The sequence below is a fragment of the Prunus avium genome, chromosome 5 (genome assembly GCF_965620075.1).
Source record: "Prunus avium chromosome 5, drPruAviu1.hap1.1, whole genome shotgun sequence".
NCBI lineage: Eukaryota > Viridiplantae > Streptophyta > Magnoliopsida > Rosales > Rosaceae > Prunus > Prunus avium.
Window position 1 is genome coordinate 1,323,119 of NC_142288.1, and position 144,179 is coordinate 1,467,297.

The window sequence follows — 144,179 nt, forward strand, 5'->3', positions numbered from 1 at the left end:
TCTAGAACTACCCAAAACACCAACCACTCCAATTAGGAACGAACTGCCTTCGAACCTGAATTGTCCGATTTCTTACACCTATTGATTTCGGATCGAGCCCAAAACTTGGGCAATATCATAATATGGTGGGAGGAGTCATTTGGTTAGTTTTGAGTGAAATCCGATCTGTAGAACTACGGAATACACCAACAACTCCGATTAGGAACGAACTGCCTTTGAACTTAACTTGTCCAATTTCTTACATGTACTGATTTCGGATCAAGCCCAAAACACTGACCACTCCGATTGGGAACGAACAGCCTTTGAACATAAATTGTCCAATTTCTTACACCTATTGATTTCGGATCGAGGTGAAAACCTTTGAAACAACATAATATGGTGGGAAGAGTCGTTTGGTTAAGCTTGAATGAAATCCGATCTCTAGAACTACCCAATACACCAACCATCCCAATTAGGAACGAACTGTCGTTGAACTTGAATTGTCCAATTTCTTACACCTATTGATTTCGGATCGATCCCAAAACTTGGGCAACATCATAATATGGTGGGAGGAGTCATTTGATTAATTTTTAGTGAAATCCGATCTCTAGAACTACCCAATACACCAACCGCCCCAATTAGGAACGAACTGCCATTGAACTAGAATTGTCCAATTTCTTACACCTATTGATTTCGGATCGAGCCCAAAACTTCGGCAACAACATAATATGGTCGGAGGAGTCATTTGGTTAATTTTGAGTGCAATCGGATCTCTAGAACTACCCATTACACCAACCGCCCCAATTAGGAACGAACTGCCATTGAACTTGAATAGTCCAATTTCATACACCTATTGATTTCGGATCGAGCCCAAAACTTGGGCAACATCATACTATGGTAGGAGGAGTCATTTGGTAACTTTTGAGTGAAATCCGATCTCTAGAACTATGGAATACACCCACCACTCCGATTAGGACCGAACTGCCTTTGAACATAAATTGTCCAATTTCTTACACCTATTGACTTCGGATCGAGCCCAAAACTTGGGCAACATCATAATATGGTGGGAGGAGTCATTTGATTAATTTTGAGTGAACTCCGATCTCTAGAACTACCCAATACACCAACCGCCCCAATTAGGAACGAACTGCCATTGAACTAGAATTGTCCAATTTCTTACACCTATTGATTTCGGATCGAGCCCAAAACTTCGGCAACAACATAATATGGTCGGAGGAGTCATTTGGTTAATTTTGAGTGCAATCGGATCTCTAGAACTACCCATTACACCAACCGCCCCAATTAGGAACGAACTGCCATTGAACTTGAATAGTCCAATTTCTTACACCTATTGATTTCGGATCGAGCCCAAAACTTGGGCAACATCATACTATGGTAGGAGGAGTCATTTGGTCAGTTTTGAGTGAAATCCGATCTCTAGAACTATGGAATACACCAACCACTCCGATTAGGAACGAACTGCCTTTGAACATAAATTGTCCAATTTCTTACACCTATTGACTTCGGATCGAGCCCAAAACTTGGGCAACATCATACTATGGTGGGAGGAGTCATTTGGTTAGTTTTGAGTGAAATCCGATCTCTAGAACTATGGAATAAAGCAACCACTCCGATTTGGAACGAACTGCCTTCGAACATAAATTGTCCAAGTTCTTACACCTATTGATTTCGGATCGAGCCCAAAACGTGGGCAACATAATAATATGGTGGGAGGAGTCATTTGGTTAACTTTAATTGTCCAATTTCTTACACGTATTGATTTCGGATCGAGCCCAAAACTTGGGCAACATCATAATATTGGGGGAGGAGTCATTTGGTTAATTTTGAGTGAAATCCGATCTTTAGAACTACCCAAAACACCAACCACTCCAATTAGGAACGAACTGCTTCTGAACTTGAATTGTCCAATTTCTTACACCAATTGATTTCGGATCGAGCCCAAAACTTGGGCAACATCATAATATGGTGGGAGGAGTCATTCGGTTAAGTTTGAGTGAAATCCAATTTCTAGAACTACCCAAAACACCAACCACTCCAATTAGGAATGAACTGCCTTTGAACTTGAATTGTCCAATTTCTCACACCTATTGATTTCGGATCGAGCCCAAAACTTGGGCAACATCATACTATGGTGGGAGGAGTCATTTGGTCAGTTTTGAGTGAAATCCGATCTCTAGAACTATGGAATACACCAACCACTCCGATTAGGAACGAACTGCCTTTGAACATAAATTGTCCAATTTCTTACACCTATTGATTTCGGATCGACCCCAAAACTTGGGCAACATCAAAATATGGTGGGAGGAGTCATTTGGTTAGTTTTGAGTAAAATCCGATCTCTAGAACAATGGAATACACCAACCACTACGATTCGGAACGAACTGCCTTTGAACACAAATTGTCCAATTTCTTACACCAATTGATTTCGGATCGAGCCCAAAACTTGGGCAACATCATAATACGGTGGGGGGAGTCATTTGGTTAAGTGTGAGTGAAATCCAATTTCTAGAACTACCCAAAACAAAAACCACTCCAATTAGGAACGAACTGCCTTTGAACTTGAATTGTCCAATTTCTTACACCTATTGATTTCGGATCGAGCCCAAAACTTGGGCAACATCATACTATGGTGGGAGGAGTCGTTTGGTTAGTTTTGAGTGAAATCCGATCTCTAGAACTATGGAATACACCAACCACTCCGATTAGGAACGAACTGCCTTCGAACATAAATTGTCCAATTTCTTACACCTATTGATTTCGGATCGAGCCCAAAACTTGGGCAACATCATAATATGGTGGGAGGAGTCATTTGGTTAAGTTTGAATGAAATCCGATCTCTAGAACTACCCAAAACACCAACCACTCCAATTAGGAACGAACTTCCTTTCAACTTGAATTGTCCAAATTCTTACACCTATTGATTTCGGATCGAGCCCAAAACTTGGGCAACATCATAATATGGTGGGAGGAGTCATTTGGTTATGTTTGAGTGAAATCCGATCTCTAGAACTACCCAATACACCAACCACTTCAATTAGGAACGAACTGCCTTTGAACTTGGATTGTCCAAATTCTTACACCTATTGATTTCGGATCGAGCCCAAAACTTGGGCAACATCATAATATGGTGGGAGGAGTCATTTGATTAATTTTGAGTGAACTCCGATCTCTAGAACTACCCAATACACCAACCGCCCCAATTAGGAACGAACTGCCTTTGAACTTGCATTGTCCAATTTCTTACACCTATTGATTTCGGATCGAGCCCAGAACTTGGGCAACATCATAATATGGTGGGAGGAGTCATTTGGTTATGTTTGAGTGAAATCCGATCTCTAGAACTACCCAAAACACCAACCACTCCAATTAGGAACGAACTGCCTCGAAACTTGAATTGTCGACTTACATACACCAATTGATTTCGGATCGAGCCCAAAACTTGGGCAACATCATAATATGGTGGATGGAGTCATTTGGTTAAGTTTGAGTGAAATCCAATTTCTAGAACTACCCAAAACCCGAACCCCTCCAATTAGGAATGAACTGCCTTGGAACTTTAATTGTCCAATTTCTTACACGTATTGATTTCGGATCGAGCCCAAAACTTGGGCAACATCATACTATGGTGGGAGGAGTCATTTGGTTAGTTTTGAGTGAAATCCGATCTCTAGAACTATGGAATAAAGCAACCACTCCGATTTGGAACGAACTGCCTTTGAACATAAATTGTCCAAGTTCTTACACCTATTAATTTCGGATCGAGCCCAAAACTTGGGCAACATAATAATATGGTGGGAGGAGTCATTTGGTTAAGTTTGAGTGAAATCCGATCTCTAGAACTACCCAAAACACCAACCACTCCAATTCGGAACGAACTGCCTTTGAACTTGAATTGTTCAATTTCTTACACCTATTGATTTCGGATCGGGCCCAAAACTTGGGCAACATCATAATATGGTGTGGGGAGTCATTTGATTAATTTTGAGTGAAATCCGATCTCTAGAGCTACCCAATACACCAACTGCCCCAATTAGGAACGAACTGCCTTTGAACTTGAATTGTCCAATTTCTTACACCTATTGATTTCGGATATTGCCCAAAACTTAGGCAACATCATAACATGGTGCGAGAAGTCATTTGGTTAAGTTTCAGTGAAATCCGATCTCTAGAACTACCCAAAACATCAACCACTCGGATTAGGAACGAACTGCCTGCGAACATAAATTGTCCAATTTCTTACACCTATTTATTTCGGAACGAGCCCAAAACTTGGGCAATGTGATAATATCGTGGGAGGAGTCATTTGGTTAAGTATGGGTGAAATCCGATCTCTAGAACTACCCAAAACACCAACCACTCCAATTAGGAACGAACTGCCTTTGAACTTGAATTGTCCAATTTCTTACACCTACTGATTTCGTATCGATCCCAAAACTTGGGCAACATCATAATGTGGTGGGAGTTGTCATTTGGTTAAGTTTGAGTGAAATCCGATCTCTAGAACTACCCAAAACACCAAGCACTCCAATTAGGAATGAACTTCCTTTGAACTTGAATTCACCAATTTCTGACACCTACTGATTTCGGATCGATCCCAAAACTTGGGCAACCTCATAATATGGTGGGAGGAGTCACTTGGTTAGTTTTGAGTTAAATCCGATCTCTAGAACTACCCAAAACACCAACCACTCCGATTAGGAACGAACTGCCTTTGAACATAAATTGTCCAATTTCTTACACCTATTGATTTCGGATTGAGCCCAAAACCTGGGAAACATCATAATATGGTGGGAGGAGTCGTTCGGATAAGCTTGAGGGAAATCCGATCTCTAGAACTACCCAATACACCAACCATCCCAATTAGGAACGAACTGCCTTTGAACTTGAATTGTCCAATTTCTTACACCTATTGATTTCGGATCGAGCCCAAAACTTGGGCAACATCATAATATGGTGGGAGGAGTCATTCGGTTAAGTTTGAGTGAAATCCAATTTCTAGAACTACCCAAAACACCAACCACTCCAATTAGGAATGAACTGCCTTTGAACTTGAATTGTCCAATTTCTCACACCTATTGATTTCGGATCGACCCCAAAACTTGGGCAACATCAAAATATGGTGGGAGGAGTCATTTGGTCAGTTTTGAGTAAAATCCGATCTCTAGAACAATGGAATACACCAACCACTACGATTCGGAACGAACTGCCTTTGAACACAAATTGTCCAATTTCTTACACCAATTGATTTCGGATCGAGCCCAAAACTTGGGCAACGTCATAATATGGTGGGAGGAGTCATTTGGATAAGCTTGAGTGAAATCCGATCTCTAGAACTACCCAATACACCAACCATCCCAATTAGGAACGAACTGCCTTTGAACTTGAATTGTCCAATTTCTTACACCTATTGATTTCAGATAGAGCCCAAAACTTGGGAAACGTCATAATATGGTGGTAGGAGTCATTTGGTTAATTTTGAGTGAAATCCGATCTCTAGAACTACCCAAAACACGAACCACTCCAATTAGGAACGAACTGCCTTCGAACTTGAATTGTCCAATTTCTTACACCTATTGATTTCGGATGGAGCCAAAAACTTGGGCAACATGATAATATGGTGGGAGGAGCCATTTGATTAATTTTTAGTGAAATCCGATCTCTAGAACTACCCAATACACCAACCGCCCCAATTAGGAACGAACTGCCATTGAACTTGAATTGTCCAATTTCTTACACCTATTGATTTTGGATTGAGCCCAAAACTTTTGCAACATCATAATATGGTGCGAGGAGTCATTTGGTAAAATTTGAGTGAAATTCGATCTGTTGAACTATCCAAAACACCAACCAGTCCAATTAGGAACGAACTGCCTTTGAACTTGAATTGTCCAATTTCTTACTCCTATTGATTTCGGATCGAGCCCAAAACTTGGGCAACATCATAATATGGTGGGAGGAGTCATTTGGTTAGTTTTGAGTGATATCCGATCTCTAGAACTACCCAAAACACCACCCACTCCAATTAGGAACGAACTGCCTATGAACCTGAATTGTCCAATTTCTTACACCTATTGATTTCGGATCGAGCCCACAACTTGGGCAACATCATAATATGTTGGGAGGAGTGATTTGGTTAAGTTTGAGTGAAATCCGATCTCTAGAACTACCCAAAACACCAACCACTCCAATTAGGAACGAACTGCCTATGAACTTGAATTGTCCAATTTCTTACACCTAGTGATTTCGGATCGTGCCGAAAACAGGGGCAACGTCCTAATATGGTGGGAGGAGTCATTTGGTTAAGTTTGAGTGAAATCCGATCTCTAGAAGTACCCAAAACACCAACCACTCCAATTTGGAACGAAGTGCCTTTGAACTTCAATTGTCCAATTTCTTACACCTATTGATTTCGGATCGAGCCCAAAACTTGGGCAACAACATAATATGGTGGGAGGAGTCATTTGTTTAAGTTTGAGTGAAATTCGATCTCTAGAACTACCCAAAACACCAACCTCTCCAATTGGGAATGAACTGCCTTTGAACTTGAATTGTCCAATTTCTTACAACTATTGATTTCGAATCGAGCCCAAAACTTGAGCAACATCATAATATGGTGGGAGGAGTCATTTGGTTAAGTTTGAGTGAAATCCGATCTCTAGAACTACCCAAAACACCAACCACTCCTATTAGGAACGAACTGCCTTTGAACTTGAATTGTCCAATTTCTTACACCTATTGATTTCGGATAATGCCCAAAACTTAGGCAACATCATAACATGGTGCGAGAAGTCATTTGGTTAAGTTTCAGTGAAATCCGATCTCTAGAACTACCCAAAACACCAACCACTCTGATTAGGAACGAACTGCCTGCGAACATAAATTGTCCAATTTCTTACACCTATTTATTTCGGAACGAGCCCAAAACTTGGGCAACGTGATAATATGGTGGGAGGAGTCGTTTGGTTAAGTATGGGTGAAATCCGATCTCTAGAACTACCCAAAACACCAACCACTCCAATTAGGAACGAACTGCCTTTGAACTTGAATTGTCCAATTTCTTACACCTACTGATTTCGGATCGATCCCAAAACTTGGGCAACATCATAATGTGGTGGGAGTTGTCATTTGGTTAAGTTTCAGTGAAATCCGATCTCTAGAACTACCCAAAATACCAAGCACTCCAATTAGGAACGAACTTCCTTTGAACTTGAATTGACCAATTTCTGACACCTACTGATTTCGGATCGATCCCAAAACTTGGGCAACCTCATAATATGGTGGGAGGAGTCACTTGGTTAGTTTTGAGTTAAATCCGATCTCTAGAACTACCCAAAACACTAACCACTCCGATTAGGAACGAACTGCCTTTGAACATAAATTGTCCAATTTCTTACCCCTATTGATTTCGGATCGAGCCCAAAACTTGGGAAACATCATAATATGGTGGGAGGAGTCATTTGGTTAATTTTGAGTGAAATCTGATCTCTAGAACTACGGAATACACCAACCACTTCAATTAGGAACGAACTGCCTTTGAACTTGAATTGTCCAATTTCTTACCCCTATTGATTTCGGATCGTGCCCAAAACTTGGGCAACGTGATAATATGGTGGGAGGAGTCATTTGGTTAATTTTGAGTGCAATCGGATCTCTAGAACTACCCAATACACCAAACACCCCAATTAGGAACGAACTGCCATTGAACTTGAATTGTCCAATTTCTTACACCTATTGATTTTGGATCGAGTCCAAAAGTTGGGCAACATCATAATGTGGTGGGAGGAGTCATTTGGTTAAGTTTGAGTGAAATCCGATCTCTAGAACTACCCAAAACACCAACCTCTTCAATTAGGAACGAACTGCCTTTCAAATTGAATTGTCCAATTTCTTACACCCATTGATTTCGGATCGAGCCCAAAACTTGGGCATCAACACAATATGGTGGGAGGAGTCATTTGGTTAATTTTGGGTGCAATCCGATCTCTAGAACTAACCAATACACAAACCACCCCAGTTAGGAACGAACTGCCACGGAACTTGAATTGTCCAATTTCTTACACCTATTGATTTCGGATCAACCCCAAAACTTGGGCAACGTCAGAATACACTACAACACAAAAACCCTTCTATGACGTCTGATTTGCGTCATAGAAGGCATTTAATGACGCGGATCAAGCGTCATTACCCACGTCGTCGAAGGGGGGGGTCATGGAAACTTTTTCAAAACACGACGTCTGTTTCGCGTCATGGAATAGGGTTTCAATGACCCGGATAGCGCGTCATAGAATCTTTTTTAAAACACAACATTTGTGCCGCGTCATGGAATAGGGTTTCAATGATGCGGATAGCGCGTCATGGAAACTTTTTTAAAACACGACGTCTGTGCCGCGTCATGGAATGAGATTTCAATGACGTGGATGGCGTGTCGTGGAAACTTTTTCAAAACACGACATCTGTTCCACGTCATGGAATGAGGTTTCAATGACGCGGATATCGTGTCGTGGAAACGTTTCCATAACACGACGTCTTCTCCGCGTCATGGAATGTGGTTTCAATGACACGGTTTAGACGTCGTTGAAATTCTTTAAATTTTTTTTAATAAAAATTCTTAATATATATATATATATATATACTCTTGATTATATTTAGAAACTGTTATTATCATTAGTAAAGTCACAGACAACATAAGTAGAAAATAAATAAATTCATCTTGACCTCCCTTGCATACAACCAAAACCAATATTTCAAACTTAAGCATAGATTGATGAGTCAAAATTTCACAAATTGGCAATCAAAACGAAATCAATGAGACAATCAAATTGACAATATTTCACATGTCTAACAAATCACACCCAAACAGAAACCCAAATTCAATATGCTACAAGACTGCCCGCTTCAGAGTTAGAAGAATCCCCATTCAGATTGTACTCTTGTGCAATTTCTTTCAACTCTAAGCCTGCCCTCTCCTAAGGGAACACTCTCAGCTGAAATTGAGTGGCAAAACAAATTATGTTAATACACAAGTCTGCAGAAATGGATTAGCTCTGGATTTAAAAAAAATCTAATGCTTTAGGACAATGCAATGAATAAACTACTCTTCAACTATCTACATGCATCAGTTCAGGTACTTTAATCAAATCAATGAGGAAAAATTCACCAATATGATACACACACACATATATATTTATTTCACCAATCCAAAGGAAGATTACTTAGACTATTTAGTATTGAATAGTTCTCTTCTTTGTGACATTTATACAAGCAGTTAAAGCACGTATTTCATCTAATTAGAAGGACAAAGTAACAAGATTTTGTTGATCTACAAGCTACGAGAGAACTTTTTTTTTTTTTGAGAGGCTACATAAGAACATAATACCTCACAATATGCTAAATGCACTGGAAGCACGATTTCTTGACATTCACTGGCTGTAGAGTTACCCCTTTACTCATATTAAGGAGTAGACGCATAGATACATCTGGTAGCCTTTTCATATCACGATTCCAGGGATACTTCCACATGAAGCAAGCTAAAATCATCAGAATAACAAATTATGATCAGCCCTCCAACATGTTGATGGAAATTATAACCTAACAACAAAATATATGATGGTAATTACTTCTTGCTCTTTACTCCTTTTTTTTCTCTCTAAGAATATCAGTTTAAAACTTTAGTTTGTGATTCTTAGCTTTCTGCCATCAATGGTTAGATAATTTAGTTTGTGATTCTTACTGATTGCTCGCTCTTTACTCCTTTCCTTTTCTTGTTTTCCTCTCCCTTTGTTATTGCCTTTTATAATAAACTTTTTCACTGTCATTCTTTACTCTAACTGGTGGTGACAGAGGCATTGCTCATAGAAGAGTTTACAGGACACAATGACAGTGAAAATGATGCATATAGAAGAATGCATAAACAAATCAAAGAATGCATCATAGGATAAATAAATCAAAGAATGCAACATAGGATAAATAAACTGACCTAAAATAGAAATTCATGCAGACAATGTTCTAATCTAAATACTGTGGTGCAGATTGGGAGAAAAAAAAAATTTAGCACTAGAAATATAATTGTATGGGAGGAAAACATAGAACCGGCTACGCAAGCACTCACATCACAAAATAAAATAATCATTTCAATAGGAGATATGAATGAGCTTACCATTTTCCCAAACAAAGTTGCAAATCTTTAACTCAGTAGCAAATGTTGAATAAGTAAAGCCCCTAACTTGAACAAATAGCCCACTAGAGAAAATCAATACAAGCTACACATACAAAACTAACTCAATAATTTTGGAACAATACAGTTGCAGTTGTCAAACACAACTATGAACAACAAGCCTTGATAGGTATGTCCTGCTCATTTTTACATATCTGAAAAAGGAAAAGAATTGCATCGAGAAATAAAAGTTCAAAACTTGACAAATGTGCAACAATGGATGAACAGGATACCGATTCCAAAATACAAAAACGCTTACAGTTATTAGAAACCATGTTTTTTATGTCACTTTAACTACAACCACAACAAAAATATTCATATCTACCATTCTATATAACATATACGCAAACTAAACATAAATACACATTTACAAACCAACTGAATATACATGCAAGATTTCCTTTATCCAGAAATGCAACATTTAAATCAATATCCACACATTTATAGTATTAACATATATGAATTTATATTCCAAAGGCCTAAAAAAAATCGAGAATAATATGAATAATTGCACAAGGAGCCTAAAAACGAAAGCAAGAAACTCTACCTTGTCTCATCATCAGCCATACCCTGCTCACTCCTATAATCTTCAACATCACTCCCAGACCCCACACTGCCACTCCCAGCACTTCCCCAACCTACCTCACCAAAACCCACCTCACGAAGCCTCATTCGGCTCCCGTTGGCACGTCAAAGGAGCCAAGTCGTGCCTCACAGTGGTGGCGGGGCGTGGCGCACGAGCTGGAGGTCATTGGCCATTGAGTACCCGAGGAGTGGTGAAGTGTCCATGGCCTACTCGAAAATTCTTTTGAATTGGGTTGGATTTTCTGGGAATCGGGTTGTATTTGGGTTTGTGATTTTTGAATGATCAGACTGGAATTTATGTGGTTGCTGTGATTCACTTGAAACAGAGAATTGAAGGTTGAAGATGAATCATTTTGGGCAAAAATTGGGTTTTTGGAATTGAAATTGGGGGAAGAATAGAAATTTTTTAAGGTTTAAATTGAAACATTTGAGGTGAGAGAGAAGATTTGAAAGGTAAGCTGGTGTTGAGTGTTGAGAGCTTTCTGAATTTGGGTTTGGAATTTTTCAGAGTAATTTGAGAGAGAGGTTTGCAATCTGAGAGAGGTTTTCAGAGTCATGGATTTTATGACGCATGTCTTGCGTCGTTGTATAAGTATTTCATGACGTGTAGAAGACGTCATTAATTTAAGAAAAATCTAGGATGCACGTCCTGCGTCATCGTATACGGTATATCTATGACGCAGCTCCAGCGTCATCGTATAAGTATTTCATGACGTGTAGAAGACGTCGTTAAATTCACAATGTTAATGACGTATGATAAGCGTCGTCTAAACGTACTCAAATCAATGACACACATCCCGCGTCATTGAAAATGATTTTAATGACTCATCAAGCAAATGTCGTGACAATAGTGTCATAAACTCATTTCAATGACGCATTTTAAAAACACATCATAGTTTATCACATTTAATGACGTGTATTTTCGATGTGTCATTAAATCTGCATCATAAAAAGACACATTTTTTGTAGTGATATGGTGGGAGGATTCATTTGGTTAATTTTGAGTGAAATCCGATCTCTAGAACTATGGAATACACCAACCACTTCAATTAGGAACGAACTGCCTTTGAACATGAATTGTCCAATTTCTTACACTTATTGATTTCGGATCGAGCCCAAAACTTTGGCAACATCATAATATTGTGGGAGGAGGAATTTGGTTAGTTTTGAGTGAAATCCGATCTCTAGAACTATGGAATACAACAACCACTCCAATTAGGAACGAACTGCCTTTGAACTTGAATTGTCCAATTTCTTACACCTATTGATTTCGGATCGAGCCCAAAACTTGGGCAACATCATAATATGGTGGGAGGAGTCATTTGGTTAATTTTGAGTGAAATCCGATCTCTAGAACTACCCAATACACCAACCACTCCAATTAGGAACGAACTGCCTTTGAACTTGAATTGTCCAATTTCTTACACCTATGGATTTCGGATCGTGCCCAAAACTTGGGCAACATCATAATATGGTGGGAGGAGTGATTTGGTTAGTTTTGAGTGAAATCCTATCTCTAGAACTATGGAATACACCAACCACTCCGATTAGGAACGAACTGCCTTTGAACTTGAATTGTCCAATTTCTTACACCTATTGATTTCGGATTGAGCCCAAAACTTGGGCAACATCATAATATGGTGGGAGGAGTCATTTGGTTGAGTTTGAGTGAAATCCGATCTCTAGAACTAACCAAAACACCAACCACTCCAATTAGGAACGAACTGCCTTTGAAGTTGAATTGTACAATTTCTTACACCTATTGATTTCGGATCGAGCCCAAAACTTGGGCAACAACATAATATGGTGGGAGGAGTCATTTCGTTAGTTTTGAGTGAAATCCGATCTCTAGAACTATGGAATACACCAACCACTCCGATTAGGAACGAACTGCCTTTGAACATAAATTGCCCAATTTCTTATACCTACTGATTTCGGATCGAGTCCAAAACTTGGGCAACATCATAATATGGTGGGAGGGGTCATTTTGTTAAGTTTGAGTGAAATCCGATCTCTAGAACTACCCAAAACACCAACCACTCCAATTTGGAACGAACTGCCTTTGAACATGAATTGTCCAATTTCTTACACCTATGGATTTCGGATTGAGCCCAAAACTTGGGCAACATCATAATATGGTGGGAGGAGTCACTTGGTTAGTTTCGAGTGAAATCCGATCTCTAGAACTATGGAATATACCAACCACTCCGATTTGGAACGAACTGCCTTTGAACATAAATTGTCCAATTTCTTACACCTATGGATTTCGGATCGAGCCCAAAACTTGGGCAACATCATAATACGGTGGGAGGAGTCATTTGGTTAGTTTTGAGTGAAATCTGATCTCTAGAACTATGGAATACACCAACCGCTCCGATTAGGAACGAACTGCCTTTGAACATAAATTGTCCAATTTCTTACACCTATTGATTACGGATCGAGCAAAAAACCTGGCAAACGTCATAATATGGTGGGAGGAGTCATTTGGTTAAGTTTGAGTGAAATCCGATCTCTAGAACTACCCAAAACACCAACCACACCAATTAGGAACCAACTGCCTTTGAACTTGAATTGTCCAATTTCTTACACCTATTGATTTCGGATCGAGCCCAAAACTTGGGCAACATCATAATATGGTGGGAGGAGTCATTTGGTTAGTTTTGAGTGAAATCCGATCTCTAGAACTATGGAATACACCAAGCACTCCGATTAGAAACGAACTGCCTTTGAACATAAATTGTCCAATTTCTTACAACTATTGATTTCGGATCGAGCCCAAAACTTGGGCAACATTATAATATGGTGGAAGGAGTCATTTGGTTAAGTTTGAGAGAAATCCGATCTCTAGAACTACCCAAAACACCAACCACTCCAATTAGGAACGAATTGCCTTCGAACATGAATTGACCAATTTCTTACAGCTATTGATTTCGAATCGAGCCTTAAACTTGGGCAACATCATAATACGGTGGGAGGAGTCATTTCGTTAAGTTTGAGTGAAATCCGATCTCTTGAACTACCCAAAACACCAACCACTCCAATTAGGAACGAATTGCCTTCGAACTTGAATTGTCCAATTTCTTACACCTATTGATTTCGGATCGAGCCCAAAACTTGGGCAACATCGTAATATGGTGGGAGGAGTGATTTGGTTGATTTTGAGTGAAATCCGATCTCCAGAACTACCCAAAACACCAACCACTCCAATTAGGAACGAACTGCCTTAGAACTTCAATTGTCCAATTTCTTACACCTATTGATTTCGGATCGAGCCCAAAGCTTGGGCAACATCATAATTTGGTGGGGGGAGTCGTTTGGTTAGTTTTGAGTGAAATCCGATCTCTAGAACTATGGAATACACCAACCACTCCTAATAGGAACGAACTGCCTTTGAACGTAAATTGTTCAATTTGTTACACCTATGGATTTCGGATCGAGCCCAAAACTTGGGCAACATCAGAAAATGGTGGGAGGAGTCATTTGGGTTGTTTTGAGTGAAATCCGATCTCTAGAACTATGGAATACACCAACCACTCCGATTAGGAACGAACTGCCTTTGAAACTAAATTGTCCAATTTCTTACAACTATTCATTTCGGATCGGGCCCATAACTTGGGCAATATTATAATATGGTAGGAGGAGTCATTTGGTTAAGTTTGAGTGAAATCCGATCTCTAGAACTACCCAAAACACCAACCACTCCAATTAGGAACGAACTGCCTTTGAACTTGAACTGTCCAATTTCTTACACCTATGGATTTCGGATCGAGCACAAACCTTGGGCAACAACATAATATGGTGGGAGGAGTCATTTGGTTAAGTTTGAGTGAAATCCGATCTCTAGAACTACCCAAAACCCCAACCACTCCAATTAGGAACGAATTGCCTTTGAACATGAATTGACCAATTTCTTACAGCTATTGATTTCGGATCGAGCCCTAAACTTGGGCAACATTATAATATGGTGGGAGGAGTCATTTGGTTAAGTTTGTGTGAAATCTGATCTCTTGAACTACTTAAAACACCAACCACTCCAATTAGGAACGAACTGCCTTCGAACTTGAATTGTCCAATTTCTTACACCTATTGATTTCGGATCGAGCACAAACCTTGGGAAACAACATAATATGGTGGGAGGAGTCATTTGGTTAAGTTTGAGTGAAATCCGATCTCTAGAACTTCCCAAAACCCCAACCACTCCAATTAGGAACGAATTGCCTTTGAACATGAATTGACCAATTTCTTACAGCTATTGATTTCGGATCGAGCCCTAAACTTGGGCAACATTATAATATGGTGGGAGGAGTCATTTGGTTAAGTTTGTGTGAAATCCGATCTCTTGAACTACTTAAAACACCAACCACTCCAATTAGGAACGAACTGCCTTCGAACTTGAGTTGTCCCATTTCTTACACCTATTGATTTCGGATCGAGCACAAACCTTGGGCAACAACATAATATGGTGGGAGGAGTCATTTGGTTAAGTTTGAGTGAAATCCGATCTCTAGAACTACCCAAAACACCAACCACGCCAACTAGGAACGAACTGCCTTTGAACTTGAATTATCCAATTTCTTACACCTATTGATCTCAGATCGAGCCCAAAACTTGGGCAACATCATAATATGGTGGAAGGTGTCATTTGGTTAAGTAGTGAAATCCGATCTCTAGAACTACCCAAAACACCAACCACTCCAATTAGGAACGAATTGCCTTTGAACATGAATTGACCAATTTCTTACAGCTATTGATTTCGGATCGAGCCCTAAACTTGGGCAACATCATAATATGGTGGGAGGAGTCATTTGGTTAAATTTGAGTGAAATCCGATCTCTTGAACTACCCAAAACACCAACCACTCCAATTAGGAACGAACTGCCTTCGAACTTGAATTGTCCAATTCCATACACTTATTGATTTCGGATCGAGCCCAAAACTTGGGCAACATCATAATATGGTGGGAGGAGTCATTTGTTTGAGTTTGAGTGAAATCCAATCCCAAGAACTAACCAAAACCCCAACCACTCCAACTAGGAACGAACGGCCTTTGAACTTGAATTGTCAAATTTCTTACACCTATTGATTTCGGATCGAGCCCAAAACTTGGGCAACATCATAATATGGGGGGAGGAGTCATTTGGTTAGTTTTGAGTGAAAACCGATCTCTAGAACTATGGAATACACCAACCACTCCGATTAGGAACGAACGGCCTTTGAACATAAATTGTCCAATTTCTTACACCTATTGATTTCGGATCGAGCCGAAAACTTGGGCAACATCATAATATGGTGGGAGGAGTCATTTGGTTAAGTTTGAGTGAAATCCGATCTCTAGAACTACCCAAAACACCAACCACTCCAACTTGGAACGAACTGCCTTTGAACTTGAATTGTCCAATTTCTTACACCTATTGATCTCGGATCGAGCCCAAAACTTGGGCAACATCATAATGTGGTGGGAGGAGTCATTTTTTTTAGTTTGAGTGAAATCCGATCTCTAGAACTACCCAAAACACCAACCACTCCCATTAGGAACGAACTGCCTACGAACATGAATTGTCCAATTTCTTACACCTATTGATCTCGTATCGTGCCCAAAACTTGGGCAACATCAGAATATTGTGGGAAGAGTCATTTGGTTGAGTTTGAGTGAAGTCCAATCTCTAGAACTACCCAAAACACCAACCACTCCAATTAGGAACGAATTGCCTTTCAACTTGAATTGTTCAATTTCTTACACCAATTGATTTCGGATCGAGCCCAAAACTTGGGCAACATCATAATATGGTGGGAGGAGTCATTTGGTTGAGTGTGGGTGAAATCCGATCTCTAGAACTACCCAAAACACCAACCACTCCAATTAGGAACGAACTGCCTTTGAACTTGAACTGTCCAATTTTTTACACCTATTGATTTCGGATCGAGCCCAAAACTTGGGCAACATCATAATATGATGGGAGGAGTCATTTGGTTAGTTTTGAGTGATATCCGATCTCTAGAACTATGGAATACACCAACCACTCCGATTAGGAACAAACTGCCTTTGAACATAAATTGTCCAATTTCTTTCACCTATTGATATCGGATCGAGCCCAAAACTTGGGCAATCTCATACTATTGTGGGAGGAGTCATTTGGTTTGTTTTGAGTGAAATCCGATCTCTAGAACTATGGAATACACCAACCGCTCCGATTAGGAACGAACTTCCTTCGAACATAAATTGTCCAATTTCTTACACCTCTTGATTACGGATCGAGCAAAAAACCTGGCGAACGTCATAATATGGTGGGAGGAGTCATTTGGTTAAGGTTGAGTGAAATCCCATCTCTTGAACTACCCAAAACACCAACCACTCCAATTAGGAACCAACTGCCTTTGAACTTGAATTGTCAAATTTCTTACACCTATTGATTTCGGATCGAGCCCAAAACTTGGGCAACATCATAATATGGGGGGAGGAGTCATTTGGTTAGTTTTGAGTGAAATCCGATCTCTAGAACTATGGAATACACCAACCACTCCGATTAGGAACGAACTGCCTTTGAACATAAATTGTCCAATTTCTTACAACTATTGATTTCGGATCGAGCCCAAAACTGGGGCAACATCATAATATGGTGGGAGGAGTCATTTGGTTAAGCTTGAGTGAAATCCGATCTCTAGAACTACCCAAAATACCAACCCCTCCAATTAGGAACGAACTGCCTTTCAACTTGAATTGTCCAATTTCTTACACCTATTGATTTCGGATCGAGCCCAAAACTTGTGCAACATCATAATATGGTGGGAGGAGTCCTTTGCTTAGTTTTGAGTGAAATCCGATCTCTAGAACTATGGAATACACCGACCACTCCGATTAGGAACGAACTGCCTTTGAACATATATTGTCCAATTTCTTACACCTATTGATTTCGGATCGAGCCCAAAACTTGGGCAACATCATAATATGGTGGGAGGAGTCATTTGGTTAGTTTTGAGTGAAATCCGATCTCTAGAACTATGGAATAAAACAACCACTCCGGTTAGAAACGAACTGCCTTTGAACATAAATTGTCCAATGTGTCTTACACCTATTGATTTCAGAACAAGCCCAAAACTTAGGCAACACCATAATATGGTGGGAGGAGTCATTTGGTTAGTTTAGAGTGAAATCCGATCTCTAGAATTATGGAACACACCAACCACTCCGATTAGGAACGAACTGCCTTTGAACATAAATTGTCCAATTTCTTACCCCTATTGATTTCGGATCGAGCCCAAAACTTGGGCAACATCATAATATGGTGGGAGGAGTCATTTGGTTAATTTTGAGTGAAATCCGATCTCTAGAACTAACCAAAACACCAACCACTCCAATTAGGAACGAACTGCCTTTGAACTTGAATTGTCCAATTTCTTACACCTATTGATTTCGGATCGAGCCCAAACCTTGGGCAACATCATAATATGGTGGGAGGAGTCAGTTGGTTAAGTTTGAGTAAAATCCGATCTCTAGAACTACCCAAAACACCAACCACTCCAATTAGGAAAGAACTGCCTTTGAACTTGAATTGTCCAATTTCTTACACCTATTGATTTCGGAACAAGCCCAAAACTTCGTCAACCTCATAATATGGTGGGAGGAGTCATTTGGATAGTTTTGAGTGAAATCCGATCTCTAGAACTATGGAATACACCAACCACTCCGATTAGGAACGAACTGCCTTTGAACTTGAATTGTCCAATTTGTTACACCTATTGATTTCAGATCGAGCCCAAAACTTCGGGAACCTCATAATATGGTGGGAGGAGCCATTTGGTTAGTTTTGAGTGAAATCCGATCCCTAGAACTATGGAATACACCAACCACTCCAATTAGGAACCAACTGCCTTTGAACTTGAATTGTCCAATTTCTTACACCTGTTGATTTTGGATCGAGCCCAAAACTTGGGCAACATCATAATATGGTGGGAGGAGTCATTTGGTTTGTTTTGAGTGAAATCCGATCTCTAGAACTATGGAATACACCAACCACTCCGATTAGGAACGAACTGCCTTTGAACATAAATTGTCCAATTTCTTACACCTATTGATTTCGGATCGAGCCCAAAACTGGGGCAACATCATAATAAGGTGGGAGGAGTCATTTGGCTAAGCTTGAGTGAAATCCGATCTCTAGAACTACCCAAAATACCAACCACTCCAATTAGGAACGAACTGCCTTTGAACTTGAATTGTCCAATTTCTTACACCTATTGATTTCAGATCGAGCCCAAAACTTGTGCAACATCATAATATGGTGGGAGGAGTCATTTGCTTAGTTTTGAGTGAAATCCGATCTCTAGAACTATGGAATACACCAACCACTCCAATTAGGAACGAACTGCCTTTGAATATAATTTGGTCAATTTCTTACACCTATTGATTTCGGATCGAGCCCAAAACTTGGGTAACATCATAATATGGTGGGAGGAGTCATTTGGTTAAGTTTTAGTGAAATCCGATCTTTAGAACTACCCAAAATACCAACCCCTCCAATTAGGAACGAACTGCCTTTGAACTTGAATTGTCCAATTTCTAATACCTATTGAACTCGGATCGAGCCCAACACTTTTGCAATATCATAATATGGTGGGAGGAGTCATTTGGTTATATTTGAGTGAAATCCGACCTCTAGAACTACCCAAAACACCAACCACTCCAATTAGGAACGAACTGCCTTTGAACTTGAATTGTCCTATTTCTTACACCTTTTGATTTAAGATCTAGCCTAAAACCTGGGCAACATCATGATGTGGTGGGAGGATCATTTGGTTAAGTTTGAGTGAAATCCGATCTCTAGAACTACCCAAAACACCAACCACTCCATTTAGGAACGAACTGCCTTTGAAACTGAATTGTCCAATTTCCTACACCTATTGATTTCGGATCGAGCCCAAAACTTGGGCAATAACATAATATGGTGGGAGGAGTCATTTGGCTAAGTTTGAGTGAAATCCGATCTCTAGAACTACCCAAAACACCAACCACTCCAATTGGGAACGAACTGCCTTTGAAATTGAATTGTCCAATTTCTTACACCTATTGATTTCGGATCGAGCCCAAAACATGGGCAATATCATAATATGGTGGGAGGAGTCATTTGGTTAAGTTTGAGTGAAATCCGATCTCTAGAACTACCCAAAACACCAACCACTCCAATTAGGAACGAACTGCCTTTGAACTTGAATTGTCCAATTTCTTACACCTATTGATTTCAGATCTAGCCCAAAACTTGGGCAACATCATAATATGGTGGGAGGAGTTATTTGGTTAAGTTTGAGTGAAATCCGATCTCTAGAACTTTCCAAAAAACAAACCACTCCAATTAGGAACGAACTGCCTTTGAACTTGAATTGTCCAGTTTCTTACAACTATTGATTTCGGATCGATCCCAAAACTGGGGCAACGTCATAATATGGTGGGAGGAGTCATTTGCGAGAGTTTGAGTGAAATCCGATCTCTAGAACTACCCAAAACACCAACCACTCCAATCAGGAACGAACTGCATTTGAACTTGGATTGTCCAATTTCTTACACCTATTGATTTCAGATCGAGCCCAACACTTGGGAAACATCATAATATGGTGGGAGGAGTCATTTGGTTAGTTTTGAGTGAAATCCGATCTCTGGAACTACCCAAAACACCAACCACTCCAATCAGGAACGAACTGCCTTTGAACTTGGATTGTCCAATTTCTTACACCTATTGATTTCGGATCGAGCCCAACACTTGGGCAACATCATAATATGGTGGGAGGACTCATTTGGTTAGTTTTGAATGAAATCCGATCTCTAGAACTATGGAATACACCAACCACTCCGATTAGGAACGAACTGCCCTTGAACATAAATTGTCCAACTTCTTACACCTATTGAATCCGGATCGAGCCCAAAACTTGGGCAACATCATAATATGGTGGGAGGAGTCATTTGGTTAAGTTTGAGTGAAATCCGATCTCTAGAACTACCCAAAACACCAACCACTCCAATTAGGAACGAACTGCCTTTGAAATTGAATTGTCCAATTTCTTACAGCTATCGATTTCGGAACAAGCCCAAAACTTGGGCAACACCATAATATGGTGGGAGGAGTCATTTGGTTAGTTTTGAGTGAAATCCGATAGCTAGAACTATGGAATACACGAACCACTCCGATTAGGAACGAACTGCCTTTGCACATAAATTGTCCAATTTCTTACACCTATTGATTTCGGATCGAGCCCAAAACTTGGGCAACATCATAATATGGTGGGAGGAGTCATTTAGTTAGTTTTGAGTGAAATCCGATCTCTAGAACTACCCAAAACACCAACCACTCCAACCAGGAACGAACTGCCTTTGAACTTGGATTGTCCAATTTCTTACACCTACTGATTTCGGATCGAGCCCAACACTTGGGCAACATCATAATATGGTGGGAGGAGTCGTTTGGTTAGTTTTGAGAGAAATCCGATCTCTAGAACTATGGAATACACCAACCACTCCGATTAGGAACGAACTGCCTTTGAACATAAATTGTCCAATTTTTTACACCTGTTGATTTCGGATCGAGCCCAAAACTTGGGCAACATCATAATATGGTGGGAGGAGTCATTTGGTTAAGCTTGAGTGAAATCCGTTCTCTAGAACTACCCAAAACACCAACCACTCCAATTAGGAACGAACTGCCTTTGAACTTGAATTGTCCAATTTCTTACACCTATTGATTTTGGATCGACCCCAAACCTTGGGCAACAGCATAATATTGTGGGAGGAGTCATTTGCTTAAGTTTGAGTGAAATCCGATCTCTAGAACTACCCAAAACCCCATCCTCTCCAATTTGGAACGAAGTGCCTTTGAACTTGAATTGTCCAATTTCTTACACCTATTGATTTCGGATCGAGCCCAAAACTTGGGCAACATCATAATATGGTGGGAGGAGTCATTTGGTTAAGTTTGTGTGAAATCTGACCTCTAGAACTACCCAAAACACCAACCACTCCAATCAGGAACGAACTGCCTTTGAACTTGGATTGTCCAATTTCTTACACCTACTGATTTCGGATCGAGCCCAACACTTGGGCAACATCATAATGTGGTGGGAGGAGTCGTTTGGTTAGTTTTGAGAGAAATCCGATCTCTAGAACTCTGGAATACACCAACCACTCCGATTAGGAACGAACTGCCTTTGAACATAAATTGTCCAATTTCTTACACCTATTGATTCCGGATCAAGCCCAAAACTTGGGCAACATCATAATATGGTGGGAGGAGTCATTTGGTTAAGTTTGAGTGAAATCCGATCTCTAGAACTACCCAAAACACCAACCACTCCAATTAGGAATGAACTGCCTTTGAAATTGAGTTGTCCAATTTCTTACACATATCGATTTCGGATCGAGCCCAAAACTTGGGCAACATCATAATATGGTGGGAGGAGTCATTTGGTTAGTTTTGAGTGAAATCCGATAGCTAGAACTATGGAATACACGAACCACTCCGATTAGGAACGAACTGCCTTTGCACATAAATTGTCCAATTTCTTACACCTATTGATTTCGGATCGAGCCCAAAACTTGGGCAACATCATAATATGGTGGGAGGAGTCATTTGGTTAGTTTTGAGTGAAATCCGATAGCTAGAACTATGGATTACACGAACCACTCCGATTAGGAACGAACGGCCTTTGCACATAAATTGTCCAATTTCTTACACCTATTGATTTCGGATCGAGCCCAAAACTTGGGCAACATCATAATATGGTGGGAGGAGTCATTTGGTTAGTTTTGAGTGAAATCCGATCTCTAGGACTATGGAATACACCAACGACTCCGATTAGGAACGAACTGCCTTTGAACTTGAATTGTCCAATTTGTTACACCTATTGATTTCGGATCGAGCCCAAAACTTGGGCAACATCATAATATGGTGGCAGGAGTCATTTGGTTAGTTTTGAGTGAAATCCGATCTCTAGAACTATGGAATACACCAACCACTCCAATTAGGAACGAACTGCCATTGAACATAAATTTTCCAATTTCTTACACCTATTGATTTCGGATCGAGCCCAAAACTTGGGCAACATCATAATATGGTGGGAGGAGTCATTTGATTAAGTTTGAGTGAAATCCGATCTCTAGAACTACCCAAAACACCAACCACTCCAATTAGGAACGAACTGCCTTTGAACGTGAATTGTCCAATTTCTTACACCTATTGATTTCGGATCGAGCCCAAAACTTGGGCAACATCATAATATGGTGGCAGGAGTCATTTGGTTAGTTTTGAGTGAAATCCGATCTCTAGAACTATGGAATACACCAACCACTCCAATTAGGAACGAACTGCCATTGAACATAAATTTTCCAATTTCTTACACCTATTGATTTCGGATCGAGCCCAAAACTTGGGCAACATCATAATATGGTGGGAGGAGTCATTTGATTAAGTTTGAGTGAAATCCGATCTCTAGAACTACCCAAAACACCAACCACTCCAATTAGGAACGAACTGCCTTTGAACGTGAATTGTCCAATTTCTTACACCTATTGATTTCGGATCGAGCCCAAAACTTGGGCAACATCATAATATGGTGGCAGGGGTCATTTGGTTAGTTTTGAGTGAAATCCGATCTCTAGAACTATGGAATACACCAACCACTCCAATTAGGAACGAACTGCCATTGAACATAAATTTTCCAATTTCTTACACCAATTGATTTCGGATCGAGTCCAAAACTTGGGCAACATCATAATATGGTGGCCAGAGTCATTTGGTTAAGTTTGAGTGAAATCCGATCTCTAGAACTACCCAAAACACCAACCACTCCAATTAGGAACGAACTGCCTTTGAACTTGAATTGTCCAGTTTCTTACACCTATTGATTTCGGATCGAGCACAAACTTGGGCAACATCATAATATGGTGGGAGGAGTCATTTGGTTAAGCTTGAGTGAAATCCGATCTCTAGAACTACCCAAAACACAAACCACTCCAATTGGGAACGAACTCCCTTTGAACTTGAATTGATCAATTTCTTACACTTATTGATTTCGGATCGAGCCCAAAACTTGGGCAACATCATAATATGGTGGGAGGAGTCGTTTGGTTAAGTTTGAGTGAAATCCGATCTCTAGAACTACCCAACTCCATAACCACTCCAATTAGGAAAGAACCGCCTTTGAACTTGAATTGTCCGATTTCTTACACCGATTGATTTCGGATCGAGCCCAAAACTTGGGCAACGTCATAATATGGTGGGAAAAGTCATTTGGTTAAGTTTGAGTGAAATCCGATCTCTAGAACTACCCAAAACACCAACCACTCCAATTAGAAACGAACTGCCTTTGAACTTGAATTGTCCAATTTCTTACACCTACTGATTTCGGATCGAGCCCAAAACTTGGGCAACATCATAATATGGTGGGAGGAGTCATTTGCTTAGTTTTGAGTGAAATCCGATCTCTAGAACTATGGAATACACCGACCACTCCGAATAGGAACGAACTGCCTTTGAACATAAATTGTCCAATTTCTTACACCTATTGATTTCGGATCGAGCGCAAAACTTGGGCAACATCATAATATGGTGGGAGGAGTCATTTGGTTAAGTTTGAGTGAAATCCGATGTCTAGAACTACCCAAAACACCAACCACTCCAATTAGGAACGAACTGCCTTTGAACTTGAATTGTGCAATTTCTTACACCTATTGATTTCGGATCGAGCCCAAAACTGGGGCAACATCATAATATGGTGGGAGGAGTCATTTGCATAAGATTGAGTGAAATCCAATCTCTAGAACTACCCAAAACACCAACCACTCCAATTAGGAACGAACTGCCTTTCAACCTGAATTGTCCAATTTCTTACACCTACTGATTTCCGATCGAGCCCAAAACTTGTGCAACATCATAATGTGGTGGGAGGAGTCATTTGCTTAGTTTTGAGTGAAATCCGATCTCTAGAACTATGGAATACACCGACCACTCCGATTAGGAACGAACTGCCTTTGAACATAAATTGTCCAATTTCTTACACCTATTGATTTCGGATCGGGCCCAAAACTTGGGCAACATCATAATATGGTCGGAGGAGTCATTTGGTTAAGTTTGAGTGAAATCTCATCTCTAGAACAACCCAAAACACCAACCACTCCAATTAGGAACGAACTGCCTTTGAACTTGAATTGTCCAATTTCTTACACCTATTGATTTCGGATCAAGCCCAAACCAAGGCCAACATCATAATATGGTGGTAGGAGTCATTTCGATAATTTTGAGCGAAATCCGATATCTAGAACTATGGAATAGTCCAACCACTCCGATTAGGAACGAACTGCCTTTGAACTTGACTTGTCCAATTTCTTACACCTATTGATTTCGAATAGAGCCCAAAACTTGGGCAACATCATAATATGGTGGGTGGAGTCATTTGGTTAATTTTGAGCGAAATCCGATATCTAAAACTATGGAATACACCAACCACTCCGATTAGGAACGAACTGCCTTTGAACATAAATTGTCCAATTTCTTGCACCTATTGATTTCGGATCGAGCCCAAAACCTGGTTAACACCACAATATGGTGGGAGGAGTCATTTGGTTTTGTTTGAGTGAAATCCGATCTCCAGAACTACCCAAAACACCAACCACTCCAATTAGGAACGAACTGCCTTTGAACTTGAATTGTCCAATTTCTTACACCTATTGATTTCAGATCGAGCCCAAAACTTGGGCAACATCATAATATGGTGGCAGGAGTCATTTGGTTAGTTTTGAGTGAAATCCGATCTCTAGAACTATGGAATACACCAACCACTCCAATTAGGAACGAACTGCCAGTGAACATAAATTTTCCAATTTCTTACACCTATTGATTTCGGATCGAGCCCAAAACTTGGGCAACAACATAATATGGTGGGAGGAGTCATTTGGTTAACTTTGAGTAAAATCCGATCTCTAGAACTAACCAAAACACCAACCACTCAAATTAGGAACGAACTGCCTTTGAACTTGAATTGTCCAATTTCTTACACCTATTGATTTCGGATCGAGCCCAAAACATGGGCAAGATCATAATATGGTGGCAGGAGTCATTTGGTTAGTTTTGAGTGAAATCCGATCTCTAGAACTATGGAATACACCAACCACTCCAATTAGGAACGAACTGCCATTGAACATAAGTTTTCCAATTTCTTACACCTATTGATTTCGGATCGAGCCCAAAACTTGGGCAACATCATAATATGGTGAGAGGAGTCATTTGGTTAACTTTGAGGAAAATCCGATCTCTAGAACTAACCAAAACACCAACCACTCAAATTAGGAACGAACTGCCTTTGAACATAAATTGTCCAATTTCTTACACCTATTGATTTCGGATCGAGCCCAAAACTGGGGCAACATCATAATATGGTGGGAGGAGTCATTTGCTTAAGTTTGAGTGAAATCTAATATTTAGAACTACCCAAAACACCAACCACTCCAATTTGGAACGACTGCCTTCGAATTTGAATTGTCCAATTACTTACACCTATTGATTTTGGATCGAGCCCAAAACTTGTGCAACATCATAATATGGTCTGAGGAGTCATTTGCTTAGTTTTGAGTGAAATCCGATCTCTAGAACTATGGAATACACCGACCACTCCGATTAGGAACGAACTGCCTATGAACATAAATTGTCCAATTTCTTACACCTATTGATTTCGGATCGAGCCCAAAACTTGGGCAACATCATAATATGGTGGGAGGAGTGATATGGTTAAGTTTCAGGGAAATCCGATCTCTTGAACTACCGAAAACACCGACCACTCCAATTAGGAACGAACTGCCTTTGAACTTGAATTGTCCAATTTCTTAGACCTATTGATTTCGGATCGACCCCAAAACTGAGGCAAGGTCATAAATTGGTGGGAGGAGTCGTTTGCTTAAGTTTGAGTGAAATCCAATCTATAGAACTACCCAAAACACCAACCACTCCAATTAGGAACGAACTGCCTTTGAACTTGAATTGTCCAATTTCTTACACCTATTGATTTCGGATCGAGCCCAAAACTTGGGCAACATCATAATATGGTGGGAGGTGTAATTTGGTTAAGTTTGAGTGAAATCCGATCTCTAGAACTACCCAAAACACCAACCACTCCAACTAGGAACGAACTGCCTTCGAACTTGAATTGTAGAATTTCTTACACCTATTGACTTCGGATCGAGCCCAAAACTTGGGCAACATCATAATATGGTGGGAGGAGTCATTTGTTTAACTTTGAGCAAAATCCGATCTCTAGAACTACCCAAAACACCAACCACTCCAATTAGGAACGAACTGCCTTTGAACTTGAATTGTCCAATTTCTTACACCTATTGATTTCGGATCGAGCCCAAAACTGAGGCAACGTCATAATTTGGTGGGAGGAGTCATTTGCTTAAGTTTGAGTGAAATCTAATCTCTAGAACTACCCAAAACAACAACCACTCCAATTTCGAACGACTGCCTTCGAACTTGAATTTTTCTATTTCTTACACCTATTGATTTCGGATCGAGCCCAAAACTTGGGCAACAACATAATATGGTCGGAGGAGTCATTTGGTTAAGCTTGAGTGAAATCCGATCTCTAGAACTACCCAAAACACCAACCACTCCAATTTGGAACGAACTGCCTTCGAACTTGAATTGTCGAATTTCTTACACCTATTGATTTCGGATCAAGCCCAAAACAGGGGCAACGTCATAATATGGTGGGAGGAGTCATTTGCTTAAGTTTGAGAGAAATCCAATCTCTAGAACTACCCAAAACACCAACCACTCCAATTAGGAACGAACTGCCTTTCAACCTGAATTGTCTGATTTCTTACACCTATTGATTTCGGATCGAACCCAAAACTTGGGCAACATCATAATATGGTGGGAGGAGTCAATTGGTATGTTTTGAGTGAAATCCGAACTCAAGAACTACCCAAAATACCAACCACTCCAATTAGGAACGAACTGCTTTTGAACCTGAATTGTCTGATTTCTTACACCTATTGATTTCGGATCGAGCCCAAAACTTGGGCAACATCATAATATGGTGGGAGGAGTCATTTGGTTAAGGTTGAGTGAAATCCGATCTCTAGAACAACCGAAACCACCAACCACTCCAATTAGGAACGAACTGCCTTTGAACTTGAATTGTCCAATTTCTTACACCTGTTGATTTCGGATCGAGCACAAAACTCGGGCAACATCATAATATGGTGGGAGGATTCATGTTGTTAGTTTTGAGTGAAATCCTATCTCTAGAACTATGGAATACACCAACCACTCCGATTAGGAACGAACTGCCTTTGAACATAAATTGTCCAATTTCTTACACCTATTGATTTCGGATCGAGCCCAAAACTGGGGCAACATCATAATATGGTGGGAGGAGTCATTTGCTTAAGTTTGAGTGAAATCTAATCTCTAGAACTACCCAAAACACCAACCACTCCAACTTGGAACGACTGCCTTCGAACTTGAATTGTCCAATTTCTTACACCTATTGATTTTGGATCGAGCCCAAAACTTGTGCAACATCATAATATGGTCTGAGGAGTCATTTGCTTAGTTTTTAGTGAAATCCGATCTCTAGAACTATGGAATACACCGACCACTCTGATTAGGAACGAACTGCCTTTGAACATAAATTGTCCAATTTCTTACACCTATTGATTTCGGATCGAGCCCAAAACTTGGGCAACATCATAATATGGTGGTAGGAGTGATATGGTTAAGTTTCAGTGAAATCCGATCTCTAGAACTACCCAAAACACCAACCACTCAAATTAGGAACGAACTGCCTTTGAAATTGAATTGTCCAATTTCTTACACCTATTGATTTCGGATCGAGCCCAAAACTGAGGCAACGTTATAATTTGGTGGGAGGAGTCATTTGCTTAAGTTTGAGTGAAATCCAATCTATAGAACTACCCAAAACACCAACCACTCCAATTAGGAACGAACTGCCTTTGAACTTGAATTGTCCAATTTCTTAAACCTATTGATTTCGGATCGAGCCCAAAACTTGGGCAACATCATAATATGGTGGGAGGTGTAATTTGGTTAAGTTTGAGTGAAATCCGATGTCTAGAACTACCCAAAACACCAACCACTCCAATTAGGAACGAACTGCCTTTGAACCTGAATTGTCAAATTTCTTACTCCTTTTGATTTCGGATTGAGCCCAAAACTTGGGCAACCTCATAATATGGTGGGAGGAGTCATTTGGTTAGTTTTGAGTGAAATCCGATCTCTAGAACTATGGAATAAACCAACCACTCCGATTAGGAACGAACTGCCTTTGAACATAAATTGTCCAATTTCTTACACCTATTGATTTCGAATCAAGCCCAAAACTTGGCCAACATGATAATATGGTGGGGGAGTCATTTGGTTAAATTTGAGAGAAATCCGATCTCTACAACTATCCAAAACACCAACCACTCCAACTAGGAACGAACTGCCTTCGAACATGAATTGTCCAATTTCTTACACCTATTGACTTCGGATCGAGCCCAAAACTTGGGCAACATCATAATATGGTGGGAGGAGTCATTTGGTTAACTTTGAGCAAAATCCGATCTCTAGAACTACCCAAAACACCAACCACTCCAATTAGGAACGAACTGCCTTTGAACAAAAATTGTCCAATTTCTTACACCTATTGATTTCGGATCGAGCCCAAAACTGGGGCAACATCATAATATGGTGGGAGGAGTCATTTGCTTAGGTTTGAGTGAAATCTAATCTCTAGAACTACCCAAAACACCAACCACTCCAATTTGGAACGACTCCCTTCGAACTTGAATTTTCCAATTTCTTACACCTATTGATTTCGGATCGAGCCCAAAACTTGGGCAACATCAAAATATGGTGGGAGGAGTCATTTGGTTAGTTTTGAATGAAATCCGATCTCTAGAACTATGGAATACACCAACCACTCCGATTAGGAACGAACTGCCCTTGAACATAAATTGTCCAATTTCTTACACCTATTGATTTCGGATCGAGCCCAAAACTGGGGCAACATCATAATATGGTGGGACGAGTCATTTGCTTAAGTTTGAGTGAAATCTAATCTCTAGAACTACCCAAAACACCAACCACTCCAATTTGGAACGACTGCCTTCGAATTTGAATTTTCCAATTTCTTACACCTATTGATTTCGGATCGAGCCCAAAACTTGGGCAACAACATAATATGGTGGGAGGAGTCATTTGGTTAAGCTTGAGTGAAATCCGATCTCTAGAACTACACAAAACACCTACCACTCCAATTGGGAACGAACTGCCTTTGAACTTGAATTGTCGAATTTCTTACACCTATTGATTTCGGATCGAGCCCAAAACTGGGGCAACATCATAATATGGTGGGAGGAGTCATTTGCTTAAGTTTGAGAGAAATCCAATCTCTAGAACTACCCAAAACAAAAACCACTCCAATTAGGAACGAACTGCCTTTCAACCTGAATTGTCTGATTTCTTACACCTATTGATTTCGGATCGAGCCCAAAACTTGGGCAACATCATAATATGGTGGGAGGAGTCATTTGGTTAAGCTTGAGTGAAATCCGATCTCTAGAACTACGCAAAACACCTACCACTCCAATTGGGAACGAACTGCCTTTGAACTTGAATTGTCCAATTTCTTACACCTATTGATTTCGGATCGAGCGCAAAACTGGGGCAACATCATAATACTGTGGGAGGAGTCATTTGGTTAGTTTTGAGTGAAATCCGATCTCTAGAACTACGGAATACACCAACCACTCTGATTTGGAACGAACTGCCTTTGGACTTAAATTGTCCAGTTTCTTACACCTATTGATTTCGGATCGAGCCCAAAACTTGGGCAACAACATAATATGGTGGGAGAAGTCATTTGGTTAAGTTTGAGTGAAATCCGATCTCTAGAACTACCGAAACCACCAACCACTCCAATTAGGAACGAACTGCCTTTGAACTTGAATTGTCCAATTTCTTACACCTATTGATTGTGGATCGAGCCAAAAACTTGTGCAACATCATAATATGGTCTGAGGAGTCATTTGCTTAGTTTTGAGTGAAATACGATCTCTAGAACTGTGGAATACACCAACCACTCCGATTAGGAACGAACTGCCTTCGAACATAAATTGTCCAATTTCTTACACCTATTGATTTCGGATCGTGCCCAAAACTTGGGAAAGATCATAATATGGTGGGAGGAGTGATATGGTTAAGTTTCAGTGAAATCCGATCTCTAGAACTACCCATAACACCAACAACTCCAATTAGGAACGAACTGCCTTTGAACTTGAATTGTCTAATTTCTTACACCTATTGATTGTGGATCGAGCCAAAAACTTGTGCAACATCATAATATGGTCTGAGGAGTCATTTGCTTAGTTTTGAGTGAAATACGATCTCTAGAACTGTGGAATACACCGACCACTCCGATTAGGAACGAACTGCCTTCGAACATAAATTGTTCAATTTCTTACACCTATTGATTTCGGATCGTGCCCAAAACTTGGGAAAGATCATAATATGGTGGGAGGAGTGATATGGTTAAGTTTCAGTGAAATCCGATCTCTAGAACTACCCATAACACCAACCACTCCAATTAGGAACGAACTGCCTTTGAACTTGAATTGTCCAATTTCCTACACCTATTGATTTCTGATCGAGCCCAAAACTTGGGCAACATCATAATATGGTGGGAGGTGTGATTTGGTTAAGTCTGAGTGAAATCCGATATCTAGAACTACCCAAAACACCAACCACTCCAATTAGGAACGAACTGCCTTTGAACTTGAACTGTCCAATTTCTTACACGTATTGATTTCGGATCGAGCCCAAAACTTGGGCAACATTATAATATGGTGGGAGGTGTGATTTGGATAAGTTTGAGTGAAATCCGATGTCTAGAACTACCCAAAACACCAACCACTCCAATTAGGAACGAACTGCCTTTGAACTTAAATTGTCCAATTTCTTACACCTATTGATTTCGGATCGAGCCCAAAACTGAGGCAACGTCATAATTTGGTGGGAGGAGTGATTTGCTTAAGTTTAAGTGAAATCCAACCTATAGAACTACCCAAAACACCAACAACTTCAATTAGGAACGAACTGCCTTTGAACTTGAATTGTCCAATTTCTTACACCTATTGATTTCGGATCGAGCCCAAAACTTGGGCAACCTCATAATATGGTGGGAGGAGTCATTTGGTTAGTTTTGAGTGAAATCCGATCTCTAGAACTGTGGAATACACCAACCACTCCGATTAGGAACGAACTGCCTTTGAACATAAATTGTCCAATTTCTTACACCTATTGATTTCGAATCAAGCCCAAAACTTGGCCAACGTCATAATATGGTGGGAGGAGTCATTTGGTTAAATTTGAGAAAAATTTCGATCTCTGGAACTACCCAAAACACCAACCACTCCAACTAGGAACGAACTGCCTTCGAACTTGAATTGTCCAATTTCTTACACCTATTGACTTCGGATTGAGCCCAAAACTTGGGCAACATCCTAATATGGTGGGAGGAGTCATTTGGTTAACTTTGAGCAAAATTTGATCTCTAGAACTACCCAAAACACCAACCACTCCAATTAGGAACGAACTGCCTTTGAACTTGAATTGTCCAATTTCTTACACCTATTGATTTCGGATCGAGCCCAAAACTGGGGAAACATCATAATATGGTGGGAGGAGTCATTTGCTTAAGTTTGAGTGAAATCTAATCTCTAGAACTACCCAAAACACCAACCACTCCAATTAGGAACGACTGCCTTCGAACTTGAAGTGTCCAATTTCTTACACCTATTGATTTCGGATTGAGCCCAAAACTTGGGCAACAGCATAATATGGTGGGAGGAGTCATTTGGTTAGTTTTGAGTGAAATCCGATCTCTAGAACTATGGAATACACCAACCACTCCGATTAGGAACGAACTGCCTTTGAACTTGAATTGTCCAATTTCTTACACCTATTGATTTCGGATCGAGCCCAAAACTGGGGCAACATCATAATATGGTGGGAGGAGTCATTTGCTTAAGTTTGAGTGAAATCTAATCTCTAGAACTACCCAAAACACCAACCACTCCAATTTGGAACGACTGCCTTCGAACTTGAATTTTCCAATTTCTTACACCTATTGATTTTGGATCGAGCCCAAAACTTGGGCAACATCATAATATGGTGGGAGGAGTCATTTGGTTAGTTTTGAATGAAATCCGATCTCTAGAACTATGGACTACACCAACCACTCCGATTAGGAACGAACTGCCTTTGAACATAAATTGTCCAATTTCTTACACCTATTGATTTCGAATCGAGCCCAAAACTAGGGCAACATCATAATATGGTGGGAGGAGTCATTTGCTTAAGTTTGAGTGAAATCTAATCTCTAGAACTACCCAAAACAGCAACCACTCCAATTTGGAACGACTGCCTTGGAACTTGAATTTTCCAATTTCTTACACCTATTGATTTCGGATCGAGCCCAAAACTTGGGCAACAACATAATATGTTGGGAGGAGTCATTTGGTTAAGCTTGAGTGAAATCCGATCTCTAGAACTACCCAAAACACCAACCACTCCAATTTGGAACAAACTGCCTTTGAACTTGAATTGTCGAATTTCTTACACCTATTGATTTCGTATCGAGCCCAAAACTGGGGCAACATCATAATATGGTGGGAGGAGTCATTTGCTTAAGTGTGAGAGAAATCCAATCTCTAGAACTACCCAAAACACCAACCACTCCAATTAGGAACGAACTGCCTTTGAACCTGAATTGTCTGATTTCTTACACCTATTGATTTCGGATCGAGCCCAAAACTTGGGCAACATCATAATATGGTGGGAGGAGTCATTTGGTTAAGCTTGAGTGAAATCCGATCTCTAGAACTACGCAAAACACCTACCACTCTAATTGGGAACGAACTGCCTTTGAACTTGAATTGTCCAATTTCTTACACCTATTGATTTCGGATCGAGACCAAAACTGGGGCAACATCATAATACTGTGGGAGGAGTCATTTGGTTAGTGTTGAGTGGAATCCGATCTCTAGAACTACGGAATACACCAACCACTCCGATTTGGAACGAACTGCCTTTGAACTTAAATTGTCCAGTTTCTTACACCTATTGATTTCGGATCGAGCCCAAAACTTGGGCAACAACATAATATGGTGGGAAAAGCCGTTTGGTTAAGTTTGAGTGAAATCCGATCTCTAGAACTACCCAAAACACCAACCACTCCAATTAGGAACGAACTGCCTTTGAACTTGAATTGTCCAATTTCTTACACCTATTGATTTCGGATCGAGCCCAAAACTGAGGCAATGTCATAATTTGGTGGGAGGAGTCATTTGCTTAAGTTTGAGTGAAATCCAATTTATAGAACTACCCAAAACACCAACCACTTCAATTAGGAACGAACTGCCTTTGAACTTGAATTGTCCAATTTCTTACACCTATTGATTTCAGATCGAGCCCAAAACTTGGCCAACAACATAATATGGTGGGAGAAGTCATTTGGTTAAGTTTGAGTGAAATCCGATCTCTAGAACTACCGAAACCACCAACCACTCCAATTTGGAACGACCTGCCTTTGAACTGGAATTGTCCAATTTCTTACACCTATTGATTGTGGATCGAGCCCAAAACTTGTGCAACATCATAATATGGTCTGAGGAGTCATTTGCTTAGTTTTGAGTGAAATACGATCTCTAGAACTGTGGAATACACCGACCACCCCGATTAGGAACGAACTGCCTTTGAACATAAATTGTCCAGTTTCTTACACCTATTGATTTCGGATCGAGCCCAAAACTTGGGCAACATCATAATATGGTGGGCGGAGTGATATGGTTAAATTTCAATGAAATCCGGTCTCTAGAACTACCCAAAACACCAACCACTCCAATTAGGAACGAACTACCTTTGAACTTGAATTGTCCAATTTCTTACACCTATTGATTTCGGATCGAGCCCAAAACTTGGGCAACATCATAATATGGTGGGAGGTGTGATTTGGTTAAGTCTGAGTGAAATCCGATATCTAGAACTACCAAAAACACCAACGACTCCAATTAGGAACGAACTGCCTTTGAACTTGAATTGTCCAATTTCTTACACCTATTGATTTCGGATCGATCCCAAAACTGAGGCAACGTCATAATTTGGTGGGAGGAGTCATTTGCTTAAGTTTTAGTGAAATCCAATCTCTAGAACTACCCAAAACACCAACCACTCCAATTAGGAACGAACTGCCTTTGAACTTGAATTGTCCAATTTCTTACACCTATTGATTTCGGATCGAGCCCAAAACTTGGGCAACATCATAATATGGTGGGAGGAGTCATTTGGTTAACTTTGAGTGAAATCCGATCTCTAGAACTATGGAATACACCAACCAGTCCGATTAGGAACGAACTGCCATTGAACATAAATTGTCCAATTTCTTACACCTATTGATTTCGGATCAAGCCCAAAACTTGGCCAACATCATAATATGGTGGGAGGAGTCATTTGGTTAGTTTTGAGTGAAATCCGATCTCTAAAACTATGGAATACACCAACCACTACGATTTGTAAAGAACTGCCTTTGAACATAAATTGTCAAATTTCTACACCTATCGATTTCGGATCGAGCCCAAAACTTGGGCAACAACATAATATGGTGGGAGGAGTCATTTGGTTAGTTTTGTGTGAAATCCGATCTCTAGAACTATGGAATACACCAACCACTCCGATTAGGAATGAACTTCCTTTGAACTTAAATTGTCCACTTTCTTACACCTATTGATTTCGGATCGAGCCCAAAACTTGGGCAACATCATAATATGGAGGGAGGAGTCATTTGGTTAAGCTTGAGTGAAATCCGATCTCTAGAACTACCGAAAACCCCAACCACTCCAATTAGGAACGAACTGCCTTTGAACTTGAATTGTCCAATTTCTTACACCTATTGATTGTGGATCGAGCCCAAAACTTGTGCAACATTATAATATGGTCTGAGGAGTCATTTGCTTAGTTTTGAGTGAAATCCGATCTCTAGAACTATGGAATACACCGACCACTCCGATTAGGAACGAACTGCCTTTGAACATAAATTGTCCAATTTCTTACACCTATTGATTTCGGATCGAGCCCAAAACTTGGGCAACATCATAATATGGTGGGCGGAGTGATATGGTTAAGTTTCAATGAAATCCGGTCTCTAGAACTACGCAAAACACCAACCACTCAAATTCGGAACGAACTGCCGTTGAACTTGAATTGTCCAATTTCTTACACCTATTGATTTCGGATCGAGCCCAAAACTGAGGCAACGTCATAATTTGGTGGGAGGAGTCATTTGGTTAAGCTTGAGTGAAATCCGATCTCTAGAACTACCCAAAACACCAACCACTCCAATTAGGAACGAACTGCCTTTGAACTTGAATTGTCCAATTTCTTACACCTATTGATTTCGGATCGAGCCCAAAACTTGGGTAACATCATAATATGGTGGGAGGAGTCATTTGGTTAAGTTTGAGAGAAATCCAATCTCTAGAACTACCCAAAACACCAACCACTCCAATTGGGAACGAACTGCCTTTGAACTTGAATTGATCAATTTCTTACACCTATTGATTTCGGATTGAGCCCAAAACTTGAGCAACATAATAATATGGTGGGAGGAGAGATTTGGTTAGTTTTGAGTGAAATCCGATCTCTAGAACTATGGAATACACCAACCACTCCTGTAAAGAATGAACTGCCTTGGAACATAAATTGTCCAATTTCTTACACCTATTGATTTCGGATCGAGCCCAAAACTTGGGCAACATCATAATATGGTGGGAGGAGTCATTTGGTTAAGTGTGAGTGAAATCCGATCTCTAGAACTACCCAAAACACCAACCACTCCAATTGGGAACGAACTGCCTTTGAACTTGATTTGTCCAATTTCTTACACCTATTGATTTCGGATCGAGCCCAAAACTGGGGCAACATCATAATATGGTGGGAGGAGTCATTTTCATAAGTCTGAGTGAAATCCAATTTCTAGAATTACCCAAAACACCAACCACTCCAATTAGGAACGACTGCCTTCGAACTTGAATTGTCCAATTTCTTACACCTATTGATTTCGGATCGAGCCCAAAACTTGGGCAACATCATAATATGGTGGGAGGAGTCATTTGGTTAAGTTTGAGTGAAATCCGATCTCTAGAACTACCCAAAACACCAAGTACTCCAATTGGGAACGAACTGCCTTTGAACTTGAATTGTCCAATTTCTTACACCTATTGATTTCGGATCGAGCCCAAAACTGGGGCAACATCATAATATGGTGGGAGGAGTCATTTGCATAAGTTTGAGTGAAATCCAATTTCTAGAACTACCCAAAACACCAACCAGTCCAATTAGGAACGAACTGCCTTTGAACCTGAATTGTCCAATTTCATACACCTATTGATTTCGGATCGAGCCCAAAACTTGTGGACAGAGTGAGTTTCTTGGGGCACATGATTTCTACATAAGGTATTGATGTGGATCCCCAGGAAGTTGTGGCAGTAGTGAATTGGCCACAATCAACTAGTGTTTTTGAGATACGGAGTTTCCTTGGGTTAGCCGGGTACTATCGTCGCTTTGTGGAAGGTTTCTCTACCATAGCGGCACCTCTCACTCGTTTGACAAGGAAGGGAGTCAAGTTTGAATGGTCAGATGAGTGTGAAGAGAGTTTCAATGAACTCAAAACCAGGTTGACCATCGCTTCGGTATTGGCACTACCGGACGACACGGGGAACTTCGTAATTTACAGTGATGCATCCCGACAAGGATTAGGTTGTGTGCTGATGCAGCATGGTAGGGTAATCGCTTATGCTTCTAGGCAATTTAAGAAGCATGAGTTGAACTATCCTACTCCTGATTTGGAACTTGCCGTGGTAGTGTTTGCTCTGAAGTTTTGACGACACTATCTTTATGGGGAAACGTGCTAGACATTTAAGGATCTTAAGAGTTGAAGTATCTGTTCACCCAGAGGGAACTGAACTTGAGGCAAAGGAGATGACTAGAGTTATGAAAGACTATGAGGGATCTATCGAGCATCACCCAGGGAGAGTAAATATGGTAGCTGATATCCTCAGCAGGAAGTTCTCGGGATCGGTACCTCATTTTCGAGGGAGGTGTCTGCCATATTTGGTGGAAAGGAGGAAATTGAGAGTTGGGCTAGGTATGGATGATCAAGGAGCACTGTTAGCTACTTTCTATGTGAAACCAGTGCTAGTTGAGCGAATAATTGAAGCCCAGTCTCAAGATCCGTTATTTTGTGTATTGAGATTAGAGGTTGAAGTGGCGACAGGACGGATTACTCAGTGAGGAATGGTGGGACTTTGATGGTAAGAACAAGATTGTATGTTCCTTAGGATGAGACATTAAAAAGGAGAATCCTTGAGGAGGCCCACTGTTCACCTTTTGCTATGCACCCTGGCAGCACTAAGATGTATCGTACTCTGAGGGAACATTATTGGTGGCCTTTCAGGAAGAAACGTATTACAGAGTACGTCAGTAAGTGTTTGTTTTGTCCATCAGTTAAGGCAGAGTGACAGAAACCATCGGGATTGTTGCAACCACTTTCGTTTCCCGAGTGAGAGTGGGAGTACATTACTATGAATTTCGTGTTCAAGCTTTCTCGAACACTGAGCAAGTACGATGGAGTTTGGGGTATTTTATTGGGAATTGTCGCCTTGAAAAGGCGTAGTGAGATTTGGGAAACAGAGAGAACTAAGCCCTCGCTTTATTGGGCCATTTGAGATCTTGGAGCGTGTGGGCCCAGTAGCCTGTAGATTTGCCTTACCTTCAGACCTTTCCCCGTCTACACGATGTATCCCACGTGTCTATGCTCCGAAAGTATATTTCATACCCATCCCATGTTTTGGAAGAGCAGTTCAGAGAATTGAAGGATGACTTTGAGTTATATGGAACAGCCTGTTCAGATTCTGGATTGGAAGATGCAAGTGCTTCAATCCAAAGATTCCACTAGTGAAGGTATTGTGGAGGAGTCACGACGTAGAAGAGACCACTTGGGGACCCGAAGAGCAGTTGCGGGTCCAGTAAACCTAACTCACGAGTCACAGATACGTAATTTCGAGGACGAAATTTTCTTAAGGGGGGTAGATTGTAACAACCCAAACCTTAATTAATACTTAATTAATAATTTATTGGAGGAGAAGACAATTATGCCCTTGAGATATTTTATTTGGTTTTAAGTTGACTTTTTGACCGGGAAGGATTTTGGGAAATCCGTTTGTACCGTTGCGTAGAGCGCGAAGAAACGAGTCCGTAGACACGTAGTGGGCTCAAATCCGAGTCGTATTGAAGATAATACGATCAAAATATGAAAAAGGGCATAATTGAAATTTTGGAAAAAAAAGCCAGATTTTAAAACCAGATTTCTTCTCTCTCTCCTCACTCTCTCTCTCTCTCTCTCCCCACGTCTCTTTCCTCTCTCCCCCGATTGTGCTTCAGCCGACCACCACCAAGCCTCTCAACCACCACCACGCACGCCGGACAGGCCAAGAATGAACCAGTGCCACCTCCCCCAGCCGTCCGACGCCTTCCCCCGCCGTCCAGCCGCCACGAAGCTGCCAGAAAAACCAGAAAATCGCGCCAGATTTTCTCTGAATTTCCAAACCCTCGTTCTCCCTCCTCCGGTCACCGAATCGGACGAATTAGGTATGGTTTTTCGACTGATTTTCATGCTCTAGCTGAGGGTTGGGTAGGATTGGAGAGATTTTGAGGTTTGAGAGGTTAATTTTCGAACTAAAAATCTGCCGGTTTTGCGTCGCCGGTTTCTGCCACTTCCGGTCACTTTTTGGCCAAAGTCCAAGAATAAAAGTGGTTCCAAATAGGGTGTATTACCTAGGATAGGAGTTTGGTACGGCGGTTTGGAGATTTTCCGGTCGCCGGAAATTGTTAGGCACACCCACGCGCGGCCAGCGCGTGGGCGGCTCGTGGCCCAGGTAGCAGGGGCCACTCTTGGTCCCAGAACGATCCTCGTGTCTTCACGAGCGTGTAGGATTTCGCGGATCTCAATTTGGATAACGTATGAATCCCGAGCGGATCTCGCATAGTGTGTGTTTTCCTGGTTCAATACGTTTGGACCGTTAGATTGTAGTCAAACTGGAATAGGTCGATCTATGTAATTCCAGGATCGTGTAGGATTCGACAGATCATCAATCAGAGTCCCGGATACTCCGAAAATGCCAACCCTATGGTTAAGATTACGGAAAATCGTTCATCTGCCCGATCGTGTGATCGTGAGCAATCCGACCGTCCAATCGAGACCAAACTCTTGGGACATGTGTCCTAGGCCTATTGGAACCTCTAGGAACGATCGGATCGGAATTCTGAGGTCGTGGACCCCACGGGGTCCCGAGTTGACTTTTGGGGATTTTATCGCTTTTGAGTCCCTAGGTACTTTTAAATCGTGTCCACTGAGAGAAAAGTGAGTGTGGACATAGGAATGACCTTTAAAGTGATGCACGCATTTTTAGGAGCCGGGGGTCAGGGTTTTTAAATTAATATTATATTACTGAGCAGAGTTTTTAATAAAATATTATGATGGTTATACAGGCACCCGGGCACCAGGTGACCCGCAGGAGGGACCTTCAAAGGGTCCAGCTAGCTCAGAGTATCTGTGAGTGGACTGTTTGTTTTATAAACGTTTTATGCATTTTAATTTCATTATTTGATCTTGAATAAGTTTAACTGAATACAGCTTTCCTAGCATGACTTGATAGATTTAAATATTTCTGTTTATTTATGTGCTGCCTAGTGGAACATTTAAAAAGGGATTTGGAAAGTTAGAACTGAGGTATTATCATATTAAATGGCAGCTGGATTTAAGGAATAGTTTTATAAGTAGTTTTATAAACTTTAATCTTTTTCAAGAATTATATATATATGTACATTTATTTTAAGCCACCATAGGTACCCAAGGTTGCCTTCAGTATAATAAATGTTGCCTCGGAAATAAAGTTGCCTTCGGAATAAAATTATGTTGCCTTCGGTTATATTGATGTCGACGGACATCCAGTTGCCTTCGGGTAAGTCAGCATGCTAGACACCGCCCCACGATTTTCGGGGACGCCCAAACCGTGGGTGTGAGGAATGCGGATCAGGCCGACCAAGTGTCCCCTGAATTCTGCTAGGATTGCGGCTCGGGTTGACTTTGTGTTTCCCGAGGTCTGCTAGGACGTGTCACTCCGGTGGCACGAGAATGGAATTGACGGATTACGAAGGAATTGACGGAAATTAAAGGAATTGACGGATTATAAGGAATTGATGGATTACTAAATGGGTACACCTAGGTGGTAGACTAAAGTTGTTTTCAATGCTTTCGAGTAATTAATGTTTTAATCAAGTGTGTGATTGTTTATATATAGATATATATATATACGATTGCATTAATTACTGTACGTATATTTATATCAGACTTAATGTTTGATTTCGTGTATGATTGGCTTATAGATATAAATAGGTAGGCATGGATTTCAGTACGAGCTTTATATAAAAGACATGTTTTAGTTTTATAACTGTTTTTACAGAGGGGTTAGTATGTTCTAATACTATTTTCTAACGCTTTGTTTTTGGTCCACTCACCCTTTTAATGTTTTGCGCCCCCAGGCAGTAAGCGTGCACAGTGAGCCACCACCGGGTCGAGTTCATCTTCCGCCACCTTCCTTGACAAAGTAGGGTTTTGTTTAATTATTTTATACTTGTAACCTAATCTGTGTAGAGCTCTGATATTGCCCTAGAACACTTGTCTAACTGTTAGTATGTAAATTTTTGTATGCTGGTAGTTGGTGTATATTATTTTATATGCATGTCTGACAGGTGTAAGTTTGGGATTGGTCTAATTGCAGGGGAGACTCTGCTAATTTTTAGGCAGAAGTCAAACCCCAGTTTTATGTTGAAAGTTGACTGGAAAGGGCAATTAGGTCACTTGTGCCCGGCACTTGCCAGGTGTCGGCCACGCACAGGGTTCGGCTCGGATTCCAAAGTGGAATTTGGGTCGGGTCCTGTCAACTTGGTATCAGAGCATTAGGTTAACTTCCTGTAGACTCCGCACCGTGTGTGCATCTCGGTTTCAAGGAATTTCTGTTTCTTTTGATAGAATCAGGGGCCCATAACGTGGTGGCACTAGGAGAGGGATTAGACAGTGGTCTTGACTTCGGGGACAGGATCCCCATCCTGAACCAGAGCAGGTAGAACAGTCTCAGGTGGGAGTTCAGACAGGGGCCGTACCGCCGAGGGTTCTCTCACATCTGGACCCTAATTTCTAGCAGGCTTTGGAGTTGTGGACTTAGGCCCTATCCAGAACTGGGCAATCCGGAGATCCATCTCTGAACTACGCAGATCAGGCTAAGAGGTTAGGGGCCAATGATTTTGATGGCGATGGTGGCCCAGTTGTAGCCGAGGAGTGGATAGAGAGGGTGAAGTGGATTATAGAGGTAATGGCCATTCCACAAGATCATAGAGTGGCCCTAGCCATTTTCTTTTGGGCCAGGAATGTTAGACATTGGTGGGAATCAATCAGGAGGAGATATCAAGATCCGTCAGACATCACATGGCCAGTTTTCATAGCAGAGTTTGATACGTAGTTCTATCCACTTACCTATCAGAACACAAGGATGGAAGATTTCCTGCAGTTGGAACAGGGGGTAATGACCATACTGGAGTACGAAAAGAAGTTCCATGAGTTATCCAAATATTGTGTTCCACTGGTAGCAGATGAAAGAAAGAAGTGTCAAGTGTTCACCAGAGGCTTGAGGGCTTCCGTCCGAGATATTTTGATTAATCAGCGGCTGACTAAGTTTGCAAATCTGGTTATGACGGCCTCACTGAATGAGAGCAGCCAGATGATGGTCCGAGCATGGGGTGATTCCCGTAGAAGATAGTTTAGATGGGTGGTCCCAGTCAGGGGTCATCCAAGAGGGAGGAGTCATTTGTTTAAGTTTGAGTGGAATCCGATCTCTAGAACTACCCAAAACCCCAACCACTCCAACTAGGAACGAACTGCCTTTCAACCTGAATTGTCCAATTTCTTACACCTACTGATTTCGGATCGAGCCCAAAACGTGGGCAACATCATAATAGGGTGGGAGGAGTCATTGTTAAGCTCATAATTTGATACATATACTTTCCCAATTTACTTACTTCTTTTGCTTAGTTTCCTATAATTCTAAGTTATTTGCCTCCCTTTGTGTGTTTTGTAGGGCAATAGAGGAAGAAAGCATAATTCATGCAATTCATGCATGTAAGGCCTGATTTGGATGAAGGGAAGAAGAGCTTAAAAACAAACTCATTTTGGCTACAGCTCCTTGCCAGTCCAGTTCCGTAGGTCACATTACAAGAATTATTTCAGCAACCTACACAGCTCGGATGAGGCCACATTCTTCATGAACGTTTTTCCAATGGGTGTGTACTATAACATATCCAAAATTCAGCCCCATTGGATAAATCTGGAGTCCGTAACCTAGCAAACACAGAACCATGCTCATGATGGATTTATATCAGCGCGGAAAATGAGTTAGCAATTTGTTTCAGCCTTAACTTCTTCCTCCGACCTTGGATTGGCCCAAATAACATATGGCTAGAAAGAAGACATTCTGAACTTCACAATGGACATCTCAAAGTCATCATTTGCTTAAGAGAAGCCCAACTTGTAAGCCCTTGAAGTTTCTGGTCATGCTGACCTCAGGATGAGCTATTGAGCTGGTTGGATGCTTGGTCATGGTGAGCTAGGCATGAGCTATCATTTCTGGTTGGAAGCTTGGTCATGGTGACATGAAGATGAGCTAGGGCTGCTGGTGGGATTTATTGGTGAAGTGCATCAACCAATTCAGATTTTCTAATGCAAGTGCATCAACCATTTCAGATTTTATAAAACAAGTGTTGTATGCATTAGCCATAATAAATTCAGATTTATCACTCCCCTCTCCCTATAAATACCACATCCATTCCACATTCAAATCAACAACAAATCCTGGGATTCACAACCCCTCAATTCACTCCAGCCTTCCTCAAACACTCTCACAATCCCAAACACTCTAGCAATCACCAAAACAGCTCCAGCAAACCTCTCTTCCAATTCCCTACGAATTTCATCTTTCTTAGCCATCACCACTCACTCAAACTCATCCCAAATCACCTCCATATCCTTCATACATCTTTCTAGAAGTGGGGAAGCTCTTGGAGAAGCATTAGAAGTGGAGAAGCACTTGGAGAAGCCTTGGACACCACAAGAACTTCAGAAAAGGGGTTTTTCTACTCTTATTGCATTCATTATGTTTTCTCATTTCTATTCAAGTCTCTTTTCCATTATGAGTAACTAAATCCATAACTAGAGCTTTGATGTAACCTAACATGAATATTCTGGGTTTATAAATTTCAAGTTTCAAATTTGATTCATGATTCATGTTCTTATTCATTTTGCCTACTTGCCTATATGCTAATCGGAATGCCTAGCTACCATTCAGATTTGTATATCTTGGTTTGAATTAAGAGTAGACACCATGCTTTAATTCAAATTGAACTATGAATAGGAAGAGTGTGTATGAGAATTCGACAATCTGGATTAGATACATACTTGGTTGTTTAAAATGTTCTTCTATATGCTTAATTTTAGGTTAGACAACAAATGATCAAATTAGGGAATTAGGAATACAAGGTTAGGACCAATCACCGTGGCTTAATCATACATTAGCTAGAATCAATCTTTGAATCTGAATTAGACTTGTCACTTGAATCTTTATAACCCAGAATTGAATTGTTATGGTGAATCAAATGCCCTAGTCTCCAAACCTGTCTTTTAACCTTCAAAACCACTCTTTGTTACTTTTGTTTATTTGCTTTCCTTTGCAATTTCTGTTTGTTCATTTCCTTTCACATTCACAATCACAATCACTCTCACTTTAAATTCTGTTTTAGACTTAACTTCCTAACTTCTTGAATTTGGTAATCTAAGTACATAACTAATTTTAACTTCTCAGTCCTCGTGGGTACGACCTCGTTCTTGTCTTGCTATACTACTAATTGGCACGTACACTTGCGAGTTAATATAATTAAACAACAAGTTCTTGTCCTGCGAGTTAAGCTGGAGTTAAATCCAATCTCTAGAACTACCGAAAACACCAACCACTCCAATTAGGAACGAACTGCCTTTGAACATAAATTGTCCAATTTCTTACACCTATTGACTTCGGATCGAGCCCAAAACTTGGGCAACATCATAATATGGTGGGAGGAGTCATTTGGTTAAGTTTGAGTGAAATCCAATCTCTAGAACTACCCAAAACACCAACCACTCCAATTAGGAACGAACTGCCTTTGAACTTGAATTGTCCAATTTCACACACCTATTCATTTCGGATCGAGCCCAAAACTGGGGCAACATCATAATATGGTGGGAGGAGTCATTTGCTTAAGTTTGAGTGAAATCCAATTTCTAGAACTACCCAAAACACCAACCACTCCAATTAGGAACGAACTGCCTTTGAACCTGAATTGTCCAATTTCATACACCTACTGATTTCGGATCGAGCCCAAAACTTCGGCAACATCATAATAGGGTGGGAGGAGTCATTTGGTTAAGCTTGAGTGAAATCCAATCTCTAGAACTACCCAAAACACCAACCACTCCAATTAGGAATGAACTGCCTTTGAACTTGAATTGTCCAATTTCTTACACCTATTGATTTCGGATGGAGCCCAAAACTTGGGCAACATCATAATATGGTGGGAGGAGTGGTTTGGTTAAGTTTGAGTGAAATCCGATCTCTAGAACTACCCAAAATACCAACCACTCCAATTAGGAACGAACTGCCTTTGAACTTGAATTGTCCAATTTCTTACACCTATTGATTTCGGATCGAGCCCAAAACTTGGGCAACCTCATAATATGGTGGGAGGAGTCATTTGGATAGTCTTGAGTGAAATCCGATCTCTAGAACTATGGAATACACCAACCACTCCGATTAGGAACGAACTGCCTTTGAACATAAATTGTCCAATTTCTTACACCTATTGATTTCGGATCAAGACCAAAACTTGGCCAACATCATAATATGGAGGGAGGAGTCATTTGGTTAAGTTTGAGTGGAATCCGATCTCTAGAACTACCCAAAACACCAACCACTCCAACTAGGAACGAACTGCCTTTGAACTTGAATTGTCCAATTTCTTACACCTATTGACTTCGGATCGAGCCCAAAACTTGGGCAACATCATAATAGGGTGGGAGGAGTCATTTGGTTAAGCTTGAGTGAAATCCAATCTCTAGAACTACCCAAAACACTAACCACTCCAATTAGGAACGAACTGCCTTTGAACTTGAATTGTCCAAATTCTTACACCTATTGATTTCGGATCGAGCTTAAAACTTGGCCAACATCATAATATGGTGGGAGGAGTCATTTGGTTAAGTTTGAGTGAAATCCGATCTCTAGAACTACCCAAAACACCAACCACTCCAATTAGGAACGAACTGCCTTTGAACTTGAATTGTCCAATTTCTTACACCTATTAATTTCGGATCGAGCCCAAAACTGGGGCAACATCATAATATGGTGGGAGGAGTCATTTGCTTAAGTTTGAGTGAAATCTAATCTCTAGAACTACCCAAAACACCAACCACTCCAATTAGGAACGACTGCCTTCGAACTTGAATTGTCCAATTTCTTACAGCTATTGATTTCGGATCGAGCCCAAAACTTGGGCAACATCATAATATGGTGGGAGGAGTCATTTGGTTAGTTTTGAGTGAAATCCGATCTCTAGAACTATGGAATACACCAACCACTCCGATTAGGAACGAACTGCCTTTCAACCTGAATTGTCCAATTTCTTACACCTATTGATTTCGGATCGAGCCCAAAACTTGGGCAACATCATAATATGGTGGGAGGAGTCATTTGGTTAGTTTTGAGTGAAATCCGATCTCTAGAACTATGGAATACACCAACCACTCCGATTAGGAACGAACTGCCTTTCAACCTGAATTGTCCAATTTCTTACACCTATTGATTTCGGATCGAGCCCAAAACTTGGACAATATCATAATATGGTGGGAGGAGTCATTTGGTTATTTTTGAGTGAAATCCGATCTGTAGAACTACGGAATACACCAACCACTCCGATTAGAAACGAACTGCCTTTGAACTTAAATTGTCCAATTTCATACACCTATTGATTTCGGATCGAGCCCAAAACTTGGGCAACAACATAATATGGTGGGTGAAGTCATTTGGTTAAGTTTGAGTGAAATCCGATACCTAGAACTACCCAAAACACCGACCACTCCAATTAGGAACGAAATGCCTTTGAACTTGAATTGTCCAATTTCTTACCCCAATTGATTTCGGATCGAGCCCAGCACTTGGCCAACATCATAATATGGTGGAAGGAGTCATTTGGTTAAGTTTGAGTGCAATCTGATCTCTAGAACAAACCAAAACACCAACCACTCCAATTAGGAATGAACTGCCTTTGAACTTGAATTGTCCAATTTCTTACACCTATTGATTTCGGATCGAGCCCAAAACTGGGGCAACATCATAATATGGTGGGAGGAGTCATTTGCTTAAGTTTGAGTGAAATCTAATCTCTTGAACTTCCCAAAACACGAACCACTCCAATTAGGAACGAACTGCCTTTGAACTTGAATTGTCCAATTTCTTACACCTATTGATTTCGGATCGAGCCCAAAACTTGGGCAACATCATAATATGGTGGGAGGAGTGATTTGGTTAAGTTTGAGTGAAATCCAATCTCTAGAGCAAAACACCAACCACTCCAATTAGGAACGAAATGCCTTTGAACTTGAATTGTCCAATTGCTTACCCCAATTGATTTCGGATCGAGCCCAAAACTTGGGCAACATAATAATATGGTGGGAGGAGTCATTTGGTTAATTTTGAGTGAAATTTGATCTCTAGAACTACACAATACACTAACCACCCCAATTAGGAACGAACTGCCTTTAAACTTGAATTGTCCAATTTCTTACACCTATTGATTTCGGATCGCGCCCAAAACTTGGGCACCATCATAATATGGTGGGAGTAGCCATTTGGTTCATTTTGAGTGCAATCGGATCTCTAGAACTACCCAATACACCAACCACCCCAATTAGGAACGAACTGCCTTCGAACTTGAATTGTCCAATTTCTTACACCTATTGATTTCAGATAGAGCCCAAAACTTGGGCAACACCATAATATGGTGGGAGGAGTCGTTTGGTTAATTTTGAGTGAAACCCGATCTCTAGAACTACCCAAAACACGAACCACTCAAATTAGGAACGAACTGCCTTTGAACTTGAATTGTAAAATTTCTTACACCTATTGATTTCAGATAGAGCCCAAAACTTGGGCAACATCATAATATGGTGGGAGGAGTCATTTGGTTAAGTTTGAGTGCAATCTGATCTTTAGAACTACCCAAAACACCAACCACTCCAATTAGGAATGAATTGCCTTTGAACTTGAATTGTCCAATTTCTTACACCTATTGATTTCGGATCGAGCCCAAAACTTGGGGAACATCATACTATGGTGGGAGGAGTCATTTGGTTAGTTTTGAGTGAATTCCGATCTCTAGAACTATGGAATACACCAACCACTCCGATTAGGAACGAACTGCCTTTGAACATAAATTGTCCAATTTCTTACACCTATTTATTTCGGATCGAGCCCAAAACTTGGGCAACCTCATAATATGGTGGGAGGAGTCACTTGGTTAGTTTTGAGTGAAATCCAATTTCTAGAACTACCCAAAACACCAACCACTCCAATTAGGAACGAACTGCCTTTGAACCTGAATTGTCCAATTTCATACACCTACTGATTTCGGATCGAGCCCAAAACTTCGGCAACATCATAATAGGGTGGGAGGAGTCATTTGGTTAAGCTTGAGTGAAATCCAATCTCTAGAACTACCCAAACACCAACCACTCCAATTAGGAACGAACTGCCTTTGAACTTGAATTGTCCAATTTCTTACACCTATTGATTTCGGATGGAGCCCAAAACTTGGGCAACATCATAATATGGTGGGAGGAGTGGTTTGGTTAAGTTTGAGTGAAATCCGATCTCTAGAACTACCCAAAATACCAACCACTCCAATTAGGAACGAACTGCCTTTGAACTTGAATTGTCCAATTTCTTACACCTATTGATTTCGGATCGAGCCCAAAACTTGGGCAACCTCATAACATGGTGGGAGGAGTCATTTGGATAGTCTTGAGTGAAATCCGATCTCTAGAACTATGGAATACACCAACCACTCCGATTAGGAACGAACTGCCTTTGAACATAAATTGTCCAATTTCTTACACCTATTGATTTCGGATCAAGACCAAAACTTGGCCAACATCATAATATGGAGGGAGGAGTCATTTGGTTAAGTTTGAGTGGAATCCGATCTCTAGAACTACCCAAAACACCAACCACTCCAACTAGGAACGAACTGCCTTTGAACTTGAATTGTCCAATTTCTTACACCTATTGACTTCGGATCGAGCCCAAAACTTGGGCAACATCATAATAGGGTGGGAGGAGTCATTTGGTTAAGCTTGAGTGAAATCCAATCTCTAGAACTACCCAAAACACCAACCACTCCAATTAGGAACGAACTGCCTTTGAACTTGAATTGTCCAAATTCTTACACCTATTGATTTCGGATCGAGCCTAAAACTTGGCCAACATCATAATATGGTGGGAGGAGTCATTTGGTTAAGTTTGAGTGAAATCCGATCTCTAGAACTACCCAAAACACCAACCACTCCAATTAGGAACGAACTGCCTTTGAACTTGAATTGTCCAATTTCTTACACCTATTAATTTCGGATCGAGCCCCAAAACTGGGGCAACATCATAATATGGTGGGAGGAGTCATTTGCTTAAGTTTGAGTGAAATCTAATCTCTAGAACTACCCAAAACACCAACCACTCCAATTAGGAACGACTGCCTTCGAACTTGAATTGTCCAATTTCTTACAGCTATTGATTTCGGATCGAGCCCAAAACTTGGGCAACATCATAATATGGTGGGAGGAGTCATTTGGTTAGTTTTGAGTGAAATCCGATCTCTAGAACTATGGAATACACCAACCACTCCGATTAGGAACGAACTGCCTTTCAACCTGAATTGTCCAATTTCTTACACCTATTGATTTCGGATCGAGCCCAAAGCTTGGGCAACATCATAATATGGTGGGAGGAGTCATTTGGTTAGTTTTGAGTCAAATCCGATCTCTAGAACTATGGAATACACCAACCACTCCGATTAGGAACGAACTGCCTTTCAACCTGAATTGTCCAATTTCTTACACCTATTGATTTCGGATCGAGCCCAAAACTTGGACAATATCATAATATGGTGGGAGGAGTCATTTGGTTATTTTTGAGTGAAATCCGATCTGTAGAACTACGGAATACACCAACCACTCCGATTAGAAACGAACTGCCTTTGAACTTAAATTGTCCAATTTCATACACCTATTGATTTCGGATCGAGCCCAAAACTTGGGCAACAACATAATATGGTGGGTGAAGTCATTTGGTTAAGTTTGAGTGAAATCCGATACCTAGAACTACCCAAAACACCGACCACTCCAATTAGGAACGAAATGCCTTTGAACTTGAATTGTCCAATTTCTTACCCCAATTGATTTCGGATCGAGCCCAGCACTTGGCCAACATCATAATATGGTGGGAGGAGTCATTTGGTTAAGTTTGAGTGCAATCTGATCTCTAGAACAAACCAAAACACCAACCACTCCAATTAGGAATGAACTGCCTTGGAACTTGAATTGTCCAATTTCTTACACCTATTGATTTCGGATCGAGCCCAAAACTGGGGCAACATCATAATATGGTGGGAGGAGTCATTTGCTTAAGTTTGAGTGAAATCTAATCAATAGAACTTCCCAAAACACGAACCACTCCAATTAGGAACGAACTGCCTTTGAACTTGAATTGTCCAATTTCTTACACCTATTGATTTCGGATCGAGCCCAAAACTTGGGCAACATCATAATATGGTGGGAGGAGTGATTTGGTTAAGTTTGAGTGAAATCCAATCTCTAGAGCAAAACACCAACCACTCCAATTAGGAACGAAATGCCTTTGAACTTGAATTGTCCAATTGCTTACCCCAATTGATTTCGGATCGAGCCCAAAACTTGGGCAACATAATAATATGGTGGGAGGAGTCGTTTGGTTAATTTTGAGTGAAACCCGATCTCTAGAACTACCCAAAACACGAACCACTCCAATTAGGAACGAACTTCCTTTGAACTTGAATTGTAAAATTTCTTACACCTATTGATTTCGGATAGAGCCCAAAACTTGGGCAACATCATAATATGGTGGGAGGAGTCATTTGGTTAAGTTTGAGTGCAATCTGCTCTTTAGAACTACCCAAAACACCAACCACTCCAATTAGGAATGAATTGCCTTTGAACTTGAATTGTCCAATTTCTTACACCTATTGATTTCGGATCGAGCCCAAAACTTGGGGAACATCATACTATGGTGGGAGGAGTCATTTGGTTAGTTTTGAGTGAATTCCGATCTCAAGAACTATGGAATACACCAACCACTCCGATTAGGAACGAACTGCCTTTGAACATAAATTGTCCAATTTCTTACACCTATTTATTTCGGATCGAGCCCAAAACTTGGGCAACCTCATAATATGGTGGGAGGAGTCACTTGGTTAGTTTTGAGTTAAATCCGATCTCTAGAACTACCCAAAACACCAACCACTCCGATTAGGAACGAACTGCCTTTGAACTTGAATTGTCCAATTTCTGACACCTATTGATTTCGGATAGAGCCCAAAACTTGGGCAACAGCATAATATGGTGGGAGGAGTCGTTTGGTTAAGCTTGAGTGAAATCCGATCTCTAGAACTACCCAATACACCAACCATCCCAATTAGGAACGAACTGCGTTTGAACTTGAATTGTCCTATTTCTTACACCTATTGATTTCAGATAGAGCCCAAAACTTGGGCAACATCATAATATGGTGGGAGGAGTCATTTGGTTAAGTTTGAGTGCAATCTGATCTTTAGAACTACCCAAAACACCAACCACTCCAATTAGGAATGAATTGCCTTTGAACTTGAATTGTCCAATTTCTTACACCTATTGATTTCGGATCGCGCCCAAAACTTGGGGAACATCATACTATGGTGGGAGGAGTCATTTGGTTAGTTTTGAGTGAATTCCGATCTCTAGAACTATGGAATACACCAACCACTCCGATTAGGAACGAACTGCCTTTGAACATAAATTGTCCAATTTCTTACACCTATTTATTTCGGATCGAGCCCAAAACTTGGGCAACCTCATAATATGGTGGGAGGAGTCACTTGGTTAGTTTTGAGTTAAATCCGATCTCTAGAACTACCCAAAACACCAACCACTCCGATTAGGAATGAACTGCCTTTGAACTTGAATTGTCCAATTTCTGACACCTATTGATTTCGGATAGAGCCCAAAACTTGGGCAACAGCATAATATGGTGGGAGGAGTCGTTTGGTTATGCTTGAGTGAAATCCGATCTCTAGAACTACCCAATACACCAACCATCCCAATTAGGAACGAACTGCGTTTGAACTTGAATTGTCCTATTTCTTACACCTATTGATTTCAGATAGAGCCCAAAACTTGGGCAACATCATACTATATGGTGGGAGGAGTCATTTGGTTAGTTTTGAGTGAAATCCGATCTCTAGAACTATGGAATACACCAACCACTCCGATTAGGAACGAAATGCCTTTGAACTTGAATTGTCCAATTTCTTACCCCAATTGATTTCGGATCGCGCCCAAAACTTGGGCAGCATCATAATATGGGGGGAGTAGCCATTTGGTTCATTTTGAGCGCAATCGGATCTCTAGAACTACCCAATACACCAACCACCCCAATTAGGAACGAATTGGCTTTGAACTTGAATTGTCGAATTTCTTACACCTATTGATTTCGGATCGAGCCCAAAACTTGGTCAACATCATAATATGGTGGGGGTAGTCATTTGGTTAGTTTTGAGTGAAATCCGATATCTAGAACTATGGAATTCACCAACCACTCCGATTAAGAACGAACTGCCTTTGAACATAAATTGTCCATTTTCTTACACCTATTGATTTCGGATCGCGCCCAAAACTTGGGCAACATAATAATATGGTGGGAGGAGTCATTTGGTTAATTTTGAGTGAAATTTGATCTCTAGAACTACACAATACACTAACCACTCCAATTAGGAACGAACTGCCTTTAAACTTGAATTGTCCAATTTCTTACACCTATTGATTTCGGATCGCGCCCAAAACTTGGGCACCATCATAATATGGTGGGAGTAGCCATTTGGTTCATTTTGAGTGCAATCGGATCTCTAGAACTACCCAATACACCAACCACCCCAATTAGGAACGAATTGGCTTTGAACTTGAATTGTCGAATTTCTTACACCTATTGATTTCGGATCGAGCCCAAAACTTGGGCAACATCATAATATGGTGGGGGTAGTCATTTGGTTAGTTTTGAGTGAAATCCGATATCTAGAACTATGGAATTCACCAACCACTCCGATTAAGAACGAACTGCCTTTGTACATAAATTGTCCATTTTCTTACACCTATTGATTTCGGATCGAGCCCAAAACTTGGGCAACATCATAATATGGTGGGAGGAGTCATTTGGTTAATTTTGAGTGAAATCTGATCTTTAGAACTACCCAAAACACCAACCACTCCAATTAGGAACGAACTGCCTTTGAACTTGAATTGTCGAATTTCTTACACCTATTGATTTCGGATCGAGCCCAAAACTTGGGCAACATCATAATATGGTGGGGGGAGTCATTTGGTTAGTTTTGAGTGAAATCCGATCTCTAGAACTATGGAATACACCAACCACTCCGATTAGGAACGAACTGCCTTTGAACATAAATTGTCCAATTTCTTACACCTATTGATTTCGGATCGAGCCCAAAACTTGGGCAGCATCATAATATGGTGGGAGGAGTCATTTTGTTAAGTTTGAGTGAAATCCGATCTCTAGAACTTCCCAAAACACCAACCACTCCAATTAGGAACGAACTGCCTTTGAACTTGACTTGTCCCATTTCTTACACCTATTGATTTCGGATCGAGCCCAAAACTTGGGCAACATCATAATATGGTGGGAGGAGTCATTTGACTAATTTTGAGTGAAATCCGATCTCTAGAACTACCTGATCGGTGCATATTTACATATAATTTTGTACCCTTTTAACTTATGATTTGGTTATGTTTTTGAGTTAAACTTGTACTTTTAATAAGTTTTGTGTTTGTTTCAGTGTTATAAGCTTGAGACTCACTAATTGCATTTTGGAGACAAGTTAGCTCAAAACGGTGTCTGCAGATCAGTCAACTTCACGGATTGGACTGTACTTAGTCAAGAAGAACCAGATAATGAGCCATACATCATTGGAAAGATACAGAAGTCTAGTTTCTGTAGAATTTTACGGTTCATGATTCCGAGTCTTCTAGAGAAAGTTATACATGTTTTGGCAACTTAAGGTCAAATTCGGCAGCATCTGCGTTACTGGGCCAAAAATCACATTTGAAGGGCTTTCCGATTTTTCCTTGAGCTGGGCTGCATATGCTTGGAAAGATAAGACAAAGAGCTTCAAGATTCATATTTTTCCAGATTTTTCAGATTGAAGCCACAAGCCCAAAACGAGCCCACAAGCTGGCTGCAATGCATTGTCATGCATGACATATGCATGATGAAGTGTTGTTGATTGTGGGAAAGTTTGGTTAAGCATATTCAATACCTATTTTTGTGTGGAATTTTGCAGCAGCCAAATGAATTAATTGAAGTTGAAGTGGATGATGCAACACTAAGCTTAATGACAAGAAGAATTGTTTTCAAATGCAATTGTGTGTTAGGTTAAGTTGGTGAATTAAGTGTTGTGTGTTAGGTGAAGTTAGTGTGTTTAGAAAATTCAATTGTATAATTCAGATTTTCACTTCCCCTAGGCCTATAAATAGGGAAGTTCTCTAAGCTTGTAATCACACCCCAAGGGGGGGAGCTCTCAAACACTTCTCTAGAGCTCCCTTCCCTTCTCTCCCTCAAATTCTCTTAGTTTCTCTTTCTAGTTTTCAATTGTTGTAATGAAATCTTTGTGCTGAAATTCTCCTTAAGTTTTTCTTAGTTCCACTTTACTTTTTATTATGTAAATTCTTTTCTTTAGTTTCAAGTTGAATTAGTTTCCAAGTTTCAATTATGGTTTTTGTTCTTATTCATTATGCTTATAAGTTAATATGCTAGTTTGAATGATTGATCACCATTTAGGCTTGCATGTTAGCTATCTTGGTTTGAATTAAGAGTATACACCATGCTTTAATTCGAATTGAACTATGAATAGGAAGAGTATGTATGGACATTCGACAACAGGGATTAGATACATGCTTGGTTGTTTAAATTGTTCTTCTATGCTTAATGGGTTCCTAATGCTTAATTTTAGGTTAGACAACAAATGATCAAATTAGGGAATTAGGAACACAAGGTTATGACCACACACCATGGCTTAATCATACTTTAGCTAGAATCAATCCATTAATCTAATTGAACTTGGGAACTTATTTGCTTGAGTTATTTCTTTTTTTTTCTTGTTGTATTTATTTCCCTTCTTTTTCATTTCTGTTTTGTGTATGGAAAATGAATTGAATCATTCAATCACCAATCCTCGTGGGATCGACCTCGCACTTACATATGCTATACTACCAAACGGCTCGTGCACTTGCGAGTATCACAAGTTGAGGATGCAACTGAATCCATTTTGGTGAAGCTGTATCTACACAACAAGTTTTTGGCGCCGTTGCCGGGGATCGGTAACATTGTTTGATTCTATTTGGCTTTCCTACTTTATTTATTTATTTTTTTCTTAACTGAACAATTTCAAGTTTTAAAGTTAATGACGTTAATGGACAAGTTGTGTTTGTAGTCCAACGGACAAGGACAATTGCCTAACAAGCAAGAGAACTGGGTTTAAGTCCTAACGTACACAACCCATTGGTGTTTGTTACTTTGATGCATGAAATTGGATGTGTGTTGATTTTCCTTTTCATTTTAGTTTTTATTTCCTAATCCTTTAACTCTGTTTCAAGTTTTCTATATTTGTTTTAAGCAATTTATGACAGCTTAATAAAAATGGAGAGAGATGGCAACCTCAATCATAAGAATGGGGAGTGTGGAGTAGTGGGAGAAGTCGCGACCTCCAAATGCATCCATGCTCAACCTAATCGCTTCAAGGGGGAGCATTTCGATCCTTTCTCTTTACTTGTTTTGTTTAGTAATTTTAAGTTTCTGTTTCTTTTTATAAAAAAAAAGAATTAACAAAAGATTTTTCATATAAGCTGACTTTTGTGTCACCCATGAGTTGCTTGTATATTTGTGTGTTTTAAAAATAAAATAAAAAAAATTGAAATTTGGGTTTTTATTTATTTATTTTATTTTTCCTTGTAAATTTCAATTTTGGAACTTCTTTGTTTTCTTTTATTAATTTTTTTTTTGGGTTAGTTTATTTATTTTTGTGGTGTGGTTAGTTAGTTTATTTCTGGTTAGTTAGTTTATTTATCAAACACTGCATTACAAACAAAGAAAAAAAAAACATTCAAGTAAATTAAATAAATAAATAAATAAATAAATAAAAACATCTTCATCTTCATCTTCATCTTCATCTTCATCTTCATGGCATGCCTCTATTTTCTCTTACTTGCAGAATCTGCAGTAGCTCGACATGGTCCTCATTTTTCCTCTGCAGTGCTTCCACGTGCTGATTGGCAAAGTAGAGCCGCTTCTGCAAGTCCGCCACCATAGCCTTCAAGGAAGCTATTTCCTCGCTCATCGCGGCACACTCCCGTGTTCTCGCCAGCAATCGCATGCCCAAATTGGTAGCCGAGACCGCGTGGAGCACAGTTAAATTGTGAGACTCCTCCACCGCTGCCTTGTCAGACCTCTGCGCCACATGCAGATGATCTGTCGGTGTGAGCTTGCTGCCAATCATGCCTCCCAGCAGCGCTGCTCTGTTCGGCATTGCCTCAGAAAAGTTCGGTATTATCTCAGCAAAGTTTGAGGCCGTACCGTGATGATATGTGGAGTTTGGGAAGACATGGTTTGGAGGAGCCCTTATATGCGCATTCGGTGGCGCAAGGGACAATTCAAGGTTAAGATCATCAAGGTGAGTGTATGAGGATGCCATTGTTTTGTTTTTGGATTTTTTGATGTTTTTCTCTGAATTTGCAGGAAGAAATGCGGGGTGCTCTTCTACTTCACCGAGATGAGTTTAAATAGACTTATACAGACGAGGGAGCCGAAAGCACTTCGGATCTCGAGGGTGCTATCCTGTGCTCTTTTCTCTCGGATCCCTTCATTTCCGGCGCAAATTGCGAGCACGTTTTTTTTAAAAAGGGAGCATGCTTACACTTTCACTTACTTTTGCCTCCCTGTTTTCTGATGTTTGTGTTTTTGCTTTTTCAGTTGTTATTTTTTTATTTTTTATTTTTAAACTTGTTTTCTTCTTGTTTGACAGGTTTCTTAAGAATTTAGTTGGAAGAAGAGACAAAATTAAAGATGCGTCTTGGACACCTGGTGCAAGAATCCCAACTTTTCTTTTTAAATTCTTGTTTGAATTGAGTGTTTATTTCAGTTTATTTATTTATTTATTTATTTTTATTTTGTTTTTATTTAATTAGGTAGTATAATTTAAAACTCATAGGATATTCTTTGAAGGAGCTAAATTTTTGGTAACTCCAGTGAGCAACCGCAGTCTATACAGTGTCTAGGAGTTCTTTAGGCGACACCTTCGGTGTCTAAGAAGTTCGGGTTTTAAGCGGGACCATTGTGACCCCTCCAACCTTCCCGGAACCCCTAGCTGTGTTTTCAGAGGCCCTTAACTGGTCATCCTTAAGTTTTTCTCTTAAAAGAAGAAGCAGTTATTTGTGTGTTTACTTAACTAATAAAAATTTCATGTTTGGGTTTTCGTGTTTTGGTTTGATTGTCATTCTTTAAATTTAGGGTCAATCGTCTCTTTGAGATAGCATAACATTTTTATAAAAAAAAAAACCTTAAAATTAAATAATAAACAAAAAACTAAAATCATTTCTTCTTGGCGCTCGGTGTCTCGACCATAGGAGCTTTTAGTTTGGCCGTCTGGATGTCCACTTCCGGGGCTTCACGCACAGCCTCTTGGGGCTCATCACTTGAGCTCCCAAAGATCGCAATCTTAGCTTGAGCAGAACTACTCTCGCGATCTGGTTGCTTGCGTTTACCCGGTCGGTCTAGGTCCTCCAGCTGCTTTCGCATGTCGCGAGAATACAACTCTACCATCTTTGATAGGTTTTTATTCTCGTCCCGCAATACTTCTAGCTGGTGTCAATTCACCTCCACTATCCTTGACCTCTCCCTTTTCAAGCTCTTTATAGACCTCTGACACTCTTCAACCATACTTGGGCAACATCATAATATGGTGGGAGGAGTCATTTGGTGAGTTTTGAGTGAAATCCAATCGCTAGAAGTATGGAATACACCAACCAATCCAATTAGGAACGAACTGCCGTTGAACTTGAATTGTCCAATTTGGAACACCTATTGATTTCGGATTGAGCCCAAAACTTGGGCAACATCATAATATGGTGGGAGGAGTCATTTGGTGGGTTTTGAGTGAAATCCAATCGCTAGAAGTATGGAATACAACAACCACTCCAATTAGGAACGAACTGTCGTTGAACTTGAATTGTCCAATTTGGAACACCTATTGATTTCGGATCGAGCCCAAAACTTGGGCAACATCATAATATGGTGAGAGGAGTCATTTGGTGAGTTTTGAGTGAAATCCAATCGCTAGAAGTACGGAATACACCAACCACTCCAATTAGGAACGAACTGCCGTTGAACTTGAATTGTCCAATTTGGAACACCTATTGATTTCGGATCGAGCCCAAAACTTGGGCAACATCATTACATGGTGGGAGGAGTCATTTGGTGAGTTTTGAGTGAAATCCAATCGCTAGAAGTATGGAATACACCAACCACTCCAATTAGGAACGAACTGCCGTTGAACTTGAATTGTCCAATTTGGAACACCTATTGATTTCGGATCGAGCCCCAAACTTGGGCAACATCATAATATGGTGGGAGGAGTCATTTGGTGAGTTTTGAGTGAAATCCAATCGCTAGAAGTATGGAATACACCAACCACTCCAATTAGGAACGAACTGCCGTTGAACTTGAATTGTCCAATTTGGAACACCTATTGATTTCGGATCGAGCCCAAAACTTGGGCAACATCATAATATGGTGGGAGGAGTCGTTTGGTGAGTTTTGAGTGAAATCCAATCGCTAGAAGTATGGAATACACCAACCAATCCAATTAGGAACGAACTGCCGTTGAACTTGAATTGTCCAATTTGGAACACCTATTGATTTCGGATCGAGCCCAAAACTTGGGCAACATCATAATATGGTGGGAGGAGTCATTTGGTGAGTTTTGAGTGAAATCCAATCGCTTGAAGTATGGAATACACCAACCACTCCAATTGGGAACGAACTGCCATTGAACTTGAATTGTCCAATTTGGAACACCTATTGATTTCGGATCGAGCCCAAAACTTGGGCAACATCATAATATGGTGGGAGGAGTCATTTGGTGAGTTTTGAGTGAAATCCAATCGCGAGAAGTATGGAATACACCAACCACTCCAATTAGGAACGAACTGCCGTTGAAATTGAATTGTCCAATTTCTCACACGTATTGATTTCTGATCGAGTCCAAAACTTGGGCCACATCATAAGATGGTGGGAGGAGTCAATTGGTGAGTTTTGAGTGAAATCCAATCGCTAGACGTATGGAATACACCAACCACTCCAATTAGGAACGAACTGTCGTTGAAATTGAATTGACCAATTTCTCACACCTATTGATTTCGGATCGAGCCCAAAACTTGGGCAACATCATAACATGGTGGGAGGAGACATTTGGTTAGTTTTGAGTGAAATCCAATCGCTAGAAGTATGGAATACACCAACCACTCCAATTAGGAACGAACTGCCGTTGAACTTGAATTATCCAGTTTGGAACACCTATTGATTTCGGATCGAGCCCAAAACTTGGGCAACATCATTATATGGTCGGAGGAGTCATTTGGTGAGTTTTGAGTGAAATCCAATCGCTAGAAGTATGGAATACACCGACCACTACAATTAGGAACGAACTGCCGTTGAACTTGAATTGTCCAATTTGGAACACCTATTGATTTCGGATCGAGCCCCAAACTTGGGCAACATCATAATATGGTGGGAGGAGTCATTTGGTGAGTTTTGAGTGAAATCCAATCGCTAGAAGTATGGAATACACCAACCAATCCAATTAGGAACGAACTGCCGTTGAACTTGAATTGTCCAATTTCTCACACCTATTTATTTCGGATCGAGCCCAAAACTTGGGCAACATCATAATATGGTGGGAGGAGTCATTTGGTGAGTTTTCAGTGAAATCTGTTGACGCCAAAAAGTGGTTCATTGACTTAGAGGGTCAACTTAGTAATTTTATGCCTTCGGTACCCTTGATGCCTCGGTAGTCTGCGTAATCTGCAATATGAGCAAACGCACGGTAAGACCTGGGGCACCAGTGTGGTACCGGCTGAAGGCTCTCCGATGCTTAAGTAAGTTCGGGAATAGAAAGTTCAACTGACAGATCAATAGGCTTGTATGCCGTAAGTTCTGATTACCTCTATTTCGGGGTAGTTGGCCTCCTTTTATAGCTCTTGGGAGGTGTGCATTTTGTTGATTATTTCGATGTGGGACTGTGGGCATCACTTGGGAGCACGCCACGTGTCCCAGGAGAAGGCGTTGCCCTAATGGAGTGATCGGTAGGTAGGGTGCCGAGGGCGCCTCTGACCAAGCCCAATTTTCTCCACGTGTCTTGCCCTTATTGGCTGTTTATTTTGGGTGTAAACAGGAGTCCCCCAAGTTCTCGAGCGTGATTTCTCGGTCGGGGACTTGTATGTCCTTCGGTAGCCGCTCGGTTAATCTACCGTTCGGTAGTCTGTCAGGGAGGCGCGCTGGGGCCTTGTCCTGGTGCCGATCGACTTCAAAGACTTGCCCGGAAACTCAAGAGTCGCCACTTCGAGGGTTACCGTTCGGCAGGTCTTAGTATGTTTAAAGGGTTCCGAGAGATGCTTGCCGATGCCCTGTTAACTTGGGCGAGTTTGATATCTTCTCATGCGACTTCGCGCACAGTGAGGGGTAATGATGGGACAGAATGACGCTTCGTCTTCTGCACCCAGCGTGCTCTCAGAGATTCCATTCAGCGCTCGACACGTGGCGTGTCTTATCACACGGAGCGGCGCCATTAATGCGTCGTTTGGTATTTCGAGGCGTACCGTTGCAACTTTCGCCCTATAAATAGAGGGAGTCTCTGAGGCAAAACTCACTTTGCATTTGTGAGTAAGGCGAGAGCTCTGTCCAGGCGATTTCTGACGAAGGCGAACGGTAACATAGGCGATTTTCGGTGTGAGCAAACGGCAATACAGGCGATTTCCGGCAACAGCAAACGGTACTAGAAGCGATTTGAGCCTTTTACTTCCAATACACAAGGTACCGTTCGGTAACTTTGCAATTTCCATTTCTTCTTTTCATTGTGCATACGTCCTTCCATGGTTTGAACTAGACTAGAACTTTATGCAAGTGGGATGTGGTTCGGTAGTCTAGTTGCCATAGGTAGAGACGTAGGCATCGGTAGGATAGTTCCATGCATGGCCCTTAGTTTCCTTCCGTTGCTTTTGTAGATGTCTGATAGCGAGTCGGGATTCGAGAGTGAGCCCAACGCCTTTGAGGAGGAGTCTCCAGATAGGGGGAAGACTACCGATAGTGAAGGGTCAGCCCAAGATACCGATAGCGATAGTGGTTCTGAGGTGGAAGTGGTGGGCGAGAGGTTCAGACCTGCGCCTACCCATGGGATCGGTAAGGGGCTCATGACTAGTCAGCCCCTACCATTGGCGATCGTGTATAGCAGCGGTCGTCAGGCTGAGCTGGGCTCGTATCCCAAACCTGAAGAGAACGTTCGGATGCCGGAGGCATCTTCCAGTCACCGTCCGGAGGCTTCCACCTCAGGCCGTGGAGAGCCTTCTGAGTCACCTTCCATGCCGAGGGTGACGATAGTAAACAGCGGTAACCCAAGGGTACCGATGGGTGTACCGAGAGAGCAGCTCTTTGACGTAGACTACTTGCCGCCCAACAAGCTGACCTACCGAGAGCTGGCGAGGATCAGGGAGGAGTTCAAGATTCCCCAATCGGTAGGGATGAGGATCCTAAGCCCTACCGAATCTCTGAGCAACCCCCTGGACGGTGAGGTTGCGTTCTTCACCGACGTCCTTCAGCAGGGCGTTAGGCTACCGTTGCAGCCCCCAGTTCAGCGAATCTTGGCCCAGATTGGATATGCCCCTGGGCAGTTCAATCCGAACTTCTGGGCTGTTCTGATGGGGGTAGTTACGGCATTCGGGCTTGCCGATGAGGAGGGGCCTTCCTACGAACAGTTCTCCCACCTGTACAGCATCACCAAATCGAAGAGTACCGATCATGGTGGCTGGGTCCAGGCGAACTGTCTCAGGGCTTCCGAAAGGGGCCATTTTCTTACGGCAGTGCCAACCTCCCAGAAGTCCTGGAGGAATCGGCGGGTTCTCCTCTCTGGCGATTGGGAATCACCCTCAGGGGTTCCCGTTCGCTTCCATATCCCAACTACCATTCAGATTGCCGGTAGGTTGCTACCAAGCCGATCGGTAGATCAGTTTTTTCGGTTCAATGGATTAACTTCTTTCGTTATTTTTGTAGGCAAACTGAAGCAACCATCGGCAACACAGTTAGAGCTTGGGCAGATTGACAGAGTTCGGCTGAGAGTTCCTGCCGGTGACAGGGAATACCCACAATTCCTCTTTACCGAGAACCTCGTCAGAGCCCGTCTTGCGAACCTTGCCGAGAATAAGTTCACTTGAGTTTTTTTTTTTTTTTTTTTTTTTTACTTCTTCGGCTAACCCCACCGTTCCTGCAGTGTCAGAGGCCAGGAAGACTGCCGAGGCCAAGAAGATGTCGGAGACCTCGAAGAGGCGCCTCCAAGTGCTTTCGAAAGGGAAGAAACAGAAACGGCATCCAGAGGCTTCGGCGGAGAGGGTTTCGGAGGCAGTCTCTGAGGAGCAGCCTCTTTCCGAACGGCACAGGCAACGCCATGCCGAGCCCATGAGCAGAAGGGCGCCTGTCAACGAGCCGGCACCCGTTCCGAGCCAGAGTGCCGATGCCGCCTCGTCCAAGGCGTCCGGGAAACGGCCCATGAAGGTGGACCTGGATGCCGCTTCGACTCCCAAGCGGGTCTGACTTGCCGATTCCCAGAGGGCCATCTTCGCGGTTGAGGATGAGGAGGGCCCTGCCGAAGCGGTGACACTCGCCTGTCCATCCAAGACAGTCCAGTTTGCGAACCACATGATCCTGGGTTCGCAGATGGACCTGTCTGAAATCGACGAGCTGCCGAAGAGGGCTCTTCGGGAAGAGGCGGGGCGTGCCTTCCATCTCCAGGCCACGGTAACCTTCTAATTCCCCTTGTGTTTTTGTTGTCGTTATGTTTCGTTCGGTACTAACTTGTGGCTTCACCTTTCAGGCGTCGATGGACATGTAGCTGTGCATGAGGAGGGCGATCAACGCTGCTGAGCGCGCCAAACGGCTATACGAGGATGGCCGTTCCAAGGTTGCCGACGCAGCCAAGGCCCTCCAGGACCACGCCAACCTTGTGCAGGACATGCACGCTGCCGAACGGCAGATCCAAGCGCACGAGGCGAAGCTCGCCGAGATGCGCGAGGCTCTGGATGGCGCAGAGCGGGCGGTCAAGGATGCTGAAGAGGCGAAGCTGGTGGTGCAGACGGCGTTGGAGGCTTCCGAGCGGACTAAGGCGGCGGAGGTTGAGGCTGCCGTTAGAGGGGCGATCAGGGACTACCGTTCATCCGCCGAGTTCACTTCTCTGGTGGACAATGAGGTGGCTTTGGAGATGGCTGACCTCATCTACCGTTTCAAACGGTTCAACTCGGGCCAGAAGCTGAACCTGAACTTCGCTGCCGATCCTCCTCCCCTTCCGGAAGGCATCACAGAAGAGATGATCGAGGAATATGAGGGGGAAGATGCCCCTGAAGATGCCGAGGGTCCCAATGCCGAGGATGCCCTTGACGCCAACGTCGATGCCGTGGTTGAGGATACCGAAGACCAGGGAGGTCGGGCTGCCGAGGCTTGAGCTGCGTTTTTGAAATAAGTTTTTGTATTTTGATTGCCGTTGGCAAAATTTCCGAATACATTAATGCCGAGGGCATTTTTAATTTAAAGTAACTTGTCTTTTCAAACTTGTGTTTTTGTTAATTTATGTTTGAATTCTTATCCATGCTTGTTACTGCCGTAGGCTAATAACTGTAGGATAATTACCGATTGGGCCGTTGGCCACTTAGGAGTTTGTTTGCTTTGGATTTAACCAAAGTGCCCCTACCTTCGGTATATAGACCAAAGTAGCGATACTGCCGTTGGCTCATAACTATTTGCCGGAACTCAAGTATTACGCGCATCGGTAGGAACAAGGTCCCAATAGCCTTTCGCCTATGGAGATGCCGTGGGCACGTCTAGGATACCGTAAAGCTTTGTAGTCCACGCGCGATGAGAATACCGTAGGTAATTCTAGGGCATTGTACTGCCGTAGGCTCGTACATATTTTATTAACTTGGAGTAAAAATTGACAAGCTAAGTTGGAATCGGCAGTAAGCATGTAGTGGTGTACTTTGAATTGCCGTAGGCAATGTTACTGTGGCTCATTTGGGTGAGCCCTACCGAAACAATTTTTCGAACGGATACCGCTAGGATGTTACGTTCTAAATGCATGGAACTGGATAATCTCGTTTTATTTATATATGCCGTAGGCAAAAATACAAATTCCTCCCTGCCGTTGGCTAGGGGGCTTTATTTAAAATAACTTTTGAGATGGTCCACATTCCATGGGTGACCGAGGGTCTTCCCATCTGTGCCTCGGAGCCTGTAAGTACCGGAACGTAGGATGCCGATGACTTCGTAAGGTCCTTCCCAAGAAGGTCCGAGGGTTCCTTCCGTTGGGTTTTTGGTTGCAAGCGAAACCTTGCGCATGACCCAGTCGTAGTACCGAGAGACACGCTGTTTGTAAGCTTCATTCCGAAGGTTGGCTACCGTTCGCCGTTCTTCGATTAAATCCAGGCTTAATGCGAGTGCTGCCTCGTTAGCCTTCGGCTCGAAGCTTTCCGTTCGGTAAGAAGACTCACCGATCTCAACTGGGACAACGGCTTCTGAGCCGAATGCAAGGCTGAAGGGAGTCTCCCCTGTGGAGGTTCAGTAGGATGTCCGTATGGCCCACAGAGCTTCGGGAAGCTTCTCCGGCCAAGCGCCCTTGGCACTGTTGAGTTTCCGTTTCAAGAGTTTCTTGATGATCTTATTTACGGCCTCAACCTGGCCGTTCGATTGGGGGTGAGCTGGCGAGGCGAAGAACAGGTTGATTTTGAGGCGAGTGCAGAACTGCCTGAAGAGTGCCGAATCGAACTGTCTGCCGTTATCAGTGATTATGGCGTAGGGAATGCCGAAGCGGCAACAGATGTTGGTCCAGACAAACTCTTCAACTCTTGCTGCTGTTATGGTGGCTAAGGCTTCGGCCTCAACCCATTTCGTGAAGTAGTCCACGGCAACGATCGCGTATTTGACCTGCCCCTTGCCCTGCGGCATTGGTCCGATCAGGTCAAGTCCCCATTGGGCAAACGGCCAAGGGCTCACGATTGGCGTGAGGGGTTCGGCAGGTAGGTGCGGGATATTGCCGAATCGTTGGCATTTATCACATTTCTTCACCATTGCTGTTGCATCACGATGCATTGATGGCCAATAGTATCCCTGTCGGAAGGCCTTGTGGGCCAGGGATTTAGAACCGGAGTGATCGCCGCAGACACCGCTGTGGATCTCCCGAATGACATATTCGCCCTGCTCTTTGGTGATACATTTCATGTAGGGGGTCGAGTAGCCACGTTTGTACAGAATGTCGTTGATGACAATGTACCTCGTCGATCGGTAACGCAGCTGTCTGGCCTTGGCCTTATCTGTAGGTAGGGTACCGTTCGTTAGGTAAGCATGAATAGGCGACATCCACGTATCGTTGTACTCTACAGCGTAGATCTCGGCAGTGGCGGTGCTCGGAAGGGCCAGTATCTCGACGGGGATCTTTCGACCCACTTTGTCGTTGATTGCCGAAGCCAATCTAGCGAGGGCGTCGGCATGACTGTTCTCGTTCCTTGGTATCTGCCGAATCTCGTACGCCTGGAACTTGTTTAGCAGTTGGTGTGCTGCCGTAAGGTATGCCGTCATGGACGCGTCCTTAGCTGCGAAGTCGGCAGTCACCTGGTTCACTATTAGCTGCGAGTCGCTGTAGATGCTGATCTGAACTGCCCCCATGCTTCTGGCGAGCCGTAGGCCAGCCAAAAGTGCCTCGTATTCGGCTTTGTTGTTGGACGTTCGGAAGCCAAACCTGATGGCATATTCAATTTTGGCTCCATCGGGAGCGGTGAGTACCAGACCTGCTCCGCATCCTTGTTGGTTTGCCGAACCGTCAACGTGCAGGATCCAGAAAGGAGTTGACTGGTCGAGACGACTGCCGTTCGGTAAGCCTTCCAGTGGAGGGGTTTTCTCAGTTTCTGAAGTCTCCGAAGTCTGCTACGGCTTGTCCCTTTTCGGCAGGCCTAGGTTTGAACTGCACGTCGAATTCTCCCAGCTCGATTGCCCACTTCACTAGCCTTCCGGATGTTTCTGGTTTTTGAAAAACTTGCCGAAGGGGCTGGTTGGTCAGAACGATGATGGTGTGGGCCTGAAAATAAGGCCTTAACCGCCGGGAAGAAACGACCAGAGCTAAAGCCAGCTGCTCGAGTGGGGGGTACCGAGACTCTGCCCCCTGAAGGGCCTTGCTGACGTAGAAGATCGGCAGCTCTGCCTTCTCTGGGGTCCGTATTAGTACAGAGCTGACGGCAGTGCTGGATACCGATAGGTATAGAGAGAGTGTTTCTCCAGGGAGGGGTTTTGACAGTAGCGGTGCTCGGCCCATATAGTCCTTTAAGTCTTGAAACGCCTTATCGCATTCGGCAATCCACTCTATATGGTGTTTGCCCCCTTTCAAGGCTTTGAAGAACGGTGCACACTTGTCTGTGGCCTTGGAGATGAAGCGAGTGAGGGCCGCCACTCGTCCGGTAAGGCTCTGGATGTCCTTTTGTGTCTTCGGCACCTCCATGTTGATTATGGCTTTGATTTTATCGGGGTTTGCTTCAATACCCCTCTGGCTGATCATGAAACCGTGGAATCTTCCGAAAGATACGCCGAAGGCGCACTTCGTCGGGTTGAGTCTCATTTGGTAATCCTTCAAGATGCCGAACATGAGTGATAGGTTTTTCAGATGCTCTCCTGCCGTTCGGCTCTTTACTAGCATGTCATCCACGTACACCTCCATGGTGCTGCCGATCTGCTCAGCGAAGATTCGGTTGACCAGTCTCTGATAGGTTGCCCCTGCATTCTTCAAGCCGAACAGCATGACGTTATAGCAATACAGGCCTTTGTCGGTAATGAACGCCGTGTGTTCGCTGTCGGCAGGGTGCATGAAGATCTGATTATATCCAGAGTATGCGTCCATGAAGCTGAGCAGCTCATGACCGGCAGTGGCGTCAACCAGCTGATCGATGCGTGGCAACGGGAAGCTATCCTTCGGACATGCCTTATTGAGGCCGGTATAGTCCTGGCACATTCGCCATCCGCCTTTTGCCTTCCGAACCATGACTGAGTTCGCCAGCCATTCTGGGTATATGGCTTCTCGTATGAAGCCGATGGTCATGAGTTTGTCCACTTCGTTTTTCATAGCTTCATACCGTTCAGCGTCATAGGATCGGCGCTTTTGCCTGATAGGTTTAAATGCTGGCGAGATGCTCAGTTTGTGGTTGATGATGTCAGGGGATATGCCTGGCATGTCGTTGTAAGACCAAGCAAAGACTTCTGAGTTCTGCCGAAGGAACTGGATGAATTCGGCACGGAGGGTGGCGTTCAGCATGGTACCGATTCTCACACACCGGTCCGGTTGATTCTCGTCCAGCGCCACCGTTTCGAGATCTTCGGCAGGTTGTGCCACTGGAGTGGGCGTTTCCTCCCTTGGATCGTCCACTGGTTCATTGCCGTTCGGCAAGTCTACGACCGTGAAGGTTTCCTTCTGCTTGTGGGGAGCTGCTGATTTCAACGTTGTGGCGTAGCAGTTCCGAGCGCTCAATTGATCGCCCCTAATTGCCCCCGTGCCGTAGCAGGTTGGGAATTTCATGAGGAGCATGTGGGGGGACAGGTGAGCCTTTATTGCCGTTAGCGTCGTTCGGCCGATAATAACGTTGTACGCCGTAGGACAGTCTACCACAAGGAACTGGTCGTAGACCATGGTCCTTCGTGGTGCTGTGCCGAAGGCGATTGGCAAGCTGACACTGCCGATTGGCTGGACCAGATCTCCTGAAAAGCTAAGGAGAGGCAAGAGTTGCCGATTGACTTGGCTGTCATCAATTCCGAGTTCTTTGAATGCATCGGCGAAGATGACGTTTACCGAACTGCCATTGTCGATCAGGATTCGTCCGACATCGAACTCAGCAATGTCGGCTCGGATGATCATAGGGTCGTTGTGTGGGTAGATGATCCCTTCCTCTTCTTCTTCGGAGAAGGTGATGGGTTCCCACCTGACCTTCGGCATCTTTGTATGCCGGCTGCTTTCAATTCCGAGGACTTGGGGGTACTGTGCCGCCCTGACATACTGCTTTATCGAACGGTTAGATGCTCCGGCAAGGGTTAGGCCTCCGCTGATTGTGCTGATCATGTTGATCTGCCGATTAGCGTTCGGGACTGGCGCCTGCTGAGGCCTGGCTATGTATTGGTCCAGTTTGCCTTCCCGAATTAACCGCTCAACGATTTTTCACAGGCTTATGCAGTCCTCGGTATTGTGGCTGTTCTGCTGGTGGTATCGACAGAATTTCCCTGTATCCCTACCATCTTGCCGACTGGGCTTTCAGAATGTTGGCTTCGGGATTATCTCGTTTTCGTTCATCAGCACTGCTTCGTAGGAGGTATTGAGCAGGGTGAACACCTCTGTCCCTTGGTTATGTGCCGTTAGTGGAGCTCGGAAGTTGTCCCTGCCGGTGGCCCTTTTGGGAGCTTCCGGCGTCTTTGTGTTTGTGGCTCTCGAGGTACCCAGCAGTTTGCGCTGCGGGCGCGAACGGCGATACTTGTACCGTCAACGGATGCTGCATGGGTTCGCCTTGCCGAGCCGTGGGCTCGGCCCTCGAGTTAAAGTATTCAGCTTTGGCGTGGATTGCCGCTTGTTTCATGAGTTCATCATACGTACGCCAATTGCTGCTGTGCACCAGATACCGAAAGTGTGAGGACCGTAGGCCACTCTTGAAGGCGCCGTAGGCTGCCCTGTCATCGGTATCCAGACATCTCGAGTACTCGTGGCTGAATCGTGCGGCATACTCGCGCAATGGTTCGTCATCTCTCTGCCGGATGGTATACAGATCATCGGCGGAGTACAATCTATCCGTCTGAATCATGAAGTGGTTCAGGAAGATTTGCTTCAGTTCGTCGAAAGAATCGACCGTCCCTGGTTCCAAACGGTAGAACCAATTCAGAACCGCTTCCGTGAGTGAGGAAGGGAACAGGAGGCACAGGCCTTCGTCGCTTAGCCCTCGGCACCCTACTGCCGATTGAAAAGAATGAAGGTGCGTCAGTGGATCCTCCACCCCTGTGTAAGGGGTTATGCGGAGGGGCTGTACGTCCCTATCCCGCCGTGAGTGCCTTATGCGCTCGGTGAAGGGTCCTGGCCGAAGCCTTCCCCAGTCTGGCTCCTGTGAACGAGTCCGATCGTCCTCCATCTTCTGTACCCTTTGAAGGAGGAGGCGAATGACAGGGTCCCTGTCCGGTATGTCCTCTGCAATCTGGTGTGCCGATCGCTGCTGGGATCTAACAGGATTGACCTCAGAGAACTTCGTCGGGGTTGCCGAACGGTAGGGTGATGACCGGTTTGCGGAAGGGACGTACTCATGGTCAGACTCATGGATTCCAGGACCGGTATCCTCCGTATCGGGGACTTCCTCCCCATGTTCCTCAGTCGGGGATCGTCCAGGCGGGCGTTGATCCTGATCGGCGATTCCTGCCGTTCGACTTCTCGCTCCAACAGCCTGTGTCTGCAATCGGAATAGACCTTCTTCGGCACATGGGGCTTATTTTTGGGTGCCGGGACCACTAATTGTTTAGATGGCGCAGGTACAGGCGTTGCCTTTGGGACGATCGATCTGTCGGCATGTTCTGCGTTTGCTGTTGGTTCAACAGCAGTTGCGTTTCTTCCACTCTGGTCGAGAGGAGATTGTTGTGTTCTTGCATCCAAGCCATGTCCTGCCGAAGGGACACGACTTGTGCTAAAAGCTCTGCGTTCTCAGCAGCTTGGATCGCAGGGGGATTTGTTGCCGGTGTGTAGGGGGCTGGCGCAGGGCTCACCCCGCTTGGCATGCCGAACGGCATCCCCTCTCGTGGTACGAACGTAGTTTTTTCAGTGGTCCCCATATGTTCGGGATAAAGGGTCGATTTTATCGTTTCCCACAGACGGCGCCAAACTGTTGATGCCAAAAAGTGGTTCTTTGACTTAGAGGGTCAACTTAGTAATTTTATGCCTTCGGTACCCTTGATGCCTCGGTAGTCTGCGTAATCTGCAATATGAGCAAACGCACGGTAAGACCTGGGGCACCGGTGTGGTACCGGCCGAAGGCTCTCCGATGCTTAAGTAAGTTCGGGAATAGAAAGTTCAACTGACAGATCAATAGGCTTGTATGCCGTAAGTTCTGATAACCTCTATTTCGGGGTAGTTGGCCTCCCTTTATAGCTCTTGGGAGGTGTGCATTTTGTTGATTATTTCGATGTGGGACTGTGGGAGTCACTTGGGAACACGCCACGTGTCCCAGGAGAGGGCGTTGCCCTAATGGAGTGATCGGTAGGTAGGGTGCCGAGGGCGCCCCTGACCAAGCCCAATTTTCTCCACGTGTCTTGCCCTTATTGGCTGTTTATTTTGGGTGTAAACAAAATCCAATCGCTTGAAGTATGGAATACTCCAACCACTCCAATTGGGAACGAACTGCCGTTGAACTAGAATTGTCCAATTTGGAACACCTATTGATTTCGGATCGAGCCCAAAACTTGGGCAACATCATAATATGGTGTGGGGAGTCATTTGGTGAGTTTTGAGTAAAATCCAATCGCTAGAAGTTTGGAATACACCAACCGCTCCAATTAGGAACGAACTTTCGTTGAAATTGAATTGAACAATTTCTCACACCTATTGATTTCGGATCGAGCCTAAAAATTGGGCAACATCATAATATGGTGGGAGGAGTCATTTGGTGAGTTTTGAGTGAAATCCAATCGCTAGAAGTATGGAATACACCAACCACAGCAGTTAGGAACGAACTGCCGTTATACTTGAATTTTCCAATTTGGAACACCTATTGATTTCGGATTGAGCCCAAAACTTGGGCAACATCATAATATGGTGGGAGTCATTTGGTGAGTTTTGAGTGAAATCCAATCGCTAGAAGTATGGAATACACCAACCACTCCAATTAGGAACGAACTGCCGTTGAACTTCAATTGTCCAATTTGGAACACCTATTGATTTCGGATCGAGTCCAAAAGTTGGGCAACATCATAATATGGTCGGAGGAGTCATTTGGTGCGTTTTGAGTGAAATCCAATCGCTAGAAGTATGGAATACACCAACCACTCCAATTGGGAACGAACTGCCGTTGAACTTGAATTGTCCAATTTCTCACACGTACTGATTTCTGATCGAGCCCAAAACTTGGGCAACATCATAATATGGTGGGAGGAGTCATTTGGTGTGTTTTGAGTGAAATCCAATCGCTAGAAGTATGGAATACACCAACCACTCCAATTAGGAACGGACTGCCGTTGAACTTGAATTGTCCAATTTCTCACACCTATTGATTTCGGATCGAGCCCCAAACTTGGGCAACATCATGATATGGTGGGAGGAGTCATTTGGTAAGTTTTGAGTGAAATCCAATCGCTAGAAGTATGGAATACACCAAACAATCCAATTAGGAACGAACTGCCGTTGAACTTGAATTGTCCAATTTGGAACACCTATTGATTTCGGATTGAGCCCAAAACATGGGCAACATCATTATATGGTGGGAGGAGTCATTTGGTGAGTTTTGAGTGAAATCCAATCGCTAGAAGTATGGAATACACCAACCACTCCAATTAGGAACGAACTGTCGTTGAACTTGAATTGTCCAATTTGGAACACCTATTGATTTCGGATCGAGCCCGAAACTTGGGCAACATCATAATATGGTGGGAAGAGTCATTTGGTGAGTTTTGAGTGAAATCCAATCGCTAGAAGTATGGAATACACCAACCAATCCAATTAGGAACGAACTGCCGTTGAACTTGAATTGTCCAATTTGGAACACCTATTGATTTCGGATCGAGTCCAAAACTTGGGCAACATCATTATATGGTGGGAGGAGTCGTTTGGTGAGTTTTGAGTGAAATCCAATCGCTAGAAGTATGGAATACACCAACCACTCCAATTTGGAACGAATTGCCGTCGAAATTGAATTGTCCAATTTCTCACACGTATTGATTTCTGATCTAGCCCAAAACTTGGGCAACATCATAATATGTTGGGAGGAGTCATTTGGTAAGTTTTGAGTGAAATCCAATCGCTAGAAGTATGGAATACACCAACCACTCCAATTAGGAACGAACTGCCGTTGAACTTGAATTGTCCAATTTCTCACACCTATTGATTTCGGATCGAGCCCCAAACTTGGGCAACATCATGATATGGTGGGAGGAGTCATTTGGTGAGTTTTGAGTGAAATCCAATCGCTAGAAGTATGGAATACACCGACCAATCCAATTAGGAACGAACTGCCGTTGAACTTGAATTGTCCAATTTTGAACACCTATTGATTTCGGATCGAGCCCAAAACTTGGGCAACATCATTATAAGGTGGGAGGAGTCATTTGGTGAGTTTTGAGTGAAATCCAATCGCTAGAAGTATGGAATACACCAACCTCTCCAATTAGGAACGAACTGTAGTTGAACTTGAATTGTCCAATTTCTAACACCTATTGATTTCGGATCGAGCCCCAAACTTGGGCAACATCAAGATATGGTGGGAGGAGTCATTTGGGTAGTTTTGAGTGAAATCCAATCGCTAGAAGTATGGAATACACCAACCACTCCAATTAGGAACGAATTGCCGTCGAAATTGAATTGTCCAATTTCTCACACGTATTGATTTCTGATCTAGCCCAAAACTTGGGCAACATCATAATATGGTGGGAGGAGTCATTTGGTAAGTTTTGAGTGAAATCCAATCGCTAGAAGTATGGAATACACCAACCACTCCAATTAGGAACGAACTGCCGTTGAACTTGAATTGTCCAATTTCTCACACCTATTGATTTCGGATCGAGCCCCAAACTCGGGCAACATCATGATATGGTGGGAGGAGTCATTTGGTGAGTTTTGAGTGAAATCCAATCGCTAGAAGTATGGAATACACCAAACAATCCAATTAGGAACGAACTGCCTTTGAACTTGAATTGTCCAATTTGGAACACCTATTGATTTCGGATCAAGCCCAAAACTTGGCAAAACATCATAATATGGTGGGAGGAGTCATTTGGTGAGTTTTGAGTGAAATCCAATCGCTAGAAGTATGGAATACACCAACCACTCCAATTAGGAACGAACTGCCGTTGAACTTGAATTGTCCAATTTCTCACACCTATTGATTTCGGATCGAGCCCCAAACTCGGGCAACATCATGATATGGTGGGAGGAGTCATTTGGTGAGTTTTGAGTGAAATCCAATCGCTAGAAGTATGGAATACACCAAACAATCCAATTAGGAACGAACTGCCTTTGAACTTGAATTGTCCAATTTGGAACACCTATTGATTTCGGATCGAGCCCAAAACATGGGCAACATCATTAAATGGTGGGAGGAGTCATTTGGTGAGTTTTGAGTGAAATCCAATCGCTAGAAGTATGGAATACACCAACCACTCCAATTACGAACGAACTGTCGTTGAACTTGAATTGTCCAATTTGGAACAACTATTGATTTCGGATCGAGCCCAAAACTTGGGCAACATCATTATATGGTGGGAGGAGTCATTTGGTGAGTTTTGAGCGAAATCCAATCGCTAGAAGTATGGAATACACCAACCACTCCAATTACGAACGAACTGCCGTTGAATTTGAATTGTCCAATTTCTCACACCTTGTGATTTCAGATCGAGCCCAAAACTTGGGCAACTTCATAATATGGTGGGAGGAGTCATTTGGTGAGTCTTGAGTGAAATCCAATCGTTAGAAGTATGGAATACACCAACCACTCCAATTCGGAACGAACTGCCGTTGAACTTGAATTGTCCAATTTCTCACACCTATTGATTTCGGATCGAGCCCAAAACTTGGGCAACATGATAATATGGTGGGGGGAGTCATTTGGTGAGTTTTGAGTGAAATCCAAGCGCTAGAAGTGTGGAATACACCAACCACTCCAATTAGGAACGAACTGCCGTTGAACTTGAATTGTCCAATTTCTCACACCTATTGATTTCGGATCGAGCCCAAAACTTGGGCAACATCATAATATGGTGGGAGGAGTCATTTGGTGGGTTTTGAGTGAAATCCAATCGCTAGAAGTATGGAATACACCAACCACTCCAATTCGGAACGAACTGCCGTTGAACTTGAATTGTCCAATTTGGAACACCTATTGATTTCGGATCGACCCAAAAACTTGGGCAACATCATAATATGGTGGGAGGAGTCATTTGGTGAGTTTTGAGTGAAATCCAATCTCTAGAAGTATGGAATACACCAACCACTCCAATTAGGAACGAATTGTCGTTGAATTTGAATTGACCAATTTCTCACACCTATTGATTTCGGATAGACCCCAAACCTTGGGCAACATCATAATATCGTGGGAGGAGTCATTTGGTGAGTTTTGAGTGAAATCCAATCGCTAGGAGTATGGAATACACCAACCACTCCAATTAGGAACGAATTGTCGTTGAAATTGAATTGACCAATTTCTCACACCTATTGATTTCGGATCGAGCCCAAAACTTGGGAAACATTATAATTTGGAGGGTGGAGTCATCTGGTGAGTTTTGAGTGAAATCCAATCGCTAGAAGTATGGAATACACCAACCACTCCAATTAGGAACGAACTGCCGTTGAACTTGAATTGACCAATTTCTCACACCTATTGATTTCGGATCGAGCCCAAAACTTGGGAAACATCATAATATGGTGGGAAGAGTCATTTGGTGAGTTTTGAGTGAAATCCAATCGCTAGAAGTATGGAATACACCAACCACTCCAATTAGGAAAAAACTGTCGTTGAAATTGAATTGACCAATTTCTCACACCTATTGATTTTGGATCGAGCCCAAAACTTGGGCAACATCATAATATGGTGGGAGGAGTCATTTGGTGGGTTTTGAGTGAAATCCAATCGCTAGAAGTATGGAATACACCAACCACTCCAATCAGGAACGAACTGCCGTTGAACTTGAATTGTCCAATTTGGAACACCTATTGATTTCGGATCGACCCCAAAACTTGTGCAACATCATAATATGGTGGGAGGATTCATTTGGTGAGTTTTGAGTGAAATCCAATCTCTAGAAGTATGGAATACACCAACCAATGCAATTAGGAACGAACTGCCGTTGAACTTGAATTGTCCAATTCGGAACACCTATTGATTTCGGATCGAGCACAAAACTCGGGCAACAACATAATATGGTGGGAGGAGTCATTTGGTGAGCTTTGAGTGAAATCCAATCGCTAGAAGTATGGAATACACCAACCCCTCCAATTAGGAACGAACTGTCGTTGAACTTGAATTGTCCAATTTTGGATCACCTATTTATTTCGGATCGAGCCCAAAACTTGGGCAACATCATAATATGGTGGGAGGAGTCATTTGGTGAGTTTTGAGTGAAATCCAATCGCTAGAAGTATGGAATACACCAACCACTCCAATTTGGAACGAACTGCCGTTGAACTTGAATTGTCCAATTTGGAACACCTATTGATTTCTGATCGAGCCCAAAACTTGGTTCAACATCATTATATGGTGGGAGGAGTCATTTGGTGAGTTTTGAGTGAAATCCAATCGCTAGAAGTACGGAATACACCAACCACTCCAATTAGGAACGAACTGCCATTGAACTTGAATTGTCCAATTTCTCACACCTATTGATTTCGGATCGAGCCCCAAACTTGGGCAACATCATAATATGGTGGGAGGAGTCATTTGGGGAGTTTTGAGTGAAATCCAATCGCTAGAAGTATGGAATATACCAACCACTCCAATTAGAAACGAACTGCCGTTGAACTTGAATTGTCCAATTTGGAACACCTATTGATTTCGGATCGAGTCCAAAACTTGGGCAACATCGTTATATGGTGGGAGGAGTCATTTGGTGAGTTTTGAGAGAAATCCAATCGCCATCAACCACTCCAATTAGGAACGAACTGCCGTTGAACTTGAATTGTCCAATTTCTCACACCTATTGATTTCGGATCGAGCACAAAACTTGGGCAACATCATAATATGGTTTGAGGAGTCATTTGGTGAGTTTTGAGTGAAATCCAATCGCTAGAAGTATGGAATACACCAACCACTCCAATTAGGAACGAATTGCCGTTGAAATTGAAATGTCCAATTTCTCACACGTATTGATTTCTGATCGAGCCCAAAACTTGGGCAACAACATAATATGGTGGGGGGAGTCATTTGGTGAGTTTTGAGAGAAATCCAATCGCTAGAAGTATGGAATACACCAACCACTCCAATTAGGAACGAACTGCCGTTGAACTTGAATTGTCCAATTTGGAACACCTATTGATTTCGGATCGAGCCCAAAACTTGGGCAACATCATAATATGGTGGTAGGAGTCATTTGGTGAGTTTTGAGTGAAATCCAATCGCTAGAAGTGTGGAATACACCAACCACTCCAATTAGGAATGAGCTGCAGTTGAAATTGAATTGTCCAATTTCTCGCACCTATTGATTTCGGATCGAGCCCAAAACTTGGGCAACATTATAATATGGTGGGAGGAGTCATTTGGGGAGTTTTGAGTGAAATCCAATCGCTAGAAGTATGGAATACACCAACCACTCCAATTAGAAACGAACTGCCGTTGAACTTGAATTGTCCAATTTCCCACACCTATTGATTTCGGATCGAGCCCCAAACTTGGGCAACTTCATAATATATTGGGAAGAGTCATTTGGTGAGTTTTGAGTGAAATCCAATCGCTAGAAGTATGGAATACACCAACCACTCCAATTAGGAACGAACTGCCGTTGAACTTGAATTGTCCAATTTGGAACACCTATTGATTTCGGATCGAGCCCAAAACTTGGGCAACATCATAATATGGTGGTAGGAGTCATTTGGTGAGTTTTGAGTGAAATCCAATCGCTAGAAGTGTGGAATACACCAACCACTCCAATTAGGAATGAGCTGCAGTTGAACTTGAATTGTCCAATTTCTCACACCTATTGATTTCGGATCGAGCACAAAACTTGGGCAACATCATAATATGGTTTGAGGAGTCATTTGGTGAGTTTTGAGTGAAATCCAATCGCTAGAAGTATGGAATACACCAACCACTCCAATTAGGAACGAATTGCCGTTGAAATTGAAATGTCCAATTTCTCACCCGTATTGATTTCTGATCGAGCCCAAAACTTGGGCAACAACATAATATGGTGGGAGGAGACATTTGGTGGGTTTTGAGTGAAATCCAATCGCTAGAAGTATGGAATACACCAACCCCTCCAATTAGGAACGAACTGCCGTTGAACTTGAATTGTCTAATTTGGAACACCTATTGATTTCGGATCGAGCCCAAAACTTGGGCAACATCATAATATGATGGGAGGAGTCATTTGGTGAGTTTTGAGTGAAATCCAATCGCTAGAAGTATGGAATACACCAACCACTCCAATTAGGAATGAATTGCCGTTGAACTTGAATTGTCCAATTTGGAACACCTATTGATATCGGATCGAGTCCAAAACTTGGGCAACCTGATTATATGGTGGGAGGAGTCATTTGGTGAGTTTTGAGTTAAATCCAATCGCTAGAAGTATGGAATACACCAACCACTCCAATTAGAAACGAACTGCCGTTGAACTTGAATTGTCCAATTTCCCACACCTATTGATTTCGGATCGAGCCCCAAACTTGGGCAACTTCATAATATGGTGGGAAGAGTCATTTGGTGAGTTTTGAGTGAAATCCAATCACTAGAAGTATGGAATACACCAACCACTCCAATTCGGAACGAACTGCCGTTGAACTTGAATTGTCCAATTTGGAACACCTATTGATTTCGGATCGAGTCCAAAACTTGGGCATCATCATTATATGGTGGGGGGAGTCATTTGGTGAGTTTTGAGTGAAATCCAATCGCTAGAAGTATGGAATACACCAACCACTCCAATTAGGAACGAATTGTCGTTGAAATTGAAATGTCCAATTTCTCACACGTATTGATTTCTGATCGAGCTCAAAACTTGGGCAACATCATAATATGGTGGGAGGAGTCATTTGGTGAGTTTTGAGAGAAATCCAATCGCTAGAAGTATGGAATACACCAACCACTCCAATTAGGAACGAACTGCCGTTGAACTTGAATTGTCCAATTTGGAACACCTATTGATTTCGGATCGACCCCAAAACTTGGGCAACATCATAATATGGTGGGAGGACTCATTTGGTGAGTTTTGAGTGAAATCCACTCTCTAGAAGTATGGAATACACCAACCAATCCAATTAGGAACGAACTGCCGTTGAACTTGAATTGTCCAATTCGGAACACCTATTGATTTCGGATCGAGCCCAAAACTTGGGCAACAACATAATATGGTGGGAGGAGTCATTTGGTGGGTTTTGAGTGAAATCCAATCGCTAGAAGTATGGAATACACCAACCCCTCCAATTAGGAACGAACTGCCGTTGAACTTGAATTGTCCAATTTGGAACACCTATTGATTTCGGATCGACCCCAAAACTTGGGCAACATCATAATATGATGGGAGGAGTCATTTGGTGAGTTTTGAGTGAAATCCAATCGCTAGAAGTATGGAATACACCAACCACTCCAATTAGGAATGAACTGCCGTTGAACTTGAATTGTCCAATTTGGAACACCTATTGATATCGGATCGAGTCCAAAACTTGGGCAACCTGATTATATGGTGGGAGGAGTCATTTGGTGAGTTTTGAGTGAAATCCAATCACTAGAAGTGTGGAATACACCAACCACTCCAATTAGGAACGAGCTGCAGTTGAAATTGAATTGTCCAATTTCTCACACCTATTGATTTCGGATAGAGCCCAAAACTTGGGCAACATTATAATATGGTGGGAGGAGTCATTTGGTGAGTTTTGAGTGAAATCCAATCGCTAGAAGTATGGAATACACCAACCACTACAATTAGGAACGAACTGCCGTTGAACTTGAATTGTCCAATTTGGAACACCTATTGATTTTGGATCGAGCCCAAAACTTGGGCAACATCATAATATGGTGGGAGGAGTGATTTGGTGAGTTTTGAGTGAAATCCAATCGCTAGAAGTATGGAATACACCAACCACTCAAATTTGGAACAAACAGCCGTTGAACTTGAATTGTCCAATTTGGAACAACTATTGATTTCGGATCGAGCCCAAAACTTGGGCAACATCATAATATGGTGGGAGGAGTCATTTGGTGAGTTTTGAGTGAAATCCAATCGCTAGGAGTATGTAATACACCAACCACTCCAATTAGGAACGAATTGTCGTTGAAATTGAATTGACCAATTTCTCACACCTATTGATTTCGGATCGAGCCCAAAACTTGGGCAACATCATAATATGGTGGGAGGAGTCATTTGGTGGGTTTTGAGTGAAATCCAATCGCTAGAAGTATGGAATACACCAACCACTCCAATTAGGAACGAACTGCCGTTGAACTTGAATTGTCCAATTTGGAACACCTATTGATTTCGGATCGACCCCAAAACTTGGGCAACATCATAATATGGTGGGAGGACTCATTTGGTGAGTTTTGAGTGAAATCCACTCTCTAGAAGTATGGAATACACCAACCAATCCAATTAGGAACGAACTGCCGTTGAACTTGAATTGTCCAATTCGGAACACCTATTGATTTCGGATCGAGCCCAAAACTTGGGCAACAACATAATATGGTGGGAGGCGTCATTTGGTGGGTTTTGAGTGAAATCCAATCGCTAGAAGTATGGAATACACCAACCCCTCCAATTAGGAACGAACTGCCGTTGAACTTGAATTGTCCAATTTGGAACACCTATTGATTTCGGATCGACCCCAAAACTTGGGCAACATCATAATATGGTGGGAGGAGTCATTTGGTGAGTTTTGAGTGAAATCCAATCGCTAGAAGTATGGAATACACCAACCACTCCAATTAGGAATGAACTGCCGTTGAACTTGAATTGTCCAATTTGGAACACCTATTGATATCGGATCGAGTCCAAAACTTGGGCAACCTGATTATATGGTGGGAGGAGTCATTTGGTGAGTTTTGAGTGAAATCCAATCACTAGAAGTGTGGAATACACCAACCACTCCAATTAGGAACGAGCTGCAGTTGAAATTGAATTGTCCAATTTCTCACACCTATTGATTTCGGATAGAGCCCAAAACTTGGGCAACATTATAATATGGTGGGAGGAGTCATTTGGTGAGTTTTGAGTGAAATCCAATCACTAGAAGTGTGGAATACACCAACCACTCCAATTAGGAACGAGCTGCAGTTGAAATTGAATTGTCCAATTTCTCACACCTATTGATTTCGGATAGAGCCCAAAACTTGGGCAACATTATAATATGGTGGGAGGAGTCATTTGGTGAGTTTTGAGTGAAATCCAATCGCTAGAAGTGTGGAATACACCAACCACTCCAATTAGGAACGAACTGCCGTTGAACTTCAATTGTCCAATCTCTCACACCTCTTGATTTCGGATCGAGCCCAAAACTTGGGCAACATCATAATATGGTGGGAGGAGTCATTTGGTGAGTTTTGAGTGAAATCCAATCGCTAGAAGTGTGGAATACACCAACCACTCCAATTAGGAACGAACTGCCGTTGAACTTGAATTGTCCAATTTGGAACAACTATTGATTTCGGATCGAGCCCAAAACTTGGGCAACATCATAATATGGTGGGAGGAGTGATTTGGTGAGTTTTGAGTGAAATCCAATCGCTAGAAGTATGGAATACACCAACCACTCAAATTTGGAACAAACAGCCGTTGAACTTGAATTGTCCAATTTGGAACAACTATTGATTTCGGATCGAGCCCAAAACTTGGGCAACATCATAATATGGTGGGAGGAGTCATTTGGTGAGTTTTGAGTGAAATCCAATCGCTAGGAGTATGTAATACACCAACCACTCCAATTAGGAACGAATTGTCGTTGAAATTGAATTGACCAATTTCTCACACCTATTGATTTCGGATCGAGCCCAAAACTTGGGCAACATCATAATATGGTGGGAGGAGTCATTTGGTGGGTTTTGAGTGAAATCCAATCGCTAGAAGTATGGAATACACCAACCACTCCAATTAGGAACGAACTGCCGTTGAACTTTAATTGTCCAATTTGGAACACCTATTGATTTCGGATCGACCCCAAAACTTGGGCAACATCATAATATGGTGGGAGGACTCATTTGGTGAGTTTTGAGTGAAATCCAATCTCTAGAAGTATGGAATACACCAACCAATCCAATTAGGAACGAACTGCCGTTGAACTTGAATTGTCCAATTTCTCACACCTATTGATTTCGGATCGAGCCCAAAACTTGGGCAGCATCATAATATGGTGGGAAGAGTCATTTGGTGAGTTTTGAGTGAAATCCAATCACTAGAAGTATGGAATACACCAACCACTCCAATTCGGAACGAACTGCCGTTGAACTTGAATTGTCCAATTTCGAACACCTATTGATTTCGGATCGAGTCCAAAACTTGGGCATCATCATTATATGGTGGGGGAGAGTCATTTGGTGAGTTTTGAGTGAAATCCAATCGCTAGAAGTATGGAATACACCAACCACTCCAATTAGGAACGAATTGCCGTTGAAATTGAAATGTCCAATTTCTCACACGTATTGATTTCTGATCGAGCCCAAAACTTGGGCAACATCATAATATGGTGGGAGGGGTCATTTGGTGAGTTTTGAGAGAAATTCAATCGCTAGAAGTATGGAATACACCAACCACTCCAATTAGGAATGAACTACCGTTGAACTTGAATTGTCCAATTCATCACACCTATTGATTTCGGATCGAGCCCAAAACTTGGGCAACACGATAATGTGGTGGGAGGAGTCATTTGGTGAGTTTTGAGTGAAATCCAATCGCTAGAAGTGTGGAATACACCAACTACTCCAATTAGGAACGAACTGCCGTTGAACTTGAATTGTCCAATTTGGAACACCTATTGATTTCGGATCGAGCCCAAAACTTGGGCAACATCATAATATGGTGGGAGGAGTCATTTGGTGAGTTTTGAGTGAAATCCAATCGGTAGAAGTGTGGAATACACCAACCACTCCAATTAGGAACGAGCTGCCGTTGAAATTGAATTGGACAATTTCTCACACCTATTGATTTCGGATCGAGCCCAAAACTTGGGCAACATCATAATATGGTGGGAGGAGTCATTTGGTGAGTTTTGAGTGAAATCCAATCGCTAGAAGTATGGAATACACCAACCACTCCAATTAGGAACGAACAGCCGTTGAACTTGAATTGTCCAAATTCTCACACCTTATGATTTCGGATCGAGCCCAAAACTTAGGCAACATGATAATATGGTGGGGGGAGTCATTTGGTGATTTTTGAGTGAAATCCGATCGCTAGAAGTATGGAATACACCAACCACTCCAATTAGGAACGAACTGCCGTTGAACTTCAATTGTCCAATTTGGAACACCTATTGATTTCGGATCGAGCCCAAAACTTGGGCAACATCATAATATGGTGGGAGGAGTGATTTGGTGAGTTTTGAGTGAAATCCAATCGCTAGAAGTATGGAATACACCAACCACTCAAATTTGGAACGAACTGCCGTTGAACTTGAATTGTCCAATTTGGAACACCTATTGATTTCGGATCGAGCCCAAAACTTGGGCAACATCATAATATGGTGGGAGGAGTCATTTGGTGAGTTTTGAGTGAAATCCAATCGCTAGGAGTATGTAATACACCAACCACTCCAATTAGGAACGAATTGTCGTTGAAATTGAATTGACCAATTTATCACACCTATTGACTTCGGATCGAGCCCAAAACTTGGGCAACATCATAATATGGTGGGAGGAGTCATTTGGTGAGTTTTGAGTGAAATCCAATCGCTAGGAGTATGGAATACACCAACCACTCCAATTAGGAACGAATTGCCGTTGAAATTGAAATGTCCAATTTTTCACACGTATTGATTTCTGATCGAGCCCAAAACTTGGGCAACATCATAATGTGGTGGGAGGAGTCATTTGGTGAGTTTTGAGAGAAATCCAATCGCTAGAAGTATGGAATACACCTACCACTCCAATTAGGAACGAATTGCCGTTGAAATTGAAATGTCCAATTTCTCACGCGTATTGATTTCTGATCGAGTTCAAAACTTGGGCAACATCATAATATGGTGGGAGGAGTCATTTGGTGAGTTTTGAGAGAAATCCAATCGCTAGAAGTATGGAATACACCAACCACTCCAATTAGGAACGAACTGCCGTTGAACTTGAATTGTCCAATTTCTCACACCAATTGATTTCGGATCGAGCCCAAAACTTGGGCAACACGATAATGTGGTGGGAGGAGTCATTTGGTGAGTTTTGAGTGAAATCCAATCGCTAGAAGTATGGAATACACCAACCACTCCAATTAGGAACGAACTGCCGTTGAACTTGAATTGTCCAATTTGGAACACCTATTGATTTCGGATCGAGCCCAAAACTTGGGCAACATCATAATATGGTGGGAGGAGTCATTTGGTGAGTTTTGAGTGAAATCCAATCGCTAGAAGTGTGGAATACACCAACCACTCCAATTAGGAACGAGCTGCCGTTCAAATTGAATTGTCCAATTTCTCACACCTATTGATTCTGGATCGAGCCCAAAACTTGGGCAACATCATAATATGGTGGCAGAAGTCATTTGGTGAGTTTTGAGTGAAATCCAATTGCTAGAAGTATGGAATACACCGACCACTCCAATTAGGAACGAACTGCCGTTGAACTTGAATTGTCCAATTTCTCACACCTATTTATTTCGGATCGAGCCCAAGACTTGGGCAACATCATAATATGGTGGGAGGAGTCATTTGGTGAGTTTTGAGTGAAATCCAATCGCTAGAAGTATGGAATACACCAACCACTCCAATTAGGAACGAACTGCCGTTGAACTTGAATTGTCCAATTTCTCACACCTATTGATTTCGGATCGAGCCCAAAACTTGTGCAACATCATAATACGGTGGGAGGAGTCATTTGGTGAGTTTTGAGTGAAATCCAATCGCTAGAAGTGTGGAATACACCAACCACTCCAATTAGGAACGAACTGCCGTTGAACTTGAATTGTCCAATTCAGAACCCCTATTGATTTCGGATCGAGCCCAAAACTTGGGCAACATCATAATATGGTGGGAGGAGTCATTTGGTGAGTTTTGAGTGATATCCAATCGCCACCAACCACTCCAATTAGGAACGAACTGCCGTTGAACTTGAATTGTCCAATTTGGAACACCTATTGATTTCGGATCGAGCCCAAAACTTGGGTAGCATCATAATAAGGTGGGAAGAGTCATTTGGTGAGTTTTGAGTGAAATCCAATCGCTAGAAGTATGGAATACACCAACCACTCCAATTAGGAACGAACTGCCGTTGAACTTGAATTGTCCAATTTGGAACACCTATTGATTTCGGATCGACCCCAAAACTTGGGCAACATCGTAATATGGTGGGAGGAGTCATTTGGTGAGTTTTGAGTGAAATCCAATCTCTAGAAGTATGGAATACACCAACCAATCCAATTAGGAACGAACTGCCGTTGAACTTGAATTGTCCAATTCGGAACACCTATTGATTTCGGATCGAGCTCAAAACTTGGGCAACATCATAATATGGTGGGAGGACTCATTTGGTGAGTTTTGAGGGAAATCCAATCGCTAGAAGTATGGAATACGCCAACCACTCCCATTAGGAACGAACAGCCGTTGCACTTGAATTGTCCAATTTGGAACACCCATTGATTTCGGATCGAACCCAAAACTTGGGCAACATCATAATATGGTGGGAGGAGTCATTTGGTGAGTTTTATGTGAAATCCAATCGCTAGAAGTATGGAATACAAGAACCACTCCAATTTGGAACGAACTTCCGTTGAACGTGAATTGTCCAATTTCTCACACCTATTGATTTCGGATCGAGCCCAAAACTTGGGCAACCTCATAATATGGTGGGAGGAGTCATTTGGTGAGTTTTGAGTGAAATCCAATCGCTAGAATTATGGAATACACCAACCACTCCAATTAGGAACGAACTGCCGTTGAACTTGAATTGTCTAATTTCTCACACCTATTGATTTCGGATCGAGCCCCAAACTTGGGCAACATCATAATTTGGTGCGAGGAGTCATTTGGTGAGTTTTGAGTGAAATCCAATCGCTAGACGTATGGAATACACCAACCACTCCAATTAGGAACGACCTGTCGTTGAAATTGAATTGACCAATTTCTCACACCTATTGATTTCGGATCGAGCCCAAAACTTGGGCAACATCATAATATGGTGGGAGGAGTCATCTGGTGAGTTTTGAGTGAAATCCAATCGCTAGAAGTATGGAATACACCAACCACTCCAATTAGGAACGAACTGCCGTTGAACTTGAATTGTCCAATTTGGAACCCCTATTGATTTCGGATCGAGCCCAAAACTTGGGCAACAACAAAATATGGTGGGAGGAGTCATCTGGTGAGTTTTGAGTGAAATCCAATCGCTAGAAGTATGGAATACACCAACCACTCCAATTAGGAACGAACTGCCGTTGAACTTGAATTGTCCAATTTCTCACACCTATTGATTTCGGATCGAGCCCAAAACTTGGGCAACATCATAATATGGTGGGAGGAGTCATTTGGTTAGTTTTCAGTGAAATCCAATCGCTAGAAGTGTGGAATACACCAACCACTCCAATTAGGAACGAACTGCCGTTGAACTTGAATTGTCCAATTTGGAACACCTGTTGATTTCGGATCGAGCCCAAAACTCGGGCAACAACATAATATGGTGGGAGGAGTCATTTGCTGAGTTTTGAGTGAAATCCAATCGCTAGAAGTATGGAATACACCAACCACTCCAATTAGGAACGAACTGCCGTAAAACTTGAATTGTCCAATTTCTCGCACCTATTGATTTCGGATCGAGCCCAAAACTTGGGCAACAACAGAATATGGTGGGAGGAGTCATCTGGTGAGTTTTGAGTGAAATCCAACTGCTAGAAGTATGGAATACACCAACCACTCCAATTAGGAACGAACTGCCGTTGAACTTGTATTGTCTAATTTCTCACACCTATTGATTTCGGATCGAGCCCCAAACTTGGGCAACATCATAATTTGGTGGGAGGAGTCATTTGGTGAGTTTTGAGTGAAATCCAATTGCTAGAAGTATGGAATACACCAACCACTCCAATTAGGAACGAACTGCCGTTGAACTTCAATTGTCCAATTTGGAACACCTATTGATTTCGGATCGAGCCCAAAACTTGGGCAACATCATAATATGGTATGAGGAGTCATTTGGTGAGTTTTGAGTGAAATCCAATCGATAGAAGTATGGATTACACCAACCATTCCAGTTAGGAACGAACTTCCGTTGAACTTGAAATGTCCAATCTGGAACACCTATTGATTTCGGATCGAGCCCAAAACTTGGGCAACATCATAATATGGTGGGAGGAGTCATTTGGTGAGTTTTGAGTGAAATCCAATCGCTAGACGTATGGAATACACCAACCACTCCAATTAGGAACGAACTGTCGTTGAAATTGAATTGACCAATTTCTCACACCTATTGATTTCGGATCGAGCCCAAAACTTGGGCAACATCATAATATGGTGGGAGGAGTCATCTGGTGAGTTTTGAGTGAAATCCAATCGCTAGAAGTATGGAATACACCAACCACTCCAATTAGGAACGAACTGCCGTTGAACTTGTATTGTCTAATTTCTCACACCTATTGATTTCGGATCGAGCCCCAAACTTGGGCAACATCATAATTTGGTGGGAGGAGTCATTTGGTGAGTTTTGAGTGAAATCCAATTGCTAGAAGTATGGAATACACCAACCACTCCAATTAGGAACGAACTGCCGTTGAACTTCAATTGTCCAATTTGGAACACCTATTGATTTCGGATCGAGCCCAAAACTTGGGCAACATCATAATATGGTATGAGGAGTCATTTGGTGAGTTTTGAGTGAAATCCAATCGATAGAAGTATGGATTACACCAACCATTCCAGTTAGGAACGAACTTCCGTTGAACTTGAAATGTCCAATCTGGAACACCTATTGATTTCGGATCGAGCCCAAAACTTGGGCAACATCATAATATGGTGGGAGGAGTCATTTGGTGAGTTTTGAGTGAAATCCAATCGCTAGACGTATGGAATACACCAACCACTCCAATTAGGAACGAACTGTCGTTGAAATTGAATTGACCAATTTCTCACACCTATTGATTTCGGATCGAGCCCAAAACTTGGGAACATCATAATATGGTGGGAGGAGTCATCTGGTGAGTTTTGAGTGAAATCCAATCGCTAGAAGTATGGAATACACCAACCACTCCAATTAGGAACGAACTGCCGTTGAACTTGAATTGTCCAATTTGGAACCCCTATTGATTTCGGATAGAGCCCAAAACTTGGGCAACAACAAAATATGGTGGGAGGAGTCATCTGGTGAGTTTTGAGTGAAATCCAATCGCTAGAAGTATGGAATACACCAACCACTCCAATTAGGAACGAACTGCCGTTGAACTTGAATTGTCCAATTTCTCACACCTATTGATTTCGGATCGAGCCCAAAACTTGGGCAACATCATAATATGGTGGGAGGAGTCATTTGGTTAGTTTTCAGTGAAATCCAATCGCTAGAAGTGTGGAATACACCAACCACTCCAATTAGGAACGAACTGCCGTTGAACTTGAATTGTCCAATTTGGAACACCTATTGATTTCGGATCGAGCCCAAAACTCGGGCAACAACATAATATGGTGGGAGGAGTCATTTGCTGAGTTTTGAGTGAAATCCAATCGCTAGAAGTATGGAATACACCAACCACTCCAATTAGGAACGAACTGCCGTTGAACTTGAATTGTCCAATTTGGAACCCCTATTGATTTCGGATCGAGCCCAAAACTTGGGCAACAACAAAATATGGTGGGAGGAGTCATCTGGTGAGTTTTGAGTGAAATCCAATCGCTAGAAGTATGGAATACACCAACCACTCCAATTAGGAACGAACTGCTGTTGAACTTGAATTGTCCAATTTCTCACACCTATTGATTTCGGATCGAGCCCAAAACTTGGGCAACATCATAATATGGTGGGAGGAGTCATTTGGTTAGTTTTCAGTGAAATCCAATCGCTAGAAGTGTGGAATACACCAACCACTCCAATTAGGAACGAACTGCCGTTGAACTTGAATTGTCCAATTTGGAACACCTATTGATTTCGGATCGAGCCCAAAACTCGGGCAACAACATAATATGGTGGGAGGAGTCATTTGCTGAGTTTTGAGTGAAATCCAATCGCTAGAAGTATGGAATACACCAACCACTCCAATTAGGAACGAACTGCCGTTGAACTTGAATTGTCCAATTTGGAACCCCTATTGATTTCGGATCGAGCCCAAAACTTGGGCAACAACAAAATATGGTGGGAGGAGTCATCTTGTGAGTTTTGAGTGAAATCCAATCGCTAGAAGTATGGAATACACCAACCACTCCAATTAGGAACGAACTGCCGTTGAACTTGTATTGTCTAATTTCTCACACCTATTGATTTCGGATCGAGCCCCAAACTTGGGCAACATCATAATTTGGTGGGAGGAGTCATTTGGTGAGTTTTGAGTGAAATCCAATTGCTAGAAGTATGGAATACACCAACCACTCCAATTAGAAACGAACTGCCATTGAACTTGAATTGACCAATTTCTCACACCTATTGATTTCGGATCGATCCCAAAACTTGGACACCATCATAGTTTGGTGGGAGGAGTCATTTGGTGTGTTTTGAGTGAAATCCAATCGCTAGAAGTATGGAATACACCAACCACTCCAATTAGGAACGAACTGCCGTTGAACTTGAATTGTCCAATTTGGAACACCCATTGATTTCGGATCGAGCCCAAAACTTGGGCAACATCATAATATGGTGGGAGGAGTCATTTGGTGAGTTTTAAGTGAAATCCAATCGCTAGAAGTATGGAATACAAGAACCACTCCAATTTGGAACGAACTGCCGTTGAACTTGAACTGTCCAATTTCTCACACCTATTGATTTCGGATCGAGCCCAAAACTTGGGCAACCTCATAATATAGTGGGAGGAGTCATTTGGTGAGTTTTGAGTGAAATCCAATCGCTAGAAGTATGGAATACACCAACCACTCCAATTAGGAACGAACTGCCGTTGAACTTGAATTGTCCAATTTCTCACACCTATTGATTTCAGATCGAGCCCAAAACTTGGGCAACATCATAATGTGGTGGGAGTAGTCATTTGGGGAGTTTTGAGTGAAATCCAATCGCTAGAAGTATGTAGTACACCAACTACTCCAATTAGGAACGAACTGCCGTTGAACTTGAATTGTCCAATTTCTCACACCTATTGATTTCGGATCGAGCCCAAAACTTGGGCAACATCATAATATGGTGGGAGGTGTCCTTTGGTTAGTTTTGAGAGAAATCCAATCGCTAGAAGTGTGGAATACACCAACCACTCCAATTAGGAACGAACTGCCGTTGAACTTGAATTGTCCAATTTGGAACACCTATTGATTTCGGATCGAGCCCAAAACTCGGGCAACAACATAATATGGTGGGAGGAGTCATTTGCTGAGTTTTGAGTGAAATCCAATTGCTAGAAGTATGGAATACACCAACCACTCCTATTTGGAACGAACTGCCGTTGAACTTGGATTGTCCAATTTCCCACACCTATTGATTTCGGATCGAGCCCAAAACTTGGGCAACAACAAAATATGGTGGGAGGAGTCATCTGGTGAGTTTTGAGTGAAATCCAATCGCTAGAAGTATGGAATACACCAACCACTCCAATTAGGAACGAACTGCCGTTGAACTTGAATTGTCCAATTTGGAACACCCATTGATTTCGGATCGAGCCCAAAACTTGGGCAACATCATAATATGGTGGGAGGAGTCATTTGGTAAGTTTTAAGTGAAATCCAATTGCTAGAAGTATGGAATACAAGAACCACTCCAATTTGGAACGAACTGCCGTTGAACTTGAATTGTCCAATTTGGAACACCTATTGATTTCGGATCGAGCCCAAAACTTGGGCAACCTCATAATATGGTGGGAGGAGTCATTTGGTGAGTTTTGAGTGAAATCCAATCGCTAGAAGTATGGAATACACCAACCACTCTAATTAGGAACGAACTGCCGTTGAACTTGAATTGTCCAATTCGGAACACCTATTGATTTCGGATCGAGCCCAAAACTTGGGCAACATCATAATATGTTGGGAGGAGTCATTTGGTGAGTTTTGAGTGAAATCCAATCGCTAGAAGTATGGAATACACCAACCAGTCCAATTAGGAACGAACTGCCATTGAACTTGAATTGTCCAATTTGGAACACCTATTGATTTCGGATCGAGCCCAAAACTTGGGCAACATCATAATATGGTTGGAGGAGTCATTTGGTGAGTTTTGAGTGAAATCCAATAGCTATAAGTATGGAATACACCAACCACTCCAATTAGGAACGAACTGCCGTTGAACTTGAATTGTCCAATTTGGAACACCCATTGATTTCGGATCGAGCCCAAAACTTGGGAAACATCATAATATGGTGGGAGGAGTCATTTGGTGAGTTTTAAGTGAAATCCAATCGCTGGAAGTATGGAATACACCAACCATTCCAATTTGGAACGAACTGCCGTTGAACTTGAATTGTCCAATTTCTCACACCTATTGATTTCGGATCGAACCAAAAACTTGGGCAACCACATAATATGGTGGGAGGAGTCATTTGGCGAGTTTTGAGTGAAATCCAATCGCTAGAAGTATGGAATACACCAACCACACCAATTAGGAATGAACTACCGTTGAACTTGAATTGTCCAATTTCTCACACCTATTGATTTCGGATCGAGCCCAAAACTTGGGCAACATCATAATATGGTGGGAGGAGTCATTTGGGGAGTTTTGAGTGAAATCCAATCGCTAGAAGTGTGGAATACACCAACCACTCCAATTAGGAACGAACTGCCGTTGAACTTGAATTGTCCAATTTGGAACACCCATTGATTTCGGATCGAGCCCAAAACTTGGGCAACATCATAATATGGTGGGAGGAGTCATTTGGTGAGTTTTAAGTGAAATCCAATTGCTAGAAGTATGGAATACAAGAACCACTCCAATTTGGAACGAACTGCCGTTGAACTTGAATTGTCCAATTTCTCACACCTATTGATTTCGGATCGAGCCCAAAACTTGGGCAACCTCATAATATGGTGGGAGGAGTCATTTGGTGAGTTTTGAGTGAAATCCAATCGCTAGAAGTATGGAATACACCAACCACTCCAATTAGGAACGAACTGCCGTTGAACTTGAATTGTCCAATTTGGAATAGCTATTGATTTCGGATCGAGCCCAAAACTTGGGCAACATCATAATATGTTGGGAGTAGTCATTTGGTGAGTTTTGAGTGAAATCCAATCGCTAGAAGTATGGAATACACCAACAAGTCCAATTAGGAACGAACAGCCGTTGAACTTGAATTGTCCAATTTGGAACACCTATTGATTTCGGATCGAGCCCAAAACTTGGGCAACATCATAATACGGTGGGAGGAGTCATTTGGTGAGTTTTGAGTGAAATCCAATCGCTAGAAGTATGGAATACACCAACCACTCCAATTAGGAACGAACTGCCGTTGAACTTGAATTGTCCAATTTGGAACACCCATTGATTTCGGATCGAGCCCAAAACTTGGGAAACATCATAATATGGTGGGAGGAGTCATTTGGGGAGTTTTGAGTGAAATCCAATCGCTGGAAGTATGGAATACACCAACCATTCCAATTTGGAACGAACTGCCGTTGAACTTGAATTGTCCAATTTCTCACACCTATTGATTTCGGATCGAACCAAAAACTTGGGCAACCACATAATATGGTGGGAGGAGTCATTTGGCGAGTTTTGAGTGAAATCCAATCGCTAGAAGTATGGAATACACCAACCACACCAATTAGGAATGAACTACCGTTGAACTTGAATTGTCCAATTTCTCACACCTATTGATTTCGGATCGAGCCCAAAACTTGGGCAACATCATAATATGGTGGGAGGAGTCATTTGGGGAGTTTTGAGTGAAATCCAATCGCTAGAAGTGTGGAATACACCAACCACTCCAATTAGGAACGAACTGCCGTTGAACTTGAATTGTCCAATTTGGAACACCCATTGATTTCGGATCGAGCCCAAAACTTGGGCAACATCATAATATGGTGGGAGGAGTCATTTGGTGAGTTTTAAGTGAAATCCAATTGCTAGAAGTATGGAATACAAGAACCACTCCAATTTGGAACGAACTGCCGTTGAACTTGAATTGTCCAATTTCTCACACCTATTGATTTCGGATCGAGCCCAAAACTTGGGCAACCTCATAATATGGTGGGAGGAGTCATTTGGTGAGTTTTGAGTGAAATCCAATCGCTAGAAGTATGGAATACACCAACCACTCCAATTAGGAACGAACTGCCGTTGAACTTGAATTGTCCAATTTCTCACACCTATTTATTTCGGATCGAGCCCAAAACTGGGGCAACAACATAATATGGTGGGAGGAGTCATTTGGTGAGTTTTCAGTGAAATCCAATCGCTAGAAGTATGGAATACACCAACCACTCCAATTAGGAACGAACTGCCGTTGAACTTCCATTGTCCAATTTCTCACACCTATTGATTTCGGATCGAGCCCAAAACTTGGACAACATGATAATATGGTGGGAGGGGTCATTTGGTGAGTTTGGGGTGAAATCCAATCGCTAGAAGTATGGAATACACCAACCTCTCCAATTAGGAACGAACTGCCGTTGAACTTGAATTGTCCAATTTCTCACACCTATTGATTTCGGATCGAGCCCAAAACTTGGGCAACATCATAATATGGTGGGAGAAGTCATTTGGTTAGTTTTGAGTGAAATCCAATCGCTTGAAGTATGGAATACACCAACCACTCCAATTAGGAAAGAACTGCCCTTGAACTTGAATTGTCCAATTTCTCACACCTATTGATTTCGGATCGAGCCCAAAACTTGGGCAACATCATAATAGGGTGGGAGAAGTCACTTGGTGAGTTTTGAGTGAAATCCAATCGCTTGAAGTATGGAATACACCAACCACTCCAATTAGGAAAGAACTGCCGTTCAACTTGAATTGTCCAATTTCTCACACCTATTGATTTCGGATCGAGCCCAAAACTTGGGCAACATCATAATATGGTGGGAGAAGTCACTTGGTGAGTTTTGAGTGAAATCCAATCGCTTGAAGTATGGAATACACCAACCACTCCAATTCGGAACGAACTGCCGTTCAACTTGAATTGTCCAATTTGGAACACCTATTGATTTCGGATCGAGCCCCAAACTTGGGCAACATCATAATATGGTGGGAGGAGTCATTTTGTGAGTTTTGAGTGAAATCCAATCGCTAGAAGTATGGAATACACCAACCACTCCAATTAGGAAAGAACTGCCCTTGAACTTGAATTGTCCAATTTCTCACACCTATTGATTTCGGATCGAGCCCAAAACTTGGGCAACATCATAATATGGTGGGAGAAGTCACTTGGTGAGTTTTGAGTGAAATCCAATCGCTTGAAGTATGGAATACACCAACCACTCCAATTAGGAAAGAACTGCCGTTGAACTTGAATTGTCCAATTTCTCACACCTATTGATTTCGGATCGAGCCCAAAACTTGGGCAACATCATAATATGGTGGGAGGAGTCATTTGGTGAGTTTTGAGTGAAATCCAATCGCTAGAAGTATGGAATACAACAACTACTTCGATTAGGAACGAACTGTCGTTGAAATTGAATTGACCAATTTCTCACACCTATTGATTTCGGATCGTGCCCAAAACTTGGGCAACATCATAATCTGGTGGGAGGAGTCATTTGGTGAGTTTTGAGTGAAATCCAATGCTAGAAGTATGGAATACACCAACCACTCCAATTAGGAACGAACTGCCGTTGAACTTGAATTGTCCAATTTGGAACACCTATTGATTTGGGATCGAGCCCAAAACTTGGGCAACATCATAATATGGTGGGAGGAGTCATTTGGTGAGTTTTGAGTGAAATCCAATCGCTAGAAGAATGGAATACACCAACCACTCCAATTAGGAAAGAACTGCCGTTGAACTTGAATTGTCCAATTTGGAACACCTATTGATTTCGGATCGAGCCCAAAACTTGGGCAACATCATAATATGGTGGGAGGAGTCATTTGGTGAGTTTTGAGTGAAATCCAATCGCTAGAAGTATGGAATACACCAACCACTCCAATTAGGAACGAACTGCCGTTGAACTTGAATTGTCAAATTTGGAACACCTGTTGATTTCGGATCGAGCCCAAAACTTGGGAAACATCATAATATGGTGGGAGGAGTCATTTGGAGAGTTTTGAGTGAAATCCAATCGCTAGAAGTATGGAATACACCAACCACTCCAATTAAGAACGAACTGCCGTTGAACTTGATTTGTCCAATTTCTCACACCTATTCATTCCGGATCGACCCAAAACTTGGGCAACATCATAATCTGGTGGGAGGAGTCATTTGGTGAGTTTTGAGTGAAATCCAATCGCTAGAAGTTTGGAATACACCAACCACTCCAATTAGGAAAGAACTGCCGTTGAACTTGAATGGTCCAATTTCTGACACCTATTGATTTCGGATCGAGCCCAAAACTTGGGCAACATCATAATATGGTGGGAGGAGTCATTTGGTTAGTTTTGAGTGAAATCCAATCGCTAGAAGTATGGAATACACCAACCACTCCAATTAGGAAAGAACTACCCTTGAACTTGAATTGTTCAATTTCTCACACCTATAGATTTCGGATCGAGCCCAAAACTTGGGCAACATCATAATATGGTGGGAGAAGTCACTTGGTGAGTTTTGAGTGAAATCCAATCGCTTGAAGTATGGAATACACCAACCACTCCAATTAGGAAAGAACTGCCGTTGAACTTGAATTGTCCAATTTCTCACACCTATTGATTTCGGATCGAGCCCAAAAGTTGGGCAACATCATAATATGGTGGGAGGAGTCATTTGGTGAGTTTTGAGTGAAATGCAATCGCAAGAAGTACGGAATACACCAACCACTCCAATTAGGAACGAACTGCCGTTGAACTTGAATTGTCCAATTTCTCACACCTATTCATTTCGGATCGAGCACAAAAGTTGGGCAACATCATAATATGGTGGGAGGAGTCATTTGGTGAATTTTGAGTGAAATCCAAGAGCTAGAAGAATGGAATACACCAACCAGTCCAATTAGGAACGAACTGTCGTTGAACTTGAATTGTCCAATTTGGAACACCTATTGATTTCGGATCGAGCCCAAAACTTGGGCAACATCATAATATGGTGGGAGGAGTCATTTGGTGAGTTTTGAGTGAAATCCAATCACAAGAAGTATGGAATACACCAACCACTCCAATTAGGACCGAACTGCCGTTGAACTTGAATTGTCCAATTTCTCACACCTATTGATTTCGGATCGAGCCCAAAACTTGGGCAACATCTTAATATGGCGGGAGGAGTCATTCGGTGAATTTTGAGTGAAATCCAAGCGCTACAAGTATGGAATACACCAACCACTCCAATTAGGAATGAACTGCCGTTGAACATGAATTGTCCAATTTGGAACACCTATTGATTTCGGATCGAGCCCAAAACTTGGGCAACATCATAATATGGTGGGAGGAGTCATTTGGGGAGTTTTGAGTGAAATCCAATCGCTAGAAGTATGGAATACACCAACCACTACAATTAGGAACGAACTGCCGTTGAACTTGAATTGTCCAATTTCTCACAGCTATTGATTTCGGATCGAGCACAAAAGTTGGGCAAAATCATAATATGGTGGGGGGAGTCATTGGGTGAGTTTTGAGTGAAATCCAATCGCTAGAAGTATGGAATACACCAACCACTCCAATTCTGAACAAACTGCCATTGAACTTGAATTTTCCAATTTCTCACACCTATTGATTTTGGATCGAGCCCAAAACTTGGGCAACATCATAATATTGTGGGAGGAGTCATTTGGAGAGTTTTGAGTGAAATCCAATCGCTAGAAGTATGGAATACATCAACCACTACAATTAGGAAAGAACTGCCGTTGAACTAGAATTGTCCAATTTCTCACACCTATTGATTTCGGATCGAGCCCAAAACTTGGGCAACATCATAATATGGTGGGAGGAGTCATTTGGTTAGTTTTGAGTGAAATCCAATCGCTAGAAGTATGGAATACACCAACCACTCCAATTAGGAACGAACTGCCGTTGAACTTGAATTGTCCAATTTCTCACACCTACTGACTTCGCATCGAGCCCAAAACTTGGGCAACAACATAATATGGCGGGAAGAGTCATTTGGTGAGTTTTCAGTGAAATCCAATCGCTAGAAGTACGGAGTACACCAACCACTCCAATTAGGAACGAACTGCCGTTGAACTTGAATTGTCCAATTTCTCACACCTACTGATTTCGGATCGAGCCCAAAACTTGGGCAACAAGATAATATGGTGGGAGGAGTCATTTGGTGAGTTTTAAGTGAAATCCAGTCGCTAGAAGTATGGAATACACCAACCACTCCAATTTGGAACGAACTGCCGTTGAACTTCAATTGTCCAATTTCTCACACCTATTGATTTCGGATCGAGCCCAAAACTTGGGCAACATCATAATATGGTGGGAGGAGTCATTTGGTGAGTTTTGAGTGAAATCCAAACGCTAGAAGTATGGAATACACCAACCACTACAATTTGGAACGAACTGCCGTTGAACATGAATTGTCCAATTTCTCACACCTATTGATTTCGGGTCGAGCCCAAAACTATGGCAACTTCATAATATGGTGGGAGGAGTCATTTGGTGAGTTTTTAGTGAAATCCAATCGCTAGAAGTATGGCATACACCAACCACTCCAATTAGGAACGAACTGTCGTTGAACTTGAATTGTCCAATTTGGAACACCGATTGATTTCGGATCGAGCCCAAAACTTGGCCAACAACAAAATATGGTGGGAGGAGTCATTTGGTGAGTTTGGTGTGAAATCCAATCGCTAGAAGTATGGAATACACCAACCACTCCAATTAGGAACGAACTGCCGTTGAACTTGAATTGTCGAATTTGGAACACCTATTGATTTCGGATCGAGCCCAAAACCTGGCCAACATGATAATATGGTGGGAGGGGTCATTTGGAGAATTTTGAGTGAAATCCAATCGCTAGAAGTATGGAATACACCAACCACTCCAATTAGGAACAAACTGCCGTTGAACTTGAATTGTCCAATTTCTCACACCTATTGATTTCGGATCGAGCCCCAAACTTGGGCAACATCATAATATGGTGGGAGGAGTCATTTGGTGAGTTTTGAGTGAAATCCAATCGCTAGAAGTGTGGCATACACCAACCACTCCAATTAGGAACGAACTGTCGCTGAACTTGAATTGTCCAATTTGGAACACCTATTGATTTCGGATCGAGCCCTAAACTTGGGCAACATCATAATATGGTGGGAGGAGTCATTTGGTGAGTTTTGAGTGAAATCCAATCGCTAGAAGTATGGAATACAACAACTACTTCGATTAGGAACGAACTGTCGTTGAAATTGAATTGACCAATTTCTCACACCTATTGATTTCGGATCGAGCCCAAAACTTGGGCAACATCATAATCTGGTGGGAGGAGTCATTTGGTGAGTTTTGAGTGAAATCGAATCGCTAGAAGTATGGAATACACCAACCACTCCAATTAGGAACGAACTGCCGTTGAACTTGAATTGTCCAATTTGGAACACCTATTGATTTCGGATCGAGCCCAAAACTTGGGCAACATCATCATATTTTGGGAGGAGTCATTTTGTGAGCTTTGAGTGAAATCCAATCGCTAGAAGTATGGAATACAGCAACCACTCCAATTAGGAACGAACTGCCGTTGAACTTGAATTGTCCAATTTGGAACACCTATTGATTTCGGATCGAGCCCAAAAGTTGGCCAACATCATAATATGGTGGGAGGAGTCACTTGGTGAGTTTTGAGTGAAATCCAATCGCTAGAAGTATGGAATACACCAACCACTCCAATTAGGAACGAATTGCCGTTGAACTTGAATTGTCCAATTTGGAACACCTATTGATTTCGGATCGAGCCCCAAACTTGGGCAACATCATAATATGGTGGGAGGAGTCATTTGGTGAGTTTTTAGTGAAATCCAATCGCTAGAAGTATGGAATACACCAACCACTCCAATTAGGAACGAACTGCCGTTGAACTTGATTTGTCCAATTTCTCACACCTATTGATTCCGGATCGAGCCCAAAACTTGGGCAACATCATAATCTGGTGGGAGGAGTCATTTGGTGAGTTTTGAGTGAAATCCAATCGCTAGAAGTTTGGAATACACCAACCACTCCAATTAGGAAAGAACTGCCGTTGAACTTGAATTGTCCAATTTCTCACACCTATTGATTTCGGATCGAGCCCAAAACTTGGGCAACATCATAATCTGGTGGGAGGAGTCATTTGGTGAGGTTTGAGTGAAATCCAATCGCTAGAAGTACGGAATACACCAACCACTCCAATTAGGAACTAACTGCCGTTGAACTTGAATTGTCCAATTTGGAACACCTATTGATTTCGGATCGAGCCCAAAACTTGGGCAACAACATAATATGGTGGGAGGAGTCATTTGGTGAGTTTTGAGTGAAATCCAATCGCTAGAAGTATGGAATACACCAACCACTCCAATTAGGAACGAACTGTCGTTGAACTTGAATTGTCCAATTTGGAACACCTATTGATTTCGGATCGAGCACAAAACTTGGGCAACATCATAATATGGTGGGAGGAGTCACTTGGTGAGTTTTGAGTGAAATCCAATCGCTAGAAGTATGGAATACACCAACCACTCCAATTAGGAACGAACTGCCGTTGAACTTGATTTGTCCAATTTCTCACACCTATTGATTCCGGATCGAGCCCAAAACTTGGGCAACATCATAATCTGGTGGGAGGAGTCACTTGGTGAGTTTTGAGTGAAATCCAATCGCTAGAAGTTTGGAATACACCAACCACTCCAATTAGGAAAGAACTGCCGTTGAACTTGAATTGTCCAATTTCTCACACCTATTGATTTCGGATCGAGCCCAAAACTTGGGCAACGTCATAATATGGTGGGAGGAGTCACTTGGTGAGTTTTGAGTGAAATCCAATCGCTAGAAGTATGGAATAAACGAACCACTCCAATTAGGAACGAACTGCCGTGGAACTTGAATTGTCCAATTTGGAACACCTATTGATTTCGGATCGAGCCCAAAACTTGGGAAACATCATAATATGGTGGGAGGAGTCATTTGGAGAGTTTTGAGTGAAATCCAATCGCTAGACGTATGGAATACACCAACCACTCCAATTAGGAACGAACTGCCGTTGAACTTGATTTGTCCAATTTCTCACACCTATTGATTCCGGATCGAGCCCAAAACTTGGGCAACATCATAATCTGGTGGGAGGAGTCATTTGGTGAGTTTTGAGTGAAATCCAATCGCTAGAAGTTTGGAATACACCAACCACTCCAATTAGGAAAGAACTGCCGTTGAACTTGAATTGTCCAATTTCTCACACCTATTGATTTCGGATCGAGCCCAAAACTTGGGCAACATCATAATCTGGTGGGAGGAGTCATTTGGTGAGGTTTGAGTGAAATCCAATCGCTAGAAGTACGGAATACACCAACCACTCCAATTAGGAACGAACTGCCGTTGAACTTGAATTGTCCAATTTGGAACACCTATTGATTTCGGATCGAGCCCAAAACTTGGGCAACAACATAATATGGTGGGTGGAGTCATTTGGTGAGTTTTGAGTGAAATCCAATCGCTAGAAGTATGGAATACACCAACCACTCCAATCAGGAACGAACTGCCGTTGAACTTGAATTGTCCAATTTGGAACACCTATTGATTTTGGATCGAGCAAAAAACTTGGGCAACATCATAATATGGTGGGAGGAGTCACTTGGTGAGTTTTGAGTGAAATCCAATCGCTAGAAGTATGGAATACACCAACCACTCCAATTAGGAACGAACTGCCGTTGAACTTGAATTGTCCAATTTCTCACACCTATTGATTTCGGATCGAGCCCAAAACTTGGGCAACATCATAATATGGTGGGAGGAGTCACTTGGTGAGTTTTGAGTGAAATCCAATCGCTAGAAGTATGGAATACACGAACCACTCCAATTAGGAACGAACTGCCGTTGAACTTGAATTGTCCAATTTCTCACACCTATTGATTTCGGATCGAGCCCAAAACTTGGGCAACATCATAATATGGTGGGAGGAGTCATTTGGTGAATTTTGAGTGAAATCCGATCGCTAGAAGTATGCAATACACCAACCACTCCAATTAGGAACGAACTGCCGTTGAACTTGAATTGTCCAATTTGGAACACCTATTGATTCCGGATCGAGCACAAAACTTGGGCAACATCATAATACGGCGGGAGGAGTCGTTTGGTGAGTTTTGAGTGAAATCCAATCGCTAGAAGTATGGAATACACCAACCACTCCAATTCGGAACAAACTGCCATTGAACTTGAATTGTCCAATTTCTCACACCTATTGATTTTGGATCGAGCCCAAAACTTGGGCAACATCATAATATGGTGGGAGTAGTCGTTTGGTGAGTTTTGAGTGAAATCCAATCGCTAGAAGTATGGAATACACCAACCACTACAATTAGGAACGAACTGCCGTTGAACTTGAATTGTCCAATTTCTCACACCTATTGATTTCGGATCGATCCCCAAACTTGGGCAACATCATAATATGGTGGGAGTAGTCGTTTGGTGAGTTTTGAGTGAAATCCAATCGCTAGAAGTATGGAATACACCAACCACTCCAATTAGGAACAAACTGCCGTTGAACTTGAATTGTCCAATTTGGAACACCTATTGATTTCGGATCGAGCCCAAAACTTGGGCAACATCATAATATGGTGGTAGGAGTCATTTGGAGAGTTTTGAGTGAAATCCAATCGCTAGAAGTATGGAATACACCAACCACTCCAATTAGGAACGAACTGCCGTCGAACTTGAATTGTCCAATTTCTCAAACCTATTGATTTCGGATCGAGCCCCAATCTTGGGCAACATCATAATATGGTGGGAGTAGTTGTTTGGTGAGTTTTGAGTGAAATCCAATCGCTAGAAGTATGGAATACACCAACCACTCCATTTAGGAACGAAGTGCTGTTGAACTTGAATTGTCCAATTTGGAACACCTATTGATTTCGGATCGAACCCAAAACTTGGGCAACATCATAATATGGTGGGAGGTGTCATTTGGTGAGTTTTGAGTGAAATGCAATCGCTAGAAGTGTGGAATACACCAACCACTCCAATTAGGAACGAACTGCCGTTGAACTTGAATTGTCCAATTTCTCACACCTATTGATTTCGGATCGAGCCCAAAACTTGGGCAACATCATAATATGGTGGGAGGAGTCATTTGGTGAGTTTTGAGTGAAATTCAATCGCTAGAAGTATGGAATACACCAACCACTCCAATTAGGAACAAACTGCCGTTGAACTTGAATTGTCCAATTTGGAACACCTATTGATTTCGGATAGAACCCAAAACTTGGGCAACATCATAATATGGTGGGAGGAGTCATTTGGGGAGTTTTGAGTGAAATCCAATCGCTCGAAGTATGGAATACACTAACCACTACAGTTAGGAACGAACTGCCGTTGAACTTGAATTGACCAATTTCTCACACCTATTGATTTCGGATCGAGCCCCAAACTTGGGCAACATCATAATATGGTGGGAGTAGTCATTTGGTGTGTTTTGAGTGAAATCCAATCGCTACAAGTATGGAATACACCAACCACTCCAATTAGGAACAAACTGCCGTTGAACTTGAATTGTCCAATTTGGAACACCTATTGATTTCGGATCGAGCCGAAAACTTGGGCAACATCATAATATGGTGGGAGGAGTCATTTGGTGAGTTTTGAGTGAAATCCAATCGCTAGAAGTGTGGAATACACCAACCACTCCAATTAGGAACGAATTTCCGTTGAACTTGAATTGTCTAATTTCTCACACCTATTGATTTCGGATCGAGCCCAAAACTTGGGCAACATCATAATATGGTGGGAGGAGTCATTTGGTGAATTTTGAGTGAAATCCAATCGCTAGAAGTATGGAATACACCAACCACTCCAATTAGGAACGAACTGCCGTTGAACTTGAATTGTCCAATTTCGAACACCTATTGATTTCGGATCGAGCCCAAAACTAGGGCAACATCATAATATGGTGGGAGTAGTCATTTGGTGAGTTTTGAGTGAAATCCAATCACTAGAAGTATGGAATAAACCAACCACTCCAATTAGGAACGAAATGCCTTTGAACTTGGATTGTCCAATATCTTACACCTATTGATTTCGGATCGAGCCCAAAACGCGGGCAACATCATAATATGTTGGGAGGAGATATTTGGTGTGTTTTGCGTGAAATCCAATCGCTAGAACTATGAATTACCCCAACCCCTCCAATTACGAACGAACTTGAATTGTCCAATTTGGAACACCTATTGATTTCGGATCGAGCCGAAAACATGGGCAACATCATAATATGGTGGGAGGAGTCATTTGGTGAGTTTTGAGTGAAATCCAATCGCTAGAAGTATGGAATACACCAACCACTATAGTTAGGAAAGAACTGCCGTTGAACTTGAATTGTCCAATTTCGAACACCTATTGATTTCGGATCGAACCCAAAACATGGGCAACATCATAATGTGGTGGGACGAGTCATTTGGTGTGTTTTGAGTGAAATCCAATCGCTAGAAGTATGGAATACACCAACCACTCCAGTTAGGAACGAACTGCCGTTGAACATGAATTGTCCAATTTGGAACACCTATTGATTTCGGATCGAGCCCAAAACTTGGGCAACAACATAATATGGTGGGAGGAGTCATTTGGTGAGTTTTGAGTGAAATCCAATCTCTAGAAGTATGGAATACACCAACCACTCCAATTAGGAACGAACTGCCGTTGAATTTGAATTGTCCAATTTGGAACACCAATTGATTTCGAATCGAGCCCAAAACTTGGGCAACATCATAATATGGTGGGAGGAGTCATTTGGTGAGTTTTGAGTGAAATCAAATCGCTAGAAGTATGGAATACACCAACCACTCCAATTAGGAACGAACTGCTGTTGAACTTGAATTGTCCAATTTCTCCAACCTATTGATTTCGTATCGAGCCCAAAACATGGGCAACATCATAATATGGTGGGAAGAGTCATTTGGTAAGTTTTGAGTGAAATCCAATCGCTAGAAGTATGGAATACACCAACCACTCCAATTAGGAACGAACTGCCGTCGAACTTGTATTGTCCAATTTCTCACACCTATTGATTTCGGATCGAGCCCCAAACTTGGGCAACCTCATAATATGGTGGGAAGAGTCATTTGGTGAGTTTTGAGTGAAATCCAATCGCTAGAAGTATGGAATACACCAACCACTCCAATTAGGAACGAACTGCCGTTGAACTTGAATTGTCCAATTTCTCACACCTATTGATTTCGGATCGAGCCCCAAACTTGGGCAACATCATAATATGGTGGGAAGAGTCATTTGGTGAGTTTTGAGTGAAATCCAATCGCTAGAAGTATGGAATACACCAACCACTCCAATTAAGAACGAACTCCCGTTGAACTTGAATTGTCCAATTTCTCTCACCTATTGATTTCGGATCGATCCCGAAACTTGGGCAACATCATAATATGGTGGGAGAAGTCATTTGGTGAGTTTTGAGTGAAATCCAATCGCTAGAAGTATGGAATACACCAACCACTCCAATTAGGAACAAACTGCCGTTGAAATTGAATTGTCCAATTTGGAACACCTATTGATTTCGGATCGAGCCCAAAACTTGGGCAACATCATAATATGGTGGGAGGAGTCATTTGGTGAGTTTTGAGTGAAATCCAATCGCTAGAAGTATGGAATACACCAACCACTATAGATAGGAACGAATTGCCGTTGAACTTGAATTGTCCAATTTGGATCACCTATTGATTTCGGATCGAGACCAAAACTTGGGCAACAACGTAATATGGTGGGAGGAGTCATTTGGTGAGTTTTGAGTGAAATCCAATCGCCAGAAGTATGGAATACACCAACCACTCCAATTTCTACGAACTGCCGTTGAACTTGAATTGTCCAATTTCTCACACCTATTGATTTCCGATTGAGCCCAAAACTTTGGCAACGTGATAATTTGGTGGGAGAAGTCATTTGGTGAGTTTTGAGAGAAATCCAATCGCTAGAAGTATGGAATACACCAACCACAACAATTTGGAACGATCTGCCGTTGAACTTGAATTGTCCAATTTCTCACACCTATTGATATCGAATCAAGCCCAAAACTTGGGCAACATCACAATATGGTGGGAGGAGTCATTTGGTTAGTTTTGAGTGAAATCCAATCGCTAGAAGTATGGAATACACCAACCACTCCAATTAGGAACGAACTGCCGTTGAACTTGAATTGTCCAATTTCTTTCACCTATTGATTTCGGATCGAGCCCAAAACTTGGGCAACATCATAATTTGGTGGGAGGAGTCATTTGGTGAGTTTTGAGTGACATCCAATCGCTAGAAGTGTGGAATACACCAACCCTCCAATTAGGAACGAACTGCCGTTGAACTTGAATTGTCCAATTTCTCACACCTATTGATTTCGGATCGAGCCCAAAACTTGGATAACATCATAACATGGTGGGAGGAGTCATTCTGTGAGGTTTGAGTGAAATCCAATCGGTAGAAGTATGGAATACACCAACCACTCCAATTAGGAACGAACTGCCGTTGAACTTGAATTGTCCAATTTCTCACACCTATTGATATCGGATCGAGCCCAAAACTTGGGCAACATAATAATATGGTGGGAGGAGTTATTTGGTGAGTTTTGAGTGAAATCCAATCGCTAGAAGTATGGAATACGCCGACCACTCCAATTAGGATCGAACTGCCATTGAACTTGAATTGTCCAATTTCTCACACCTATTGATTTCGGATCGAGCCCAAAACTTGGGCAACATCATAATATGGTGGGAGGAGTCATTTTGTGAGTTTTGAGTGAAATGCAATCGCCAGAAGTTTGGAATACACCAACCGCTCCAATTAGAAACGAACTGCCGTTGAACTTTTATTGTCCAATTTCTCACTCCTATTGATATCGGATCGAGCCCAAAACTTGGGCAACATCAGAATATGGTGGGAGGAGTTATTTGGTGAGTTTTGAGTGAAATCCAATCACTAGAAGTATGGAATACACCAACCACACCAAATAGGAACGAACTGCCTTTGAACTTGAATTGTCGAATTTCTCACACCTATTGATTTCGGATCGAGCCCCAAACTTGGGCAACATCATAATATGGTGGGAGGAGTCATTTTGTGAGTTTTGAGTGAAATCCAATCGCCAGAAGTATGGAATACACCAACCACTCCAATTAGGAACGAACTGCCGTTGAACTTGATTTGTCCAATTTCTCACATCTATTGATATCGGTTCAAGCCCAAAACTTGGGCAACATCATAATATGGTGGGAGGAGTCATTTGGTGAGTTTTGAGTGAAATCCAATCGCTAGAAGTATGGAATACACCAACCACTCCAATTAGGAACGAACTGCCGTTGAACTTGAATTGTCCAATTTCTCACACCTTGTCATTTCAGATCGAGCCCAAAACTTGGGCAACTTCATAATATGGTGGGAGGAGTCATTTGGTGAGTCTTGAGTGAAATCCAATCTTTAGAAGTATGGAATACACCAACCACTCCAATTAGGAACGAACTGCCGTTGAACTTGAATTGTCCAATTTCTCACACCTATTGATATCGGAACGAGCCCAAAACTTGGGCAACATCATAATATGGTGGGAGGAGTCATTTTGTGAGTTTTGAGTAAAATCCAATCGCTAAAAGTGTGGAATACACCAACCACTCCAATTTGGAACGAACTGCCGTTGAACTTGAATTGTCCAATTTCTCACACCTATTGATATCGGATCGAGCCCAAAACTTGGGCAACATCATAATATGGTGGGAGGAGTCATTTGGTGAGTTTTGAGTGAAATCCAATCGCTAGAAGTATGGAATACACCAACCACTCCAATTAGGAACGAACTGCCGTTGAACTTCAATTGTCCAATTTCTTTCACCTATTGATATCGGATCGAGCTCAAAACTTGGGCAACATCATAATATGGTGGGAGGATTCATTTGGTGAGTTTTGAGTGAAATCCAATCGCTAGAAGTATGGAATACACCAACGACTCCAATTAGGAACGAACTGCCGTTGAACTTGAATTGTCCAATTTCTCACACCTATTGATTTCGGATCGAGAACCAAACTTGGGCAACATCATAATATGGTGGGAGGGGTCATGTGGTGAGTTTTGGGTGAAATCCAATCACTAGAGGTATGGAATACACCAACCACTCCAATTAGGAACGAACTGCCGTTGAACTTGAATTGTCCAATTTCTCACAACTATTCATTTTGGATCGAGCCCAAAACTTGGGCAACATCATAATTTGGTGGGAGGAGTCATTTGTTGAGTTTTGAGTGAAATCCAATCTCTAGAAGTACGGAATACACCAACCACTCCAATTAGGAACGAACTGCCGTTGAACTTGAATTGTCCAATTTCTCACACCTATTGATTTCGGATCGAGCCCCAAACTTGGATAACATCATAACATGGTGGGAGGACTCATTCTGTGGGGTTTGAGTGAAATCCAATCGCTAGAAGTATGGAATACACCAACCACTCCAGTTAGGAACGAACTGCCGTTGAACTTGAATTGTCCAATTTCTCACAACTATTCATTTTGGATCGAGCCCAAAACTTGGGCAACATCATAATTTGGTGGGAGGAGTCATTTGTTAAGTTTTGAGTGAAATCCAATCTCTAGAAGTACGGAATACACCAACCACTCCAATTAGGAACGAACTGCCGTTGAACTTGAATTGTCCAATTTCTCACACCTATTGATTTCGGATCGAGAACCAAACTTGGGCAACATCATAATATGGTGGGAGGAGTCATTTGGTGAGTTTTGAGTGAAATCCAATCGCTAGAAGTATGGAATACACCAACCACTCCAATTAGGAACGAACTGCCGTTGAACTTCAATTGTCCAATTTCTTTCACCTATTGATATCGGATCGAGCTCCGAACTTGGGCAACATCATAATATGGTGGGAGGATTCATTTGGTGAGTTTTGAGTGAAATCCAATCGCGAGAAGTATGGAATACACCAACGACTCCAATTAGGAACGAACTGCCGTTGAACTTGAATTGTCCAATTCCTCACACCTATTGATTTCGGATCGAGAACCAAACTTGGGCAACATCATAATATGGTGGGAGGGGTCATGTGGTGAGTTTTGTGTGAAATCCAATCACTAGAAGTACGGAATACACCAACCACTCCAATTAGGAACGAACTGCCGTTGAACTTGAATTGTCCAATTTCTCACGCCTATTGATTTCGGATCGAGCCCCAAACTTGCGCAACCTCATAATATGCTGGGAGGAGTCATTTGGTGAGTTTTGAGTGAAATCCAATCACTAGAGGTATGGAATACACCAACCACTCCAATTAGGAACGAACTGCCGTTGAACTTGAATTGTCCAATTTCTCACAACTATTCATTTTGGATCGAGCCCAAAACTTGGGCAACATCATAATTTGGTGGGAGGAGTCATTTGTTGAGTTTTGAGTGAAATCCAATCTCTAGAAGTACGGAATACACCAACCACTCCAATTAGGAACGAACAGCCGTTGAACTTGAATTGTCCAATTTCTCACACCTATTGATTTCGGATCGAGCCCCAAACTTGGATAACATCATAACATGGTGGGAGGAGTCATTCTGTGTGGTTTGAGTGAAATCCAATCGCTAGAAGTATGGAATACACCAACCACTCCAATTAGGAACGAACTGCCGTTGAACTTGAATTGTCCAATTTCTCACAACTATTCATTTTGGATCGAGCCCAAAACTTGGGCAACATCATAATTTGGTGGGAGGAGTCATTTGTTGAGTTTTGAGTGAAATCCAATCTCTAGAAGTACGGAATACACCAACCACTCCAATTAGGAACGAACTGCCGTTGAACTTGAATTATCCAATTTCTCACACCTATTGATTTCGGATCGAGCCCCAAACTTGGATAACATCATAACATGGTGGGAGGAGTCATTCTGTGAGGTTTGAGTGAAATCCAATCGCTAGAAGTACGGAATACACCAACCACTCCAATTAGGAACGAACTGCCGTTGAACTTGAATTGTCCAATTTCTCACACCTATTGATTTCGGATCGAGCCCAAAACTTGGGCACCAAGATAATATGGTGGGAGGAGTCATTTGGTGAATTTTGAGTGAAATCCAATCGCTAGAAGTATGGAATACACCAACCACTCCAATTAGGAACGAACTGCCGTTGAACTTTTATTGTCCAATTTGGAACACCCATTGATTTCTGATCGAGCCCAAAACTTGGGCAACACCATAATATGGTGGGAGGAGTCATTTTGTGAGTTTTGAGTGAAATCCAATCGCTAGAAGTATGGAATACACCAACCACTCCAATTTGGAATGAACTGCCGTTGAACTTGAATTGTCCAATTTGGAACACCTATTGATTTCGGATCGAGCCCAAAACTTGGGCAACAACATAATATGGTGGGAGGAGTCATTTGGTGAGTTTTGAGTCAAATCCAATCGCTAGAAGTGTGGAATACACCAACCACTCCAATTAGGAACGAGCTGCCGTTGAAATTGAATTGTCCAATTTCTCCCACCTATTGATTTCGGATCGAGCCCAAAACTTGGGCAACATCATAATATGGTGGGAGGAGTCATTTGGGGAGTTTTGAGTGAAATCCAATCGCTAGACGTATGGAATACACCAACCACTCCAATTAGGAAAGAATTGTCGTTGAAATTGAACTGACCAATTTCTCACACCTATTGATTTCGGATCGAGCCCAAAACTTGGGCAACATCATAATATGGTGTGGGGAGTCATTTGGTGAGTTTTGAGAAAAATCCAATCGCTAGAAGTATGGAATACACGAACCACTCCAGTTAGGAACGAACTGCCGTTGAACTTGAATTGTCCAAATTTGAACCCCCATTGATTTCGGATCGATCCCAAAACTTGGGCAACATCATAATATGGTGGGAGGAGTCATTTGGTGAGTTTTGAGAGAAATCCAATCGCTAGAAGTATGGAATACACCAACCACTCCAATTAGGAACGAACTTTCGTTGAAATTGAATTGACCAATTTCTCACACCTATTGATTTCGGATCGAGCCCAAAACTTGGGCAACATCATAATATGGTGGGAGGAGTCATTTGGTGAGTTTTGAGTGAAATCCAATCGCTAGAAGTAGGGAATACACCAACCACTCCAGTTAGGAACGAACTGCCGTTATACTCGAATTTTCCAATTTCTCACACCTATTGATTTCGGATCGAGCCCAAAACTTGGGCAACATCATAATATGGTGGGAGGAGTCATTTGGTGAGTTTTGAGTGAAATCCAATCGCTGGAAGTATGGAATACACCAACCACTCCAATTAGGAACGAATTGCCGTCGAAATTGAAATGTCCAATTTCTCACACGTATTAATTTCTGATCGAGCCGAAAACTTGGGCAACATCATAATATGGTGGGAGGAGTCATTTGGTGAGTTTTGAGATAAATCCAATCGCTAGAAGTATGGAATACACCAACCACTCCAATTAGGAACGAACTGCCGTTGAAATTGAATTGTCCAATTTCTCACACCTATTGATTTCGGATCGAGCCCAAAACTTGGGCACCATGATAATATGGTGGGAGGAGTCATTTGGTGAGTTTTGAGTGAAATCCAATCGCTAGAAGTATGGAATACACCCACCACTCCAATTAGGAACGAATTGCCGTTGAAATTGAAATGTCCAATTTCTCACACCTATTGATTTCGGATCGAAACCAAAACTTGGGCAACATCATAATATGGTGGGAGGAGTCATTTGGTGAGTTTTGAGTGAAATCCAATTGCTAGAAGTATGGAATACACCAACCACTCCAATTAGGAACGAACTGCCGTTGAACTTGAATTGTCCAATTTGGAACACCTATTGATTTCGGATCGAGCCCAAAACTTGGGCAACATCATAATATGGTGGGAGGAGTCATTTGGTGAGGTTTGAGTGAAATCCAATCGCTAGAAGTATGATATACACAAACCACTCCAATTTGGAACGAACTGCCGTTGAACTTGAATTGTCCAATTTCTCACACCTATTGATTTCGGATCGAGCCCAAAACTTGGGCAACATCATAATATGGTGGGAGGAGTCATTTGGTGAGTTTTGAGTGAAATCCAATCGCTAGAAGTATGGAATACACCAACCACTCCAATTGGGAACGAAATGCCGTTGAAATTGAATTGTCCAATTTCTCACACCTATTGATTTCGGATCGAGCCCAAAACTTGGGCAACATCATAATATGGTGGCAGGAGTCATTTGGTGAGGTTTGAGTGAAATCCAATCGCTAGAAGTATGATATACACCAACCACTCCAATTTGGAACGAACTGCCGTTGAACTTGAATTGTCCAATTTCTCACACCTATTGATTTCGGATCGAGCCCAAAACTTGGGCACCAAGATAATATGGTGGGAGGAGTCATTTGGTGAATTTTGAGTGAAATCCAATCGTTAGAAGTATGGAATACACCAACCACTCCAATTAGGAACGAACTGCCGTTGAACTTTTATTGTCCAATTTGGAACACCCATTGATTTCTGATCGAGCCCAAAACTTGGGCAACACCATAATATGGTGGGAGGAGTCATTTTGTGAGTTTTGAGTGAAATCCAATCGCTAGAAGTATGGAATACACCAACCACTCCAATTTGGAATGAACTGCCGTTGAACTTGAATTGTCCAATTTGGAACACCTATTGATTTCGGATCGAGCCCAAAACTTGGGCAACAACATAATATGGTGGGAGGAGTCATTTGGTGAGTTTTGAGTCAAATCCAATCGCTAGAAGTGTGGAATACACCAACCAATCCAATTAGGAACGAGCTGCCGTTGAAATTGAATTGTCCAATTTCTCCCACCTATTGATTTCGGATCGAGCCCAAAACTTGGGCAACATCATAATATGGTGGGAGGAGTCATTTGGGGAGTTTTGAGTGAAATCCAATCGCTAGACGTATGGAATACACCAACCACTCCAATTAGGAAAGAATTGTCGTTGAAATTGAACTGACCAATTTCTCACACCTATTGATTTCGGATTGAGCCCAAAACTTGGGCAACATCATAATATGGTGTGGGGAGTCATTTGGTGAGTTTTGAGAAAAATCCAATCGCTAGAAGTATGGAATACACGAACCACTCCAGTTAGGAACGAACTGCCGTTGAACTTGAATTGTCCAAATTTGAACCCCCATTGATTTCGGATCGATCCCAAAACTTGGGCAACATCATAATATGGTGGGAGGAGTCATTTGGTGAGTTTTGAGAGAAATCCAATCGCTAGAAGTATGGAATACACCAACCACTCCAATTAGGAACGAACTTTCGTTGAAATTGAATTGACCAATTTCTCACACCTATTGATTTCGGATCGAGCCCAAAACTTGGGCAACATCATAATATGGTGGGAGGAGTCATTTGGTGAGTTTTGAGTGAAATCCAATCGCTAGAAGTAGGGAATACACCAACCACTCCAGTTAGGAACGAACTGCCGTTATACTCGAATTTTCCAATTTCTCACACCTATTGATTTCGGATCGAGCCCAAAACTTGGGCAACATCATAATATGGTGGGAGGAGTCATTTGGTGAGTTTTGAGTGAAATCCAATCACTGGAAGTATGGAATACACCAACCACTCCAATTAGGAACGAATTGCCGTCGAAATTGAAATGTCCAATTTCTCACACGTATTAATTTCTGATCGAGCCGAAAACTTGGGCAACATCATAATATGGTGGGAGGAGTCATTTGGTGAGTTTTGAGATAAATCCAATCGCTAGAAGTATGGAATACACCAACCACTCCAATTAGGAACGAACTGCCGTTGAAATTGAATTGTCCAATTTCTCACACCTATTGATTTCGGATCGAGCCCAAAACTTGGGCACCATGATAATATGGTGGGAGGAGTCATTTGGTGAGTTTTGAGTGAAATCCAATCGCTAGAAGTATGGAATACACCCACCACTCCAATTAGGAACGAATTGCCGTTGAAATTGAAATGTCCAATTTCTCACACCTATTGATTTCGGATCGAAACCAAAACTTGGGCAACATCATAATATGGTGGGAGGAGTCATTTGGTGAGTTTTGAGTGAAATCCAATTGCTAGAAGTATGGAATACACCAACCACTCCAATTAGCAACGAACTGCCGTTGAACTTGAATTGTCCAATTTGGAACACCTATTGATTTCGGATCGAGCCCAAAACTTGGGCAACATCATAATATGGTGGGAGGAGTCATTTGGTGAGGTTTGAGTGAAATCCAATCGCTAGAAGTATGATATACACAAACCACTCCAATTTGGAACGAACTGCCGTTGAACTTGAATTGTCCAATTTCTCACACCTATTGATTTCGGATCGAGCCCAAAACTTGGGCAACATCATAATATGGTGGGAGGAGTCATTTGGTGAGTTTTGAGAGAAATCCAATCGCTAGAAGTATGGAATACACCAACCACTCCAATTAGGAACGAACTTTCGTTGAAATTGAATTGACCAATTTCTCACACCTATTGATTTCGGATCGAGCCCAAAACTTGGGCAACATCATAATATGGTGGGAGGAGTCATTTGGTGAGTTTTGAGTGAAATCCAATCGCTAGAAGTAGGGAATACACCAACCACTCCAGTTAGGAACGAACTGCCGTTATACTCGAATTTTCCAATTTCTCACACCTATTGATTTCGGATCGAGCCCAAAACTTGGGCAACATCATAATATGGTGGGAGGAGTCATTTGGTGAGTTTTGAGAGAAATCCAATCGCTAGAAGTATGGAATACGCCAACCACTCCAATTAGGAACGAACTGCCGTTGAACTTGAATTGTCCAATTTGGAACAGCTATTGATTTCGGATCGAGCCCCAAACTTTTGGCTACATCACAACATGGTGGGAGGAGTCATTTTGTGAGTTTTGAGTGAAATCCAATCGCTAGAACTATGGAATACACCGACCACTCCAATTTGGAACGAACTTCCGTTGAACTTCAATTGTCCAATTTCTCACACCTATTGATTTCGGATCGAGCCCAAAACTTGGGCAACATCATAATATGGTGGGAGGAGTCATTTGGTGAGTTTTGAGTGAAATCCAATCGCTAGAAGTATGGAATACACCAACCACTCCAATTGGGAACGAAATGCCGTTGAAATTGAATGGACCAATTTCTCACACCTATTGATTTCGGATCGAGCCCAAAACTTGGGCAACATCATAATATGGTGGGATGAGTCATTTGGTGAGTTTTGAGTGAAATCCAATCGCTAGAAGTATGGAAAACACCAACCACTCCAATTAGGAACGAACTGCCGTTGAACTTGAATTGTCCAATTTGGAACACCTATTGATTTCCGATCGAGCCCAAAACTTGGGCAACATCATAATATGGTGGGAGGAGTCATTTGGTGAGTTTTGAGTGAAATCCAATCGCTCGAAGTATGGAATACACCAACCACTCCAATTAGGAACGAACTTCCGTTGAACTTGAATTGTCCAGTATCTCACACCTATTTATTTCGGATCGAGCCCAAAACTTAGGAAACATCATAATATGGTGGGAGGAGTCATTTGGTTAGTTTTGAGTGAAATCCAATCGCTAGAAGTATGGAATACACCAACCACTCCAATTCGGAACAAACTGCCGTTGAACTTGAATTGTCCAATTTCTGACACCTATTGATTTCGGATCGAGCCCCAAACTTGGGCTACAACATAATATTGTGGGAGGAGTCATTTCGGGAGTTTTGAGTGAAATCCAATCGCTAGAAGCATGGAATACACCAACCACTCCAATTAGGAACGAAATGCCGTTGAAATTGAATTGACCAATTTCTAACACCTATTGATTTCAGATCGAGCCCAAAACTTGGGCAACATCGTAATATGTTGGGAGGAGTCATTTGGTGAGTTCTGAGTGAAATCCAATCGCTAGAAGTATGGAATACACCAACCACTCCAATTAGGAACGAACTGCCGTTGAACTTGAATTGTCCAATTTGGAACACCTATTGATTTCGGATCGAGCCCAAAACTTGGGCAACATCATAATATGGTGGGAGGAGTCATTTGGTGAGTTTTGAGTGAAATCCAATCGCTCGAAGTATGGAATACACCAACCACTCCAATTAGGAACGAACTGCCGTTGAACTTGAATTGTCCAATTTGGAGCCCTATTGATTTCGGATCGAGCAAAAACTTGGGCAACATCTTAATATGGTGGGAGGAGTCATTTGGTGAGTTTTGAGTGAAATCCAATCGCTCGAAGTATGGAATACACCAACCACTCCAATTAGGAACGAACTGCCGTTGAAGTTGAATTGTCCAATTTGGAACCCTATTGATTTCGGATCGAGCAAAAACTTGGGCAACATCTTAATATGGTGGGAGGAGTCATTTGGTGAGTTTTGAGTGAAATCCAATCGCTAGAAGTATGGAATACACCAACCACTCCAATTAGGAACGAACTGCCGTTGAACTTGAATTGTCCAATTTCTCACACCTATTGATTTCGCATCGAGCCCCAAACTTGGGCAACATCATAATATGGTGGGAGGAGTCATTTGGTTAGTTTTGTGTGAAATCCAATCGCTAGAAGTTTGGAATACACCAACCACTCCAATTAGGAAAGAACTGCCGTTCAACTTGAATTGTCCAATTTCTCCCACCTATTGATTTCGGATCGAGCCCAAAACTTGGGCAACATCATAACATGGTGGGAGGAGTCATTTGGTTAGTTTTGAGTGAAATCCTATCGCCAGAAGTATGGAACACACCAACCAGTCCAATTAGGAACGAACTGCCGCTGAACTCTAATTGTCAAATGTTGAAGACCTATTGATTTCGGATCGAGCCCAAAACTTGGGCAACATCATAATATGGCGGGAGGTGTCATTTGGTTAGTTTTGAGTGAAATCCAATCGCTAGAAGTATGGAATACACCAACCACTCCAATTCGGAACAAACTGCCGTTGAACTTGAATTGTCCAATTTCTGACACCTATTGATTTCGGATCGAGCCCCAAACTTGGGCTACAACATAATATTGTGGGAGGAGTCATTTCGGGAGTTTTGAGTGAAATCCAATCGCTAGAAGTATGGAATACACCAACCACTCCAATTAGGAACGAAATGCCGTTGAAATTGAATTGACCAATTTCTCACACCTATTGGTTTCGGATCGAGCCCAAAACTTGGGCAACATCGTAATATGGTGGGAGGAGTCATTTGGTGAGTTCTGAGTGAAATCCAATCGCTAGAAGTATGGAATACACCAACCACTCCAATTAGGAACGAACTGCCGTTGAACTTGAATTGTCCAATTTGGAACACCTATTGATTTCGGATCGAGCCCAAAACTTGGGCAACATCATAATATGGTGGGAGGAGTCATTTGGTGAGTTTTGAGTGAAATCCAATCGCTCGAAGTATGGAATACACCAACCACTCCAATTAGGAACGAACTGCCGTTGAACTTGAATTGTCCAATTTGGAACCCTATTGATTTCGGATCGAGCAAAAATTTGGGCAACATCTTAATATGGTGGGAGGAGTCATTTGGTGAGTTTTGAGTGAAATCCAATCGCTAGAAGTATGGAATACACCAACCACTCCAATTAGGAACGAACTGCCGTTGAACTTGAATTGTCCAATTTCTCACACCTATTGATTTCGCATCGAGCCCCAAACTTGGGCAACATCATAATATGGTGGGAGGAGTCATTTGGTTAGTTTTGTGTGAAATCCAATCGCTAGAAGTTTGGAATACACCAACCACTCCAATTAGGAAAGAACTGCCGTTCAACTTGAATTGTCCAATTTCTCCCACCTATTGATTTCGGATCGAGCCCAAAACTTGGGCAACATCATAACATGGTGGGAGGAGTCATTTGGTTAGTTTTGAGTGAAATCCTATCGCCAGAAGTATGGAACACACCAACCAGTCCAATTAGGAACGAACTGCCGCTGAACTCTAATTGTCAAATGTTGAAGACCTATTGATTTCGGATCGAGCCCAAAACTTGGGCAACATCATAATATGGCGGGAGGTATCATTTGGTTAGTTTTGAGTGAAATCCAATCGCTAGAAGTATGGAATACACCAACCACTCCAATTCGGAACAAACTGCCGTTGAACTTGAATTGTCCAATTTCTGACACCTATTGATTTCGGATCGAGCCCCAAACTTGGGCTAAAACATAATATTGTGGGAGGAGTCATTTCGGGAGTTTTGAGTGAAATCCAATCGCTAGAAGTATGGAATACACCAACCACTCCAATTAGGAACGAAATGCCGTTGAAATTGAATTGACCAATTTCTCACACCTATTGATTTCGGATCGAGCCCAAAACTTGGGCAACATCGTAATATGGTGGGAGGAGTCATTTGGTGAGTTTTGAGTGAAATCCAATCGCTAGAAGTATGGAATACACCAACCACTCCAATTAGGAACGAACTGCCGTTGAACTTGAATTGTCCAATTTGGAACACCTATTGATTTCGGATCGAGTCCAAAACTTGGGCAACATCATAATATGGTGGGAGGAGTCATTTGGTGAGTTTTGAGAGAAATCCAATCGCTAGAAGTATGGAATACGCCAACCACTCCAATTAGGAACGAACTGCCGTTGAACTTGAATTGTCCAATTTGGAACAGCTATTGATTTCGGATCGAGCCCCAAACTTTTGGCTACATCACAATATGGTGGGAGGAGTCATTTTGTGAGTTTTGAGTGAAATCCAATCGCTAGAACTATGGAATACACCAACCACTCCAATTTGGAACGAACTTCCGTTGAACTTCAATTGTCCAATTTCTCACACCTATTGATTTCGCATCGAGCCCCAAACTTGGGCAACATCATAATATGGTGGGAGGAGTCATTTGGTGAGTTTTGAGTGAAATCCAATCGCTCGAAGTATGGAATACACCAACCACACCAATTAGGAACGAACTGCCGTTGAACTTGAATTGTCCAATTTGGAACACCTATTGATTTCGGATCGATCCCAAAACTTGGGCAACATCATAATATGGTGGGAGGAGTCATTTGGTGAGTTTTGAGTGAAATCCAATCGCTCGAAGTATGGAATACACCAACCACTCCAATTAGGAACGAACTGCCGTTGAAGTTGAATTGTCCAATTTGGAACCCTATTGATTTCGGATCGAGCAAAAACTTGGGCAACATCTTAATATGGTGGGAGGAGTCATTTGGTGAGTTTTGAGTGAAATCCAATCGCTAGAAGTATGGAATACACCAACCACTCCAATTAGGAACGAACTGCCGTTGAACTTGAATTGTCCAATTTCTCACACCTATTGATTTCGCATCGAGCCCCAAACTTGGGCAACATCATAATATGGTGGGAGGAGTCATTTGGTTAGTTTTGTGTGAAATCCAATCGCTAGAAGTTTGGAATACACCAACCACTCCAATTAGGAAAGAACTGCCGTTCAACTTGAATTGTCCAATTTCTCCCACCTATTGATTTCGGATCGAGCCCAAAACTTGGGCAACATCATAACATGGTGGGAGGAGTCATTTGGTTAGTTTTGAGTGAAATCCTATCGCCAGAAGTATGGAACACACCAACCAGTCCAATTAGGAACGAACTGCCGCTGAACTCTAATTGTCAAATGTTGAAGACCTATTGATTTCGGATCGAGCCCAAAACTTGGGCAACATCATAATATGGCGGGAGGTGTCATTTGGTTAGTTTTGAGTGAAATCCAATCGCTAGAAGTATGGAATACACCAACCACTCCAATTCGGAACAAACTGCCGTTGAACTTGAATTGTCCAATTTCTGACACCTATTGATTTCGGATCGAGCCCCAAACTTGGGCTACAACATAATATTGTGGGAGGAGTCATTTCGGGAGTTTTGAGTGAAATCCAATCGCTAGAAGTATGGAATACACCAACCACTCCAATTAGGAACGAAATGCCGTTTAAATTGAATTGACCAATTTCTCACACCTATTGATTTCGGATCGAGCCCAAAACTTGGGCAACATCGTAATATGGTGGGAGGAGTCATTTGGTGAGTTCTGAGTGAAATCCAATCGCTAGAAGTATGGAATACACCAACCACTCCAATTAGGAACGAACTGCCGTTGAACTTGAATTGTCCAATTTGGAACACCTATTGATTTCGGATCGAGCCCAAAACTTGGGCAACATCATAATATGGTGGGAGAAGTCATTTGGTTAGTTTTGAGTGAAATCCAATCGCTAGAAGTATGGAATACACCAAAAAGTCCAAGTAGGAACGAACTGCCGTTGAACTCTAATTGTCAAATTTGGAAGACCTATTGATTTCGGATCGAGCCCAAAACTTGGGCAACATCATAATTTGGTGGGAGGAGTCATTTGGTGAGTTTTGAGTGAAATCCAATCGCTAGAAGTATGGAATACACCAACCCCTCCAATTAGGAATGAACTGCCGTTGAACTTGATTTGTCCAATTTGGAACACCTATTGATTTCGGATCGAGCCCAAAACTTGGGCAACATCATAATATGGTGGGAGGAGTCATTTGGTGAATTTTGAGTGAAATCCAACCGCTAGAAGTATGGAATACACCAACCACTCCAATTAGGAACGAACTGCCGTTGAACTTGAATTGTACAATTTGGAACACCTATTGATTTCGGATCGATCCCAAAACTTGGGCGACATCATAATATGGTGGGAGGAGTCATTTGGTGAGTTTTGAGTGAAATCCAATCGCTAGAAGTATGGAATACACCAACCAGTCCAATTAGGAACGAACTGCCATTGAACTTGAATTGTCCAGTTTCTCACACCTATTGATTTCGGATCGAGCCCAAAACTTGGGCAACATCATAATATGGTGGGAGGAGTCATTTGGTGAGTTTTGAGTGAAATCCAATCGCTAGAAGTATGGAATACACCAACCCCTCCAATTAGGAACGAACTGCCGTTGAACTTGAATTGTCCAATTTGGAACACCTATTGATTTCGGATCGAGCCCAAAACTTGGGCAACATCATAATATGGTGGGAGGAGTCATCTGGTGAGTTTTGAGTGAAATCCAATCGCTAGAAGTATGGAATGCACCAACCACTCCAATTAGGAACGAACTGCCGTTGAACTTGAATTGTCCAATTTCTCACACCTATTGATTTCGGATCGAGCCCAAAACTTGGGCAACATCATAATATGGTGGGAGGAGTCGTTTGGATAGTTTTGAGTGAAATCCAATTGCTAGAAGTATGGAATACACCAACCAGTCCAATTAGGAATGAACTGCCGTTGAACTCTAATTGTCAAATTTGGAAGACCTATGGATTTCGGATCGAGCCCAAAACTTGGGCAACATCATAATATGGTGGGAGGAGTCATTTGGTGAGTTTTGAGTGAAATCCAATTGCTAGAAGTATGGAATACACCAACCACTGAAATTAGGAACGAACTGCCGTTGAACTTGAATTGTCCAATTTGGAACACCTATTGATTTCGGATCGAACCCAAAACTTGGGCAACATCATAATATGGTGGGAGGAGTCATTTGGTGAGTTTTGAGTGAAATCCAATCGCTAGAAGTATGGAATACACCAACCACTCCAATTAGGAACGAACTGCCGTTGAACTTGAAATAGATATTTATAAATAAACCCAATCCTAGACATGTATTTATAAAAAAACCCAAACACTATTTAAACATAGAAACACACCCAAAATCAACCCCACAATCAACAATTGTATATTTTTTGGGTGTGTTTATAAATGGGTTTTGAGTGTGTGTAATGATGGATTTTGGGTGTGTTTATAAAGTGTTTTAGGTGTTGGGTTTTTTTATAATTTCAACCCCCATTTTGGGTGTTTTAGTGAAACTCTCAACTTGAAAATACCCAATCTCAAATATGTATTTATAAAAATACCCAACCACTATTTAAACATAGAAACATACCCAAAATGGGTTTTGGGTATGTGTGTAATGATGGGTTTTGGGTATGTTTATAAATGGGTTTTGAGTGTGTGTAATGATGAGTTTTGGGTATGTTTATAATTTCAGCCCCCATTTTGGGTATTTTAGTGAAACTCCCTAGTTCAATTTCTCACGCCCACTGATTTCGGATCGAGCCCAAAACTTGGGCAACATCATAATATGGTGGGAGGAGTCATTTGGTGAGTTTTGAGTGAAATCCAATCGCTAGAAGTATGGAAGACAACAACCACTCCAATTAGGAACGAACTGCCGTTGAACTTGAATTGTCCAATTTGGAACACCTATTGATTTCGGATCGAGCCCAAAACTTGGGCAACATCATAATATGGTGGGAGGAGTCAATTGGTTAGTTTTGAGTGAAATCCAATCGCTAGAAGTATGGAATACATTAACCAGTCCAATTAGGAACGAACTGCAGTTGAACTTGAATTGTCCAATTTGGAACACCTATTGATTTCGGATCGAGCCCAAAATATGGGGAACATCATAATATGGTGGGAGGAGTCATTTGGTGAATTTTGAGTGAAATCCAACCGCTAGAAGTATGGAATACACCAACCCCTCCAATTAGGAACGAACTGTCGTTGAACTTGAATTGTCCAATTTGGAACACCTATTGATTTCGGATCGAGCCCAAAACTTGGGCAACATCATAATATGGTGGGAGGAGTCATTTGGTGAGTTTTGAGTGAAATCCAATCACTAGAAGTATGGAATACACCAACCACTCCAATTAGGAACGAACTGCCGTTGAACTTGAATTGTCCAATTTCTCACACCTATTGATTTCGGATCGAGCCCAAAACTTGGGCACAATCATAATTTGGTGGGAGGAGTCATTTGGTGAGTTTTGAGTGAAATCCAATCGCTAGAAGTATGGAATACAACAACGACTCCAATTAGGAACGAACTGCTGTTGAACTTGAATTGTCCAATTTGGAAAACCTATTGATTTCGGATCGAGCCCAAAACTTGGGCAACATCATAATATGGTGGGAGGAGTCATTTGGTGAGTTTTGAGTGAAATCCAATCGCTAGAGGTATGGAATACACCAACCACTCCAATTAGGAACGAACTGCCGTTGAACTTGAATTGTCCAATTTGGAACACCTATTGCTTTCGGATCGAGCCCAAAACTTGGGCAACATCATAATATGGTGGGAGGAGTCATTTGGTTAGTTTTGAGTGAAATCCAATCGCTAGAAGTATGGAATACACCAACCACTCCAATTAGGAACGAACTGCCGTTTAACTTGAATTGTCCAATTTCTCACACCTATTGATTTAGGCTCGAGCCCAAAACTTGGGCAACATCATAATATGGTGGGAGGAGTCATTTGGTGAGTTTTGAGTGAAATCCAATCGCTAGAAGTATGGAATACACCAACCACTCCAATTAGGAACGAACTGCCGTTGAACTTGAATTTTCCAATTTCGAACACCAATTGACTTCGGATCGTGCCCAAAACTTGGGCAACGTCATAATATGGTGGGAGGAGTCATTGGGTGAGTTTTGAGTGAAATCCAATCGCTAGAAGTATGGAATACACCAACCACTCCAATTAGGAACGAACTGCCGTTGCACTTGAATTGTCCAATTTCGAACACCAATTGATTTCGGATCGAGCCCAAAACTTGGGCAACATCATAATATGGTGGGAGGAGTCATCTGGTGAGTTTTGAGTGAAATCCAATCGCCAGAAGTATGGAATACAGCAACCACTCCAATTAGGAACGATCTGCCGTTGAACTTGAATTGTCCAATTTCTCACACCTATTGATTTCGGATCGAGCCCAAACTTGGGCAACATCCAAATATGGTGGGAGGAGTCATTTGGTGAGTTTTGAGAGAAATCCAATCGCTAGAAGTATGGAATACACCAACCACTCCAATTTGGAACGAACTGCCGTTGAACTTGAATTGTCCAATTTCTCACACCTATTGATTTCGGATCGAGCCCCAAACCTGGGCAACATCATAATATGGTGGGAGGAGTCATTTGGTGAGTTTTGAGTGAAATCCAATCGCTAGAAGTATGGAATACACCAACCACTCCAATTAGGAACGAACTGCCGATGAACTTGAATTGTCCAATTTGGAACACCTATTGATTTCGGAACGAGCCCAAAACTTGGGCAACATCATAATATGGTGGGAGGAGTCATTTGGTGAGTTTTGAGTGAAATCCAATCGCTAGAATTATGGAAGACACCAACCACTCCAATTAGGAACGAACTGCCGTTGAACTTGAATTGTCCAATTTCTCACACCTTTTGATTTCGGATCGATCCCCAAACTTGGGCAACATCATAATATGGTGGGAGGAGTCATTTGGTGAGTTTTGAGTGAAATCCAATCGCTAGAAGTATGGAATACACCAACCACTCCAATTAGGAACGAACTGCCGTTGAACTTGAATTGTCCAATTTCGAACACCAATTGACTTCGGATCGAGCCCAAAACTTGGGCAACATCATAATATGGTGGGAGGAGTCATTTGGTGAGTTTTGAGTGAAATCCAATCGCTAGAAGTGTGGAATACACCAACCACTCCAATTAGGAACGAACTGCCGTTGAAGTTGAATTGTCCAATTTCTCACAACTATTGATTTCGGATCGAGCCCAAACTTGGGCAACATCATAATATGGTGGGAGGAGTCATTTGGTGAGTTTTGAGTGAAATCCAATCGCTAGAAGTATGGAATACACCAGCCACTCCAATTAGGAACGAACTGCCGTTGAACTTGAATTGTCCAATTTGGAACACCTATTGATTTCGGATCGAGCCCAAAACTTGGGTGATCAGTTCATAATTGTATTTCATTTTGTACCCCTCTAGCTTATGATTTGGTTATGTTGTTGAGTTAAACTTGTGCTTTTAATCCCTTTTCTGTTTATCATTCAGGTCATTGGGCCTTAGATAGCAATGGTGGCTTTGGATTGGAAAAGATGCACAGTGGTGCAAAAACGAGCAGACTGAGTTAGCAACTTGCTTTGGCCTTAACTTCCTCCTCCCAACATGTATTGGCCCGATTAGTATGTGGTTGGAAAGAAGAGATTCTGAGCAGCAAGATGGACTGTTAAAACGTATCAATTGATGAAGTCAAGCCCAATCCATGGGCCCATCAAAATGCACACCATACATTCCAGTCTATTTTCGGCAGTCAACTTGCAAGGCCCAAAACGTACACTTATACTGCTCAGATGGGAATGCATTCTTCATAAAAGTTGTTCCAATGGGTGTCTATTATGACATATCCAAATTTGAGCCCCATTACATACATATTGAAATCCCAGGCCTTCATACACCAAGCCTGGTTCAGCAGCATCTTTTATTTCCAGCAACCAAAAGAAAACCCATATGGGTTGGCAGCAAAAGGCAGCCACAATTGAACACCCATGTGAAGAAAGCTTGAGGTGCAGCAAAAGAAGTATGGGATAGGATTGATTCCAACCACACTAACATAGACAAGATGAAGTGGGAGTTATGGGTTGTATTAAATGAGGAATGGTGGTGTTGGATTTCATCATGATGTTCCTCCCTCTTAGCCCTATAAATAGAGGAGTCTTCAAGCTACAAACTCACTTCAGCCATCCTCCACACTTCCATCATTCCATCAACACATCCAGAAATCATCCTCATACATTTCCACAACCCCAAACACTCAAGCAATCAACCCAATACTCTAAACTGCCCCAAAATCACCAAAACAGCTCCAGAAAACTTCCCTTCCATTTCCCTACGAATTTCCTCTTTCTCAGCCATCACCACTCATTCAAACTCATCCCAAATCACCTCCATATCCTTCATACATCCTTCTAGACGTGGAGAAGCTCTTGGAGAAGCATTGGACACCACAAGAACTTCAGAAAAGGGTTTTTCTACTCTTATGGCATTCATTATGTTTTCCCATTTCTGTTTTAGTTTCTTTTCCATTATGAGTAGCTAAATCCATAACTAGGGGTTCGATGTAACCTAACATGAATATTCTGGGTTTATAAGTTTGAAGTTTGGAGTTTCAAGTTTGATTCATGATTCATGTTCTTATTCATTATGCTTATAAGTTAACATGCTTGTTTGAATGATTGATCACCATTAGAACTTGTTTGTTAACTATCTTGGTTTGAATTAAGAGTAGACACCATGCTTTAATTCGAATTGAACTATGAATAGGAAGAGTATGTATGGACATTCGACAACAGGGATTAGATACATGCTTGGTTGTTTAAATTGTTCTTCTATGCTTAATGGGTTTCTAATGCTTAATTTTAGGTTAGACAACAAATGATCAAATTAGGGAATTAGGAACACAAGGTTAGGACCAAACACCATGGCCTAATCATACTTTAGCTAGAATCAATCTTTGAATCTGAATTAGACGTGTTACTTGACTCCTTATAACCCAGAATTGAATTGTTATGGTGATTCGAATGCCCTAGTCTCCAAATCTGTTTTCCATCTCTTAAAACCACTCTTTGTTACATTTGTTTACTTGTTTTGTTTGCAATTTCATTTTGCTTATTTTGTTCAACAATCACAACCACTCTTGCTTTAAATTCTGTTTTAGACATAACCTCCTACTTTCTTGAATTTGGTAAGCTATACATAACTAGTTTTAACTTCTCAGTCTTCGTGGGTACGACCTCGTACTTGTCTTGCTATACTACTAATTGCCCCGTACAATTGCGAGTTAGCATAATAATTAACAACATTGGGCAACATCATAATATGGTGGGAGGAGTCATTTGGTGAGTTTTGAGTGAAATCCATTCGCTAGAAGTATGGAAGACACCAACCACTCCAATTAGAAACGAACTGCCGTTGAACTTGAATTGTCCAATTGCTCACACCTATTGATTTCGGATCGAGCCCCAAACTTGGGCAACATCATAATATGGTGGGAGGAGTCATTTGGTGAGTTTTCAGTGAAATCCAATCGCTAGAAGTATGGAATACACCAACCATTTCAATTAGGAACGAACTGCCAATGCACTTGAATTGTCCAATTTCTCACACCTATTGATTTCGGATCGAGCCCAAAACTTGGGCAACATCATAGTATGGTGGGAGGAGTCATTTGGTGAGTTTTGAGTGAAATCCAATCGCCAGAAGTATGGAATACACCAACCACTCCAACTAGGAACGAACTGCCGCTGAACATGAATTGTCCAATTTCGAACACCAATTGATTTCGGATCGAGCCCAAAACTTGGGCAACATCATAATATGGTGGGAGGAGTCATTTGGTGAGTTTTGAGTGAAATCCAATCGCTAGAAGTATGGAATACATCAACCGCTCCAATTAGGAACGATATGCCGTTGAACTTGAATTGTCCAATTTCTCACACCTATTGATTTCGGATCAAGCCCATAACTTGGGCAACATCATAATATGGTGGGAGGAGTCATTCGGTGAGTTTGAAGTGAAATCCAATCGCTAGAAGTATGGAATACACCAACCACTCCAATTAGAAACGAACTGCCGTTGAACTTGAATTGTCCAATTTCTCACACCTATTGATTTCGGATCGAGCCCCAAACTTGGGCAACATCATAATATGGTCGGAGGAGTCATTTGGTGAGTTTTGAGTGAAATCCAATTGCTAGAAGTATGGAATACACCAACCACTCCAATTCGGAACGAACTGCCGTTGAACTTGAATTGTCCAATTTGGAACACCTATTGATTTCGACTCGTGCCCAAAACTTGGGCAACATCATAATATGGTGGGAGGAGTCATTTGGTGAGTTTTGAGTGAAATCCAATCGCTAGAAGTATGGAATACACCAACCAGTCCAATTAGGAACGAACTGCCGTTGAACTCTAATTGTCAAATTTGGAAGACCTACTGATTTCGGATCGAGCCCAAAACTTGGGCAACATCATAATATGGTGGGAGGAGTCATTTGGTGAGTTTTGAGTGAAATCCAATCGCTAGAAGTATGGAATACACTAACCACGCCAATTAGGAACGAACTGCCGTTAAACTTGAATTGTCCAATTTCTCACACCTATTGATTTCGGATCGAGCCCCAAACTTGGGCAACATCATAACATGGTGGGAGGAGTCATTTGGTGAGTTTTCAGTGAAATCCAATCGCTAGAAGTATGGAATACACCAACCACTCCAATTAGGAACGAACTGCCAATGCACTTGAATTGTCCAATTTCTCACACCTATTGATTTCGGATCGAGCCCAAAACTTGGGCAACATCATAATATGGTGGGAGGAGTCATTTGGTGAGTTTTGAGTGAAATCCAATCGCCAGAAGTATGGAATACACCAACCACTCCAACTAGGAACGAACTGCCGCTGAACTTGAATTGTCCAATTTCGAACACCAATTGATTTCGAATCGAGCCCAAAACTTGGGCAACATCATAATATGGTGGGAGGAGTCATTTGGTGAGTTTTGAGTGAAATCCAATCGCTAGAAGTATGGAATACACCAACAACTCCAATTAGGAACGAACTGCCGTTGAACTTGAATTGTCCAATTTCCCACACCTATAGATTTCGGATTGAGCCCAAAACTTGGGCAACATCATAATATGGTGGGAGGAGTCATTCGGTGAGTTTTGAGTGAAATCCAATAGCTAGAAGTATGGAATACACTAACCACGCCAATTAGGAACGAACTGCCATTGAACTTGAATTGTCCAATTTCTCACACCAATTGATTTCGGATCGAGCCACAAACTTGGGCAACATCATAATATGGTGGGAGGAGTCATTTGGTGAGTTTTGAGTGAAATCCAATCGCTAGAAGTGTGGAATACACTAACCACGCCAATTAGGAACGAACTGCCGTTGAACTCTAATTGTCAAATTTGGAAGACCTATTGATTTCGGATCGAGCCCAAAACTTGGGCAACATCATAATATGGTGGGAGGAGTCATTTGGTGAGTTTTGAGTGAAATCCAACCGCTAGAAGTATGGAATACACCAACCACTCCAATTAGGAACGAACTGCCGTTGAACTTGAATTGTACAATTTGGAACACCTATTGATTTCGGATCGACCCAAAACTTGGGCGACATCATAATATGGTGGGAGGAGTCATTTGGTGAATTTTGAGTGAAATCCAATCGCTAGAAGTATGGAATACACCAACCAGTCCAATTAGGAACGAACTGCCATTGAACTTGAATTGTCCAGTTTCTCACACCTATTGATTTCGGATCGAGCCCAAAACTTGGGCAACATCATAATATGGTGGGAGGAGTCATTTGGTGAGTTTTGAGTGAAATCCAATCGCTAGAAGTACGGAATACACCAACCACTCCAATTAGGAACGAACTGCCGTGAACTTGAATTGTCCAATTTCTCACACCAATTGATTTCGGATCGAGCCCCAAACTTGGGCAACATCATAATATGGTGGGAGGAGTCATTTGGTGAGTTTTGAGTGAAATCAAATCGCTAGAAGTGTGGAATACACCAACCACCCCAATTAGGAACGAGCTGCCGCTGAACTTGAATTGTCCAATTTCGAACACCAATTGATTTCGGATCGAGCCCAAAACTTGGGCAACATCATAATATGGTGGGAGGAATCATTTGGTGAGTTTTGAGTGAAATCCAATCGCTAGAAGTATGGAATACATCAACCGCTCCAATTAGGAAAGATATGCCGTTGAACTTGAATTGTCCAATTTCTCACACCTATTGATTTCGGATCAAGCCCATAACTTGGGCAACATCATAATGTGGTGGGAGGAGTCATTTGGTGAGTTTGAAGTTAAATCCAATCGCTAGAAGTATGGAATACACCAACCACTCCAATTAGAAACGAACTGCCGTTGAACTTGAATTGTCCAATTTCTCACACCTATTGATTTCGGATCGAGCCCCAAACTTGGGCAACATCATAATATGGTCGGAACAGTGATTTGGTGAGTTTTGAGTGAAATCCAATTGCTAGAAGTATGGAATACACCAACCACTCCAATTCGGAACGAACTGCCGTTGAACTTGAATTGTCCAATTTGGAACACCTATTGATTTCGACTCGTGCCCAAAACATGGGCAACATCATAATATGGTGGGAGGAGTCATTTGGTGAGTTTTGAGTGAAATCCAATCGCTAGAAGTATGGAATACACCAACCACTCCAATTAGGAACGAACTGCCGCTGAACTTGAATTGTCCAATTTCGAACACCAATTGATTTCGGATCGAGCCCAAAACTTGGGCAACATCATAATATGGTGGGAGGAGTCATTTGGTGAGTTTTGAGTGAAATCCAATCGCTAGAAGTATGGAATACACTAACCACGCCAATTAGGAACGAACTGCCGTTGAACTTGAATTGTCCAATTTCTCACACCTATTGATTTCGGATCGAGCCCCAAACTTGGGCAACATCATAATATGGTGGGAGGAGTCATTTGGTGAGTTTTGAGTGAAATCCAATCGCTAGAAGTATGGAATACACCAACCACTCCAATTAGGAACGAACTGCCGTTGAACTTGAATTGTCCAATTTCTCACACCTATTGACTTCGGATCGAGCCCCAAACTTGGGGAACATCATAATATGGTGGGAGGAGTCATTTGGTGAGTTTTGAGTGAAATCCAATCGCTAGAAGTATGCAATACACCAACCAGTCCCATTAGGAATGAACTGCCATTGAATTCTAATTGTCAAATTTGGAAGACCTATTGATTTCGGATCGAGCCCAAAACTTGGGCAACATCATAATACGGTGGGAGGAGTCATTTGGTGAGTTTTGAGTGAAATCCAATCGCTAGAAGTATGGAATACACCAACCACTCCAATTAGGAACGAACTGCCGTTGAACTTGAATTGTCCAATTTATCACACCAATTGATTTCGGATCCAGCCCCAAACTTGGGAAACATCATAATATGGTGGGAGGAGTCATTTGGGGAGTTTTAAGTGAAATCCAATCGCTAGAAGTATGGAATACATCTACCGCTCCAATTAGGAACGATATGTCGTTGAACTTGAATTGTCCAATTTCTCACACCTATTGATTTTGGATCAAGCCCAAAACTTGGGCAACATCATAATATGGGGGGAGGAGTCATTTGGTCAATTTGGAGTGAAATCCAATCGCTAGAAGTATGGAATACACCAACCACTCCAATTAGGAACGAACTGCCAATGCACTTGAATTGTCCAATTTCTCACACCTATTGATTTCGGATCGAGCCAAAAACTTGGGCGACATCATAATATGGTGGGAGGAGTCATTTGGTGAGTTTTGAGTGAAATCCAATCGCCAGAAGTATGTAATACACCAACCACCCCAATTAGGAACGAACTGCCGCTGAACTTGAATTGTCCAATTTCGAACACCAATTGATTTCGGATCGAGCCCAAAACTTGGGCAACATCATAATATGGTGGGAGGAGTCATTTGGTGAGTTTTGAGTGCAATCCAATCGCTAGAAGTATGGAATACACCAACCACTCCAATTAGAAACGAACTGCCGTTGAACTTGAATTGTCCAATTTCTCACACCTATTGATTTCGGATCGAGCCCCAAACTTGGGCAACATCATAACATGGTGGGAGGAGTCATTTGGGGAGTTTTGAGTGAAATCCAATCGCTAGAAGTATGGAATACACCAACCACTCCAATTAGGAACGAACTGCCGTTGAACTTCAATTGTCCAATTTCTCACACCTATTGATTTCGGATCGAGCCCCAAACTTGGGCAACATCATAATATGATGGGAGGAGTCATTTGGTGAGTTTTGAGTGAAATCCAATCGCTAGAAGTATGGAATACACCAACCACTCCAATTAGGAACGAACAGCCGTTGAACTTGAATTGTCCAATTTCTCACACCTATTGATTTCGGATCAAGCCCCAAACTTGGGCAACAACATAATATGGTGGGAGGAGTCATTTGGTGAGTTTTGAGTGAAATCCAATCGCTAGAAGTGTGGAATACACCAACCACTCCAATTAGAAACGAACTGCCGTTGAACTTGAATTGTCCAATTTCTCACACCTATTGACTTCGGATCGAGCCCCAAACTTGGGCAACATCATAATATGGTGGGAGGAGTCATTTGGTGAGTTTTGAGTGAAATCCAATCGCTAGAAGTATGCAATACACCAACCAGTGCCATTAGGAACGAACTGCCGTTGAATTCTAATTGTCAAATTTGGAAGACCTATTGATTTCGGATCGAGCCCAAAACTTGGGCAACATCATACTATGGTGGGGGGAGTCATTTGGGGAGTTTTGAATGAAATCCAATCGCTAGAAGTATGGAATACACCAACCACTCCAATTAGGAACGAACTGCCGTTGAACTTGAATTGTCCAATTTCTCACACCAATTGATTTCGGATCGAGCCCCAAACTTGGGCAACATCATAATATGGTGGGAGGAGTCATTTGGGGAGTTTTGAGTGAAATCCAATCGCTAGAAGTATGGAATACATCAACCGCTCCAATTAGGAACGATATGCCGTTGAACTTGAATTGTCCAATTTCTCACACCTATTGATTTTGGATCAAGCCCAAAACTTGGGCAACATCATAATATGGTGGGAGGAGTCATTTGGTGAGTTTGGAGTGAAATCCAATCGCTAGAAGTATGGAATACACCAACCACTCCAATTAGAAACGAACTGCCGTTGAACTTGAATTGTCCAATTTCTCACACCTATTGATTTCGGATCAAGCCCCAAACTTGGGCAACATCATAATATGGTGGGAGGAGTCATTTGGTGAGTTTTGAGTGAAATCCAATCGCTAGAAGTGTAAAATACACCAACCACTCCAATTAGGAACGAGCTGCCGCTGAACTTGAATTGTCCAATTTGGAACACCTATTGATTTCGGATCGAGCCCAAAACTTCGGCAACAACATAATATGGGGGGAGGAGTCATTTGGTGAGTTTTGAGTGAAATCCAATCGCTAGAAGTATGGAATACACCAACTCCTCCAATTAGGAACGAACTGCCGTTGAACTTGAATTGTCCAATTTCTCACACCAATTGATTTCGGATCGAGCCCCAAACTTGGGCAACATCATAATATGCTGGGAGGTGTCATTTGGTGAGTTTTGAGTGAAATCCAATCGCTAGAAGTATGGAATACACCAACCACTCCAATTAGGAACGAACTGCCGTTGAACTTGAATTGTCCAATTTCTCACACCTATTGATTTCGGATCGAGCCCAAAACTTGGGCAACATGATAATGTGGTGGGAGGAGTCATTTGGTGAGTTTTGAGTGAAATCCAATCGCTAGAAGTATGGAATACACCAACCACTCCAATTAGGAACGAACTGCCGTTGAACTTGAATTGTCCAATTTGGAACACCTATTGAGTTCGGATCGAGCCCAAAACTTGGGCAACATCATAATATGGTGGGAGGAGTCATTTGGTGAGTTTTGAGTGAAATCCAATCGCCAGAAGTATGGAATACACCAACCACTCCAATTTGGAACGAACTGCCGTTGAACTTGAATTGTCCAATTTAGAACACCTATTGATTTCGGATCAAGCCCAAAACTTGGGCAACACCATAATATGGTGGGAGGAGTCATTTGGTGAGTTTTGAGTGAAATCCAATCGCTAGAAGTATGGAATACACCAACCACTCCAATTAGGAACGAACTGCCTTTGGACACGAATTGTCCAATTTCTCACACCTATTGATTTCGGATCGAGCCCCAAACTTGGGCAACATCATAATATGGTGGGAGGAGTTATTTGGTGCGTTTTGAGTGAAATCCAATCCCTAGAAGTATGGAATACACCAACCACTCCAATTAGGAACGAACTGCCTTTGGACACGAATTGTCCAATTTCTCACACCTATTGATTTCGGATCGAGCCCCAAACTTGGGCAACATCATAATATGGTGGGAGGAGTCATTTGGTGAGTTTTGAGTGAAATCCAATCGCGAGAAGTATGGAATACACCAACCACTCCAATTAGGAACGAACTGCCGTTGAACTTGAATTGTCCAATTTCTCACACCTATTGATTTCTGATCGAGCCCAAAACTTGGTTCAACATCATAATATGGTGGGAGGAGTCATTTGGTGAGTTTTGAGAGAAATCCAATCGGTAGAAGTATGGAATACACCAACCACTCCAATTAGGAAAGAACTGTCGTCGAAATTGAATTGTCCAATTTCGAACACCTATTGATTTCGGATCGTGCCCAAACTTGGGCAACATCATAATATGGTGGGAGGAGTCATTTGGTGAGTTTTGAGTGAAATCCAATCGCGAGAAGTATGGAATACACCAACCACTCCAATTAGGAACGAATTGTCGTTGAAATTGAATTGACCAATTTCTCATACCTATTGATTTCGGATCGAGGCCAAAACTTGGGCAACATCATAATATGGTGGGAGGAGTCATCTGGTGAGTTTTGAGTGAAATCCAATCGCTAGAAGTATGGAATACACCAACCACTCCAATGAGGAACGAACTGCCGTTGAACTTGAATTGTCCAATTTCTCACACCTATTGATTTCGGATCGAGCCGAAAACTTGGGCAACATCATAATGTGGAGGGAGGAGTCATTTGGTGAGTTTTGAGTGAAATCCAATCGCTAGAAGTATGGAATACACCAACCACTCCAATTAGGAACGAACTGCCGTTGAACTTGAATTGTCGAATTTGGAACACCTATTGATTTCGGATCGTGCCCAAAACTTGGGCAACATCATAATATGGTGGGAGGAGTAATTTGGTGAGTTTTGAGAGAAATCCAATCGCTTGAAGTATGGAATACACCAACCACTCCAATTAGGAACGAACTGCCGTTGAACTTGAATTGTCCAATTTTTCACACGTATTGATTTCTGATCGAGCCCAAAACTTGGGCAACATCATAATGTGGTGGGAGGAGTCATTTGGTGAGTTTTGGGTGAAATCCAATCTTTAGAAGTATGGAATACACCAACCACTCCAATTAGGAACGAACTGCCGTCGAACTTGAATTGTCCAATTTGGAACACCTATTGATTTCGGATAGAGCCCCAAACTTGGGCAACATCATAATATGGTGGGAGGAGTCATTTGGTGAGTTTTGAGTGAAATCCAATCGCTAGAAGTATGGAATACACCAACCACTCCAATTAGGAACGAACTGCCGTTGAACTTGAATTGTCCAATTTCTCACACCTATTGATTTCTGATCGAGCCCAAAACTTGGTTCAACATCATAATATGGTGGGAGGAGTCATTTGGTGAGTTTTGAGTGAAATCCAATCGGTAGAAGTGTGGAATACACCAACCACTCCAATTAGGAACGAATTGTCGTTGAAATTGAATTGACCAATTTCTCACACCTATTGAATTTGGATCGAGCCCAAAACTTGGGCAACATCATAATATGGTGGGAGGAGTCATTTGGTGAGTTTTGAGTGAAATCCAATCGCTAGAAGTATGGAATACACCAACCAGTCCAATTAGAAACGAACTGCCGTTGAACTCTAATTGTCAAATTTGGAAGACCTATTGATTTCGGATCGGGCCCAAAACTTGGGCAACATCATAATATGGTGGGAGGAGTCATTTGGTGAGTTTTGAGTGAAATCCAATCTCTAGAAGTATGGAATACACCAACCAATCCAATTAGGAACGAACTGCTGTTGAACTTGAATTGTCCAATTTGGAACACCTATTGATTTCGGATCGAGCCCAAACCTTGGGCAACATCATAATATGGTGGGAAGAGTCATTTGGTGATTTTTGAGTGAAATCCAATCGCTGGAAGTATGGAATACACCAACCACTCCAATGAGGAACGAACTGCCGTTGAACTTGAATTGTCCAATTTGGAACACCTATTTATTTCGGATCGAGTCCAAAACTTGGGCAACGTCATTATATGGTGGGAGGAGTCATTTGGTGAGTTTTGAGTGAAATCCAATCGCTCGAAGTATGGAATACACCAACCACTCCAATTAGGAACGAACTACCGTTGAACTTGAATTGTCCAATTTCTCACACCTATTGATTTCGGATCGAGCCCAAAACTTGGGCAACATCATAATATGGTGGGAGGAGTCATTTGGTGAGTTTTGAGTGAAATCCAATCGCTAGAAGTATGGAATACACCAACCACTCCAATTAGGAACGAACTGCCGTTGAACTTGAATTGTCCAATTTCTCACACGTATTGATTTCTGATCGAGCCCAAAACTTGGGCAACATCATAATATGGTGGGAGGAGTCATTTGGTGAGTTTTGAGTGAAATCCAATCGCTAGAAGTATGGAATACACCAACCACTCCAATTAGGAACGAACTGCCGTTGAACTTGAATTGTCCAATTTGGAACACCTATTGATTTCGGATCGAGCCCCAAACTTGGGCAACATCATAATATGGTGGGAGGAGTCATTTGGTGAGTTTTGAGTGAAATCCAATCGCTAGAAGTATGGAATACACCAACCACTCCAATTAGGAACGAACTGCCGTTGAACTTGAATTGTCCAATTTCTCACACCTATTGATTTCTGATCGAGCCCAAAACTTGGTTCAACATCATAATATGGTGGGAGGAGTCATTTGGTGAGTTTTGAGTGAAATCCAATCGGTAGAAGTGTGGAATACACCAACCACTCCAATTAGGAACGAATTGTCGTTGAAATTGAATTGACCAATTTCTCACACCTATTGAATTTGGATCGAGCCCAAAACTTGGGCAACATCATAATATGGTGGGAGGAGTCATTTGGTGAGTTTTGAATGAAATCCAATCGCTAGAAGTATGGAATACACCAACCAGTCCAATTAGGAACGAACTGCCGTTGAACTCAAATTGTCAAATTTGGAAGACCTATTGATTTCGGATCGAGCCCAAAACTTGGGCAACAGCATAATATGGTGGGAGGAGTCATTTGGTGAGTTTTGAGTGAAATCCAATCTCTAGAAGTATGTAATACACCAACCAATCCAATTAGGAACGAACTGCTGTTGAACCTGAATTGTCTAATTTGGAACACCTATTGATTTCGGATCGAGCCCAAAACTTGGGCAACAACATAATATGGTGGGGGGAGTCATTTGGTGAGTTTTGAGTGAAATCCAATCGCTAGAAGTATGGAATACACCAACTCCTCCAATTAGGAACGAACTGCCGTTGAACTTGAATTGTCCAATTTGGAACACCTATTTATTTCGGATCGAGTCCAAAACTTGGGCAACATCATTATATGGTGGGAGGAGTCATTTGGTGAGTTTTGAGTGAAATCCAATCGCTCGAAGTATGGAATACACCAACCACTCCAATTAGGAACGAACTACCGTTGAACTTGAATTGTCCAATTTCTCACACCTATTGATTTCTGATCGAGCCCAAAACTTGGGCAACATCATAATATGGTGGGAGGAGTCATTTGGTGAGTTTTGAGAGAAATCCAATCGCTAGAAGTATGGAATACACCTACCACTCCAATTAGGAACGAACTGCCGTTGAACTTGAATTGTCCAATTTCTCACACCTATTGATTTCGGATCGAGCCCAAAACTTGGGCAACATGATAATGTGGTGGGAGGAGTCATTTGGTGAGTTTTGAGTGAAATCCAATCGCTAGAAGTATGGAATACACCAACCACTCCAATTAGGAACGAACTGTCGTTGAACTTGAATTGTCCAATTTGGAACCCCTATTGATTTCGGATCGAGCCCAAAACTTGGGCAACAACGTAATATGGTGGGAGGAGTCATTTGGTGAGTTTTGAGTGAAATCCAATCGCTAGAAGTATGGAATACACCAACCACTCCCATTAGGAACGAACTGCCGTTGAACTTGAATTGTCCAATTTCTCACACCTATTGATTTCGGATCGAGCCCCAAACTTGGGCAACATCATAATATGGTGGGAGGAGTCATTTGGTGAGTTTTTAGTGAAATCCAATCGCCACCAACCACTCCAATTAGGAACGAACTGCCGTTGAACTTGAATTGTCCAATTTCTCACACCTATTGATTTCGGAGCGAGCCCCAAACTTGGGCAACATCATAATATGGTGGGAGGAGCCATTTGGTTAGTTTTGAGTGAAATCCAATCGCTAGAAGTATGGAATACACCAACCATTCCAATTAGGAACGAACTGCCGTTGAACTCTAATTGTCAAATTTGGAAGACCTATTGATTTCGGATCGAGCCCAAAACTTGGGCAACATCATAATATGGTGGGAGGAGTCATTGGGTGAGTTCCGAGTGAAATCCAATCGGTAGAAGTATGGAATACAGCAACCACTCCAATTAGGAACGAACTGCCGTTAAACTTGAATTGTCCAATTTGGAACACCTATTGATTTCGGATCGAGCCCAAAACTTGGGCAACATGATAATGTGGTGGGAGGAGTCATTTGGTGAGTTTTGAGTGAAATCCAATCGCTAGAAGTATGGAATACACCAACCACTCCAATTAGGAACGAACTGTCGTTGAACTTGAATTGTCCAATTTGGAACACCTATTGATTTCGGATCGAGCCCAAAACTTGGGCAACATCATAATATGGTGGGAGGAGTCATTTGGTGAGTTTTGAGTGAAATCCAATCGCTAGAAGTATGGAATACACCAACCACTCCAATTAGGAACGAACTGCCGTTGAACTTGAATTGTCCAATTTCTCACACGTATTGATTTCTGATCGAGCCCAAAACTTGGGCAACATCATAATATGGTGGGAGGAGTCATCTGGTGAGTTTTGAGTGAAATCCAATCGCTAGAAGTATGGAATACACCAACCACTCCAATTAGGAAAGAACTGTTGTTGAAATTGAATTGACCAATTTCTCACACCTATTGATTTCGGATCGAGCCGAAAACTTGGGCAACATCATAATATGGTGGGAGGAGTCATTTGGTGAGTTTTGAGTGAAATCCAATCGCTAGAAGTATGGAATACACTAACCACGCCAATTAGGAACGAACTGCCGTTGAACTTGAATTGTCCAATTTCTCACACCTATTGATTTCGGAGCGAGCCCCAAACTTGGGCAACATCATAATATGGTGGGAGGAGTCATTTGGTGAGTTTTGAATGAAATCCAATCGCTAGAAGTATGGAATACACCAACCACTGCAATTAGGAACGAACTGCCGTTGAACTTGAATTGTCCAATTTGGAACCCCTATTGATTTCGGATCGAGCCCAAAACTTGGGCAACAACGTAATATGGTGGGAGGAGTCATTTGGTGAGTTTTGAGTGAAATCCAATCGCTAGAAGTATGGAATACACCAACCACTCCCATTAGGAACGAACTGCCGTTGAACTTGAATTGTCCAATTTCTCACACCTATTGATTTCGGATCGAGCCCCAAACTTGGGCAACATCATAATATGGTGGGAGGAGTCATTTGGTGAGTTTTTAGTGAAATCCAATCGCCACCAACCACTCCAATTAGGAACGAACTGCCGTTGAACTTGAATTGTCCAATTTCTCACACCTATTGATTTCGGAGCGAGCCCCAAACTTGGGCAACATCATAATATGGTGGGAGGAGCCATTTGGTGAGTTTTGAGTGAAATCCAATCGCTAGAAGTATGGAATACACCAACCATTCCAATTAGGAACGAACTGCCGTTGAACTCTAATTGTCAAATTTGGAAGACCTATTGATTTCGGATCGAGCCCAAAACTTGGGCAAAATCATAATATGGTGGGAGGAGTCATTTGGTGAGTTTTGAGTGAAATCCAATCGCTAGAAATATGGAATACACCAACCACTACAATTAGGAACGAACTGCCGTTGAACTTGAATTGTCCAATTTCTCACACCTATTGATTTCGGATCGAGCCCCAAACTTGGGCAACATCATAATATGGTGGGAGGAGTCATTTGGTGAGTTTTTAGTGAAATCCAATCGCCACCAACCACACCAATTAGGAACGAATTGCCGTTGAACTTGAATTGTCCAATTTCTCACACCTATTGATTTCGGATCGAGCCCCAAACTTGGGCAACATCATAATATGGTGGGAGGAGTCATTTGGTGAGTTTTTAGTGAAATCCAATCGCTAGAAGTATGGAATACACTAACCACGCCAATTAGGAAAGAACTGCCGTTGAACTTGAATTGTCCAATTTCTCACACCTATTGATTTCGGAGCGAGCCCCAAACTTGGGCAACATCATAATATGGTGGGAGGAGTCATTTGGTGAGTTTTGAGTGAAATCCAATCGCTAGAAGTATGGAATACACCAACCACTGCAATTAGGAACGAACTGCCGTTGAACTTGAATTGTCCAATTTGGAACCCCTATTGATTTCGGATCGAGCACAAAACTTGGGCAACATCATAATATGGTGGGAGGAGTCATTTGGTGAGTTTTGAGTGAAATCCAATCGCTAGAAATATGGAATACACTAACCACGCCAATTAGGAACGAACTGCCGTTGAACTTGAATTGTCCAATTTCTCACACCTATTGATTTCGGATCGAGCCCCAAACTTGGGCAACATCATAATATGGTGGGTGGAGTCATTTGGTGAGTTTTGAGTGAAATCCAATCGCTAGAAGTATGGAATACACCAACCACTCCAATTAGGAACGAACTGCCGTTGAACTTGAATTGTCCAATTTCTCACACCTATTGATTTCGGATCGAGCCCAAAACTTGGGCAACATCATAATATGGTGGGAGGAGTCATTTGGTTAGTTTTTAGTGAAATGCAATCGCTAGAAGTATGGAATACACCAACCACTCCAATTAGGAATGAACTGCCGTTGAACTCTAATTTTCACATTTGGAAGACCTATTGATTTCGGATCGAGCCCAAAACTTGGGCAACAACATAATATGGTGGGAGGAGTTATTTGGTGAGTTTTGAGTGAAATCCAATCGCTAGAAGTGTGGAATACACCAACTCCTCCAATTAGGAACGATCTGTCGTTGAACTTGAATTGTCCAATTTCTCACATCTATTGATTTCGGATCGAGCCCCAAACCTGGGCAACATCATAATATGGTGGGAGGAGTCATTTGGTGAGTTTTTAGTGAAATCCAATCACTAGAAGTATGGAATACACCAACCACTCCAATTAGGAACGAACTGCCGTTGGACTTGAACTGTCCAGTTTGGAACACCTATTGATTTCGGTTCGAGTCCCAAACTTGGGCAACATCATAATATGGTGGGAGGAGTCATTTGGTGGGTTTTGAGTGAAATCCAATCTCTAGAAGTATGGAATACACCAACCACTCCAATTAGGAACGAACTGCCGTTGAACTTGAATTGTCCAATTTCTCACACCTATTGATTTCGAATCGAGCCCAAAACTTGGGCAACATCATAATATGGTGGGAGGAGTCATTTGGTGAGTTTTGAGTGAAATCCAATCGCTAGAAGTATGGAATACATCAAGCACTCCAATTAGGAACGAACTGCCGTTGAACTTGAATTGTCCAATTTCTCACACCAATTGATTTCGGATCGAGCCCCAAACTTGGGCAACATCATAATATGGTGGAAGGAGTCCTTTGGTGAGATTTGAGTGAAATCCAATCGCTAGAAGTATGGAATACACCAACCACTCCAATTAGGAACGAACTGTCGTTGAACTTGAATTGTCCAATTTCTCACACCTATTGATTTCGGATCGAGCCCAAAACTTGGGCAACATCATAATATGGTGGGAGGAGTCATTTGGTTAGTTTTTAGTGAAATGCAATCGCTAGAAGTATGGAATACACCAACCACTCCAATTAGGAACGAACTACCGTTGAACTTGAACTGTCCAATTTCTCACACCTATTGATTTCGGATCGAGCCCCAAACTTGGGCAACATCATAATATGGTGGGCGGAGTCATTTGGTGAATTTTGAGTTAAATCCAATCGCTAGAAGTATGGAATATACCAACCAGTCCAATTAGGAACGAACTGCCGTTGAACTCTAATTGTCCAATTTGGAAGACCTATTGATTTCGGATCGAGCCCAAAACTTGGGCAACATCATAATATGGTGGGAGGAGTCATTTGGTGAGTTTTGAGTGAAATCCAATCGCTAGAAGTATGGAATACACCAACCACTCAAATTAGGAACGAACTGCCGTTGAACTTGAATTGTCCAATTTCTCACACCTATTGATTTCGAATCGAGCCCGAAACTTGGGCAACATCATAATATGGTGGGAGGAGTCATTTGGTGAGTTTTGAGTGATATCCAATCGCTAGAAGTATGGAATACATCAACCACTCCAATTAGGAACGAACTGCCGTTGAACTTGAATTGTCCAATTTCTCACACCAATTGTTTTCGGATCGAGCCCCAAACTTGGGCAACATCACAATATGGTGGGAGGAGTCGTTTGGTGAGTTTTGAGTGAAATCCAATCGCTAGAAGTATGGAATACACCAACCACTCCAATTAGGAACGAACTGCCGTTGAACTTGAATTGTCCAATTTCTCACACCTATTGATTTCGGATCGAGCCCAAAACTTGGGCAACATCATATAATGGTGGGAGGAGTCATTTGGTTAGTTTTTAGTGAAATCCAATCGCTAGAAGTATGGAATACACCAACCACTCCAATTAGGAACGAACTGCCGTTGAACTTGAATTGTCCAATTTGGAACACCTATTGATTTCGGATCGAGCCCAAAACTTGGGCAACAACATAATATGGTGGGAGGAGTCATTTGGTGAGTTTTGAGTGAAATCCAATCGCTAGAAGTATGGAATACACCAACTCCTCCAATTAGGAACGAACTGCCGTTGAACTTGAATTGTCCAATTTGGAACACCTATTGATTTCGGATCGAGCGCAAAACTTGGGCAACATCATAATATGGTGGGAAGAGTCATTTGGAGAGTTTTGAGTGAAATCCAATCGCTAGAAGTGTGGAATACACCAACCACTCCAATTAGGAACGAACTGCCGTTGAACTTGAATTGTCCAATTTGGAACACCTATTGATTTCGGATCCAGTCCAAAACTTGGGCACATCATTATAGGGTGGGAGGAGTCATTTGGTGAGTTTTGAGTGAAATCCAATCGCTAGAAGTATGGAATACACCAACCACTCCAATTAGGAACGAATTGCCGTTGAAATTGAAATGTCCAATTTCTCACACGTATTGATTTCTGAGCGACCCCAAAACTTGGGCAACATCATAATATGGTGGGAGGAGTCTTTTGGTGAGTTTTGAGAGAAATCCAATCGCTAGAAGTACGGAATACACCAACCACTCCAATTAGGAACGAACTGCCGTTGAACTTGAATTGTCCAATTTCTCACACCTATTGATTTCGGATCGAGCCCAAAACTTGGGCAACATCATAATATGGTGGGAGGAGTCATTTGGTTAGTTTTTAGTGAAATCCAATCGCTAGAAGTATGGAATACACCAACCACTCCAATTAGGAACGAACTGCCGTTGAACTTGAATTGTCCAATTGGGAACACCTATTGATTTCGGATCGAGCCCAAAACTTGGGCAACAACATAATATGGTGGGAGGAGTTAGTTGGTGAGTTTTGAGTGAAATCCAATCGCTAGAAGTGTGGAATACACCAACTCCTCCAATTAGGAACGATCTGCCGTTGAACTTGAATTGTCCAATTTGGAACACCTATTGATTTCGGATCGAGCGCAAAACCTGGGCAACATCATAATATGGTGGGAAGAGTCATTTGGAGAGTTTTGAGTGAAATCCAATCGCTAGAAGTATGGAATACACCAACCACTCCAATTAGGAACGAACTGCCGTTGAACCTGAATTGTCCAATTTGGAACACCTATTGATTTCGGATCGAGTCCAAAACTTGGGCAACATCATTATAGGGTGGGAGGAGTCATTTGGTGAGTTTTTAGTGAAATCCAATCGCTAGAAGTATGGAATACACCAACCACTCCAATTAGGAACGAATTGCCGTTGAAATTGAAATGTCCAATTTCTCACACGTATCGATTTCTGAGCGAGCCCAAAACTTGGGCAACATCATAATATGGTGGGAGGAGTCATTTGGTGAGTTTTGAGAGAAATCCAATCGCTAGAAGTATGGAATACACCAAGCACTCCAATTAGGAACGAACTGCCGTTGAACTTGAATTGTCCAATTTCTCACACCTATTGATTTCGGATCGAGCCCAAAACTTGGGCAACATCATAATATGGTGGGAGCAGTCATTTGGTGAGTTTTGAGTGAAATCCAACCGCTAGAAGTATGGAATACACCGACCACTCCAATTAGGAACGTACTGCCGTTGAACTTGAATTGTCCAATTTGGAACACCTATTGATTTCGGATCGAGCCCAAAACTTGGGCAACATCATAATATGGTGGGAGGAGTCATTTGGTGAGTTTTGAGTGAAATCCAATCTCTAAAAGTATGGAATACACCAACCAAACCAATTTGGAAGAACTGCTGTTGAACTTGAATTGTCCAATTTTGGAACACCTATTGATTTCGGATCGAGCCCAAAAGTTGGGCAACATCATATTATGGTGGGAGGAGTCATTTGGCGAGTTTTGAGTGAAATCCAATCGCTAGAAGTATGCAATACACCAACCACGCCAATTTGGAACGAACTTTCGTTCAAATTGAATTGACCAATTTTACACACCTATTGATTTCGGATCGAGCCCAAAACTTGGGCAACATCATAATAAGGTGGGAGGAGTCATTTGGTGAGTTTTGAGTGAAATCCAATCGCTAGAAGTATGGAATACACCAACCACTCCAATTAGGAACGTACTGCCGTTGAACTTGAATTGTCCAATTTCTCACACGTATTGATTTCGGATCGAGCCCAAAACTTGGGCAACATCATAATATGGTGGGAGGAGTCATTGGGTGAGTTCCGAGTGAAATCCAATCGGTAGAAGTATGGAATACAGCAACCACTCCAATTAGGAACGAACTGCCGTTAAACTTGAATTGTCCAATTTGGAACACCTATTGATTTCGGATCGAGCCCAAAACTTGGGCAACATCATATTATGGTGGGAGGAGTCATTTGGTGAGTTTTGAGTGAAATCCAATCGCTAGAAGTATGGAATACACCAACCACTCCAATTAGGAACGAACTGCTGTTGAACTTGAATTGTCCAATTTCTCACACCTATTGATTT